The sequence below is a fragment of the Dicentrarchus labrax genome, unplaced genomic scaffold (assembly GCF_905237075.1).
Source record: "Dicentrarchus labrax unplaced genomic scaffold, dlabrax2021, whole genome shotgun sequence".
In the NCBI taxonomy this organism is placed as follows: Eukaryota; Metazoa; Chordata; class Actinopteri; family Moronidae; genus Dicentrarchus; species Dicentrarchus labrax.
The window spans coordinates 4,833,049-4,955,267 of NW_026136703.1; the positions used below are offsets into that span (position 1 = coordinate 4,833,049).

Sequence of the window (122,219 nt, forward strand, 5' to 3'; positions counted from 1 at the left end):
AGGACACAACAACTAAAATATAAACCACAAAAATACCATACTTGGACTGTTTATGTTTGCCGGTAAAACACTGTCAGAAATACATTAACGGCTTGAGTCTCTCCACAAGTGATCCAGCGTTCGTGAGTCTCCCTCTGTTGCCTTGAAATCACATCTATAGCTGTCGTCCCTGGTGACACCAGTGTGATAGCTGTTTTTGGCACCAGATACATAACTTGTTAAGTTTGACTGACACAAATAAAAGCCAGGAGCTTGAATAACAAACACCTTAACATTTATGTAACATTATGTAACATTTACAAACATCTTTTATCTAAGGCTCGGTACCACTGGATTCAGAACAACTTTAGTTTCAAAAATGTGTGCATTGATCCAGTTTAAATCTGATTTTCGACTGGTTATGGAATGTTACATTTTTAGTTTTTGTTCTTGTTTTTAAAAGAATCAACTTTGTCTACCAATTAAGGCATGATAAATTTATGAAATAAATACTTCCACAGCCTCGAAAAAATACATTTGGAAGCTTTTCCTTATAAATATAGTTGTTAGTCATTAATAGGTTACAGCAAAATAAGTTTCAAAACCATCAGTGACGCAACCTGTGATGCAACTGAGGACCCTCTCCCATCTTACATTGTAATGCAATAAGTTATTTTAAAAAAATTGTTGAAACGGATTACATTTTGAGTAACACTAACTCAGTTTTGCGAGTTAAAAAGATTCTTGATTAAGCAGCTTTTACTAGTGATTATAAATTTTAGTCAAAGAAACATTTCTAATTAGGGAATTTTGGGGTATTTTGATTTCACAATACAAATAAAAATGACCAAGTTAAATTTTTAAAGCTACTTGATCAAGAATGTTTTTTTTTTAACTTAGAAAATTAAGCTAGTTTTATTTTCCAAATTTTCCATGTAATCAGTTTTAACAATAGTTTGATGAATTAACTCAACATTAACAAATATCTTGTGAGGAAGTGGTTCTTTTCATTTTGTGTCAATTCAATTAAATGTCCTGAAGCTGTGAGGAACATTAACATAAAAGACACGTCTGAATGACATCAATTTAACAGACCAATAAAGCCAGTAAAACCCATGTCTGTAAAAGCTTTATAAAATATACAACATACATGTTTAGCTTGTTTAACCACAATATTCTAAATGTCACTCATTGCCCTGAATCACTAATTAATATTACTGGTGTTAATTTGAATAGCGTGCAAAAGGTCTTGTACTTGTTGTAATCTATCCCCAGTGCAAAGCTGATGTATGTCCAAGTGGATGCAATCTTATTACATAAGGACTTGATCAGATTTCAACTAATACAACTCCTTCCCTATTTTCATGTCCAACTCAGCAACACCTCAGAATATCCGTAATGATTCATAATCTGATGTGCATAAGATTTGAAAAAATAACTGTGTTGCTTTATTAAATCTATTAGAATGAAGCACAAGTGCATTCAATGTGGGAGTCCAGTCTAAAAGCAAAAGGCTTCGTTGAGGCAGAATAATGAGAGCGAGACTGTTATTTAAAGACTGGAGCCATGACAACAGAGGACCACTGCTGGTAAGGAAAATTAGTTGTGCTTTTTTGAGAGAGAAAGAAAAGCTGAGGGGGATAGCTATAATGCTATGCATGGCATCAAATAAAGCGTATAAGGTTTAGTTCTGTGTTGAGTGCAATATTTGACTGACATTTGTTTGCGAATACACAAAATGCAGAGGGCTCTGCATGTTCAAATCACGTAATAATATAGCTCTGACAGTTTGGAGTTTTATTCGCCCGAAGATGGCAGACACTCTGCTGGCAGAAATATTGCATATTCACATACTGGTGAGAAGGTCTGACATCTGGGATGTAAGAGTCCGTTGCCAAGCAGTGTTCATGTGCTTTCAGAAAATCAAACCCAGAAAAACATGGACACTGCACAGCCTGACATGAAATTTTCATATTTAAGATCTTACAGACATCAGTTCTGATGGGTTCTCTAGCCAATTGCAACAGTGTGATTAAAGTTACATGAGCATTTAAAGGTCCAGTGTTTTACAACTAGGAGGATCGACCGGCAGAAATGGAATACAATATTTATAGGTATGTTTTCATTAGTCTTTAATCACCGGAAAATAAGAATTGCTGTGTTTTTGTTGCCTTAGAATGAGATGTTTTTATCTACCGAGCAGGGGTGTGTCCAGACTTTTTTTTAACTGGGATGGCTCATGTGGGGCACTGGCTTATGCAAGAAGCATGAAGTATGTGTCTCAGCTTTCCAATCGTTGCAATTCCAATGCTGTTTAGGGACCCCAGTATGGTGAAATATTCAAATACACTATAGTCAAAAATAACACATTTATACCACATGCAAAAACCTGCGTGGTTTATGCCCAAAATGTATTGCATAGGCATAAAGTGGGCATGTCTGCAAAGGGGAGACTTGTGGGTAGAGCCCATTTTCATTCAGACATCTTGAGGGCAGTGTTAAAGGGATCCCTCTGAAAATGGCCATGGCAGTTTTTCCATCACCTAACTTTGGAGTGTTATTTACCCACACCATTTACCGAACAGTGGCTCTAGATAGAACCTTTCGTTTCTCGCTTGTGCTTTGTGGAGTCAAGGATTTCAGTTGGTTGCAATCTGCAACTTTACAATGGTCCTTTAATACTAGCACTAAGTTGCCACTAGCATAAGGGGTTTCATAAGTTTGTCGCAGGCCTGGCCTTAGACAACTATTACCAAACAAACTTTAACAAACTTTGCCTGCCTTACAATCAATACACTAGATCAGGCCACCAAAATTATAAGATGTAATAGCATTTATCTTGTTACTATTTTTTTATTGCTTCTAAATTCCACCCACTTGAGTATTAACAAGTCAGTTTTAAAAAGATCCACTTGTCCTCCGTGCCATTTCCCTTGTCCCTTGAATTTTCTAGTAATGAGTCAGTATCTTGCAACAAGACAGAGTCACTGGAAGAAGTGGCTCTTGGTGCCTGAATTGCAATAAATTAAACAGAAACCATGTTTGAAGAGTGACATTTTGACATAATCACCTAACCACTCACATACCGCTGTCCCAGTCAGTAGAAAGTCCCCCCCCTTGCAGTCTGGTGTATTGAGTGGCTTGTTAAGTGGCCGTGCTTTTGAACATGATATGTGTATGTAATCTGTGATGTATGCATGTATACGTGTACATATTGCTGTACTGAATTTGTTTTTGGTGTATTTTATTGGTCTGGTTTAAGATGCATCACTTTGTATTTGGCCTTTTATAAGTGGGTCAGTTAATACTTATGTCCTCTGGGAATGTGTGTTTCTTTGTGCCGTGTTTTGTTCGCTTTGTATTGTGCACGTGTGACCAAACGGTTTAGTTTTAGATCAATAAAGTTATCTATCAACTGTTGTTTTTTTAATCAATTGATACAAGTGCACCTGCAAGCTACTCATCACAGGTGGCCATTTTAAATTAAAGGAGTGAATCTGACCATTCTCTGAAGAGGGTGCGGTCTATGGCGATGTGTTGCCAAGAATCTGGAGATAGAAGATGCATCACGATACGGGGTTATGATTCAATATTGCTATATATTGCAATTTATAAAAATCCCACAATAGTTTATTAAACATAATGTGTTAAACAGCTAAACAGCTTGATTTTGCCTTTAATTATCACGCACCCAAATGTTCGCATAGACTGTCACTACTGGCTTCACTCCCAGGGAGTAACAAAATAAATAACAAATTCTTCCTTTTAAGCCTGTCAGTCAATTCCCACCAAACATTGACTAAGACTGAACAGAGAGACAATATGTGAGCTAAAATATGCCTTTTTAAACCCTTATATAATATTTCATTTAGTTAGTGTAGAGTTTTAATGGACAGTTTTATATTGTATTTATATTAACTTGTATAATAGATTTACTGAATGCCAAGATTGGGGATGTCAGTGAGAATAATGATGACCTGATAAATGATCAGTCCTATACTACAATTGGTGTTGCAATTTGTAACATTTTCTTTATCATTTTCATGTGTCCATCCAACTATGGTTTCCTTTAATAGATTATTGGAGCAGCTTTGTTAGATCCCCTGTAAACCCTGACCACCTGTCCTGAAACCAAAACCACCACAGTATATGTTTCATAATCAGATTTGAAAATTCTAGCCAATTTAAAGGAATTAAACAATTTTTTATTCCTGGTTTTGTCTCTCCACTGAGATAACATGTTGTTGGAACTTGAGAAGGGCCACTTTCTCTTCAGCTACCCAGCACTAACCTACCTATGCAGCCGCCTACACTACTACTTTATTATGACCAATGGGAGCTAATTAAACCTGACTAATTATCAGTATTAAACCATTCTTCAAGAAAAAGCTATTTACCATTCAATCCTCCTCCAGACACACGTGCACCCTGGGACTATAAGGATCGTGGGAGACCTCTCCTGCGAAGCATCAAGGCACACTGGGGGGAGGCCAGGTATTGACTAGGAGGTTCTAACATCTTTGATGTGTTTGTTTACAGGTTGCCGTGGAGCAGACGATGTAGCAGAGAACATGGATGTTCATACGGCAGCTGCACATTTTGAGTGAAGATCAGTTGCTCTGCATTTGAAGGTCCTTACTGGCTGTGGTCAGCAACATATCATTTCAACCTTGTGTGTGTGTGTGTGTGTCCGTGCCGTACAGTAGGAGTGAGTCATCTGTAATGGCTGCTGATGCATAACATATGAAGTGCTATATTTGGTTAAAGTCAGTGTCAGTTAATTCCTCTCAATTTCCCTTCATCCCCACACAGATCCTTCATCCTGTGAACAATCCTTTATTCCTCCCATTTTTATTTTATTCAATGCAGTAATTACACCCCCGTATTCAAATATGCTCAAAATTACCCTCCAAGATATTCATATTTTAAAAATCCATACTTTGACAGGCAAACACACGCTGCTGTCTAAAATAAGCATTATAAAATGTAATCACAATCATAACTGCTAGGTGTAACCTATAGTTCTGCATGTGGTTTGTCCAAGTGGTGTTGCCGTACCCCAGCAGAAACCGTGGCATGACACCTCTGGGTAGGTATATGTTATTTTGTTTTCCCAAAGTTATGACCCGTGACCCTAACCAATCTCACTCCTCATGCATAAACCAATAAAGGCAACCAGTACAAGCCAATCACAATCACTATCCTGTCTCTTAATAATGTGTTGTTCATGAATGAGTCAGCTCTTTTAAAGGTCCAGTGTGTAACATTCAGGAGGATCTATTGACAGAAATGAAATATAATATTGATAGGTATGTTTTCATTAGTATATTCACCTGAAAATAAGAACTGTTTCTGTTACCGTAGAATGAACCTTTTTTTATCTACAGATGCTGTGGGTCACCTTCCATCCACCTTCCATCCACCAGTCCACCATGTTTCTACAGTAGCCCAGAAGGGACAAACCAAACACTGTCTCTAGATAGGGGCATTAGTGCTTTTTGCACATTTTGCTGCCATCAGTTTTTCCTTTCCGCTTGGAAGGGCAGGGTGATACGAGGATCTACATTTACACCGCAAGCTCCAACTAAATCCTACACACTGGACCTTGAAGTGAACAATGGGAGCTGGCCCTCAGGTGAGCCAGAGCTCTATTTTCTTTTTTTTTTTTTTTTTTTTTTTAAATAAATGAATACCAACCAAAATAATTGGATGATATTGTACAGTATCTGTTAAATACAACCCACAAACGCCTCACATCGATATTAAGAGTAAGACCCAAGCATGGTGAACATACACAATATAGTTCAATACAATTAAAACATTCAATACACGTGTGTAATATTTTTTGATGTTTTTATATTATTCAACATAAGCATAGTGTAAAATGATTTCATTCTGGAAATGATATGGTTTAGTATAATGGCTTCCTTTGGATAAAGTATAAAGTTATCTAATGATCCCATCAGTAGCAATAAGTCATTTGGCACTGTTCTGTGATTGTAGAAATATATTTTGCTAAAAAGTGTATGTAAAAGTGTAAGGAGGGTTGTTGCCCCACAATGTTGACTTTATGGCTACAGCTTTGATTTTCACCTTCAGACTGCAACACACTTTCTTTAAAAATGTGATGCTATAAGACTAAAGTTTTGCATCACTACACACCCTCGAAATATGACAGCCCTGACGCTCGACATATCACAGCGCTGCTCTCTGCCACCAAAGCTGACAGATCCTCATCTGAGACGGAGGACGAGGAGGTGGAGGCAAGACGAGGGAGTGAAAAGAGACAGAAACAGCGGGTGGGGTGGTGGTGGAGAAGAGAGGGAGGGGGAGTGTTTTTTGAGTGTTCAGCGTGTGGGTGTGTATAGCCTTACTTTGAAGTGTTTTCCCGTTGGGGACGGCACTTTCTCACAGGCCGCTGCCTTGGATCGTGTCACACAGCAATGCACAAGCACGGATAAACACAGGAACTTACACGCTGACATGCAAGTGAAGACACAGATGAATGTGTATCCATACACACACACACACACACACACACACACACACACACACACACACACACACACACACACACACACACACACACCACAAATCTGCCCAGCAGCTGTATTCACCTCACCTACAGTATACAGCAAACACTGACCCATGCCTGGTCTATAATACAACTCTGTCTCAGTGGCATAGCATTTCCTGTCATCAACCCTGAGTCGTTTCTATACAAGATGGCTGCAGGAAGAAACAATAAAACACTGACTGTGGCATGGTGGAGAGGCAGCGCACTGTGCAGGACTACACACAGGCAGACTCTGTAAACTCACGTAAATCACAGGTGGGGCTTTTTGTCTTGCAAATGTAGTTTAACTGGAGATTTGTTGGTGGAATATAGCTGGCTACATTTATTCAAGTACTCTTAAAGGTCCTGTGCGTAAGATTTAGTGGCACCTAGCAGTGTAATGCAGATTGCAACTTTCTCACTTCAGCCTCCCTTTCAAACTAAGTAGGAGACACTACGGTGGCTATGGTGGAACAAACGCGAAAGGGCCCTATAGCCAGTGTTTTATTACATTCTGGGCTTACTTTGTATTTCTATTCCTACTTTTTACTTTGCTGCATTTATTTGATAGTTTTAGGTAGTCTACTTTGCCAATTATGATTTCATACACAAACCATATGATGAGGTTATGATGCACTGGTATAGAAAACATTACCCAACAATATAATTTAAGCTGGATCAGCTACGACAGTAAAATGCTTCCACATGTTGGCTATGCATCCGTAAATAATCAAGTACATTTTGCAAATTACTTTTACTTGCATTTTAAATGCAGGACGTCTCCTATTTATTATTATTAATATTATTTATTTATTCTTTACAATTATTTACTTGTATCTTTTGGCAAGGGAACACCTTATCAACACAAGTTTTCAAGCTCTTCTGCATTCAGCTTTGAATGACCCCAACAACTGATGGTCTTTGCATTAAAAGATTTAAAAATGCAATTTATGAAAGTTTAACATGTGTGGTCACATGGATGCATGTATATAACAAATATGGACGTGATAATTGTACACATCCCTGGAGGAGTGGGTGTCATTGTCAGCAGTCACCTCTTTGTCTGGTTGGGTTATATGTGTCCCGGACTGCAGATTAATAATCGAGAAAATAATAATTTGAGAAAGCACATTTGTTCTCAAGGCCTTTGATTGTCTGAAAGTTTATTTCAGTCTGTCCAATAAGAATTAATAACGGGAAGGACACACAATTTTGATAGCTGCCTTTAGACAAAATATATTCCTCTGCAATCAGCTGCAATCATTATTAAAGAGATTAATCACACCCAACGGGCCTCCATCTGGGGGCTGTTATTTATGACTCAGTTTTAGTCATAATTTAGCTGATATAAATAATTTTCCAATTTAAGACATTTCTTAAAATGATAGAATCTATAAATCCACCACATTGGTGCTGATCTGATACATTCGCCACAAAAACATTGAACCCTGATTATAGTATATTTAACTTGCTTAAAGTTAATTTGTGCTGTCATCCAAAATAATTTTTTGTTGTTTTTGTTATTATTATTATCATTATTATATAAGGCTGGGAATGTGGGTTTGTAATTATCTAATTGAACAAAGGTGATATGATGCTTATATCACATGCTTTAATGATTCTCTGTGCACACGTTTTTTTCATGCACAACTTTTAATTCTATAATAACAGCAACCTTCACAATAACAAGAGTTGTGGACGAAATAAATGCACCATGGAATAAGCAGCAACAAAAACAACACAGCTGTGTAAAGGCGCTATGTACAGGGGTCACTGCATGGAGCTGTCCCAGTGTGTCTGCAGATCCAGAGAAAGTCCCACTGTCTTAATGTCAAGGTCATGATCTACCACATTTAGTCAAATAACGTTCGCTTTAGATGTTTGTTTTTGGTGCATTAGATTTGGACTTTTTAATTTTCACATTGACTTCAGGAATGAAATTGCCCTTTCAGTCTTCACTCATCTTAATTCCTGCTTTTTCTGCGCGCCTCCCTGCCAGACTTCAGCTCCATCAGTTCCACCTCGTGCTTCGCCGCAGTCTCCAGGACTTTCTGTTTATTGTAGAAGACCACAAAGTTATTAATGATGGGGTGGATGGGCAAGGCGATGGCTATCACCCCGCACAGAAAGCTCACGGCCGCGTTGCACTTGCCGAGCGTGGTTTTGGGGTAGATGTCTCCGTAGCCCACCGTGGTCATGGTGATGATGGCCCACCAGAAAGACTGCGGGATGCTCCTGAAAAGGGTCTCCGGGTGGCTTTGCTCCATGGTGTAGGCCAACGCAGAAAACACAAAGATCCCCACACCCATGTACATGAGGAGCAGTCCGAGCTCTTTGAGGCTCTTCTTGAGCGCGTAGGTCAGAGTCTGCAGGCCGGAGGAGTGGCGCGCCAGCTTGAAAATACGCGCGATGCGCATGATGCGGAGCGCCTGGACAGCCTGCTGGACGTTACCCAGCTCCATCATGGATGTGGTGCCGAGGTAGGTGAGTGACAGGACCACGTAGAAAGGCATGATGGCCATAAAGTCTATGATGTTCATGAAGGAGAGCGCGAAGTGCAGCTTGTTCGGAGAGGAGGCGAGACGCAGAAGGTACTCTGCGGTGAACCACGACATGCAGACGGTCTCGATCGCCTCCAGGGCCGGGTGCTCCACTAGTTTTCCCTCGGTGTCCGCCACCTGGAGCTCCGGGATGGTCCCCATGCACATCACCACCGCCGAAACCAGGACGGAGAGGAAGGATGCGATGGCAATAATGCGCGCCGGCAAGGAGGAACCCGGCTTTTCCATCAGTTTCCACAAGAACCTCTGGCACCGCTGGCTGCGCGTAAAACACTGATCCACCTCCAGATCCTCCAGAATGACTTTGACTTTGTTTGCAATCTCCTTCAGCTCATCCTCCTTCTCACTTAGGTAACTTCTGCAGCACTCATCTAAAACACTTTGGTCTATTTTCCAGAACTCCATCTCCTTGATGAAACAGATGGGGCAGATGCCGCGTTTGATGTGGATTTCATCAAAATAGTAAACGTCGATGATGCACTTGAAGGCATCGGGATCTCGGTCAAAGTAAAACTCTTTCCTGCCCGGATCGAAGTCATCACAAAGCGACGTGATAACTTCGTAATTCTGAGTTGAGCAATTCAACAACTCCGCCAGTCTGCTCTCCGGATAGCGGTTCAAAACATCCCCGAAAAGCACCACTCGGACTCCGCCAATGTTCACAGCAATCTCCCCCTCGGCGCACAAACCAGTTCTGTATTTTGGCTTCGGTAGTGTCCACATTTTACTAAATGTTTGACTGAATATCTGTGTATCCAATAATGTCAAAGTAAAGCGTACTAGCCAGAATTCATGTCCATTACTTCGGCGCGTAAATGTTTCCTCTCAACACTGTTCCATGCACTGAATGGCACCGCTTTAGCGGCCAGCTTTCCCTAACACTTCCCACCTTCTCTCTCTCTCTCTCTCTCTCTCTCCTCTCTCTCTCTCTCTCTCTCTGTCACTCACTCACACACACACACACACACACACACACACACACGACCTCCATTTGCAGGTCTTTCTTCTCTCGTTATTTTAGTGCAATGTGTAGCTTGTCCGGTTGCAAGTGAAAACACAACTGAGTCAATAATTAAAAGAGCACCCTTAATTAATCCGCACTGCGCCCTATAAGACCGCAGTTGTCCATTTCACATGTAGAAGGTAAAAGTCACTTCGTTACTGTTATTTACAGTGTTGCTCTCCAAACGTCAAACATATTGATTGATCAAATACCATTGGTGATGGCAGAGATCAATGCTGGGAAACTGGATGCAGCACAGAACAGAGATAGTGCACTCTCTGGTGATCATGTACTGTATAGCATTTAGTGGTGGATGTACCTTTGCTCAAGTACTTCTTAAGGACTATTTTAAGTATTTATATTTTATTCAACTGAATACTTCACAGGGGAATAACTTACTTTTTACTGTATCCGACAGCTGTAAGTACTGGTTAGTTAGTTTTACAGAAACCTTTGTTAAATCTTGTGACCTCTTACAAGTAGTTGGGTAGTTGGGACCCAGATTTTTATGAGTTGTTAGAAGTTACACCAAAGAGAGATATGTTTTGAGGACCACACGGTAAAACGCTCCAATATTTCCCAAAGACAGTTAAAACATGAAAACAAATGGGACTTTCTTCTATCATACATCATTAATCCTGTCACAACCCCTCAGATTTATTGGAGGGGGCCTGACGCCCATGTCAGGAAGCATTTTACTCCAGTAGTAGGAGAGAAGGTAAAATAGTTCACTGATTCCTACATTATTGTCACACCCCGGTTTTAATAAAATGATGCAGCAGAACCAGAGAAACCATCATTTTTATGTCGAAACCAAAACTTGACTGCTGACGGTCTGGTCGGAGATTCAGGTGTGTTAGTAACCTCTAGCCTTAAACAGAGTTGAGGAGCGGTTCACAGATGTCTGGTGAGCTCCAGATTCTTTCATTTTCAAAGTTTTGTCTTCAGACCCAACAGGTGCTGACCCAGGTGACATCGCTTGAGGCAATTTATCAGATTTCACAGTTTCCACTGGAGCCACAAAAGGCTTCATACAACTTATTTTCACATATAAAGTGTAAGGAGCACTCTGATTTGTAAAATTGGTTTAAAAGTAGCTCCACCTGACCAGCTACAACATTAAATAATGTAATATATAAATAATATATCACAGGGGGGCATTTTTCTATAATAGTACATTTAGCTGATAATACTTCTGTACTTTAACTTACAGTTTTAATCCTTAAGATTCCAGTACTGGTTGATTTGGTGGCACACCTAGTTACTGGTGGTAACAGTGAGTGCAGGGACAGTGCACCACCCATTACATTTAAAAACATTCTGATATGAATAAATATGAGTTAAAGGTCCAGTGTGTATCATTTGGGATGATCTACTGGCCCAGAAAGAGATGTACACTGTAGAGTCTGACATTCTTACAGACATGAGTTCTGATTGGTGTGGTTTGTTTTTATTAGTGTTAAAAATGTATTGTTGTGCTTTCGTTACCTTAGAATGAGCCATTTTCATCTACAGCGGGAGCAGGCCTTCTTCCGAGGAGGCCACAATGTTTCAACAGGCTCTCAAAAGGGCCTTTCACAAATTGTTAGACGTTTCACGACCACCACAGTTTCTCCAGGTTGCAGGTTGGCTGAAACCCTTGCCCTTAAAACAAATCTGTCAGTGTTGATTTTGTATGCAAACATCCATGAGAAAATGAAATGGGGGGGGGTCTTAAAGGTTTTGCTAGATTTTTAGGTGGCCTCAAGCCTCCAGAGATTGGGAAGCTCTGACTTACGAGGCGAGCGGTATTCAGTTATAGCAATTTAACTGCTAGATGCCGCTAAATCCTACACACTGGCCCTTAAAAAGAAAAGTGGTGCATACAGACTCACGATATGCTTTCCCTACAGAATATACCGTATAATGCAATCTGAACATGTACTGGACTGTAGAACAACGACATCGTGCATGAAGAAATATGCTTTTTTTAATTGTGATGGCTTTAAGATTTCTAGGAGGAATAACATTAACGTTTACAGCACATGTTCTTCTGAAAGAAAACACTAAACAACTTTTTTTTTTAGCAATTAAACACATTTAAATGGTTCTGCAGGTCCATGCGCAGCACATCACACAATGTAGTCCATGTGCAGCTGATATTGTGGTGTATTCCATCCACTGTTCACCTGACAAGATTATTTACACTGCTGTCCAATGGAAGCTAGACATTAATTTCTGGCTCAACATGCTGAAAACCAAGATATTCAAGGATATATTCTTCACTAGATGTGTTTTAGTTTAGAGTTGAGGGTCTTTATGTTCCTGTTCTGACTGGTTTGGAGCCATCCACTTCATGAGTGACAGGGCCCTTATTGCTTGGTCATTGTGTGGGTCCTCTGTTTGCAGACTGCTAGCTGACCTCCAGCACATTGGTGTTGATATGGAAGCAGATGTAGGAGAAGTACTCTTGCTGACAGAGCCCTGGGATGTCACTGCTTACCTGTTTGGCAGAGGGAGACAGAAAAACAAACAAAACTGTGTGTCACACACACAGTGAACCAGTTAAGACCAACCAATGTACTGCAGGAGTGTTTGTGCAGCGTTCAAATCAAGTTGTTTTCCCAGGCAGCTCTGTGTTGTAGTTATCTTGGCACTGGCACAGTAGCCCACAGTTTCACTTTTCTCACTGCAGTCTGGCAAGGCCATGGATGGATTTGCATGAGACAGATGTCATTTCAAGTAGGCTGAACAGCAGATGGTTGACAGTTACGTAGACATCAACATGAAATCTGACTGGACAAACACTCCACTTACTGGCTGTAATTGGTCCTTTTTTTGGTCCGAACAAGAAAGCATTGTCAAATTCTCTTTCACACAACACTGAATATAGGCAACAGGCTAAATGAAAATAAAAGCTTTAAAGAACTCGCTGTGGAAGACGTATTCAGATCCTTTAAAGCAACAAGGAACTTTCATTCTGGTGGCCCCTGTGGACAAAAGCGGTAGTGTTTCTACTGCCTCATTTGATTGATTTAAAGGACAATCCGAACGAATCCGACCCAGTGGCAGGAATTAAGAAAACAGAAATGGCCAATCTTCTTATAGATGGTCTTGTTTGTGTGTGTAGGTCATATAAAGGAATCAGTATTCAATTCTAATAAAAAGTAGCAATACCCAAATTTAAATATGCTCCATTATATTAAAAGTCCTGCATTCAGAATGTTACCTAAAGCTGCTCTAATGACTATTTTTATATTAACTATGGTTGCAATTGCTAAATGTGATGTGAAAGGCAGACTTTGATAGCGCATTGCTGTTTTTTTTTTACGCATTATCGCCACCTGTAGATCACTGGAATAGTTCGAAACCATCGATTGGACTGTGTATAGCATCATCCGTGTGTATGTGAAAGTGCATCATAAAAAACTTCTCCATAGTGCTACTAGTGGTCAAAAACTTCATAGGGTACCTTTTGAGTAAAAGTACTTAAGTATTATTAGATTATTAGACGAAAAGGTAAAAGTACTCATTATCCAGCAGAATGGCCCCCATCATCGTTATACTATTATTTATGAACATAAACAACATTTAACAATAAATATCTCTGATAAGCATACTTTAAATTGGGTTACTTGGGAACTGTTACCAAGATACTGTATCTGCAATAGGCTAATATTGGACCAGCCACTTAAGCAGAATAAACTTAGTGCCTCTCGAATGTGCCGAAGTCAAGCAGAAGTATAAAGTAGCACAAAAAGGCAATATGACTAAACTACAAGTAACTCACTTAAGTGCAGTGCTTGTGTTACTGGGGTCAGTTGTTTATCCATACTGGCTATGGGCTGATTCACTGTTGTCAGATTATTTAAATTAACACATACTTATCCCAAGGTCATGAGTGAACATCCAAGCTCGAGAATTTGCATGTTTGTGTCTTCATGCATTTTCTCCCGTGCTTTAGATGAAATATGACATAACATTTGAAGCAGTGAAAGTGGATTTGGCCTCTCACATCTGTCTTGCTGGCAGTGGCAGTGGGGTCCAGATGCATGAACAGTGAGGAGAGTTCTTCTCTCAGTTTCTTTGAACGCTTCCTGTCCGTCTGCAGCAGAAGAGCCTGATAGTTCACCGGTAACCCATACCTAGCAGGAGACATAACTGTGAGTCTACTGACACATAGATATCACAGGGAAATAAATCACATGCCATTTTTCATTCATGTCGACAGAAAATGAGAGTAAATCACCAGTGTTATCAGCACTGACCTGACAACTGATTCCACAAACACCCTCAATGCTTTCAAGTGAATCCAGGCAACAAACACCTCACTGAAATTCACCTTCAGCCAGCGCACAAAGGTTCCCTGTAGAGGAGGCATTTATAATGTACCATAACACACATCCTAAAAACTTTAGAGAGCATACATGATGTTTGACTCACATATTGCTCCTTCTTGTGAACACTAAGCTGCTTCATCTCCTGCTGCCTCTTCTCCTCCAGATCAAAGCTGTACTCGCGCACGGTGAACCTGTGTGGATCATAGGCTACACTATGGTAATTGACACAGACAACACAGCTTTGACTTGATGGGGTATTTTCTGGCAATCCATCCTGCTTACTTGCTCTCCTGGGCTTTGGCTTTAAATTCACACACAGCTCTTTTGAAAAGTGTAACTGAGAAAACGCCTCCCTCTCCATCCTCGTACAGCTTCCTGATGATCACACAAAATGACGACAGAGAATTAGAGTGACACACGAAAGCGTGAAGCATCAGGTTGAAGTCGAAGACAACAAAGAGAAAATAAAGTCAACAATTATCAGAGCAAAAGCTGTCACTTAAGACCCACTAGAGTGTGTGGCGGTATATCTGCAGGGACCCTGCCCTCTGCCCCTTTTTTCTTACTATTTTGCTGTGTTCTGGAAGTTTCTGGATGTCAACTTTTGGGCAGCGAGGACGGTCTTCTTACATCTGTGTCTCCGTCTCAGAAAATAACATTATAGTTCTCTGATTCACTGCTTTGGTCTCACTAACGCCGCTCCCTCGTTTATTCAGTCTCTAAGTCACTCAACCGGACTCTAAACTGAGGTTATGCAGATGAACGGCCAGGACTTGATCTGTTGCTAAAAGCTTATGGTCTACCTTCAGGACTCTTTCAACTCTGGAGTCTTTTCTTACTTTCAAGAGACTTTTTTTTGTCAGTTTGAAGGTAAAATAACCCTTTTACATCATTTTTTCATCCTTGACAATTGTGGGTTTGACAGCACTTTTCTAGTTATTGGTCTGCTTTAGATGTTAGTCTACAAAGCACTTTATTTTTCCTTATAAGGTATACTTAACCCATGTTTCAAGTTCTGGCATGATGTCCTAAAGCATTAAAAACTTCAACCAAATACTTTTTTTCCCTCTGAAAAAAACATTTCCTTCCGTGCTACCGATCCAAACCACATGGACTCTTACTTTCTCCCGGTAATGGAACACCTGTGGTTACTTAGCCTGACCTTTTGGATGCTGAGAACAGGTACTCGGTGCTTTGCCTGTGCACTTGTACTTGGATCAAGTGGAATGGCTTGTCTTACAGGCAGGAGTGGATAAAGACAGCTCACCTGCTGGACCGTGGAACCACAAACTCTGACAAGGATTCATAGGTCCTCTCCCACTGCAAGTAGCTCCCTCTGTGACCAAACATATGTGCAGAAATACATGAATAACACATGAATATAGATACACTCTTATGGGGTATATGTTATACCACATAAAAGGTAGAATAACTTAGTTTGTTTAGTGTGCATGTGTCACTGACCTGTTCACTAATACCAGTAGTGTGGTGAGGTACTCTGAGACCACCAGGTCTTCCTTCTTCACTATGTCATTCAGACTGCGAGTTTGCAAAGGCCCACTGGAACGACAGACAATCCAGTAAACATGTCATAGTTAACATAATGTTTTTTTCTAAATATGTAACTGAGGTCACTCACTTTTGCTTGTGCTCAAGGCTTTGCAAGCTTGTTTTCACACTGTTGTACGCCGCAGCTCGGGATTTTAACTCTGTCTCCATCTGGGAAACGTCCTGAAAGACATGCAGGTGTTAACAGCACACACCAGTATCAGCAGTACATGTGATAATCTCAAAAACTACACTTTAATTGAATACATGCACATACAGAGACAACACTTATTTTATTTGCAAATTAATTTAATCTGGATTTAAGGAAAACCTTGGAATATGTGATGCAAAGTTCAGTTTCTTTTTATTTAAGACTTAAGATTTTAGGTAGTTCTTATCGCACTGATGTATGTTCAAGTGTTCATTTTGCTAGTTTTTCTTTAGTTTGGTTTTAATTTCTTATTTGATGCTATACAAAAGTGGGTTTCACATCATGCTTTACAGCTGAGACTTGCTCGCCATTTAGTCAGCCAGCTGTATGGGCGGGACCTCGACACTGTGGCTCCAACCCTGATCACTACTGGCTCCAATTGACATCACCAGCGCAAAGTGGCATCACCCTTTATCCAGGATATTTTGGCTTCATTTTTGCACAGTGGGAGGAAGTGCATAGCCCATCTTTATGCACAGTCAGTGGTCACAATACTGAAGCTCTAATTTCCAATTTACTGACTTTCTCGGAGTACCTCTTTAAGATAATTATGGCGGTAATAACTATACTTACACGTCACATATAATTATCCTACTTTTCGTCTGTACCTTGTTGAGGATGTCCACGAGGCTGGAGAGAGGCAGAGCGGTGGGATACTTGGCTTTGTCCCACTGAAACTTGGTCACGTAGCTCATCAGGTCCACTGAGAAACACACACCAGAGGTCATAACCTAAACTAAACTAAAAAGCACATATTATATACAACATATATACATATATAACAACACCACACAGTGCAATAGGTGTGTCATTCAGAAAAGGGCAAAAGCAGAGTAAAAATGCACACTTTACACAGGCAGGCACACAGCATCGCACTCCAGCTTAAAGAGCAAATAGCCAGCAGGTAAAATACCCCTCAGAGACTTCAGGTAAGCTTTCAGGGATGACAGGACGGCTTTCTGATTCCTGCCGTGGTCTGATGGTGGAAAGTGATCATAGACAGTGGTTAGCCTGGTTTGTGTTGTGTAGCTGCTATACTGCCTCTATAGCAGGAGGCTAATACAAGGTAAAGGGATCATAGTAGGCTGTATTATCTCTGATTGTGTGTGTGGGAGTGGATGTTTGTATGTATACATGCATACTGAGCTCGGTTTAAGTAGCTATTAGTCTCATTTCCAATGTGCATGCAGCCTGTGGCTTCTATGCACTTACTTAATGAGTTTCTATACAATGTAATTAACACCCTCAGCATTGTGTGTGTGTGTGTGTGTGTGTGTGTGTGTTTGTGACTCACCTCCATTGGCTAAGGCGTTTTCCATCACTTTGTCAGTGGACTGCTCCATCACTTCCCTCATACACTGGTGTGTTTTTTTAATCACACTGACCAGGCAACAGGAAAAATATAATTATCACAGAGGCGCCTCAATTTTCTTTATTCATGCATTTTACATGTTATTTATTTTGTTATAATTTTAATTATTTATTGGCTCCTTTCCTGGAAATCTCCTTTCTCCACATTCTTTCATTATTGACACTGAGGCCCACAATGAACTACTGTATCATTGTGGAGCAAGGAGTTAATTTATCAAAGCAAAGACATCTAGCTGGAGGGAAACAGTGGCTCAAAGGGAATAAAATTACAAGACCACATTTTGATGTCACAAATAGGCTTACAACGAGTCAGCTCCGATATACCAACAATGAATTTAAAATCAGGAGGGTAAACTAACCGTCAACTGCTCCTGACCATCAATTAATCATGGCACTGACCGCACACAAGCTCAGACTTACAAGTCCTAATTAAGGACAAAGCTGCAGATTAAGCTACAAATGTGCAATGACCACTGAGGCAGACAGGTTTTGTTTGCATACGACAGAGCATGGACAAAAATTGAAGTTTGTTTCATCATATTTTTCACCTTTCAGTCAGTGTGTCCAGCTTGGAGAGATCATCTGACACGCTGAGCAGACTGTCCAGTATTCCCACCTGAGGTCACAGCATAGACAGCACAGTTAGTTACTGTAGCTGTTGTATCAAATCATTAAACACAGGCCAACGGTTCGTCACATATTTTGATTTATTAACTTACGGAGGTGTCCACATATCACATTCAGTACCCCATTTAAAGGGTTTTCAGGTTTGAACTCTTGACAGAATTGAAACACTGCTGTTAAAATGTGACTCCTGGCAGCCAAGGTGAACATTGATCACGTTGAGTGAAATGGGTCAGATGGAAATTTTGCCTCAAACTGTAGAGAGCAACCTGAGCCTTTATCCCTTCACCAGAGAAGGACACCAAACACCATCACCCTCCTCAACTACACTCTACTGTACTGGTATAAACACACACCTAACATACAACTCTTCTTGCTATTTGTTTTTGACAATGCTGAGTCTTCAATATCTGGTCCTTATGTGTATTATTACTCTTTATACTTTATTTGCCTCCCTCTGGCTCTTTGCTGGGGCATAAACAACCTCACCTTGAGATCTGGAATAGAGAACTTGCAGCAGGAGGCCTGGTTGGTTTTGGCAATGGTGCGCTTGAGTTTTTCTACACTGGTTAAACTGGTCTTGTCCAGAGGGACAGATATCAACCACAAGTCGGTCATGACTCCCAGTGCTTCACATGGAGACCTCCAGTCAAAATCCTCCCCACAAGAACAAGGCTTTGGCACCAAATAGACTGTGACCCAGAGCAAAGAAACATACAGTAAGATGAACTTGAAAAAATACATGTCATTTTATTTTGTAAAATGACATTTAGGTTAATGATTTTACACCTTTGTGTTATTCTATTTCAGTTTACACAAAGTCCTTGAGCGTCCTATGACTATATTAACATATTTCCTTGGTTAAGGCTACATAAAGTCAAATAAAACAGACACTATGAAATGAAAAGAAATAGCTTTTCAAGGCGGGAATGCTTACCCTCAGGTTATCTTCATGGCCGTCCTGTGTCAGCCCCACTGTGAGTGTTGTGAAGTAGCAGCAGCTCCACCTGAGACTGACTGACTGACTGACAGACGGACAGACAGCCCACTGTGCTCTCAGATCACACACTGCAGCTGTTACATCACTCCAGGTGATTTCATAGGATGATGTGAGCAAGCACATTACTGAAAATGGTTGACTCTCAATTTGCAACTACTCTGTCACTCAGCATGCTCCTCAAAGTTAACTACAACGTCATTGTACGCGTTACTTCAGATTTTTCTGTACTTTTGTGTGCATTGATATGGAAACACCTTAAAAAGTCTTAATAAATCACTGGGCTGACAATTTACAATATGTAGTTTATTAGCAATCAGATTAACATAGATTAGGTTCCCTTTAGCTGTATTTATTTATAGTTTGTAATGCAGTTGTGACCATTAAAAAGTCTTAATATCATTCTCCTCAACAGTCATTTGTTCCATCCAATAAATTGATATTTTGTTCAAAATTATAAACGTCGACATAAACATGCCTAGCTTGCTAACCTAGTTTACAGTACAGTCTACTGTCAATTAGCCTAACTCTCTAACGTTAGCTAGTTAATTAATTAAGCTATAACTTAACCAGCTAACATCCTACGACTGATACTGACATAATGGATAAAACTATTCGGATATTTAACGAAAGTGTGTAACATAAGGATGAACTTTTTCACTGCTTTGTCACTTTTATCGGTTATATTTTCTCTTTGGTTGTCTGAACGCAGGAGCTTTGTGGAGAGGAGGGGAACTTCTGCTCACAGTGCGGTTTCTAGTCGGACCAATTTCGGAACGCTCATCTTCACTTCCTGTTTTGGCCCCGCAGCAACAACGTGGATTGAGTGGAGCTCGCCGGTGTGTAGTAACAGTGTAATGTGTGACCAGAGTCCTGTTCACCTCCTACAATGCAGATATCTAGCGTGAATGATGTGAAGATTTACAACTTAAGCCATGGAAAGTCTCTTCCAGAGGTAAGGAGCGCGGCTCGTTGCTAACGCGCACTTACATTTCATAAGCTATAAAGTTACTGCTTAGCTGGAGCTTGGCTAGCTGGCTAACACAGCTAGCCGTGAGTAGTCCTGACAATAAATAAACAATAAATAACACACTACCTTATTGTAACCTGGCATATAAATAAAGGAACACACATAGCTACAGAGTAGAACATTATTCGAGACTCCTCTATTCAGCCATACCTCATTATGCACCACTTGTAGCAGTAAATGCTGTACCAGTTATATTAATTGACCTAAGCTAAAATAAACCACACAGAGGTTGAATGAAGCACAGTTGTAAGATTTGAAAATAATTCTTTATTGGCCAAATCCTAATCACCCCTACCTCTTTAATGCAGTGGCTGTCAGATCGGAAGAAGAGACAGCTGCAAAAGAAAGATGTTGGTGAGTTGACCGCAACATATTCAGCATCACAGACTGCTTAATCTTTGTCTTATTCTGACATTTCTATTTCTATATCATCATTTTCTTTTTCAGACATCCAGCGCAGGATTGAGCTCATCCAGGACTTTGAGATGCCCACAGTGTGCACCTCTATCAAAGTGTCAAGGGATGGTCAGTTCATCCTGGCAGCAGGTAGGACAAGCTGTTGATAGTGTTTCACCAGACTTTCTTTAAAAGTGAGAGTGACATCAGTTGTCGCTCAGAACAGATTTCCAAGAAGGCAGTCACTTCATTTTTTGTGTATGTTTTTTTTATTTTCCATTCATTTCAGGCACTTACAAACCCAGGATTCGCTGCTATGACACCTACCAGCTGTCCCTGAAGTTTGAGCGCTGTCTGGATTCAGATGGTAACTCAGCAGGCGCACCCACTCATTGTACGGCACCCTGTCATGTACGACTAAATTTGATTTATTTCTTTTCTCTCCCTCAAAGTTGTGGCTTTTGACATCCTGTCTGATGACTACTCTAAGGTAAGAAACTGCTGGCCCTCTTGCCCCAACGCTTCATCCACTGCTGTTGGAAGTGTTTGTTTTTATGTTGTTATGTATATGTATCAACATGGTGTAATATACCGACCGCAAGAACGGCCTTGCTTGCAATTTTTTTTTATGCTGTTCGAGATCCCGAGTTAATTTATCTCATTATCTCAGAAAGAAAACAAAAGGCCAATTTGCAGAGATACCAAGATCATTTATCGTGAGAAAATTACTTTTGTTTTCTCTCGACATCGCAGGGTAATCATGGAGAACTCAAAAAGGATCTGCTTCATTTCATTTGATCACACCTGATATCAGCCCTCAAAGTCACTGCCATGACTGTCAGGGAGGATTCATAACACAAGTGTAAAAAGCTGTTACCAGAATGTACATCTGGGAGTTAATTTAATATATTAATCCTGGCAAGGAATCATATTAAGTTCCACAGTGAAAGCAGTCTTTACTAGGTTAAAACTGCATGAGTAATTACTAATTTACCACATTTTATGACAGTTAGTGCAGTTTTATACAAACTGCCACATCTGGAGGTGGTAAAAGGCTTGGTTTTCACTTTTGAACTCACTGTTTCTTCTTCTGTGTGTTGCTGCAGTTGGTGTTTTTGCACTCTAACCGCTACGTAGAGTTCCACTCCCAGCACGGACACTACTACAAGACACGCATTCCAAAGTTTGGACGGGACTTTTCTTACCATTACTCCTCCTGTGACCTGTATTTTGTAGGCTCAAGGTGAGAGTTAATTGCCTGACAGACTCTGGCACATTTCTGATTTGTCCTATGTGTGATGTAGAAATAAGCTGGCTGGGCAACACTGTTGATGTTTTGGTTTTGGTTTTCAGTTCAGAGGTGTTCAGGCTGAATCTGGAACAAGGACGCTTCCTCAACTCACTCCAAACTGATGCTGTGTAAGTACAGAAAGTGTAATAGTAAGTGGTTAATGTTAGATTCAGCCAGGTGAAAATATTAAAATGATTCTACCACTAACCATTAACTGATGACTTCTTTGCTCTCGTTGCTCTCAGCTGATGTTCATGATGCTTTTTTTTCTTGACTTCTCGACCAGAGAGAACAATGTGTGTGACATCAATCCCGTCCATCATTTGTTTGCCACAGGAACCTCTGAGGTAAGTGCCATAGCAGGCTGTGTGTGAAATGAGGCACCAGTTATGAGCAGACACAAGTGAAATCATCACTCTCTGTGTGTGTGTGTGTGTGTGTGTGTGTGTGTGTGTGTGTGTGTGTGTGTGGTCATTGCTACGTGCATTTTAGTATAAAAATAAAATATTGGAAGACTTACATTATAGTACTTCTTAAATATGTTTATACAAATAAAAACCCCTAATAAGGATAAAAATGTCCATGATGAGTATTAAAAGACTTATTTTTGCTCCTTCCAGTATCTGGTTTCTTTGTGCTGCCTGTGCTTAGAATATAACACACTTACACAGTTAGACTTTATAGTTCACTTATACTGCCATGTAGAGTTTCACTGCCATTGGATGTGTGCAATAAGAAATTGGTTGATTTTCACTGGTGTTTAACCAGGTATTTTTATATTTTTACATATGTAATATATATGTTTCTATTTTTTTTATAAGAAAAAGGTTTTTCTCAGACTGTTCTTATTACCAAAATTGTAGATCTTTGTCTTCTCTCATTTCTTTGATATTGTTCGGTGTAAGAATCACACACCAGCTGGGCTGATAGAAATACGTCTGTTGCATGAATTGTGAGTGTTAAAGTTCAAGTTTTTCAAACCGTTACTGCTCTCACTTACATTAGGAGCTGCCAACATGAGAGGTTGCCCATTGCAGCTTTTTATTAGTCTTTTAAAAAGTCCCACTTAATTTAAAAAATCTTTTAAAAGTCATGAGTTGTAAGCTTCCTCGAATCTTCAGTTCCCCTGAATTTGTCTGACTCTTTGACATCTCCTCCATTGGATTACCAGGGCAGGGTCGAATGCTGGGACCCTCGTGTCCGGAACCGAGTGGGCATGCTGGACTGCGCCCTGAGCAGCCTCACTGAAGGAACAGAGTACGTACCAAGCTGTCGCACCGAGATAACAAATGATTTCAGCTGATGTCAGCCTGACGATGCATATGTAGGCACATGGCACTGACTTTTCTTCACTGCCTGTAACTCTGCTGCATGAAAAACAAGCTGCAAGCTGTGCATCATTATGGTACACTTAGAAATATCCAGCTTTCAACTGATTCACAGTTTATTATTCTGTCACAAAGCAGCAACAGTGTCTTTATTTCAGATCTTTGTCTTTGTGTCTCACTTGGCCTATTATCTGCTTAATATTCGGCTGTTATTAATATTATTCTTATTTGTGTTTTTGTTGACAGAGTTCAAGGTTTGCCCTCAATTAGTGCGCTGAAGTTTAATGGCTCCCTCTCCATGGCAGTAGGCACCAGCACAGGACAGGTAAAAAAAACACTGAGTCGTGTTTTGGACTAATAACTCAATCAAGTGTGACACATTATATTGTCATGATGGCTATCTGCAGCCGCTGGACAATCGGTCCTGATGGCTCTCTATAACACTGGTCTACGTCTCTCGTTATTCACTTCCGCTCTCTTTGTTGTTGTTGTAAACTCTCAGCTGCCCACATGGTGTGACATTCTGCTTCTTCTTCCTGACATTAGTTGACTCACAAAGAAGTGGCTGATGTCATGATGTCTATTCTAAAGGGTTCCACTGTTCTCAAAACAAGCTCTGTTTTGAGTGAAGAAGTCTTGTGTAGCTGGCGCCGCTGTGACATAGCCTCTTCTGGTTTAATGTAGCGTTTTTAGAATTTTAACATTTTTTAGTATCGTTGTAGCATTTGAAAGCCTACTTCTTTCAGAATAGGTTGGTATGAAATTCAGTTGCCACTAGATGTCACACTAGAGCACCAGTATCTCATACGCAAACAGTGACACTAGGCAGACCAGACTCCAGTGACAAAACCAGTAATTTTACCTAGCAGATCATCATAAAACACACTTAAAACTGGACATCTGTGTTAGTCTTTCCACAGTCTTTCCAGCAATCACCAATACTGGTTTGGTTGATAATAAACCCCTAATTCACAGAGTTAAATTGGAAAATAGCCGTGAAATGGGCTGCTATGGCTGCCATGTAATGTTAGCTAATCTTTGGCGACAAATGCGCTGGTTAGAGCACATCCACTAACAGTGCTTGTTTCTGCCACTGGCAGGCTTGGATTGATATTTTAAGTATCTGACTGCATTATGAAAGGGTCCCTTCAGACATAGAGCTTTTGTTAAACCAGAAACAGTAATATCGCTATCACTCGGCACCAGACTTCATAGACAAAAATGGTAATTTTGCCTCATGTAACATTGTAACATTGTAGCAACTCTGGTTTCGTCAAGATAAATCCTTAATTCACAGATATAGATTAGAAAAACATAAATTTCAGTTCACTCATATGCATTAACATACACACACGGTCAGACTGGATTTTAGTGGTGTTATCCACCCTTTGCTTTGTCTTGAAGGTGCTGCTCTATGACCTGCGCTCCAGCCAGCCACTGCTGGTTAAAGACCACTTCTACAACCTGCCAATCAAGTCACTCAACTTCCACGATCAACTGGACCTGGTTGTGTCTGCCGACTCCAAGATTATAAAAATCTGGAACAAAGACACTGTAAGACCTAACTCACCTATTGCCATTCACATACATGTACATGATGATGTATTAAGGGTTGTTCGTATTTATATATTAGCCGCCATATCATGTTAAATTGGTCAGAAATCTGTGCATGTTAAGTACTTAGTAAGTAAGTAAGTGTTTGCTTAAGTACAACAAAGACAGCACTAGACTGTCTAGATCTGCCTAGACTCTTTCTGATGCCATTTATCTTTTCTGTATTCTCTCTGCTCACCCCAGGGGAAGGTGTTCTCCTCTATACAGCCTCAGACCAACATCAATGATATTTGCATCTACCCTAATTCAGGTGAGAACAACGTCTCCATCATGATCTTGAGATAAGCTTTATTGATGCCATGCAGGGAAATGGAAGTGTCACAGCAGCAAAGGTACAAGATTACTTTAGAGAGCAAAACTAGAGCACTAAAAACATAAAAAAGAAAACCTACCATATACAAAGGAGCATAAAAAACTATATACACCAACATAAATAGTAACTTTAAAGTGTATTGGGAGAACCATAGTCATATGAAATAAGGTGCTCAACCTCCATTAGGACTGTAAAAAGTGGGTGCTGAATGCTGAATGTGTAAAATCATTAAGCAAAGGACTAGGACAGCACTCCCATTGAACTTTTTCACAACCGGCACAACAAGTGCATTCCAACAGGGGGAGCTACAGGCACAGAGTGACATGATACAAAATACATGGAAAACACACATCAAATGGCACGGACAACTCAAGAAATGCAAATGAAATCTCCTCATTTGTGCCATTGGGTTGAGGGTATCAAGGAAGTGTATCCAACATGTCTCCCTTTGGAGAAGGATTCTGTCCCCATTCCCACCAGCCCATGTAATGCAGTTCACTCAATCTGTGGTCATGACTGTTATGGTTTTTAACTCTTGTTTACTTTCCCCAATATAATATAAGTAACACATTTTAACAAATTAACCACATATTTAGTGTTACCTGAGTCTGCCCCTGACCTTAATGTCAACAGCGGACATTGAAGTCCAGACATCATAGAATAACAATGTATACGGTTATGAGAAGGAAAAGTAAATCTGACTTTACTGGGTAATCATGTACGTTGGAAGACCTCTTATTATGGTAGATGGATAGCAATCTGAGGGTGCCAGTGTCTACTCACTACTTGTTGGACTGATCTAGATACAGGACTGTAGGTGGACACAAATGTAAGCCCCTGAGAAAATGTTTCTCTATAACTAGGTTTAAGTAAGTCAGAAAGCTGAACCTGGCTTTACCCTGTTAATGTGGTTGTCTATTAATTAATCACCTTCAAATTTAATCAGAATCACAAATGCGTCTAACCCTTAGCAGCTGACTGTACAGTAGACTTCTTTTTAATGCTGGAGAATGATTAATAGCTGAATTGAAGACAAGTATCTCTTTCAGTTTCCTTATGATCAGTAGCATCAAAAGAAAAATGGAAAATACTTTTCTTCAATTCAGCAGTTCGGAGGACTGAAAGTGGCAGTTGGGTAAAGTGCTGTGTCTGCTGATAGCAGTGTTAGCAGCTAAATACGAACCTTCTTCACAACCTATACCATTCATGCAGCTGTCTTTTGCGGGTGGCGCCATCTTACAGCAGAGTTCAAACACTGTTTGACTTTGTAGGTTTGTTCTGACTGTCATTGCCTGTCTCTCTGTTTACACAAGGCACAAAACTGAAGGTGAATTTTGACATCAAAGGCATAATTAAAATCCATATTTGGTGCTGAATTAATAAGATTTTTTGAGATTTTGCTTTTAAGCTTTTTTAAAATGTGTTAAGGTTCCATCCTTAAAGTTATTAGATGTTTTCACATTATTATTCAGCTCATAGATTCTAATGTTTTTTTACTTTGGTACCTTTAAGAAAAGCTTTTATTCCCCTCTCATTATTTGAATAGGAATGTATTCTTCCCTCAGGATATGCAAATTCAGATCTTAACCACGTTCCCTATTTCACATACCAGTTTAGTTTTTGAAGTGTAATAGGACCTTCATATATATGTGACTGGAACTAAAGTCAGCGTTTACATAACAGATGAGCTCTATTACTATCTGCTCTGCTTCCATCCTGACATTGTTTTGCCCGCAACCCTGTGTCTCATTAACAGGTATGCTCTTCACTGCCAATGAAGATCCCAAGATGAACACATTCTACATCCCGGTGAGTGCAGAGCCATTTGGATTCCTCACTGATGATTTGGTATGCTGGTACGAGCAGGTTGCAGCAGACGGGTCACATTCACACCTTGTTCATCACATGCTGATCCGATAGCACATATCTGATGTTGCAATAAAGGTGTTTTTATTTGATGTTACAGGACAGTTGAGTGTACAGGGCTCAGTGCTCCAGTTGCCTGTTTAACAGAGAGCTGCAAAGATTAGTTGTTTACTCTAAGATCAATCGCTGACTATTTTATATAGAAAAAAGGTCTAAATTCTCTGATTTCACCTTCTCAAATGTAAATATATTCTGGCTTATTCAGTCCTCTAAAACAGTAAACTCAATATCTCTGGATTTTTGAGACAGTTGAGGGCCTTGAGGGAAATGTTTTCTGACATGTTATGGACCAAACAACTAATCAATTTATTGACAAAATGATCAGAATATTAATTGATAATGAAAATAATCATTAGTTGCAGCCCTATTTTAAGGGTATATGAGCCATTTATGTCCTCTTTCATTAATCTGGTTCACACAAGGCCGCTGTATAATGAGTAAAGCTGGTGAAAGCTTGTCATCAACAGTCTGTTATGAACAGTCTGTCCTCTGACTCTGATATTATCTGACAGCGTGTGTTATTCTAGAGAAGGTGTTTGTGTGTTTTAGTGTTTGTGTGTTTTAGTGTTTGTGTTTTGTGTGTGTGTGTGTGTGTGTGTGTGTGTGTGTGTGTGTGTGTGTGTGTGTGTGTGTGTGTGTGTGTGTACAGTAAACTTCATCTTGCTTTGTGTAAATCTGTAAAATCCCCACATGGTGGACATGCTGAAGGCCATTCTGCCCTGCTTTAGGTTAATACATCACTTTGCAGTTGAAATACATGTTGGGTCTACAGCTGAAACAAACATTTGGCTAACTGTTTACACCATTTAAAATATCAACATTGTCCAGTTTCAGCCTGTCAGTTGTAAGGCTGTGTTGATTCTTTGTCTGTCTAAAATCAATAATGATGAAAGTCCTTAATCGTAGCCCAAGTTGGACAAGAGCATCAGCACCATTGTTGCAAGTGTGCATGAACATGTTATTTCGATCTAAAGAAAAGCTTTACTGCTTTGGGTGTTAAATTCAGTATGACTCTTTTCCATAAAATACCGTGGTAATAGTTGTGTGTTGGACTGATAATCAGTTTGGACCTACTGTAATAATGCAGCCTAAGCAGTATAAAACAAAATGTTTTTGGCAACATGAGGAATGGACAGGTTTCATTTTCTGAGGTGAGTTCAGACGGAACGTTTAGATTTTTCCAAGTACCTCCTGTCCTGGGTGAGGCTTTTCACGCGAGTGTTTATGGTTTTAGGAAGCAGACTTCCTAGAAAAGCAGGATGTGCGTTCAGACTTGTTTGAGCAACCTGCCATTTACACCTCTGCGATGTTTCTGCCACACAAAACAAAACGTCACAGGCAGCTCTGATTATCTCTAGGACGGTTTGAAGCTTTATCAGCACAGCAGTGATGAAACTAAAGAATGACCGGGTGCTGAACGCTGGATTCTGTCGACTTTGACCTCACTGTGCAACTCTGTCATCATGGACCGAACAAATTCCACAGAACAGGCAGAAACGCTGTGTTTAGCCTATTGCGTGAGACTTTCACCCATCCATTGATTCCAACTCAGAGATGTCACAGCATGAGTGGCTCTTTGATCTTTAAACTAGTTACTTACTCTGTCTTTGGTTCAGTATCTTCTGTACTAGAGCGGCAACCATTAGTTGTTAGCTATTAAATGAATCACTAACTATTTTCAATTAATCGTTTAGAGTCATCGTGTCACAAATTCTCTGATTTCGGCTTCTCAAATGTGAATATTTTCTGGTTTCTTTAGTCCTCTATGAGGGTAAACTGAATATATTTGGGCTGTGGACAAAACCACACACTTGAGGAGCTGCTTTGGGAAGCAGTGAAACATTTTATGGACTAAACAACCTATTGATCACCAAGAGAATGATTGACAGATTAATCGATGGTAGAAATCATTGTAAGTTGCCGCTCTGTTCTGTACTCACTAGTGCTGAACTTTGAGAAACAGCACTAGATAGTGATGTAACAGAAAAAACTAATTGACTAATATTACATAATTATCATACTAATATTACTTCAGCAAATGAACCTTTTGGCAGACGTTGTGTTTCGGTCCTCCATGCTGCAGTGTTAAGTTATACTGATTTGAACATAATTACGGTACACAACACCAGTAAACAAGGCATGAAGAAATTCCAATTTAACCTTAATTTCCAGATAACACACTTTGTCCATGAAACAACAACCTCTAAGTCAGTGGTTGGTAACCTTAAAGGATAGAATCAGATTCACAGTCACATGCCATGTGTACATTAAAAGAGTTGTGGGGTGCTGTGATCATTCCTCCTGTCCATACTGGCTATGTAACTGATGGGAGACAAAATGCCCAGTCCTTGTCTGAGTAAAAAACATTTTAAAGTTCAGCTGTTTCTCCCCAGGAAGTTTTTCCTTCAAGAAGAAGAGCCACTTCCTGGCAATCACGTGTATGTTTGCTGCCGGGATGAAGATAAACTCTCAAAGTATTCTTGTCTGCTCGCTTGTTTCACCTGATACATATAAAATTCAAAAACCTAAAGATATTCAATTTACCATCACAAAACGAAGAAGAGGAGCAAACTGTCACATTAGAGAAGCTGGGACTAGGGACTGTTTGGCATTTTTACCTGAAAGACAGATTTAGTGCCATGTAGCAGTGGAAATATAGATCACAGCCACCTGAGTACCGCTAGCCTTCCAAGTGTACAGGAGAAACTACAGTGGCCACAAAAAACACGAAACATCCTATCTAGAGCCAGCGTATGATTTAGTATTATATGTTTTTTTAAATATGAGCATGTACACCAGTGTTGGGTTTGCATGTCAGCAGATTCCACGGTTTCTTGGCAAAAGGAAGAACTCAATACTCTCTTACTGGAATGGAAACATGACCTTGGACAGTTGGTCTATTTTTGTTTCAACAAATACACGACAGGTTTCATACTTACTCAACAGTCTAAATCTGAACTAGCTTTTTGTGTGTGTATGTTTAGGCTCTGGGCCCTGCACCCCGGTGGTGCTCCTTCCTGGACAACCTAACAGAGGAGCTGGAGGAGAGCCCGGAGAGCACGGTGTATGATGACTACAAGTTTGTCACCCGGAAGGACCTGGAAAATCTGGGTGAGACTTGTGGAAACACATCTCAAAGTTAAACAACCAGTTATACAGAAAAGATTTCCCCAAATTAAACATGAAATTGGTGCATTTATTATTTTAGTAAAAAGCACAGAGAGTTATTTAATCTCAGCCCTGAAAGTTACACCCAAAACTATGAGTCAATCTGAGCCACTTTGCCGCCTTGGGGGTTAGAACGGGTGGCTAGACTACCTAACTAGAGGCCTAGGGAACGATTGAGGGGCTTTGGGTAAGAAAAGTAGTGTGTGGGGGTGGGAGGAAGGAGGGTCGGGGGAGTGGACACTGGAAGGGTTGAATGAACATTGGAATGCAGGCTCAGCAGTAAAGAGATCAAATGACAAGAAGCAGAAAGGTGGTTGGCTGCTGTGGAATAAAAGCAGAGGAGGGGGCAGGCAGGGGAACAGCGGTGTTGATTTACAGGAGCCGTGTAATGTGGCCCTGTTATGTAACCACGAGGCAGCCTGGGCACACACTGACGGAAGATCCTGGGAAGAGCACTTACTCCACATTCTTTAGGCCCTCCTGTCTACACGCTCTCACTTGCTGGCATGCTTTGACGCAACAAATATTTTTTAAATAATTTATCGAAAGATCAGCAGAACCCATGCATGCTGCTGCTCCCTTTCACACCCTAGAGTGAATAATCTCAGGGTGGATATTCTCTCAAATAGAGCTACTATAAAATAATGCGTTCTCAGGTAGAGCCTGAGAACAACGTGCTAGTGGCTCTGTGAGGTTGTAAATACAATTTACCAATTTAGTTTAGTGTGTTAGCATGCCAATATTTTCTAATTCCTGATGGGAATTATTATTGTGCAGGTATTTGGTCATAAATCAAAGTAACAAAAGAACAACATTTTTGACCTGACAGTGGTGCTACAAAAAGTTACAGGGTCACCAAAGTCATTACAATTCATCATGAAGGGATCATAAATGTCTGTACCAAATGTAATTACATCCATTCAATAGTTGTTGATCTATTTCAGTCTGGTCCAAAGTGGTGAACCAACAGACTGACACATAGACACAATGCTAATATGGCCAACAATCTCTATATTTCTGCCCATCATTTCAGATAAATTCACTTTATTGCTCGTGAATGTCTGGATTTTATTATTTGTTTTTTTCAGTTCATTTCTTGAGCACATTCCTGACTTTTCCTTATTTGTGTCAGGTTTGTCTCACCTGGTGGGGTCCTCTCTCCTGAGAGCCTACATGCACGGCTACTTCATGGACATCAGGCTTTATCACAAGGTGAGGTGTCTAACTGCTATATCATGTTCCTGTAAGCATAATTAATTTGCTGTGTTGTTAAATCAGACGGATCATGATATAACAGACAAAACCTGCTGTGTTGTTGTTGTTGTTGTTGTTCTCAAAGAGGTGAGTTTAGATTTGACAGTTTTGCTCTTTGGTTCGGCCGCAGGTCAAAACCATGGCCAATCCTTTTGCTTACGAGGAGTATCGCAAGGATAAGATCCGGCAGAAGATTGAGGAGTCCAGGACCCAAAGGGTGCAGGTTAAGGTGAGAGATCCTGAGAAAATGTTTCATCTTTGGTGGTTACGGATTCACAGAGTTTGCAAAGCAGAACTATTAAAATCTCTGGCCCTGAGATGTCTTTTATGTTTGTACAAGGGAGAACATCATGCAAATCAGTGATCACAAGATTCTTACCCAGTGTTCAAAACACACATCATTATCTTCCTTATACAATTTTCACATTCTCTCACATTGACATAGGCCAGTTCCCCTCAAGAATTTCATTTAAATGTGCATTTCAAACTGGTTTGCCCTGGTTACTGCCTGTGAAGACCAGAAAGTCAATGCCTGAATGCAATGTTTCTTCACATCCTGTCTCACTCTCAAATGTTTAAAACAAATCATCTTTAAGCTTGCCAGGGAAAATTTGCTTGTTGCTTCTCAAATGAAGCTGATTAAGTAATATGTCCTGTTTGTGTGTGTAACCAAACGTTCAATGTGCTCTGAGACAGAAACTGCCTAAGGTGAACAAGGAGCTTGCTCTCAAGCTGATGGAGGAGGGTGATGACGAAGCAGAGCTGGCTTCTAGGAAAAAGAAGGGCAAGGTAAGACAACAGAGATTACAAAATCTATGTGGTTACTGTGTGTCATTTGTTATTGGGTCTCTGAATTCATTTATTTTGAAGATACTCAGAACTCATCATCTGCCATGAGTTATGCATTCTGTTCTGTTTGGGACCTTCATAAGATTGGGCACATTATGAAATGGTACTCAGTTGAAAATTATTGAAATAAAGGTTTAAAGTTTCTCTCTGTACCTCTTTAGCTGGATGTATTCACCATCCCAGCATCAGTTAGCAAGAGAAAAAGTCTAAAACCAAACTGAGAATCAGTATGCTCTACAAAACCATCACCCTGATCATTTCCCCTTTCTCAACTTTTCGAAATGGCAGGCTCTCCCCAGCATCCTGGGAGACGACCGCTTCAAGGTCATGTTCGAAAACCCAGAATACCAGGTGGACGAGCAGAGCGAAGAGTTCCGCCTCCTCAACCCCATCGTCTCCAAGGTCGGACAAAAGAGGAAGAAGAAGTTGCGTCTACTGGCTCAGCAGGCCGCTGCTTCCCAACAGGTAATGCTCAAAAGATCTGTTAGTCCCATTTCCTCCTCAGGTACGGAAGCATTTACAGTCTCCAGGCGTTTAGAAATGTAAGTATGTGAGTGAAGGACATTGGTCTTGAGCTGCTCCCATTTGAAAAGGAAAACAAATGGGAGGCATTGGTTTGAATCAAAGGGAGTAGCATAACTAAATAGTGGCTTTCCACATTCTGTTCTTGTATTGGAAAAACTGTATTACGTGTGATTTCAGCTTGCAGCGTTTCAAAATTCCTCCAGACAGTCATCTGTTTCTTTTGTTCATCTTGTTCACAGGATTCTGCGAACGAGCTGTGTTCGCACGTACTGTATTTTCTAGACATCATTTAGGATGACTCATTAGGCCTGTCCTAAGTGCCAAGAAAGAATATCACAACAATAACTCTCAATAAGCTTTGTGAAATCTCTGTCCAGGCGGCTGAAGACGAGGAAGAACCCGAGGGGCGAGCCAGCTCCGAGGAGGATAGCTCGGACGACGACAAGAGTTGGGTGGAGGAGGTGAGGGAGCAGCGGAGGTTGCTGTGGCAGGAGGGCCGAGACCGCCGGAAGCATGACAGGAAGGAAGCAGACCGCAACACCGTCCTGCTGGAGAGGGAACAGAACGGAGAAGAGAGAACCTCAAACAGCAAGAAGACAAGTCAGCCTCAGTTTTATCAGATCAAGGCCGGGGAGGAGTTCAGAAGTTTTAACGACATGGCCCGCAAGCAGAGACTGCAGAAGTATGTCTTTGGAAATACATTTAACAGAAGTGTTGGAGGAGTGCTGGCTTATAGTGTGCAACTGTCTTTGAAACCCAGATTATTATTAAGATTGCTTTAGGGTTTGCAGCTGTTCATGAGGAGGCATAACCTGACCTCTCCAGTTATGGAAGAAACTTTGTTTCAAACAGATTGAAAAACTTAAATAGATAAGAATATTTATTAAAATTATAATAATAATAGAAAACTACACCACAGTGCAAGTTAAGAGCCAACTACTTTCTGAATGTGTCTGAGGAATGTGAATGTTCTTCCAGGGCTTCTTTGGAGGACCGTCTGAAGCTAGAGGAGCACTGTGGAACCAGCAACATGGCCGACACTGCAGTGGGCAGCAAACAGCTGACCTTCACTCTCAAAAAGGTAAACTGTTCACATGAGGCACCATCCTCTGCCTCAGCAATGAAGTACAAATATAAAACCCAAAACACTGTAAACTAACAGCCAAGTGCAGCCAATTGTCCATGCTGGTGAGGATGCACCAAGGTGGTCTGAAGATGGTTTAACTTCATACAGTCTCACACTTGAGAAAAAAAATGGCCACTAGCAAACGTACGGCACTTCAGGGACACTCCTCTGTAGTGAAACAAACTGGAAATATAGCAAGTCACTGTGTAACATGGAGAAAGCTTTATAACACGTTAAATATGAATGTCCCGGGCAACAACACGACTTCTGCATGTCATCACCCTACGGGCTGCCCTGTAGTGTCTGGAGTGCAGGTTTCCTTCTCGAATTAATTGCACCCAGTTTTAGCAACGAAAGCTTGGAGAAAGTCTTCGGTCTCTATTGAGTGATGTGTTTACAGATTTACAGACAGGTAATACCCTGAAACACTCAACATGAAAATATAAGAAAAAACCTTTAGAAGCTGAAGTGAGTAAGGGTTGATACTGCTTGCTTTTTCCCCAAATGTAAACTCACTTTACTCCCTGAATGTACAGGTGGAAACACACAGCTGAACACTGTTTAACACGTTATTCTGTAATCATTTGCAGTCGGAGCAGCAGAAGAAGCAGCAGCAGGCCGAGTGGGAACACCACGAGGAGAGGAAGAAGCTGAGGCGCTCGGCCGGACACCTGAGCAGCGGCCGCGGGAGAGGCTGGGGCCGCGGCAGGGGCAGGGGCGGAGGAGGAGGAGGAGGAGGAGGGAGAGGGAGAGGAGGAGGAGGAGGGAGGAGGAGGAGGAGGAGGGAGAGGAGGAGGAGGGAGAGGAGGGAGAGGAGGGAGAGGCCGGTACTGAGCGAGGGGGGGCATCCTCACCCAGGGTCTTTGTCCTGGATGGACAACAGAGGCATTTCCGGCACAGTCCTCAGGCTCGCATCAAAATTTTGCAACGTCTTCCATGAACTCATCTCTGGCAGATATCTGCGAGGGCTGAAGAATGCGCGTGTGAAGCTCTGGAGACATTCTGCACAAGCAGCAGAGACTGACTTGATGAACAGACAAGCCTGCCCCCCTATTCCTGGGTGGTCTGGGCCATGTTTAGCTGCTCTCTGCAAATTCAGAGCACATTAAAAAAGATTACCTATGTCGCTGTCTGTGTGCATATAATGTTTATGCCATTATCCAAAAATACCTTGACTGCATACTTTTTCTCACTCCTCGGTGGAGCCTGCTATTTCAGATAATGAAGGGGTGTGTGTAAAAAAAAAAAAAAAAAAGTATTTTTTAATGCTACTTGTTATTACTATATATTGTTAATCAAACACTGGATTAACAACACTTGTACTATATATTATATTTGGTACAACACCTGTTTGTCTATATTGTTTTTATTGCGGAAAATCTTAATATACCATTTCCTCCTAATGGCTCAAAGTGTGCAAGTCGAGCGTGCTTCCTCTTTCATGACTTACGTCAGAAGTAAGAGGAGGGGAGGAGAAAAATGGTGAATGAGGAAAGTTTTTTTTTTTTTTCATTCCCCCGCCAACAGCAGTTCTTGGAAATGGAAGGACTGCCTGGGTGTCCTTCCCATCCCCCAACGTGCCGATGGTGTGAACCCCCTCTGCTCCAGCATTGGCCCATTTCAAATGCGAGGGAGGTGCATTTAAGCTCTCAGCATGCCAACACTGGCCCCCAGGCTCATTTGAACTCATCTGATGTCACCATGTGTTTTCACCATGACCCATCTGCCCTCAAAAACTTGAACGTAAAAATGACAAAACGCCATTTTATGTGCCAGGCTGCTGTATTTCTTAACCAGGACCTGTATCTTCCTGGAGATACAGTGTTTTATTAATGAGCTTTAGAGGTGTTGTTGGGCAAATTTACATTTGGACCGAGCCAGGCAAGCTGTTTCTGTCTTCATGCTAAGTCAAAAATTGTCATAATAATATAATATTCTGGCAGTTGGGGCGAAAAGAAAATGTGTGTTTTCAGGTTAAAAAGGTATAAAATCTTATTAATTAATGGGCTTTTTAATATTCAAGATATTTACATGCGTAAAAACAACGAAATGACCTATAAATACAGACAAACACTGCGATAACTCAAATAATCAGACTTAAATTTACAGAAGGGTCCTTTTATTAGATTTTTGTTATTAAATAAACTGTAGTTTTATGATCATTAACAGTTACAGACTTTCCACATAATTTGACATTAGATATGAAGATTCCCAGGCTATTTTTGGAATTGTATTAATATTTCATTATTTCATCACTATTTTAAAAAATACAAAAACATCAAAACCCTGTGTGTGTGTAGTGTGTAGGTAAAAGGCTATTATATTTTCTGTACAGCCATTAGAGTGGTATCAGTCTTCTCAACTCCCAGCCACAGCGCCAAAAATGTGGAACTAATACCTTTTAAGTTTAAAGTCACATGGCCTTTATTGTCCTTTCACTTAGTATACAGTTAAATAGATCAGGGTCAGGGTTTATCATACTTTATAACAGAAATCTGTCAATACAAAGCCTTTCGAGGATGAGCAGGAAGCTTTTTATCCCGGTTTCTGTTGAGAGATTACCATCAGTTGAGAGTAGGTTACTGAGGCCAGAAGACAAAGCTCCAGCCTGCTTCTCTTCTTTGTGTTGGGACACCGGCGGCGCTCTCTCACCGCAGAACAAATAAACATCATTTAGCAAAATGTCATCTGGTATGGTTCTGTATTCTGGGTTCCAGGCAAATCGCCCCCTTTTCCTTTCACAATGCTTTCACTTCACCATGACAACTGGCAATCAGGCCACAGGAAGTGGGTCAACCAAAGCTGGCACGAAGCACAAGGAAACTGCATTTCCACAGCGAGGCAGTGCTATTTGATACTGTACCTCGTAAGCCAAACCATTACGTAGATCTGCAGTGTTAACCATGGTTTGAGATTTCTGTCTCGTGGATATTTTCAAGGCATGTTTTCTCTTGTAGGGATCAAATACATTTACTATTTATAGACGGATTTAGTTTGGAAATGAGAAAACTAAAGTCGGGAAGCGAGCTGTTTGCTGGCCACAAAGTACACTGACCAGGGAGGCTTCGCAGCATCAAATACAAAGCTGCTCATCTCTAAAAACAGCACCCACTCAGAGGTCATTAAGCCCTTGATTAGGTTATCTGGTTACACTTACACTTTTAATTTTATTACAGATGCATGCCAGCTTGCTTCAGGTGCCTCTGTAGGTGGTCTAAGATGTGCAACGGTTAGCTCTTTTGCTTCTACTCCTTTCATCCTAAATTCCACAGAGCCAATATAATGTGATAATGGTAGAAGCACAACACCTCAAATGTGAATCTCTCTTCAGTCTGTGCCTTTCTTCCCCAAAAGGATCAAAGGAGTGAAATGTGCTGATGCAGCCTGTTCACAGAGATCCAGGCCAACCCAGGAAAGCATAAAAGATGTTCCAGTGAAAATACGATCACTTTTTTTTTTTTTTTTGCCTTGGTCTCCACACTGCCGAGCGAACCGACTCTGGGCAACTCAACCTTGAAAGAAGAAGAAATGATGAGTCAGCAGAGAGCCAGATTAAACAACTCTGCTCTCATCACTCCAGGGACAGAGCTGAAGTGGGAACGGGGCAGCTGCACGGTCAAAGGCTAAAAACAACCTTTTGATATCATTTAGACTGTAATTAGGCTTACTTTAAATCATTTTTTAAAAATTAAATGTAGTATTCAGATAATTAGATATGCTAATGACATTACATTTGAACTTTTTTTTTATATCCAGGGATATAATTTTTGAGGTTTAACCACTGAAATATTCCTCTTGAAGTTACCTTGATGTGTGCAGTGATTTGTATTCACACTGACTCTTTCTCACAGTCTCTTCCTGTCTGTCTGACACACAGGCGTACCTATAAAGAGAAATAATGAATGATGCATTTAGGGCACTGTCACAGGGAGCTCACACAGGTTGCTGAAGATGTGACCCAGATTTGTCAGCAGGCGCTCCACCAGAAAATAAAAAAACTGAAGGATACCAAAACCGAATAGATGTTAGATCTTCCTGATACACAGCGAGTGGGCAGACAGGTTGACAGACACTGTATCTGTATAACAGCCATGCATGTACAGTGAAAATCGGTTTTGGGGTTAATATTCTATTAGTCTGCTCTTTGACTTTGTTAAAGCAGCCTGATAAGAACAAGGGCCTGTACCCTCAACATTGCAAGGATGTTGGAAGTTTGGTGTTATTCTGACCTTCACATTCAATACACACAATGATACAAGGCACACTGGAGCTGCACAGTATCTCAACATTATCAACATGACATTTTAAAAATAAGCATGTCACATATTTGTCTTCATGGGGTGATATTAAAACCACCCAATGGAGTTAAAGTCATTTCAGAAACGCTGTTTACACAGCTAAATCAATTGAGATCATACACAGTTTGATCTTCCAGACAATAACGGACATTATGTCCCTAACATCAGGTAACATGCCACTGGGATGCTTTACATGGATCTGTGGTTTACACTCTGTGAGGAGCTAAATGCAAACATACTAATATAATAGCATTTGTCCCCATTATCCTTTACCTCTTCCACTCAGAGGCTGTAGCAGGCTTCGTATTAAAGCCAGAATGAAGATACTGGTATCATATGTAACTAGAGGACCTAACCTAACGCATACATTCTTATCAACCATGTCACGCTAGCATGTTGGGAATGGGGCTAAACAATGCTTCAGCGTTAAGATGAATTTTGGCGATAGAAAACTGGGAAGGCCATTTTAAAAAAGGGACCCCTCTGACCTCAAGATAGAATGGGTTCTATGGTACCCACGGGTCTCCTCACTGCAGACATGTGGTATATATGTGTTGTTTTCACCTGGTGTATTTGAATATTTCTGTGTGCCTGTTACAGTATGGAATTGCATAAACTGGGAATGATGGAAAGTGAAGACACAGACTTTATGCCATCCCTGCATAAGCCAGTGCCAGCCCAGTCAAAAAAGTCTGGACACTCCCCTGCCAGTAAACTACGTATTGCTGTGTAAATGAAGGTACTGAGCCATTTAGCCATTTCTTTTCAACTCGAGCTACTGTAGAATATGTTTTAGCATTTAGCATCATTATCCCATAATTACCAATTGTGGCCACTGTTCAGTAAAAGATACCTCGGCTCGACTGAAGGAAGGCTGTGAACTGTTTAAAGATTACAGAACTGTGCAATAAAAATGGTATAATTACAAATACCTGGACAAGATGTCAAGGAGGCAGCGGCTGTGTCCGCCTAGAGAATGAAATGACTATGGATGAGCTCATTCAGCGGAGACTCATGAGACCAAACCTTCAATTTACTTTTTTTAAGGTATTGCGGTGACATGCCAGACACTACGCATGACCTAAATTACAAGCCTCCCATTGTCTGTGTATTTTATGAAAATACAGTTCTTGACATTTACCTCCACTCTTTCCATGGTGTGCCAAAACCCACATCAGGTTTGTATCTTAATTCAGGGATTGCGATACAATTGAAAACAATGCACTTTCTTTCTGTGGCTGGCTAGTCACGGTTCAGTGGCTGTGTGTTGCAATGCTTTGAACTCTACCCAGCTGTCTTGGGTGGAGTGTGTCACCAGAGCTTTAAGTTGATTAAGCTATCTGTGTGTCACATGCTGTTGGGGGCTCGCCCCATCAAAGCCACTCTGTCTAATCTCAAAGGACAAATGGATCAGAGTCAGGAGAGTAAAGAACCACCACACGTACCATCCGCTCAGACCAGAGCCATGCAGACAAACATTAAGACTTCCGGTCTCATAAGTCGCTGTCTGGGACTTGATACTCAAGTATATTGAGGTTAAGCCTACATAGGTTCTGCCTGTTAACACAGCCAATCCTTGACCTCTGACTCATAGCAACGTAGCAATTTGAATGAATGAGTCAGTTTAAATGAATGAATCAGCTGCTTCTGTTAGTAACAGGTTTATGAATAGGAATATATGTGAAGCCACAGTTATTATGATAGAAGGCACCTTTCACTGGCAGTATTTACTGTCATATGATAATTAATAGAAGCCTATGGAACGATGGTCATAGCTCAATAAATGGAAACATTTAAAATATGTTTGAACAAAAGAAATCTTCAGAATGTCACATTTAGTGATCTAAACCGGCGGTTCCCAACCTGGGGGACCAGCAGTAATGGAATAGGAAAATAAGAAAATCTAATTCATCTACATAGAATTATTTTAATTCTTCAAATTTGTTCTAAAAAGTATTCAAATGAAGTGAAAAGTCAACAGCTCTGAACTCAAAGTCATGCACCCTGTGAGGAAGGACTGCAGGTAGATTTTATGTATTAAATATGTATAATTAAAAAATGATTGCTAAGGCGCCGTGTGGTATTGTGATATACACGTACACACAATACACAGTTGTGACATGCCTATTTATCATAGGTATCATTGGAGGGTTCCATGTCGTTTTTGTGAACACCCAGAATCTCCCAAACAGTTTTTCCTTCTCAACGCGAATGTTTTATGCTGTTCAAGTAGACCGGATGAATTCTCCTTGATCATATATACCAATTCATTCAGTATGGAACAGAATTGAGTGTATTCACACATTTTCTAGTGCAGGTGCAACACGCAGACAAACTATTTGAATGGCATACAGATAACATATTATACATACATGCTCACAGAATTTCATACAAAGTAAATTATCTTCAGTATATACAAATACTTAATACACATACCTACACTGGTGGCATGACCCGGTAAGTCTTTTCAGCTTAGGTACACTAAACATCAGATCCCCTCCAGACAAATATACAAATAGTCTGCAAATAGTCAGAACAATAATGTGTGCCTGATGTGTTTCTTTCTGCAAAACAAAGTATAATTTCCACATGAAAGTTCTTAAAAACACATCTACCCCCTCCAGCTCATTAACACTTCCAGAATCTCTGCATATACAAATGTTGTTCATAAAGTTTTCCTACATCACACTGTACAAGTTGCATACTGGACCAGGACTGAGTTCCACTTTCAGCAGATAAATGTGAAAACCTCCTTCTAGTGTCAAACTCTGCAGACAGCATTCAAACAGCACACTGTAGGGAGATTTTGAGTGGAGGGGGACTTTAACTAATTCTCTAACTCAATGCAACAGAGATACAGAGCAGACACTGAGGCAGCTAACTACTGTTGTGCAAAAAAAAGAGATTATAAATTTGCACCTCATGACATCACCATTGATCTTTGGTGTTGGGACACATTGTATGCAGGATCTCACTTGAGTAGTGTGCACCAGCTTTCTTCATTTTGGTACAAATGAGGAAGAGTACAGTTTATTCTCTTGAGAAATGTCTGGGAAGCTTGTGTGTCATCTGCTTATTGTCACAAGACGTATTATGCAGCACACCGAACCGGACAGTACAGGAACATAAGTTGATGAAAAACTGACTGTGGCATTTCATTGTGCAAAAGTAGGGAAGTGAAGAGAAATACAAAGCCAGATGCAGTGTGACACACAAGTCACCAAGGCCCGTACACTGCACTGTATCTTGTGGGTGGCCAATAACAATCCTCATCCTTGTCTTTCGTGAGGCCTTGTAAATGTGGGGGTTAGGCCACAATGGTCCACAGTAATGATAACACAAAGTCCACACAGAGCGAGAGATAGACATTACAAGAGGAGGAGAAGGAGAGGGGTGAAGGAGAGGGTAGAAGCACAGACACTTGGTGGAGGAGAGACAAAAACAGAAACAAAAGGAAATGACCGGAGCAAAGAGAAACAATCTAACCCGGGTTCGCTACGTAATACGCTGTGTGTTGTGATCTTGTGATTTTGAGGAAGCTGATAAACATCTGTTGAAAATGAATTAGCCCCCGAGTGTGGGCCCACTTCCTGCCTGACAGGCATGGTTCTAAGAGGAGGTGAAGCCTGCAAGAACAAGTTCAGATACAGGGCAGGACTATAAGGGAAGCTGCAATGTACTGTATGAAAATAATTGCAGATTATGTCATCATACAAATTTGCCACTTAATCTCATTTTACCTTTTTGACCATTTCAAGAGGGCTGTGCTTTTTACTTTCTGATAATTAAACTGCTCGGAAAATATGACTTCATTCACCAACCCTGCAGAAAATGTTAATGGAAACCCTGTTGTGCAGAGAGTAGAATGCCATCTTGATTGTGGCCTCAAGACCTGGAAAAGATATTAAGTTAAGGCCACAGATATGTGGTCTTCATGAAGCCCTAAAGTTTCCTGCAACATTTCCACATGTACAGTTGGGTCACACTAACCAAATTCTTCATTTTCTTCCATTTGGTAATGTCTGCTTGCAAACCAAATGTCTATGAAAGCAACCTTTGGGCTAATTAGACTGTGCAGTAAAGGGGGAAATGTCTGGGGGACAGGAATTTTAGGGGACTGAGTGAAAAGGCATTTGGTGCTTGGCATTTTCCAAGCACCATAAGAGACTTTCTAAAAAATCCTGCAGACCATTTCCAATGACTTACAGTGGCATATGTATGTTCTTATAAAATGCACAATGCACCACTTTCTCAACAAAACTTACGACTGTATTCATAGTATGTTTACAGAGCTGTTGTGACATACGTGCTTGTGTTGACACCTTGCCTTCTCTAAGTGATCTCCTTTAATCTCCTCAGACAGGTCAAGAACTCCGAGTAGCAGACTGCGGTTAACACCGGTCACATGAGTGAGACCGTGTGGTCAGGCAGAGCGAGCAGACTGTTGTAGTCTGCCAGCGTGACTGGGCATCGCTGGGATTAACACAAATCCAGTGCAGGTTTCTTCCATCACAGCTGGCCAAGGGGAACCCGTTCTGATGTTCCCCTGTACCTGTCCTGCATCATCGTGTCGTCAGGTAGATTTATCATTTTGTCTATAAAACGAAAATGCCCAATACCATTACTTGGTGCTTATTTTATCTGGAAGTCAGTCCAAACCCCCAATATATTCAATTTATTATCATATATGACAGTGGGTCCCAACCTGGGGGTCCGGACCCTCACTAGGGGTCACCAAAGCTTTATGGGGGGGTTGCAAAGCCTTCTTGTTTTTAAGGGGTGTAAGAAAACTTAAAATACAATCTTTAATAGGCTTCAATTCGGACAAATTCAATGTTTTCTTCTCCATGACACTTGGCCATTGTACTATTTGCACATTGCAATTTGTGGAAAAAAAAGTTCCCAAAAATATCCGGACTAAATTAACTAATCTCTGCTCAAAATCCATCCAAATCGCTTGTTTTACATAAACTCCATAAATGATGTCACTTCGTTAGGGGTTAGTCGTATAAGGCGATGATGAAAAGGGGGTCTCTGATGGAAAAAGGATGGGAATCACTGATATAACGTTATGACAAAGAAAAACATCAACACATTGGAGAACTTTAGGACCAGAGATCGTTTGGCATCTTGGCTTGAAACTTGACTGAAACATGTAATAAATTATAAGATTAGTTTAATAGTTCCTACCAATCAAATCTACATCTATTTTCTTCAGTGAGGTAAGGAAACCTGATAAAAGAGACAACTTTAATGTGAGAAGTAACGCTAATGTTACAGCATGAGGCTAACTAGTTAACGTTAACTGGCAGAGGCCGGTTTGAACTGGCCGTGTTACCTTTTGTAATCTTCCCTGTGGTCGTTGTCTTGCGGTCCCTGTCTGTCTTTCCCACCATGTGGATGAGGTGACAAGGATAAACCGGTTCATACGTGGATGGGAGGCCGGTTTCAGCTGGCTGCGTTGCCATAGTAACGCGCTCTCTATAAATACTCTCGGGCTCCTTTACCGGCTTCCACAGCAGTCGTAGCCCAGTAAGAGAGGCGGCACTCCAGCACTCCTGCAGCGGACTTCATTGTGAAGGGAACTGCTGTTTTTTTTAATCCTAGCATCGGGTCTAATGGACAAACTCTTTGTAAATGCTTTTTAAGGTAAGACTTTTCGATTTCGTATTACTAAGAAGAACGCTTTAACTTAAATGCTTGTCAATTGACGGTAGCAAATGTTAGCTAGCAGGCTTATTCGGTTATGGCGGCTTAAAACGGACAATGAACCAGGAACTTAGTAGGGCAGGGTATTCTTCCTATTTTACCGTAACCATAGCGTCAATTTGATTCAAAATGGAATCGTTCTGCGTTATTACCTAACGGTAACTAACAGTAATGTTACTAACGCTACGTGGCCGGTGTGTTAACGTTATCTAACGTTCGCTAGCGACCATTCTGTTGAAACTACTAACGTTAAATCGGCATAACGTTTGCTGGTATTGGCCACTTTTTTCGGGCTATAGACTTCGGTGATGTGGTATTGCACTAATCAAATTTTCGAATTGCCGGTGTAAAGTAGAATAAACCACGTTAACGTACATGTTAAATTGCCTCATGGCATGAAGAGCTCTAACGGAACCGGCATTTTCGTGCTTGCGTCACTTGTTAGTCACTGATTGGTTCATTTTGATGCTGTTATTTGCGTCAAAGGCGGGTCTTCTTTGTAATTGGATTAAATGTGGTGTGGGCGGGCCTTAAACACTTGGTAGTTTCAGTGACTTTTTTTGTGCAAATGGTGTCAAGTTGTCATGCCATAGTAATAAAATGGAGCGCTATTAAGACGAGACTAGATGCGTATGTCTTGCGCAGTCTTGTCAGTTTCAAGTCGATCATAATGGGTTTAATAGAATAATGTTTTTGTTCAATTTAGAAAAATACTATTAATTTATAGAAATTCAGACACACATTTGTATTGAATTTATTCTTGAGCTTTAAACCCACTAAAGTTGAGTCCTAGATAGTTCTGTGACTTTCCTGACTCATCCTTTCCCCTTGAGAATCCAGTTTTTGTTAAATACTGTTAACTACTCTTTACAGAATACTCACTCTAGGAGAAGACACACTGGCTACTCAGCAGGCCCTGGCATTGAGTCTTATTTGAAGGGATTCAATTTCACTGGTGAACCACCTTGGCTTCTCTGCACCTGAGTAACAGCAACACTAAATTCCATCTCTTTCATATTCAAGTAAGTGTCCCACTTTCTGTTTGCAGCTTGATTCAATTCTGCATTGTCATCTTATAGAGATAATACTGTAACAAAATTGTAATTCAGTCAAGTATCCTGCTCTGAGAATTGCTCACACTTGCACTGTTCAAGTCTTTCCCATGATTGGGGAATAAAATAGACTTTAGTAATCAAGGATACAAAAGACACTGTGTTCTCAAAGCTGAATGCAATCTCAATATGTCTTCCCCTCCCTCTTCCAGTTTACTAGCAACCAATCAAAAGGACGTTTTGTGACCATGAACACTGCCACTCCCACTGAGTTTGAATTCTCTTTCCTGGAGGAGGGTTTCTCTGCCAGAGACATTGTTGAGCAGAAGATAAATGAGTCATCCATGACGGTAAGTATCCTGTGCTGACATTGTTTAGGGAATACACAGAAGGCCCCATTTGTTATGTGATGAATGTCAATAGGATGCAACTGAGATGCAAGCTATTTAATTGAAATCCTACACTACAGCGTTGTCAGTCATATTAGTGTTATTTGCAAAAGTCTTTGTTACAGAGCTGCTTTTGTTAAACACATATAACCTTTTTCCATCATATTATTACAGGATGACAGGGATGCCTTCTATGTCTGTGACTTGGGGGATGTGCTGAAGAAACAGCTGCGCTGGGCAAGAGCCCTGCCTCGCGTCACTCCTTTCTATGCTGTCAAATGCAATGACAGCCGGGCTGTAGTTATGACACTGGCATCCCTGGGAACTGGCTTTGACTGTGCAAGCAAGGTGGGTGTTGGGGAATTTCCATGGCACTAGATGGTCTCAGAATGACACAATACAAAGCTCTCTTGATGATTAGATGAAATTGCATTGGCAGCTCGTGTTTTTAAATGTTGGCTTTGTCCCCCTCTAGATGGAGATTCAGCTGGTTCAGTCTCTGGGAGTGGATCCAAGCAGAATCATCTATGCCAACCCCTGCAAGCAAGTTTCTCAGATCAAGTATGCATCTGCCCATGGGGTCCAGATGATGACCTTTGATAGTGAGGTGGAACTCATGAAAGTGGCCCGCTGTCATGACAATGCCAAGTGAGACATTAAATTCCTTAATATGAAAGCTGTGGTGGAATTTTCTTTATCTGCCTTCTCTCCATGTATGTCCCTTCACTAACTCTTTTTCTGCTCTGTGCTCAGGCTGGTGCTGCGTATCGCCACAGATGACTCAAAGGCAGTGTGCCGCCTCAGTGTGAAGTTTGGGGCTCCACTCAAAGCTTGTCGAGGACTTCTGGAGCGGGCTAAAGAACTGGGGCTGGATGTAATCGGTGTCAGCTTCCATGTTGGCAGTGGCTGCACTGACCCCGAGACCTACGCCCAGGCTATCGCTGATGCCCGCTGTGTCTTTGATATGGGGGTGAGTTGTTATAGAATTGCATATGCAACTGATATGTAGATTTTTACCTAGAAAACTTACTTAACACAATTTTGTGACCTCTAGGATGAGCTGGGCTTCAACATGGACCTGTTGGATATTGGAGGTGGTTTCCCTGGTTCAGATGATTCTGTACTCCAGTTTGAAGAGGTATGTTTTATTTTTTTGTGGCATTTTATAGGCTAAATATTATTTTATTTTAGAAAAACAGTTTTATTACAGTCTGATATTTACCTGTGGATACTTCCTTCCTTTGCTTCTTTGCTAGATCACAGCAGTAATCACCCCAGCCCTGGACAAGTATTTCCCTGCAGACACTGGTATTAGGGTCATTGCTGAGCCAGGGCGCTTTTATGTGGCGTCTGCTTACACACTGGTTGTCAACGTCATTGCCAAGAAGGTCATCATGGATGACGAGTCAGCCTCTGACGGTAACTGCCTTGATTTTAAAGAGACTGATTCAGAAAAAGAATTTATTCTGCAATTAGATTTGTAACATTTCTCAGTAGTAAAATGATTTATGCTTCCTTCACAGAGGAAGACGAAGGGACCAATGATAGGACTCTGATGTACTATGTCAACGATGGAGTGTACGGATCCTTCAACTGTATTCTCTATGACCATGCTCACTGTTTGCCAACACTGCACAAGGTAAGTCAAGTTCAAGGGTTGAAATGGCAACCAGTATCTCATCATATAAACAGTTCAGTGAATGGTGAAACAAATGGTTAACTCTTCTGCGTGTTTGTTTCTCCACCTCTTATTACTCATAGAAGCCAAAGCCAGATGAGGTCATGTACCCCTGCAGTATTTGGGGCCCAACATGTGACGGCCTCGATCGCATTGTTGAGCAGTGTTTCCTGCCTGACCTGCAGGTGGGCGACTGGCTTGTCTTTGAGAACATGGGTGCCTACACCGTGGCCGCCTCCTCCACCTTTAATGGATTCCAGAGACCTGACATCTACTATGTCATGTCCCGCCCTGCCTGGTGAGTAGATGCCACAGAATCTGAAGGTGGTCGTCTGTAATGGATGGACTTTCTGGTGTATGATCATGAAAGTTTGTGTTCCTAGACAATCTTAACTTTTATCGCCATTGTTTTCTACAGGCAACAAGTGCAGCAGATCTGTTCCCAGGGCATGCCAGCTCCTGTGGAGGAGTCTTGCCTGTTTGAAGTGCCAGCCTGCTGTGGCCGAGAGAGCAGCTTGGAGATGCCCACGAAGGCCTGCCAGGCCAATGTGGTTTAAACTTGTACTGTACATCACAGCAGTGTTCTCGCATCCTTTGTATTTGTTTTTTTTCTTCTCCCCAGATCCGGTGAAATTTCAAGGCCAGTTACTTGACAGGAGAATGAGAGGGATATTTTGTGCAAATTTCTGCGTTCTGTATGGAAGCTGGGGATCAACCCTCAATGAAATGAGGCTGAATCACACTCTGAGTGTCTCTGTGTGTTCCAGGCAGTGTGACAGGGCAACTCTGTACTTGAACTTGTTTCTGCAGTCTTCCTGTCCTAATTTGGGGGAACTGACTGTAGTTGATGATGAACCTATTTACTGAACTGGAGTAGTGTAGGGAGAGGAACTTGTTGCTTGAAAAAGAAATCACAAAACTGCTTTTATTGAAGGTTTCCCATCACCTCTGGATTCACAGAATCTGAAACTGTAGCAGCAGTCCCAGGAGGTGAAGGGTTTCCAGTGCTATTCATTTTATAATATAAAAGTATAGTAGAAGATTGCTTCCATCTTAAGCAATCACCAGTGCTAACTGACCTGCAAAATCTAGACGGTTGGTTTATTAAATTGCTGATCATTAAAGCCCTGTTAACAGCTGAAGTCACATCCCTAGCTAGTAACTCGCAAAGAGGTGGTTGGAAGGGTGATTTAATTCCTCAAAAATGGCTGCTATGTATTTATATTTTCCATGATCTCCACTTCTATACAGAACCTGCCAAGTGTTAGTCCTAAAGATTATGTTTTTTTTTTCATTCATAATCTAGCTATATTCAGTGTCTTTGTGTTCCATAAATGCATCTCTGCTGGTCTTCACATCCTAAATGGAATATGCATGGCTACAAACACGGCACACAATTACCACCAGGCAAGTGCAAGTGGCTGGTAGGTTGGTTTCACTCACCAGCCAAAAAACGATGGTAATCTATTGAGTGGCTGGTAACATCTCAACAATCACCATCCATTTGCACCCTGGGTTCAAAAAACCTCAAAGGAAATACATACATCAAATCCTGCATATCAAAACACCACACAGTGCTAATATGGCTGCAGCATATGAACCCACTTGTCAGACACCAATATAGATACATACACTAGACAGACATTTCAGCTACCCACGTCAAGCATGTCGTCCTTGTATTTGTCTGGGTCACCAGACACTACAGAAACGCATCTTCAAGATTAACACTTAAAACACAGGGACTCAAGAAGCACACTGCACCTCTCCTCTTCTCCTCCTTATTTTATTTTATCTTTTTTTGTAACTTGTAGAAGGCAAGAAGTCTGTTCGTGACAAGAAGCCGTGTTTAACCATACTTTGAAATGGATACGAAAGAGACGGGACTGCAAAATCATAATGCTTTCCTATGGAAACTTTTTGAAGTTTTGTATTTTTTTAATAAATAAAACATTAGGTGCAGAGCCGAATTATGGATGTTGTGTGTTTTTTAATACCCCATATGTACAAAAAGCTTTGAAGGACTTGTATAGGCAGTATTGGTACGCAGAAAGCTATTCACAGGTTGTTGCAAGAGTCCCATCTAGTGGTTGCAGAGGGAACTGTTTTAAACCAGTGTGACATTCTCAGCTTTGCATTTGCAGAGTTTTCAATAACAGCTGCAATGATTAGTTGATCCAAAGAAATTAGTTGCCAACTATTTTGATAATCAAGTAATTCTATTAGTCATTTTTTAACCAAAAATGTCAAACATTAGCTTGCTCCTGCTTCTTTAATGAAAGGGTTTGCTGCTTTTAGTAATTGTAAATCAAGGGTCTTTGTGTTTTGGGAAATTGTGATGTTTTTTTCCACATTTTTTGACATTTTATAGACTAAACTAATTGATTAATGGTGAAAATTAATCTCTGGATTAATCAAATAGCTGAAATAAATAAATGTTCTTTCTTTTCACAGTTATCTGCCTTCTACTCAAAACTGCTTCACACGCAATGTAATTGATTTTGCATGTCAGCTTAGAATCAACCCTGAAATACACCCTTTTACTCAAATAGCACTCATGCACCAAATGTGGTTTAAAATAACGTCGCTACACACAATGTAAATCATCCCTCTAGTGTTACCTGACCTTTAAAGATTCTACACGACGCAACTACTGGATTATATAACATGCTCAATCTTCAAGATAACTGATAAACTTTGTTCCAGAGACTAAGTTTCTATTAAAACTGTTACCATCAGTTAACCTTCAGAGTAAATGTAGTGTAATCATATGTTTACTGATGTATTCACTACACCTACTTCTGCTGTTGTATTTGTCTGGTAATGTTTAGTGAAATGTTCACGCTGTATACATTTATCTTCAAACCCCAGGTTAAATTGATGTGTTTGTCTCTGTTTGTTTTCCACTGTGGAGCAGATTAATTGTTTATACAGAGAACATGCCATGGACCAAATGTTCAAGGTACACAGGAAGAGCAGGACTGCAGTATTCACACAGAAAAGCAACATTTATTCATTGACAGTATATAGCCCTTCATGGTGAAACATCTGTCAAATTATATTTACGCAAAATGAAGTGAAAAGCAAAACAGTAATTGCAGGTGTCAGTTAAGCAGTGTGTCTGACTCATATCTGAAAGACGCACATAAAACTGATACACAATAAAGGTCAGGGACATGACATAAAACAAAAAGTAAAAGGTGTCTTTCGCAGTTTCCCCATCTTTTATCCTGTATATACAATGGCAGTTCGAAAATTCAAGATGATCTTATATTAACATCTTTTGAAAACAACTCATGATTTATCAGCAGTGGTAATAACAGCAGTAAAGATAACAAATGCAATGACACAAGCTTTAGAACTTCTAAGGATTGTATACGAGAAAAAAGGTTCAGTAAATGTCGTGCGTATGGCGAGACACAAGTAGCCTAGTGTACATACAGTGTGTGATGATATTCATTCTGGGAAATACACTCATACACACAGAAGGCTGATATCACAACTGCCAACAGCAGCCAGCCATCCATTCCTCCCATGAACCACTTCTTGTAATAATAAAAATATAAAATAATGTATAAATGTAATAATAAACTTAATCTATACAGCGCTTTTCAAAAACAAAGTTAAGTGCTTTACATGGTTGAACCAGCATTGGAACATTTCAGCACTGAGGTAACTAAATCAAGATCATACAGAAATAAAATAAAGTAAAACCCCAACCAGTAAAGATACATTCTAACAATAAAGCAGGACAGATATGTTGGCAATAAAGCGGTGTGCTAGAATGAATAAATCTCTTTTTGAGATTATGTTTCGAAATATGTCCTTTAAACAGCCTCTCACACTTAAGCACTTATCTAAGTCTGTGCCGTTGAGCCAGAGAGAAACTGGCCAAACACCAGTGGCTGTGAATTCAGCAAAGGAAGAGAGATTTTTGTGCGGCTAATTGTAACCCATCACCCGCACAGCATTTATAAATGTACATGCGAGGTCAGGATTTGATCACAGCCATGTTGTTCTGCTCATAATGCTTCCTGATGTACTCGGTGATGGCGTGCTGATTATTAATCTCTTTCCTGAACACCATGATGTAACACTTTGGGGCCAAGTGACAGCAGAGGATGCTGTAGCTAGAAATTAGAATGGCTGCACCTTCAATGGCACGTTTGTACTTCCCAATCAAACTGATATAAATTGGGATTAAAAGGATCCAAATGATTAAAAACAGCATCATACTGGTGGTGATTAAACGTGCATTTTTATACAGATCTGGCAACTGCTTACCTTTGAATGCAAACAGCAAACAGCTAACGGCCAAGAAACCATTGTAGCCTAACATGGCTATAAAGAACTTGTCGGAGCCTTTGTCACACTTCAACACGATGGCATTGTTTAGTGTCTCTTTATCAGGAAACGGGGGATTAAAGTACAGCCATGATACACAAACGGCCAACTGGACCCCAAAGACAATGGTCACCACAGCCAGCGGCCGATTGAGCTTCTTCTTCCAGGACCCTATCTTCAGATCAAAGTTGAAGCCCACTAAGATTTGGAAGAGGTTGGCCAGAATGCAGGCCATGCAGAGGGACAGGGCTAGGCCAAAAACAGGCAGGCCTACCATGCAGCTAACCCTAGTGGGCTCTCCTGTGAAGGTAAACATAACGCAGAAGCAGGCCAGCAAGGAAAAAAGCTCCAAGAAACACAAGTAGCCTCCAACAGCCTTCACAATGGGAGTGCTATGATACATTGTAAACAACATAGCAAACACAAATATAACAAATATCCCAAAGACTCCCAAGCAACTCAAAATAATAACAAAGGGATCTTCCCAATGTAGGAATTCAACAGTTTTGTTCAAACACTTATCCCTCTGTGGAGATGAAAACTCATCTTGACTGCAGCGTTGACACTCCTCACCTGTGGAAGTACACAAAGAAATGTGAATTTAATATTTTTGCATATTCATCAGAAGGATCGTGTGAGAGATACACAGACAAAGACAAAAAACATTTTGTTTTGCATAAAAAAGGAAGTACCAAGCCACAGCAGCAACTCAACCTCACAGTACAGCAGTAGTGTGACAGTAACGTTCTGCAGTATTTGCATATAAATGCAAAACTTCCTCAGACATTTGGGAAAACAAGACTGTCCTCAGTTAGAATTATACTGAATAGTATAGTAGTTTGGTATGCTACTCATGCACAAGCAGCAACTCTGTGGTTGGCAAACAAAGCCAACACCAAGTAACAAAACCTGCAGTTCCTCTAACGGCCACTTGAGGCTGGCTACAGAAGTGAGTCCATTTTCACAAGGCCCGATACTGAAAACGGAAAGAAGCTGGAATGCTTGGTAAACAGGACATGCCATTTGTTATGTTTACCATAGCTTTGGCAACTGCTAATTCAACTCCTAATGTGTTATTTGGGCAATGTAAAAATAATTGTTCTATTAACATATTAGCTTATATCAGCATGGAGTCAAGACATGTTTTCTGTGTCAAGGTGTGATCCAGAGCCCAATCATTTGCGTACTGTTTGTTTGGATAAATAGATAAAGATAAAGAGATAGATTTGATGCTGTATATTCACACAGCCCTCACAGCAGACACCGAGGATAAATAAATAATATAAACCATACATCTAGAGTCCCTAGTCATCTAACCATCACAATCTGGCCCTTATCAAAGTCGCTCAAATCCTCACACTGCCCATTTTCCCAGGTGGTGAATATTTCATATGGGAAAGGAAGGAAACTGTTGAGTTGAGATGAGATGACTGTTGATCATCTTGCTAGAGATTAATAATAAAACACTTACCATTTCCAGCAGAAAACTCCCCATCTGCACATGGAACACAATCTTTGCAGCACTCTTTGCTTTGCATTTTCAACTCCTGCCCTGGCGCACATGTTTTGGAGCAGTTGTAAGCAGTCACCTGTGAAAGACAAAACAGAATCAGTGCGACATGATACACATGAATTATTTTTGGAAATAAATATGTGATGAACTGACCTTACCGTCACATTGCGCTTTCCAACAACATCAAATGGGATTATGATTTCTTCTCTATGTGGCCAGTATTCTCCAACATTTTCTATGCGTGTGGAATTAGTTGTGTTCCAATACACAATATCATACCCTAAACTGGGGTCTCCATTGTCATTAAAAAATATATGTGTGGTGTTCACGGTGAAGTTGACTTTCTTGATTTCCTTAAAAAGCTGTGGAGACAATCAGTACATTTTGTTATTGTTGCTTTTACCGACATAAAACAGGATACTAAAAAAGGCATTTTCAGTTTGATTTTTTTGGAAATACCCTAATTTGCATGGACTCAGCAGGAGTGCAAATAAGCGTATTTCCTGTTGGTTTAAAGACACATGCAATATCAATATGAAAAATATGTCAGAAAGATAACTCCTCTGTACCTCCAGGGCTGTAAATTTTCCGCTATGTTTACACTGCTGGTTGTCACACTTCAGCAAGTGTCTGAGACCCTCAACAATGACTTGAACAGCTAAGTAGACATTGTATAATTTATCCATGTCAATGTTATCGGCCACACATCTTATGTCCTGACATTTCCCGGACCCGGGTTGGCTGTTTGTGGTAAAACAGTCACATTGCCTGTTGTCATCAGTCCGATAAGAACAAAGTGGATAATGGGTCAGGTAATGTTCGAGAATGGCGTTAGTGGTTCCATTGAACATTGACATGACGTAGTCTTTGAAGCTAGGCACCTCGTTCATCTTAGAGATGAATCCAAAAACCTCCCCGGCCTTCTCAATGCCTTTCAGTTGGTAGACTTTTGAAGAGGTGGACCATGAGTCACTTGCAATCCAAGTCCTGTTGAGTTTCTGATTAATGGCTTCTCGCATGATGGGACCCACATTGGTGTCTTTGGTGAACATGATGATGGCCTCGGCAGAGGATTTATTAATTTTGCTCACCAGCGCGTTCACCTTCGTAAGGTCTTCGTAAAAGTCACCAGGTAGGATGTCAATGAATTCAATGCAGATTTTCTTTATTTCACGGAAGATGTACACAAGGTTATCACTGCCATACTTCCCGTACTCATCATCACTTCCTACAATGGCCACGGATTTCCAATTAAACTTGTACACCAGCTTAGCAATGGCCCGTGTCTGATGCTCATCACTAGATATTGTTCGCAGAAAAGTGGGAAACTTCCTCTTCCTGCTGAGGTGTTCACTTGTTGATGCATAGCTAATCTGGAACAAACAGGAACAAATCATGAAACAATGTTTGTATCTAGAGACACAAGAATGATATTTGTTACCATTATTGCATTAAATGCTACAGAATCTTAAATTAAAATAGGAATTCTGTCACAATCTTGTCATTAGCCTCAAACTACACAAAGGCATTCAAAATCTTTTTCATTTTTAACTGTAGTATTTGGGAAAGTATTAATAGGGAGAACAAACCTGGGTCACTGATGACAGAGCAATAACTCGTGCAATAGCTATTGATACTTCAGAATACCCTTCACCAATCACTGCCTTTGTTTGGGGTTCAGGTAAAGCAGATTGAAAGCTTGCAGGTACTAAACACCTCTCAGGGTCTGATTGGTTCTTCAGCAGCTGGAGCGTTGCTCTGATGGCAAAGTTGACATCTCCACAAGTGTCATAGATGTCATATCCTAGGGTGAAGTCAGGTAGAACCCTTGGTGTGCGCTGGTTTATTTCTCTGATGGTGTATATCATCACTTGAGTGCGTAAGAACGACTTGAAATCATACCTAAAATTGCCAGAGGACAGATCAAATTATTGAATATATTATAGTCACCTTAACAAATTAATGTTGAAAGTGTCTTATTCAGGGTTCCCACCTTTTGGGTTTCACTCTAAGAAATAATTTTCTTTCCACTTGCTCACAAACAGCCATATAAATTAACAGTAGTCCTAGTATTTACACATTTTCCCCAGTTTGTCCATGATGAAGTGCCTCAGGTTCATTACAGGTAGGTGGTCAGCGTTTTTCTGCAGTGATTTGACAAAATGTTTCCTCTAACCCAGGTTTATGAAGGCAGTCTGACTGAATGAGTGTCAATAATACAGTACATTTTTTCCAGAGAACATAGATTATTTCCAGTATATCTGGTCATTTTAATCAATTTCCAAGCGTTTCCACAAACAAGTCCCTAAATATACAGGTCTTCCACAAAACGTGGGACATCTGCTTATATTTGTGGGGTTTCTTTTGCATTTTTAAAAGAAAATCAGCTTCTACCAATTAGGCATGATAAATATGTGGAATCAAAAATGCCGATTTTGTCATGTGTAGCCACATCTTGAAAGCTTCCACAGCCGATTTTGTGTTGCCACCTCTGACAGGAAAGATTCTGCTAGGCTTTTCCTTAACATACTAAATGTAGTCATTACTTATTAATGGGTTAACTGATTCATTTCAATGAGGTCATACTTACGTGCTACATTTAAGTGGTCCGGGCATTGTGCTCCTATTAGTTTCTCGGTGAACAGGGAAAAGTCCTCCAATGATGATGTCCCCAGGGGAGTATGCATGCAGAAGACCATTCTCTCCTGAACAAGGGCAGAATGCCTTCAGGATACTGACAAAAAGCAATAACAACATTGTGGATACACGGGGGTGAACACATGTATGCATTTGTTCCTCTCGCTAGAGTGTGAACTGATACCTGAAGAATACTTCTTATAAAAAAAAAATAATGTGGGAAGTCAAAGGATCGTTTGCATTGGCAGACAGAACCTGTTATTTGATGCAAAACACTTCCTATTCCATCTTTAAAATACTTGTTAGGCACGAGAACTGCGAGGTGATTTGAATTGCTCATACAGGAGGGTTCATTCACAGTTATGTAATTCATTATCAGTCTTCATGATCTCTAATCTTTAGACAGGGCAGGAATCTGTTTTGGAAACGTGCAACTGTTAGGTCAGTGACCTAAAGCTGTGTCTGTGGCACAGTTTGCACTACAGCCCATGAGAGGGCAGCATGCTCACTGAATATCTTGTGCCTTGAAATAGAGAGGATTATGTTAAAACTCACGTATGCCATCATGGTAATTTGTTCAGTTAATGTAGTTAGAGTAATATGCGCATATATTATATTATATAATTATATTTTTGCAAATCGATTCAGGCTTTCATAGCCTATATTTCCACTAATCTATACATTTGTATTTATTTTTGTCAGTGTGCGATTATATATTTTTACATCACGCCACTACCTACTGCTGTGACCTGTGTTGTGTTCTATATCAATCCCATCTGTATATAAAAAAGCTGTAAATAGTAAACATACAACTTTTATTTAGTTTTCTCTATTTTTCTTATCTTGTATTTTCCAGTTTTATAAAAAAAAAAGTGAGTGAATTTCCCTAGTGTGGGACCAATCTTACCTATCTTATCTCTTAAAAATCTAAACAAAATTGTTATTTCCAAAGATTAGATTATTATTTAAGATTTAAACTGAACACAAGTTATAGTCACAGAGCCTTTACTCTCTGATAAACAGCCTCGTCCTGCATTGGTAGCTGGAAGTTCAAACAACAATAGAACAATGAGAAAAACAACACTGAATTTTCTTAAAAAAAGAGAAGCTTATTAAGTACGAATGACTGTAAAAAAACAGAAAAACATGAAACAGACAGAGAATTGGAAATAATCTGTTTAAATTCCATTCAAATCCCACCTTGTACACAAACTTCTTGTAGTTCACTGTATTGGTTCATTGTACAGTTTTGAATATAATCTGGAATAGCCATAAAATACACATCATTTAGTCAGGGGTCATCACTTACTCAATAAATGATGATGAAAAGGGGTCCCTTGGGGAAAAAGGTAGTGGACCACTGCATTAAGGTGTAAGTAGAACTTTAATGTTTTATCTGGTTGATGTGGAGCTGCTGTTATCTTATTTTTTATAAGCTGATTATATTTTATGAGGTCAAAATCTTTATCTTTAAACAGTACAGTACTTGAGAAAATAGTTTTATTTCACCAATGATTATTGCCTTCAATGTTTGATTTAGGAGTAGTCTAGATAGTCTATGTAGTCTTATATGGAAATGCACATTGTATTCTTTATTAAATAAATAATACAACATATAATATAATAACAAAAATGACTGTGAATGTAACTATAAATCCAGGACAAATGGAGTCAATTCTAGTTCAGACTACACTTCATAGAGAAGTGAGACCACCCTCACTTGTGCCCCCCTTCCCTCACTTCCTCCACATGTCTCTGGATTGGGCCTCCTGCTCCCCCACGCTTTGTGGGCCGTGGATCAGACTGTATAAATAGTCAGCAGTGGTAGTGGGCCGAAGGACGGACGGAAAACAACTGTGCGCAGGCAACATGACTCCATCAGTGTGGGGACTGCTCTGTCTCACTGGCCTCCTGGCATCGGGAACTCTGGGAAGTCTTCCACAGTCTGGGTCATGCAACCGGAAGATTCACTCAATTAGTCCTTTAATCCCACGAGTGTCCCCGCAAATCCCTCCGAGGGTCCATCAGCGCTTTGAAGACATCAAATCTATCGAACAAACCTCTGATGAACCACCAAGTGCTGAAACATTCCAAGAGATGCAGCTGGGTGGCTCCACATCCCGAGGCTTCCAGCAGCAGGGTGCCCGGGCAGGTGCCAACAACTACTTGACGCAGGAGACACGGACAACGGACAGTGGAGGTTGGTCTGCAGATTCTGTGTGTCCTAATATCCATCCACCTGCTGCGCATGCTGTGGATGTGCGCAATAACCCTCTAGGTACACAGGAAGAGCAGGACTGCAGTATTCGCACAGAAAAGCAACATTTATTCATTGACAGTATATAGCCCTTTATGGTGAAACATCTATCAAATTATATTTACACAAAATGAAGTGAAAAGCAAAACAGTAATTGCAGGTGTCAGTTAAGTGTGTCTGACTCATATCTGAAAGACACACATAAAACTGATACACAATGAAGGTCAGGGACATGACATAAAACAAAAAGTAAAAGGTGTCTTTCGCAGTTTCCCCATCTTTTTTTTCCTGTATATACAATGGCAGTTCGTTATCTTTTGAAAACAACTCATGATTTATCAGCAGTGGTAATAACAGCAGTAAAGATAACAAATGCAATGACACAAGCTTTAGAACTTCTAAGGATTGTATACGAGAAAAAGGTTCAGTAAATGTCGTGCGTATGGCGAGACACAAGTAGCCTAGTGTACATACAGTGTGTGATGATATTCATTCTGGGAAATACACTCATACACACAGAAGGCTGATATCACAACTGCCAACAGCAGCCAGCCATCCATTCCTCCCATGAACCACGTCCTTCCTCCTAATCAGTTCACAGCAGGCTTCTTGCTGTAGCTTCATATGTAATGGACAGCTTTGACAGTGGAAAGCGAATACACGTAATCCCCAAAATGTTGAACTTTTGCTTTAAAATGTAAAACCATACAAAGACGGACTCAGTTTAGGTCTAACCCGGCCCTTTCCAAGTCCACATTTCTGCAGGGAATTACCCAAGGTGCACAGCGTTGTGGCGTTAAACAACGTTGCTATCAGGGGAAATCCTGAAGTGTTAAAATAATGGCAAACAAACATGGGAGGAGTAACAAGAAAAAGACGTGTGTGATGTTGTTTGGAAAAAAATGAGTAAATTGATTGTTTGAAACAACTCGTCCACTCTGTAAGATGTTCAAATCAGGCAGACGGTCCCTTAAGTGCCCTTCCCATCATAAAGGTAAAACTATATAATAATATAATATAATTGTAATAATAAACTTAATCTAATGTGCTAGAATGAATAAATCTCTTTTTGAAATTATGTTTCGAAATATGTCCTTTAAACAGCCTCTCACACTTAAGCACTTAAGCACTTATCTAAGTCTGTGCCGTTGAGCCAGAGAGAAACTGGCCAAACACCAGTGGCTGTGAATTCAGCAAAGGAAGAGAGATTTTTGTGCGGCTAATTGTAACCCATCACCCGCACAGCATTTATAAATGTACATGCGAGGTCAGGATTTGATCACAGCCATGTTGTTCTGCTCATAATGCTTCCTGATGTACTCGGTGATGGCGTGCTGATTATTAATCTCTTTCCTGAACACCATGATGTAACACTTTGGGGCCAAGTGACAGCAGAGGATGCTGTAGCTAGAAATTAGAATGGCTGCACCTTCAATGGCACGTTTGTACTTCCCAATCAAACTGATATAAATTGGGATTAAAAGGATCCAAATGATTAAAAACAGCATCATACTGGTGGTGATTAAACGTGCATTTTTATACAGATCTGGCAACTGGTTACCTTTGAATGCAAACAGGAAACAGCTAACGGCCAAGAAACCATTGTAGCCTAACATGGCTATAAAGAACTTGTCGGAGCCTTTGTCACACTTCAACACGATGGCATTGTTTAGTGTCTCTTTATCAGGAAATGGGGGATTAAAGTACAGCCATGATACACAAACGGCCAACTGGACCCCAAAGACAATGGTCACCACAGCCAGCGGCCGATTGAGCTTCTTCATCCAGGACCCTATCTTCAGATCAAAGTTGAAGCCCACTAAGATTTGGAAGAGGTTGGCCAGAATGCAGGCCATGCAGAGGGACAGGGCTAGGCCAAAAACAGGCAGGCCTACCATGCAGCTAACCCTAGTGGGCTCTCCTGTGAAGGTAAACATAACGCAGAAGCAGGCCAGCAAGGAAAAAAGCTCCAAGAAACACAAGTAGCCTCCAACAGCCTTCACAATGGGAGTGCTATGATACAATGTAAACAACATAGCAAACACAAATATAGCAAATATCCCAAAGACTCCCAAGCAACTCAAAATAATAACAAAGGGATCTTCCCAATGTAGGAATTCAACAGTTTTGTTCAAACACTTATCCCTCTGTGGAGATGAAAACTCATCTTGACTGCAGCGTTGACACTCCTCACCTGTGGAAGTACACAAAGAAATGTGAATTTAATATTTTTGCATATTCATCAGAAGGATCGTGTGAGAGATACACAAAGACAAAAAACATTTTGTTTTGCATAAAGAAGGAAGTACCAAGCCACAGCAGCAACTCGACCTCACAGTACAGAAATGTGACAGTAACGTTCTGCAGTATTTGCATATAAATGCAAAACTTCCTCAGACATTTGGGAAAACAAGACTGTCCTCAATTAGAATTATACTGAATAGTATAGTAGTTTGGTATGCTACTCATGCACAAGCAGCAACTCTGTGGTTGGCAAACAAAGCCAACACCAAGTAACAAATCCTGCAGTTCCTCTAACGGCCACTTGAGGCTGGCTACAGAAGTGAGTCCATTTTCACAAGGCCCGATACTGAAAACGGAAAGAAGCTGGAATGCTTGGTAAACAGGACATGCCATTTGTTATGTTTACCATAGCTTTGGCAACTGCTAATTCAACTCCTAATGTGTTATTTGGGCAATGTAAAAATAATTGTTCTATTAACATATTAGCTTATATCAGCATGGAGTCAAGACATGTTTTCTGTGTCAAGGTGTGATCCAGAGCCCAATCATTTGCGTACAGTTTGTTTGGATAAATAGATAAAGATAAAGAGATAGATTTGATGCTGTATATTCACACAGCCCTCACAGCAGACACAGAGGATAAATAAATAATATAAACCATACATCTAGAGTCCCTAGTCGTCTAACCATCACAATCTGGCCCTTATCAAAGTCGCTCAAATCCTCACACTGCCCATTTTCCCAGGTGGTGAATATTTCATATGGGAAAGGAAGGAAATTGTTGAGTTGAGATGAGATGACTGTTGATCATCTTGCTAGAGATTAATAATAAAACACTTACCATTTCCAGCAGAAAACTCCCCATCTGCACATGGAACACAATCTTTGCAGCACTCTTTGCTTTGCATTTTCAACTCCTGCCCTGGCGCACATGTTTTGGAGCAGTTGTAAGCAGTCACCTGTGAAAGACAAAACAGAATCAGTGCGACATGATACACATGAATTATTTTTGGAAATAAATATGTGATGAACTGACCTTACCGTCACTTTGCGCTTTCCAACAACATCAAATGGGATTATGATTTCTTCTCTATGTGGCCAGTATTCTCCAACATTTTCTATGCGTGTGGAATTAGTCGTGTTCCAATACACAATATCATACCCTAAACTGGGGTCTCCATTGTCATTAAAAAATATATGTGTGGTGTTCACGGTGAAGTTGACTTTCTTGATTTCCTTAAAAAGCTGTGGAGACAATCAGTACATTTTGTTATTGTTGCTTTTACCGACATAAAACAGGATAATAAAAAAGGCATTTTCAGTTTGATTTTTTTGGAAATACCCTAATTAAAGACACATGCAATATAATATGAAAAATATGTCAGAAAGATAACTCCTCTGTACCTCCAGGGCTGTAAATTTGCCGCTATGTTTACATTGCTGGTTGTCACACTTCAGCAAGTGTCTGAGACCCTCAACAATGACTTGAACAGCTAAGTAGACATTGTATAATTCATCCTGGTCAATGTTATCGGCCACACATCTTATGTCCTGACATTGCCCGGACCCGGGTTGGCTGTTTGTGGTAAAACAGTCACATTGCCTGTTCTCATCAGTCCGATTAGAACAAAGTGGATAATGGGTCAGGTAATGTTCGAGAATGGCGTTAGTGGTTCCATTGAACATTGACATGACGTAGTCTTTGAAGCTAGGCACCTCGTTCATCTTAGAGATGAATCCAAAAACCTCCCCGGCCTTCTCAATGCCTTTCAGTTGGTAGACTTTTGAAGAGGTGGACCATGAGTCACTTGCAATCCAAGTCCTGTTGAGTTTCTGATTAATGGCTTCTCGCATGATGGGACCCACATTGGTGTCTTTGGTGAACATGATGATGGCCTCGGCCGAGGATTTATTAATTTTGCTCACCAGCGCGTTCACCTTCGTAAGGTCTTCGTAAAAGTCACCAGGTAGGATGTCAATGAATTCAATGCAGATTTTCTTTATTTCACGGAAGATGTACACAAGGTTATCACTGCCATACTTCCCGTACTCATCATCACTTCCTACAATGGCCACGGATTTCCAATTAAACTTGTACACCAGCTTAGCAATGGCCCGTGTCTGATGCTCATCACTAGATATTGTTCGCAGAAAAGTGGGAAACTTCCTCTTCCTGCTGAGGTGTTCACTTGTTGATGCATAGCTAATCTGGAACAAACAGGAACAAATCATGAAACAATGTTTGTATCTAGAGACACAAGAATGATATTTGTTACCATTATTGCATTAAATGCTACAGAATCTTAAATTAAAATAGGAATTCTGTCACAATCTTGTCATTAGCCTCAAACTACACAAAGGCATTCAAAATCTTTTTCATTTTTAACTGTAGTATTTGGGAAAGTATTAATAGGGAGAACAAACCTGGGTCACTGATGACAGAGCAATAACTCGTGCAATAGCTATTGATACTTCAGAATACCTTTCACCAATCACTGCCTTTGTTTGGGGTTCAAGTAAAGCAGATTGAAAGCTTGCAGGTACTAAACACCTCTCAGGGTCTGATTGGTTCTTCAGCAGCTGGAGCGTTGCTCTGATGGCAAAGTTGACATCTCCACAAGTGTCATAGATGTCATATCCTAGGGTGAAGTCAGGTAGAACCCTTGGTGTGCGCTGGTTTATTTCTCTGATGGTGTATATCATCACTTGAGTGTGTAGGAATGACTTGAAATCATACCTTCAAAAATTGCCAGAGGACAGATCAAATTATTGAATATATTATAGTCACCTTAACAAATTAATGTTGAAAGTGTCTTATTCAGATCCAACCCAATCCATATAAATTAACAGTAGTCCTAGTATTTACACATTTTCTTACACAGTGTCTCAGGTTCATTACAGGTAGGTGGTCAGTTTTTGTGCAGTGATTTCACAGAATGTTTCCTCTAACCCAGGTTTATGAAGGCAATCTGAGGTTTTTCCAGGAAAACAGATTATTTCCAGTATATTTGGTCATTTTAATCAATTTCCAGGCGCTTCCACAAACAAGTCCCTAAATATCCAGGTTTTCCAGGAAGCGCTTATATTTGTAGGGTTCCTTTTGCACTTTTAAAAGAAAATCAACTTCTCCCATTATGCATGATGAATATGTGGAATCAAAAATGCAGATTTTGTCATGTGTAGCCACATCTTGAAAGCTTCCACAGCCGATTTTGTGTTGCCACCTCTGACAGGAAAGATTCTGCTAGGCTTTTCCTTAACATACTAATTGTAGTCATTACTTATTAATGGGTTAATTGATTCATTTCAATGAGGTCATACTTACGCGCTACATTTAAGTGGTCCGGGCATTGTGCTCCTATTGGTTTCTCGGTGAACAGGGAAAAGTCCTCCAATGATGATGTCCCCAGGGGAGTATGCATGCAGAAGACCATTCTCTCCTGAACAAGGGCAGAATGCCCTCAGGATACTAACAAAAAGCAATAACAACATTGTGGATACACGGGGGTGAACACATGTATGCATTTGTTCCTCTCGCTAGAGTGTGAACTGATACCTGAACAACACTTTTTATAAAAAAAAAACCATTTGGGAAGTCAAAGGATCGTTTGCATTGGCAGACAGAACCTGTTATTTGATGCAAAACACTTCCTATTCCATCTTTAAAATACTTGTTTGGCACGAGAACTGCGAGGTGATTTGAATTGCTCATACAGGAGGGTTCATTCACAGTTATGTAATTCATTATCAGTCTTCATGATCTCTAATCTTCAGACTGGGCAGGAATCTGTTTTGGAAACGTGCAACTGTTAGGTCAGTGACCTAAAGCTGTGTCTGTGGCACAGTTTGCACTACAGCCCATGAGAGGGCAGCATGCTCACTGAGTATCTTGTGCCTTGAAATAGAGAGGTTTATGTTAAAACTCACGTATGCCATCATGGTAATTTGTTCAGTTAATGTAGTTAGAGTAATATGCGCATATACTATATTATATAATTATATTTTTGCAAATCGATTCAGGCTTTCATAGCCTATATTTCCACATTTGTATTTATTTTTGTCAGTGTGCGATTATATATTTTTACATCACGCCACTACCTACTGCTGTGACCTGTGTTGTGTTCTATATCAATCCCATCTGTATATAAAAAAGCTGTAAATAGTAAACATACAACTTTTATTTAGTTTTCTCTATTTTCCTTATCTTGTATTTTCCAGTTTTATAAAAAAAAAAAGTGAGTGAATTTCCCTAGTGTGGGACCAATCTTACCTATCTTATCTCTTAAAAATCTAAACAAAATTGTTATTTCTAAAGATTAGATTATTATTTAAGATTTAAACTGAACACAAGTTATAGTCACAGAGCCTTTACTCTCTGATAAACAGCCTCGTCCTGCATTGGTAGCTGGAAGTTCAAACAACAATAGAACAATGAGAAAAACAACACTGAATTTTCTTAAAAAAAGAGAAGCTTATTAAGTACGAATGACTGTAAAAAAACAAAAAAACATGAAACAGACAGAGAATTGGAAATAATCTGTTTAAATTCCATTCAAATCCCACCTTGTACACAAACTTCTTGTAGTTCACTGTATTGGTTCATTGTACAGTTTTGAATATAATCTGGAATAGCCATAAAATACACATCATTTAGTCAGGGGTCATCACTTACTCAATAAATGATGATGAAAAGGGGTCCCTTGGGGAAAAAGGTAGTGGACCACTGCATTAAGGTGTAAGTAGAACATTAATGTTTTATCTGGTTGATGTGGAGCTGCTGTTATCTTATTTTTTATAAGCTGATTATATTTTATGAGGTCAAAATCTTTATCTTTAAACAGTACAGTACTTGAGAAAATAGTTTTATTTCACCAATGATTATTGCCTTCAATGTTTGATTTAGGAGTAGTCTAGATAGCCTATGTAGTCTTATATGGAAATGCACATTGTATTCTTTATTAAATAAATAATACAACATATAATATAATAACAAAAATGACTGTGAATGTAACTATAAATCCAGGACAAATGGAGTCAATTCTAGTTCAGACTACACTTCATAGAGAAGTGAGACCACCCTCACTTGTGCCCCCCTTCCCTCACTTCCTCCACATGTCTCTGGATTGGGCCTCCTGCTCCCCCACGCTTTGTGGGCCGTGGATCAGACCGTATAAATAGTCAGCAGTGGTAGTGGGCCGAAGGACGGACGGAAAACAACTGTGCGCAGGGAACATGACTCCATCAGTGTGGGGACTGCTCTGTCTCACTGGCATCCTGGCATCGGGAACTCTGGGAAGTCTTCCACAGTCTGGGTCACGCAACCGGAAGATTCACTCAATTAGTCCTTTAATCCCACGAGTGTCCCCGCAAATCCCTCCGAGGGTCCATCAGCGCTTTGAAGACATCAAATCTATCGAACAAACCTCTGATGAACCACCAAGTGCTGAAACATTCCAAGAGATGCAGCTGGGTGGCTCCACATCCCGAGGCTTCCAGCAGCAGGCTGCCCGGGCAGGTGCCAACAACTACCTGACGCAGGAGACACGGACAACCGACAGTGGAGGTTGGTCTGCAGATGCTGTGTGTCCTTATATCCATCCACCTGCTGCGCATGCTGTGGATGTGCGCAATAACCCTCTAATGCAGTTTTACGAAGTATGGTGCAAACTTATAAACTTAAAAACTGCACAAATTGTTAGTGTATGCCCCTCATGTATCACACAGTCGCAGAGCTAAGCATAAATAACCTGAAGACCCAGTGGCTGCTGCTGCTGTTCTGAAGCTGCTTGCAGAATCCTTAAAGTTCATTCTAACCATATGGATAAAAGAAATAAATGAAAATAACTTACTTACTTTTCCATTACATAATGTTGTTGTCCTTTTGTAATACATAAGAAAAATATAAATGCTTTGTTGCCATTTTGTATGAAAATACATACATAATATTAGAAAGAAATATGAGTGATAATGAAATGTTATATTTGGTTCATGTTGTACAAACTCAGCAGGGAAATATGAAATGTATAACTATAATGGTTGTTTTAATGAAGAGAAAGACGTGCAATATTTAATATTTTTTCTTACATATGCGTAGTGGAGACTTTTTGCATTCTGCAAATACCTCCAGAACAGCAGTAAGTGTTGTTAAGGAGCCTTCCAAGTTTTTCAAAGATTGCTGGATATTTATTTTTCAGTAAATAGGGTGCTTAGCTCTGTGACTTGAATGCAATGTTAATACATGACAGGGCTCAATTAAAATTATTATTAAACTATTATTCTCCCATCATTCTTTAAATAATAAAAACATATGTTCTAATAAAATTTAGAGATGCACAATGAATCAAAATATTATATATATATTGACATGGCCAAGTGCAATATCCAAATCACAGAAGCCGCAGTGTGTTTGATAAAGGTCAAATGTGGAACAAAACAGCATTGTAATGAAGTACTGTAGTTATGCAGAGATGGCCTACAAACTTTGAGATGTAAGAAAACATGTTTGTTTGGTACAGACCTCAACAAATGTCACATTGTCCTGATTTTAATAGTTTTTTCAGTGAAAATGAAACTTGTAATGCAAAAATGATCATTCCCACTAATGGTAAATCATATTGCAATCGTAATATCTGTCAAAATAATTGCAACATGATTTTAAAACCATGTCATGCAGCAATATAACGGCATCAGTAAATATGCACATCAGTAAAGTAAGTTACTGTATGATATATTCTGTATGTCTTCAGCAACAGCCCAAAAAGTATGTAGTGCACACTCTTTTTCCATCTCTCATTTTCACACTGAAAGTCTGAAATTTAAGCCTTATTAAGCTAATAATCATATGCATGCCCGTCATCACATTTTGCTTGAGTTCCACCAAAGTAACCGCTCTAATGGTTTCCCCTCTGCCTCTTCCGTCTCCTGTGGCAAAGCTGGTGGCACTAATTCCAGGTTTTATCGCTATCAGCCCTCCCATCAGCAGCCGCCAAAGACAAGCCAGCCGCTCTCACAGCTGCAACACAAAGCCACACCATTTGCATCTCGTCAGCCTGCTCGACTCTCGAGTGGCTCTTCCGCATCTATGAGAACCGCCGCAGGTACTTAACCTTTGCCATTATTATCAATTGACACCCAAAAGACTGATGTGGAGCTGTGGACAGTCTTCTCTGGCAAATTTAAAAGTGTCATACACAATTAAAAATAAAGGTCACCACGTCCCCCTAACATATATGTGTCAGAAGGTTTGTTTCTCATTCATTGGGATGAAAACATAAATATGTTTTTGATACAGCTCCAGAAGAGGATGAAAGTCACTGATATTGGGGTTGTAGATGAAATATTTTACAACTCATGGAGATGCCAATCTTACTGTAGTTTCATATATTATTATTATTCATTAATATTATTTCCTTAAAGTAATGGTCATAGTGGTATTATTTGATGACTGGAGAAAAGGTTGATTAGTTGGGATTTCCCATTTAGAGCTTGTATTGAGTCCATAGTACGTTGGTGCTTAAAGGTACATCCCCTTTTACTTTTTAAGTTATCCACTCTTAAAACACATCATTTGGAGACTTGGGGTCACTAAGGAGGGCTATAATGACTTGAAGGTATGTATCTTTTAACACTGCATTGTGATGGGCCATTTAGATAATAAAAGCTAAATATTATTTACTTTGCTTATTACATGATGGTATATTTATGCATTTAGTATTTGAAAGTGATATATTAGCTGTTATGATATTAGTATTTATCTCTAGTCTCCTACAATTGTTGCACTTTATTAGCATCTGGTACAGCTTTTTTGCTTCTAAATTGGTTTAAATATATATTTAAGTGGATCTGCCAACCAGTCAGACCATGGTTTGAAGTGTATGTGCCTTAGTGACCGTATGTGTGTGCAGGGATGTGAATGCATGTTATATGAGAAGTCCACGAGATTTCCATTTTCACAAGTTGTGTGAGAAATACTGTATCTTCAATCTCAAAACAATGGAAAATACAATTTTGATTAATTCAGAACATTCTTTTTATTTTACAGCAACAAGGTCCAACTGCAGAAATCGTCCTATAGACTTGGTCTTCATCATAGACAGCTCCCGCAGTGTACGCCCTGCTGAGTTTGAGAAGGCCAAGGAGTTCCTGCAAGACATGGTGGATAGCTTGGAGATCGGTTCAGACACGACACGAGTTGGCCTCGTCAATTACGCCAGCACAGTGCAGATCGAGTTTATGCTGAAGACGTATGTTGAGAAGTCTGCCCTGAAGCAGGCGCTGGCTCGCATCGAGCCCCTCGCTTCAGGCACCATGACAGGCATGGCCATCAAGACTGCCATGGAGAAAGCTTTCACGGCGGATGCAGGGGCCCGATCTACCTCCATGAACATTGCCAAAGTAGCCATCATAGTGACAGACGGCAGGCCCCAGGATAAGGTAGAGGAGGTATCAGCAGCCGCTCGGGCATCTGGCATCGAGATCTACGCAGTGGGAGTAGACCGAGCTGATATGATGTCACTCCGCCTCATGGCCAGCCCCCCATATGATGACCATGTCTTCTATGTGGAGACCTATGGTGTCATAGAGAAGCTCACTTCCAAATTTAGAGAAACCTTGTGTGGTAAGGATGATGATAATGGGAGTGCGGATATTCCATTAGATGGCGGACTAAGCCTAGATGGCAGAAAAGACGGTAAAAATAATGATAGAGAAAACAACGGTATGTCAGATCCGTCCTTTAAATTTCACCTGTGATCAAATGGGCAGCACCAGACAGGGAATCTCCATTCTAAAGTCATTGGTCCTCTTCTTTGGTCTTAAGAACAAGCTCAAGGTAACCAATGATTTACCACACTTGTTGTGTTTGGATTTCCCACCAAAAGGTGTTCTCTAACTGTTGCCATGCAGATGGTGATAATAAGTGAATGCAGTCAACATTAAACATGTACAATAAGTCACATACTAACCAACCTAAAGAAGAAGACATACCTCACTGGTTGATCTGCCAGTTCACAACAAATTCTATAACCTTGAAGACTTTAAAATGGTTGAAACCTAATATGATGCTGCCTTTACTTTTCACAGGGAGCGCGCTGCTCTTTGCCCTCTACGCTGCATCTTGTGCCCTAATGCCATGTGCCCTGCTCAGTTACCTGAAAACGTGCTACGCTGCCCAGGTCCACAATTTGGGCTTTTGCAATCTCTGGCAGAACATTAACGGCAACTCATTCTGCACCACAAAAACTAAATTAGCTTGTGCTAAATTTGACTGAAATATATTTGAGTAAAAACCTTTAGATTTAAAGATGAAGAGAACATATTTTTTTTATAATTGCTCAATGTTACAGCATGTACAAAATTTCACATAATAATAATCATAATAATAATAATAAGTATATGAAGACCCATTTAAATTGTTCAATATTTTGGGAGATACAATTGTTCGCCTAAGATATACCTCTATCTGTCTGTTAATATGTCAGTTCAATATGAAGCTGGACCCAGTAGCCAGTTAGCTTAGCATAAATAATAGAAACAAGGTGGAAACAGCTAGCCTAGCTCTGTCAGAAAGTGATAGAGCTAGAGCCCCTTTAAAGCTTAAACGTGTTCTATTTAATTTGTTTTATCAATGCGATAACAAACAGGTTCAGTCAGACAACTCATGTTTGAAATGTTTATTACAGCAGTATAGCATATTTAGATTTTGGCATCTAGGCTCCGACCTCATCACTCCCTGCAGATATGTTTACATAGAGATATTGGGGAGTGATGAGCAAATACCTTAAACCCCTAGCCGGAGCCTACAGGTGGATGCTGGGATGGTGGTGGGGCTTACAGAGCAGCAGCAGCAGCAGCAGCAGCAATAAGGATGCAGGGCAACAGCGGCATTGACAGAGCAGAGGGAGAGCTGGGAAATTGGGCAATTTAAATAGACCGCCAGATTGGAAAGGTGCGCTTGGTTAGTGATTATGGAGTGAGGCATGTCATGTGTATATAGAAGCACAGCTCAAGTTGACTGCCTGAACTAGCTCGCAGGCTTCGCTCCATATGTGGTTTCACAGGGGACTGTGTGCGTGACTATTTCTTAGCTGGTCGCAGTGACTTCCTGGTGCCACTGCCAATTTCTTGGCAACCTCACAGTAATGACAGAATCCTAGGGAAAAAAAGATCAAATCGTTACGATTAAAAGAGTTTAACATTTATGAGTTTACAAATTTGGAAAATGCCACTAATGGTATGAGGCATTTACATATTTTCTGCTAAATTTATTATTTATTTAATCTGGTAGTTAATTCTTGTAGGCTACAGGAATGCTTGATCCAGCCCAACTGCTCATTGCCATGATACATTTGGGTGATATCAGAATTTTGAAAGACTATAAACTAGGAGGATTTCAAAATAAAGGTGTTATTCTCAATTTTTTGTTGACCACGGATCCCAGAAAGGTCACAGTGGAATTTTTTTCTGAACTACTTTTGCATTCCCTCCCAGTGAGTTCTGTGTTGTCTCACAATACATTTTGCATTTGAAAGAGTAGCTACAGTGCAACACAGGAAGCGTAGCATGAGCAGCACATTAGCAGAGCAGCAGCATATGGAAGGCCGTTTGTCTGTGTCTCCACTGGATGCATTCATGCACAGTATTGAGTGTAGTTCACCCGCAGTGCTCACTACACTTACGCACTGAAAACAGAAGACAATAGACTTGAATCGTAAAAGTACCCCTCAGGAATGTAAAACGTTAATGAAAGGTAACACAAAAGTTACTTTGAGAGAACACAAAACGGTCTTGATAAGGCAAACATTTTTGCGTGGGAATGCACCCTTTTTGTGAGGTAACATTAAAGGTTTTGCAAGGTGATGTCACTTAAAAAAAGATCCCACTCTGACCTTTCGAGGGAAAGTACTTTTGAGTAAAAAAGCGATTTAAAAATGTCACTTCCATTTCTCTTTTAAACCTTTGGTACCACCCAAACTAGCAAGGTAACTGCTAATGTTAACCATGCTATTTATAGAAGTTCCTCACACTGTGCTTAAAATGATGACTCACTTCCAGTCACGCAAATTCAAAAATGTGTTTTTGAATAACAGCTTAAACATGAGGAGTGAGAACAACCAGCCTCTGTGTTTCACTGAGACCAACTTCTCTCCATCCACAACAGTTACCACAGACATGCAATGATTATGAATGTAGGTTTTGTGTTTGCATGTTCTGAACTGCATGAATTCTTTTGCAAAGTTAAGAGGATAGTTATTCAGGTGACTTCAACTGAGTCAGTGTAACAGTAAGAAATGGTACGTCTTTTTGAAACCACAAAATGAATTCACTGTATCATCACTAGAGTTGAAGCACAGAGATCAAGCAAACTAATCAGCATGTGCCTCTGTATAATTACAAAATTGCAAAATTACAAAAATTAACTTACTAACAGAGAAGTATAACACAAATTATGAATTATTTCATTAGGCTTAAGCCAATCAGACAGTGTTTCTTCCCAGGTTTGGATGCATGTTCTCAGGGACACAATTGCCAGCACATTTGTGTCAACAATGGCATCTCATACAGCTGCAAGTGTCGAGCGGGCTATGTCTTGAACCTGGACAAGAAAACATGCTCACGTGAGTATCTTTATCTTTGTCTTAATGTTTTTGTCCAATGTCTGTGTCACAATATCTCATCTGTTTTTGCATGATTCACTATCTGCAAACTACTGCTGAAAAGTGTTGAACATAGCAATTATACTTGAATTGAATCTTGCTTTAACACTGATTTGGGATTGGAGGGGAAAAACCTTATTAGAGGTAGAAAAGTCTAACTTTTATAAGATTTAATGTAAGAACTTTGACAGAAATCTTGCAATTCCACAGTCATATGATTTTGTTGTGAAGCTCCCTTTGGACATCAATTAATTTGGTATTTTGTGGTGTTGGGACACTGCATACCATCTCTTGTTACTAATGTTTTGGGTTGCCCTAAATAGATGAAGGCAGAGACTATTCAGCACAAATTAAATGAGCAGGACATGATAAAGGCCCGGACTGATGAGGGACACAAATTCTAAAAGTAATAATGGCCACACTGCGGGAGAGCTAAAGAGGGGTAGTAGTAGTAATTAAGATACTGTGTTAGTTCAAAGGGACAGGTGGCAGACAACAGGACAGTAGTTGTAGTTTGACCCACCCACATGATAAACACATTATCACATATTAGATTCAGTGTAACATTTGTGACTCACAGAACTTGCCTGGGAATTTTTGAAAGCTCCTTTTCTAGACTGAACCCAAAACTATGTCAGTCAGACACGGGAGTGTCTTTTTTCAGGTTCAGATGCATGTGCCCAGGGACATGACTGCCAGCATATTTGTATCAACAATGGTGATTCATATACCTGCAAGTGTCGAGTGGGATTTGTGTTGAATGCAGACCAGAAAACATGCTCACGTAAGATAATTTTCTTAAAAAAATTTAAACTTGCATGTCACATTCGAGGGGGTGCCCGTGCCTGTGCCCCCCCTACCAGAGTAAGAGGATGATAGGTAGTTGACTTGTTAGTATCAGAACCTCAGTATGAATGGTGTTACCTGGAACCTGGAATTAGGTTTATTGCTCGCTCAACAGCTACACTTCTGTTCCACAGCCACATAATCTGACATACAGAGTGGTCAGTAGAGACTTAATAAGGGTCTTGTAGAGTATTCTGGCTTTATAGGGACAACCCCTGTAAGCTGATCACAGATCTGCAAAATGGAATAGTCAAACCCTAGTTAAATCCCATTTGATGCATGATGTGAACAGTAAGACTTAGTTGGTTAGATGTTTCTTTTCAGGTTCAGATACATGTGCCCAAGGACATGACTGCCAACATATTTGTGTCAGCAATGATGATTCGTTCATCTGCAAATGTCAAGAGGGATATGTGTTGAATGCAGACCAGAAAACATGCTCACGTAAGAACCTGAATATTTTTCATAGATTTGTTGTCAGTCTTTTGGTCGGTTCCTGTGTTTTGCCTGACTGAAAGTTATGTATCCTCCCTATACTGTACAGAGCAAGAGCTGGTGAGTGAAGTGAAATTCCACAATAAGGGCTTCATATCAGATGTGGAAGTTTTTTCTTTTCAGGTTTGGATTCATGTTCCCAGGGACATGACTGCCAGCATATTTGTGTCAGCTCTGATGATTTGTACATCTGCAAGTGTCAAATGTTTTGAATGCAGACCAGAAAACATGCTCACGTGAGAACCTGGAATTTTCAGGTAGACTTTATGCTTGTATCTTGGTACAGATGCCATAGCAGGCATTAAAGAACATGCATTACGCTTCTGCTTCAATGATGGTGGTTGCTTCTTGGATTTCGGTTATTCTGAAAAATGGGAAGTAAATGCTTGGTTGAATTTGTACAGGATCAGGCACAGATCAGCTCTTGTGACTGTTGTTATGGGGAACTGGTTGTTGAGTTCAGCTACAGTCCGTTACATGTAGAAATGTATCCTTTCAGATTTGGATACGTGTCCAGGGACATGACATTTTCCCTGCATAGTACGGCTCGGCTCAGCTCGACTCAATGGGAACTGTTCTTTTTTTGTTTTTCTACTGGCAAAAATTGTGGATAGTACAATAGTACCTGTGCTTTTTTTGGCATCACCACTAAGCAAGATGAGCTCATACTAAAAGGTGGAGTTAAAAGACGGCAGAATTCTGATTGGTCTGAGAGCATTGTCACTTGTTTCTGGGACAAACAGCCACATACTGAGTATCAATAACACCGTCCATTTGATATTCTTCATTGTTCCTGTGTTTGAAGATGTGTTTGAAGATAACGTCACAGAATTTTCATGCAGGATTCTTCGATCAGCTAAGAATTCCACCTACCTTGAGGGAGGAAAAGAAATCGAGAGAAGCACCTGGTACCAAGAGTACCTGGTACCTAAAGCAAGTTGAGCTATGCCAAGTTGAGCTGCACCATGCAGTGGAAATTAGGCTTTTGTCTCAAAAGCAGCTATCCATACCTCTGTATGTGTCATGAGGGATATGTGTTGAATGCAAACAAAAAAGATGCGCACGTAAGAACCCTTACCAATTGATTTCATGTCCATCTCTTGGTGTAATGTCTCAGGTTTCCAAGTGATAATTTGTACTATATGTGTTGAGTGCTGACCAGAAAACAAGCTCACGTAGTGATACTTTATCCTTTTAGTAGATTTGGAGTGTATAGTTTGTCAAGTGAATACATCTGCAAGCATCGAATAGAAACCATGCCGTATACGATCACAAAGTCAGTTGTTGAGCTCAGCCTAAATAACTAAGGGACTGATTGAGACAGTAAAGCGATGGAGCATGTGACCACAGTTAACGTCAATAGTAAGGGCAGCAGTGGCCAGACAGTGGCTCTTACAGTCCAGGCTCTCCTTGACAGATGTCATAAGATGTAAGTTACATGTGGACATGTCTCTTTTCAGGTTCTGATCCATGTGCCCTTGGACATGAGTGCCAGCACATTTGTGAAGGCAATGATGACTCGTATTTCTGCAAGTGTCGAGTGGGATATAAGTTAAATGCAGACCTCAAAACGTGCTCACGTAAGAACCTGGACCTTGATGATATGTATTAGTGCAGTGTCACTAGTAAACAAGAAATTAAAAATGCATGTGCATGGTTGGCAGATAAAGCTTTCAATTAATGCTGGTCTATTCTGATGGTGTAAGTGTTAGCTGTGGAAGTCTCTTTTCAGGTTTGGATACATGTGACCAGGGACATGACTGCCAACATATTTGTGTTACAAATGGTGATTCATACCTTTGCAAGTGCCGTGAGGGATATATGTTGAATGCAGACCTGAAAACCTGCTCAAGTAAGAACCTGAATTTTACCTACAGTATATAATTGAGGATGCAGTGTCTTGGGTTTCCCTTGAAGATTCATTTGAATAAATGTCAGAGAATAATCTATGAAGCATTAAAAACGAAGTATTGACAATTAGACAGTTGGTGAAGCACTGTGCTGTGGATGCATATATATCCGCTCTTGTAAGCTGTTTTAAATCATTAGTAGGTGAAGTTTGGAGACTGGGACTGATGCATGACTAACTGTAACAGGATTGATACCATCAGTTACAAGTCAGTTACCAGTGTGAATATCTCTTTTCAGGTTCAGATACATGTGCTCAGGGACATGATTGCCAACATATTTGTGTCAGCTATGATGACTCATACATCTGCAAATGTCAAGTGGGATATGTGTTGAATTCAGACCAGAAAACATGCTCACGTAAGACCTTATCATTGGATTCAGAAAGAGGCACAGAGCAGTTTTTCTTTAATCAATTTTGGCCAATCATAAGCTTCTCCAAGGAAGTTAGCTGTGGATTTTAGCTGTGGAAGTTTCTGTTTTCAGGTTCAGATGCATGTACCGAGGGACATGACTGCCAACATATTTGTGTCAAAAATGGAAATTCTTACCTTTGCATGTGTGATGAGGGATATGTGTTGAATGCAGACCAGAAAACATGCTCACGTAAGAACTTGAATTTTACCTATACATTTGTGCATGTTGTGGTGCTGTGTCTCAGGGATCCTTCAAATCCATTATTTTAGGTACATGACTAAATGCTGCAGAAGCCATTCTCTGCAGGATTAAAAAATGTATTGGAAGGTCATATGGGATTGGTGTTTTCCAGAAACATCCCCAAATTATTTATCTGGACAGCAAGAGCTGGTGAACCACAGTGCTGACGACACATGCATATCAGCTCATATAAGTTGTCCTGTAGATTAGAAGATTAGTCACTTGTGAATTTAGTGTGAACAGAGACTGAAAAGAAAAAAAAAAATTTCTGGATGATTAAAACTATCTTGTGGTATTCCGAGTGCCATTTGGACTACAATAGCTGAGGAAACACTTATCAGCTTTTGTAGGCTGGTTTTAAAAGTTTAGGATTATCAATAGTGACTTTATTTTAAAAAAGGTAGCAGGTTGGCACACTGGGGCTGGTACACCTCGAGGTATAGTTGCCATAATTTAAATATATTATAGTGGCATTGGTGGCCCATTAAACAACAAGTGCTTCTTGAGAGAAATAATCAAAATTCAGCTATCTGTGGAGTCTCTCTTTTCAAAATTGGATACCTGTGCAAAGGGACATGACTGCCAGGATAAGTGTGTCAGCCGGAATATGTGAAACATATTAGCATCAGAGATAGCATCAACTGTAAAAGGACCACAGTCCAAACCCTGCTTGAAATATGTCATGACATCACATGACAAATCACAAATCACATATGGACATGTCTCTTTTCAGGTTCTGATCCATGTGCCCTTGGACATGATTGCCAGCACATTTGTATAAACAGTGATGACTCGTACATCTGCAGGTGTCGAGTTGGATATATTTTGAATCCAGACAAGAAAACATGCTCACGTAAGATCCTCAAAGTTTTTGGTGGCTCAGGTTGCATTATTTTGGTGCTTGTACATAATGACCCTTCATAGGTTCTATTACTTACTAAGGGCTCTTTGATTGCTTTTTGGTTGATGTAAATGGAGTCCGTAAGTTGTGGAAGTGCTTCTTTCTCAGGTTCAGACACGTGTGCCCAGGGACATGACTGCCAACATATTTGTGTCAGCACTAATGACTCATTTGTCTGCAAGTGTCAAATGGGATATGTGTTGAATGCAGACAAGAAAACTTGCTCACGTAAGAACCTGGATCTCTCTAAAATATATGATGTCTCTTCTGCTCAGACTGATGCTCTGAGAAGAATGGAACAGATGACCATAGAATTCATGAACTGTAAAAGGAAATTTGGCCAGTCGGGGGTTCTCAATGGGTTAAGAGCTTCTTGACCGATGGTGTTAGGCTAAGTCAGATGTGGAAGTCTTTCTTTTCAGGATCGGATGCATGTGCCATGGGGCATGATTGCCAACACATTTGTGTCAACAGTGATGACTCGTATATCTGCAAGTGTCCTGTGGGATATGTATTGAATGCAGACCAGAAAACATGCTCACGTAAGCACCTGATTTGTTTCAGTATGCATATTGGTGTCTGTGGTGTGATCCAGCATCTCAGATATTCCACAAAGCACATTTGGAGCTTCAAAGCATGTTCATCAAAGCACCATAGGAGCTGACACACAATGATAAGGCTGGGCACAGGGCTGAGGCATCTACTGGGACCAAAGGCTCGGCGAAATGTAAAGTGATTGAAGTTTCTGATGTTGTAAGACTAAGTCACTGAGGTGTGAGCTCTTCTTTTCAGGTTCAGGTTCTGATGCATGTGCCCAGGGACATGACTGCCAGCACATTTGTGTCAATAATGGGAACTCTTACATCTGCAACTGTCGAGTGGGATACGTGTTGAACATGGATCACAAAACATGCTCACGTAAGAAAGTTTTTCCTTTCAAGTAAACATTTGTGCAGTATCTCAAGATGTGTTGTGTCATTCCATAGTAGTTCCAAAGACCAGGCTCCAGTCACACATACGCAAATGCAGGCGAGCGACCATCACCTGCGAAATGTGGGCAATGCAAGATGTGCCGCACATGAAAATCAGTTTGCTTTTTGGTCCATTTTAAGGGTAAACCACAGGTATTTGCTATTGGTTGAGGCTGCAACTTCTCTGGTTAAATTTCACCAATGTTGAACTCTATGCAAATCTGCTTTGCCATGGGAAGCAAGGGTTTTATTTGCCCCTTTGCTCAAGTGAACGAGAGGCAAACATTTGCCAGTGTTGTGATTTTGCGTATGTGTGACTGTGCCCCTCGGCAACAAAAGCTACTTAAGCATTCGTGTTGTGCTGGACACATTATGTCATGTTTTGGCAAGGGATTCCATAAATATGAAGATAATGATAAGCAAGAGTTCCTTGACTTTGGAATACTTAGATCAAGTCAGTTAGACGCGGGAGTGTCTCTTTCCAGGTTCAGATGCATGTGCTTAGGGACATGACTGCCAGCACATTTGTATCAACCATGGTGACTCATCTACATAGACACACCACATCTCTTGTGCATATTTCTTTTGCCATTTTTGATGTCAGCTTGAATAAGCAGGAGATATAGAGATTAGGAATGTTTAAATGTATTGGTCACAGGGTTGAGGCATCCACTTCTTCTAAAGAGAACTGTGACCAAAGGCTTGGCAAAGATTATGTCATAAAACTAAGTCACTCAGGTGTGAGTTTTTCTTTTCAGGTTCGGATGCATGTGCCCAGGGACATGACTGCCAGCATATCTGTGTCAACAATGGGAACTCTTACATCTGCAAGTGTCGAGTAGGATACGTGTTGAACATGGATCATAAAACATGCTCACGTAAGAAAGTTTTTCCTTTCAAGTAAACATTGTTTCAGTATCGCAAGATGTTTTGTGTCATTCCATACTAGCTCAAAAGACTTACTGTAAGCAACAAGTAAGCAAGCAAATAAGCAGCAAGTAAGAGTTACTTAGGGACTTGTATTGTGCTGGACACATACATATTGTCAAGGAAGAGCTCCTTGACCTTGAATTACTTAGACCAAGTTAGATGTGGAAGTGTCTCTTTTCAGGTTCAGATGCTTGTGCTCAGGGACATGACTGCCAGCACATTTGTATTAACAATGGTGACTCATATACCTGCAAGTGTCGAGAGGGATATGTGTTGAATGCAGACCAGAAAACATGCTCACGTAAGGATCTGGATTTTTATCAGCATAGATAATGGTGTCTGTGTATTGTGAATATCAAGACATTGTCCATATTTTGAGTTCTAGCCTCAGGAATTTGAGTTGAGCTCGGCCAGGCTGGGACCAATTTACCGAAAGGTGTGGCATACATGGACATGATTTACATGAGTCTTCAAATGAACTGTGATCCACCAAATTTCAACAACTGGCCAGGGGCTCCTTGAATACTCTTTCCCTATGATATTTGAAGAGGCTTTATCAAAGACAGGTTGGACCTAGAGCCATTTTCAAACCACCCTAAACTAAGCAAGACCATTCGAGGTGAGATGCCAGTTTTCAAAGTGCTATCTGTTCTAATTTAGATTAGATAGATTTCCTCTATATCAAGTTATATATGACCCAGGCTTTGGCCTCTGAAGACAGAGATATATTTGCTTTTTAACCACACGTTTGCATTGTGCATGTGTTGCATTCATGCCTGAGGACATCCACTACCAACGGTCCAAACGGACTCAGGATATGGATGGCCATATACAGGCATTGCATGGTGGCCATCATGCGTATGCAAACACGTAGTTAAAAGCAATCAAATCTCCAGCCCTTAAGAGTCTATAGGCTTGGCCATTTTCCTATGAGGGTCGTACCGAGCTGATCTGACTGTAAACACAGCCACCATCACGTCTCCCTTCCCTTTCTAACACAACTGCTTTGGCATCCACCTTGCTATTACTGACAACATAGGCAGTCCAGACAGCCTAAAGTGCATGGTGTTACAGCAATGAGGGATCTTCTTTCATGTTGAGGAGATAATTCCAGACAATGGACTATGCTCTGTTGATATTCTGGCTTGAAAAGGCAACACCAAGCACAGAGAATTTATCTCATACATTACCAGGTCAAATGGCTAAACTACCATGCCTGAAATTTTGCCATAGGTGGAGGCATGGCTTCACCACAAGCTGTACCAGGCTTGGTACAACATGACAGCCCACCAGTAGAGAAATTGTCAAAAAGAAACGTCCATCTTCCTTTGAAGGCTGCCAAAATTTTGGTAGCAAATAATCACAGCCTTTTTATACCTAGACCACCTTATTGTGATAGCCAGGTCCCTCAAGTGTGCCATGATTTACACAGTTCAATTGACTCTATACCTGACCAGTTTAGTGTTACGGTTTGCCATTAACTAAAAGAAGAGCCCCCTTTGACCCAAAATGATGCATGTTGGCTGTGCTCCTTAAAGTTTCTATTGTATGTTTATTTTCTTTCACATTTTTGAGCAGGTGCACATTGGCTACAGCCTGACCCTATATGTAGCAATCATGTGTCCATGTTAAGGTATTGCAACATCTCAATGGAGACCCACAAACTCACCTTAAGGGTGCAGCTTGTATGAAACAGAACAGAGTTTAAGGATTGTCATCCCAATTATGACCACATGTCTATTACCCTGTAAGCCTGCAGAAATTGCTGACAATTTGTGAATGTAGACTATACCTATAAATAGAGTCACCCTCAATCGAGAAGAAAAAGCTCCTACTGTCTATTCTCACAGATGTAAATTTCAGTATACTGCCCCAGGTTGGAGTTTGGTCAAGCCTATATGGCACTGATATCGGGCTTTGCCTATCTCTATAGATTTTAGATTGGAATTTGTGTGCTTCTTTTATTTTAATAGTTATCATACTTTTCACGTCTGTCTTTTTGCATTCTTTAGTTGTGGAGAAGTCTGCAGTGGACTGCAACCAAAGCTACTGTGTCCAAGGACAAGCACTACTTCTACTGATCCATACATTTACAGCGCAGTTTATAAGACATAAATCTGTGCTGCAGTGCTGGTTAAAGGAATGAGAGACTGCTAAGGCAATGGGAGTTGTGGTGTGAGCCCATGAGAACTGTGGTCCATGTTAAGGACCCATACCATTGTATCTTTTTCAGTGAATTGTATGTATATATGAGTATATTGCTCAAACAGTTATTAACATGTGTCCCCTTAAAATCTGTCCACACCTGACTTTTGTAACTAGGCACTCCTAGGTTGTGATTAACTAGTTGAAGGGATGAACTATTTTTAACATCTAATCTCACTCACAAAAGAAAAGTCAAGATTGTACCTAATCTCTGCTATATTGTTCAATCAATATCAATTATGCTTATGTTTTCATTTAAAACAACACCTAACTTTTATCTGATTCTGTCAGCATCGACATTGATTCTTTTAAAGGATTTTGGCAATTACTCCACAAAGAGGAACATAAGATGGGCTGTGTTCTGTGTTGTTTCTTTCTACTAAGTAGCCAAATGTTGTACAAGTATTACAAATGAGTACTACAAAGGGGCTACACTAAACACGGTGAAACATCACTCACTCATGCTTTCCATATTTTTTCATCCTTTCAGAGGAAATGAGAAGTGAAATCACTCAAGATGCCTGCATGTGTGAAGCTCAGATTGTGTTCCAGAAGAAAGTGCAGTCAACCATTCAGGAGCTGAGCAGAAAACATATCCTTTTTGATATAAGATTTAAAAATTGTGGTTATTACCTGTAGTATGCGCTTAAGATTTAAGAACAAATCTTCTTTTTTAACTAGCTTGGCCTGCTGCTATAATCTTTTTGTCTTATTTATATGTTTAATGACAGTAAGTCTAAATCTGATGAGCTGGTAAACATAACAGCTACACTAACACTTTTAAAGTTGTATTTCCTTGACAGTATATTCACTTGATGAACTTTCAGACAAAGTTAACCTGATTGAGGGCCAACAGCAGTAGCGATGGAGATGTCGGAAAAACCTCAGGGCTCTGAGTGTATCAAATTTTTGTGACCAGACAAAGTCATCTGTAACCATCAAAATCTCCCTAAAAATGTCTGATTTGGTAGAAATCTGCATGGTACTGATTTCTCAAGCAGTAAACTGTTGTAATTACTGTTGTGTATTATAAACCTGCATTCTGCATTCACAACACTGTCTGTTATTACTTCTTACATTAAAATCAGGTATAACTGGTGTAAATGTTTACATATACCTGTATTTTTTAGTATTACTAGATTGCCTCCACTGAGTTAAGATTCAAACTATGTAAGATAATTTACAGAAAAGATATGGTACAAACTTCTAAAAAAATATATGTATGAGAAATCGTTAAACAATGAATGTTTTTCTTGTGGAGTGTACCACATCCTTGTGTATTTAGTGAGCCGAGAGCATTTCTTGGTCAGTGTTCTTGTGTTCTAGGTAGAACACAAAGCCTCCATCCATAACCATAACACAACAACTAATCTCTTATACAACAAGAGCATTGTTGTTACCCTTCTGATTGCATCACTATTACACAGAGAAAAGACCAAAAAAAGCCTGGTCCAATTGGCCCATGGCAGTGTTATATCACAGTGAATTACTATAATCCTTTTATTTGATACCTGAAATATTTCAACTACTTTATAGCACAACATTGATTGGTAATAATTGTTTTGTTTGTAACAGACAGGTGCAGTTGCGTTGGGCTTAGAGGGAAAACTGTTTAGGGAGTTCATGGTTGTTTGGGCCAGTTCAGTTCTTTGCACACTTGGCTAGTCTTGGACCAAAGTCCGGGCCATTAAAGACAATTTTCAATGCACTAAATTTTGAAATCATTGCATTTTGAGTTAAAATCCACTTTACTTTGTAAACAGTTAAAACAGTATTTCACTGTACAGTATATGCTTTTTTAGTAACTTTTATTTTTATAGCATTTTCAATTCAACTGACAGTAGTGTAAAACAGAAACATAAGAATATTGTCAGCTAATATCAAAGACAGATACACAAGTATACAGGGGTTTGAACATCACTGCTTTATTTTAAATGTACAGTATTTTCTTCATACAATACACACATGTTCTGTGTTTACTACTTTGTCATTGCCATGAAACACCTGAAGCTGGTGAAATGAATATTTGTGGTGTAAACTGACTATGCATGACATATTTTGGTGCTTTTGTGATAGAAAACGACTTTTCCTGTATATTTTCTGTTGGGAATATAGTTGGACATGGATAATAAATATTCTGAAATAATCGATCATAGATCTTGTATTGTGTGTTTTACTCTTAGTTACCAGCCCACTTAATCTCAGAATAGTGATATAATCTCAGAATAGGCCAAAATCAAACCTTGTTGAGAGTGACTATGATAACCTACCTTCACTGCACCCATTTTTCTTGTTTTGCATCCAACATAACTGAAAGCAAAATCTGTAATGCGTTTTATGTAGCCTAATTGTAGTGCTGGTTTATTAGGTGTTTTCATAGTGGTCATTTATGTCTGTTACATTTTCACAGTAATATATAAGACAACCATGCAAAGCTCAATAAAGCTTATTGCCTTAGTCTTTTCTCCCCAATAAAAAACAAATTACAGTAACCAACTGCCCATTATAGTGAGGGGGTCAAAAGGACAGGGCGATTCAGCAAAGCCTGACACCAGAGCGCGAACAAGAAAAACTACAATTACCACAAAGACCCTAACCCGACTCTTCCGGTTTACGGTTACCACGGGAGACCGAGGGAAGCTCAGCCTCTGAGTACTGGAGGAGTTTTCCAAAACAAGCAACGAAACGTCGAATTTGAGCAGTTTTTCCAATACACTTGCTAACGTTATTCACTTTAATTGTAGTCGACCGTTTAATGTATGAGGCAAATTACATTTAACGTTAACAGTGTGTGCTAACTGTGTCGCGTTAGGCAGCAAAGCTAACGGCACAGGCTAACGTTAACGTTACATTCACCAGATGCGGGCCGCATGATGTAACGTTAACGTTAGCTAGTCTGAAAAAGGTGGCTCACTTTAGCTGTGTAGTTTGCTATTTGGCGTTAGGTCAGTGGCTTGTTAGTATAGCTGAGCTGTATGCAGTTCATTTCAGATTAACAGAGGTCTGTAAGTTGTCTCCAGCACCATGTTCATCTACCTCAGCAAGAAGGTGAGTGTCTGACACCCTCTTGTGCTCTGCCACCCAGCTGACCACCTGTCAATAAGTCAGTTAAGATATAAACAGTGTGGCTTCAATTTCCCGTGTTTTATAGATCGCTATCCCCAACAATATCCACCTAAAATGTGTCTCCTGGAACAAAGACCAAGGCTTCATTGCCTGTGGAGGCGACGATGGTCTTCTCAGAGTACTCAAGCTTGAAACTCAGACGGGTAAGTTCATTGGATGGAGCTAACGGCCTGCATCGTGATTTTCAGGTTATTTATAGCAACCAGCCTGAGAGGCCTTGGACAGCTTTTTGCATTAAAATGACAAAATATTAAACATATACAAGAGTTGTTTGACCTTCCTGGCAGTATCCACCTGAAATGACTGGACTACTAGCATGTCACTGGTCAGAGTACCTGTCTTGTTTCTAAAATTGGTGGGCCTTGATAATAATAACACTTACATAATATTACTACATAATAGTAATGATTATCATGATAATGATACATCAATGCAGTGTAACATTTGTTATGAAAAAAAGTTGTGTACCTGTACACTGATATTGTCTGCACCTGGTGTTCTGCGTCAGAGACATTGTGTGTTCTTGTTCACATTTAAATATTTTTTATATGTTTATTTTGTTATTCCTGTTTTTTTTTTTTTTTTACAGGGTATAAAACATTTTTTTTAGGGGGGGGATGAATAATAATAATATAATAATGTTGCATACATTCAGCTTTGTATGTTTATCTGTTACAGTCAAAGCCATTATGTAATACCCATGTGATTGAGATTTGAGGATTTTTGAAACGATGCCTCTTACATCGTGTAAGAAATCTTCTCAAACTTTTATAAGCTTTTTGGCTCTGTTCTGGTGCCGCAGTGTTCAGTCACTGTAAGTAGAAATGGTACCACCTTGTCCGCTCTGTCTGTCGGACAGAACCAGTGTTATGTGTTGAGTGTTGTCCATTTAAAATATTTTTAACATCTCACTGAGAATTGCTTGAACATTGTTGAGGTTCTGAACCTGATCTCTTTTACTGGTTTGTCAACAGATGATGCCAAACTTAAAGGTCTTGCTGCACCCAGTAATCTGTCAATGAACCAGACTCTAGAGGGGCACAGTGGTAAGTTGTATTTAGTAGTTGCCAAACCTGCTATATGTATACTGTCCACAAAATGATGACATAGTCTGGTGGTGCAAGGATGTGGAGCGAGCCATAAGAAAATGATCTAACACTTCCTGATACTACACTTGCAGGCGCAGTGCAAGTGGTCACGTGGAATGAACAGTATGAAAAGCTGACAACCAGTGACCAGAATGGACTCATCATTGTATGGATGCTCTACAAAGGTGATTACTGCCATAAGACTAACAATACAAGTTGCCTTGTAATAGATTTGGCTGTTATAGTTGTTTGTTTTTGCCCCTTTCGAAGGTGCCTGGTACGAGGAGATGATCAACAACCGGAACAAGTCGGTGGTGAGGAGCATGAGTTGGAATGCTGATGGTCAGAAGATCTGCATAGTGTATGAAGATGGAGCAGTCATTGTTGGATCTGTTGATGGTAAAAAAAAAAAAAGATTTATAGTGTAGTTACTAAAAATTAAATGGTTATCAGTCATAACATGTTTTGCAACGAGATTTAGCATAAAATCACCAAGGCTCTCTTGACAAGGATTTCTTTGTTCACATACTGAGGGAATGAGTATGAATGTACAGTGGGATAAATTCCTTTTTTTTTTTTTTTGTAGGAAACCGGATTTGGGGAAAGGAGCTAAAGGGAAATCAGCTTGCTCACGTGGCATGGTCGCCAGACAGCAAGATCCTCCTCTTTGGCATGGCCAACGGCGAAGTGCAAATCTATGACAACCAAGGAAACTTTATAGTGAGTGCATACGTTTATACAGAAATGTCAGTCCATATTCACACTACATGGCTTCCTGACTCCTAGGATGCTCTTTTTAAGAATGCATCTTTCATGCACATTAGATCCTATCACATGCTCGCATTTACTGATTACAAATTAGCATATGTTTTATCATCTGTGTTACGTTTCAGATGAAAATGACCATCAGCTGTCTCACCAATGCGACTGGAGCTGTCAGTATAGCAGGTATCCACTGGTACGCAGGAACTGGTGGTTACGTCGAACCAGACTGTCCATGCCTTGCTATCTGTTTTGACAATGGAAGGTGCCAGATCATGCGCTACGAGAACGATGAAAGTAAGGGGAAAAGATCTTAAAAAACTATAAGTATATTCTCCGAGTTACACTTCAGTGAAATGCTGATGAGCTATGCTGCTGTCCTGTTCTGTAGACCCAGTGTGTATTGACACCCTGATGAATGTGGTCAGTATCCAGTGGAATCATTGCGGCAGTGTTCTGGCGGTGGCGGGTTCTCTCAGAGCCTCGAATATGGAAAAAGAATTCAATGTTGTGCAGTTCTACACACCCTTTGGAGAGGTGAGGGTGAAGATTGGCTTTCCTTACTTACACAGAGTTTTATACATGAAGATTGTATCTGTTGTCGTGCTGTCCTACATTGTGAGGCGGTTAAAAATGCCACTAGGTTGGGAGAATTCTCTGCACCTGGCAAAATAGTTCTTGAGTTACTGAAATTGATTTAAAAATCCTTCCTTGCACACTCATACCCGCTACTATCCCCAGTGGGGAAATAAAAATGCTATGCGGCAGGAACAAGTTTAAACTTTGCACTTCAAATGCTTTTTGTTGTTTCAACAGCATCTGAGAACTCTAAAAGTTCCTGGGAAGCAGATGACGGGTGTTGCCTGGGAGGGAGGAGGCCTGCGTATTGGCCTGGCTGTGGACTCCTACATCTACTTTGCCAACATAAGACCAGACTACAAGGTAAATACCAACACGTGGCTTGCTTTTAATTAAAGTTTTTGGGAAAGAAACGATTCTTGAAGACACTCGTAGACCTATATTTGAATCTGGCATGAATATGCTTAAAACGCTAGCCAAACTCAAAGTATTCATCAGGTCAGAGTTCATGAAAACAGATTAAGTAAATGTTTTTTTTTAAATGATTTTAAAGGATTTTCTTGGTGTTTCATTTATAAGCATCTAAGGGTTCGTACCACATGGTGTATTCCCTTTTTAAATAAAGCCTAAACTGAACTGAACTAAACTAAACTGAAACGAGCAAGCCCTCTCTGGAAAGTAACTTAAACAAAAAAATTAACAAAATAAAAATACAAACTAATGAAAAATGCAAAACTATAATAACTGAAAACCCTACTCAACAGATGAATCTCACCAGCTCCTTTATGTCTCTCAACAGTGGGGCTACTGTTGCAGCACAGTGGTGTACGCCTACACGAAGCCAGAGCGACAGGACTACTGTGTGGTGTTCTGGGACACCAAAAACAACGAGAAGTTTGTCAAATATGTGAAGAGCTTGATGTCTATCACTACCTCAGGGGACTTCTGCATCCTAGCCAGCAAGGCAGATGACACCCACCCTCAGGTACAAACACCTCCAGATTATTTGTCCTAACATGGAAACAGTGAGAGGAAAGCAAAATAAAACAGGTCTTGATGTATAAAGCATTGCAGGTTGATTTGATACACTAGTCACATTCTGTATGACTCACAGGCAAGCATGTCCATGGCTTTTGACAGATCTATGCTAACTCTTAGATTGGGAAAGATACAGTATATGCAGCAGAAGATATAGAGTCAGCTGTAACAGTAAGGATCACACATGTTTCTCTGCTGTTTTGCCTCCCGTTCTCTAATTCATTGCCACACAGGAGGATGCTGAGTTAGAGTCTGGGAGTCATGCAAGGGTAATGTACAAATGAAACCACACACTCAAAATGAGGACTATTCTGTCTTGATAAAGAATCATAAATCTGAACTGTAGAATAATGTTGCACTTTGTATGTTTTTCAGTATGTCCTGATTCTATGCAACTCCATTGGGACTCCACTGGACTCAAAATACATTGACATCGGTGAGTAAAGAGAGGAATATTAATCTTCTGATGCCACTTCATTTGCATTTTCTAGTCAACACACCCTTAAAAGGAATCATCTACCTAAGAAGTCATGTATCCCACATGCTTGCACACATACAGAAGTGATCTTGGTAATACTCTTCTTTAGCAGCGGGTTGATCAGAGTCCTAATTTACCATAAGGTTGGTGTATTTCTTCAAGCCAATGTGCGAGATCACACCCTGTGTATAGAGAAGCGGTGGCTGGTGTTCTGCCGTCTGTCGCCCACAGCCTACATCTTTCATGGGCCCCACAGCATCCTATAGCAAATAGACAGTGAGTGCTGGGCGTCTTCATATCTCACAAATCTTCAGCATTCTGTCTCTGCTTGACACGGCCCAATGTTTGCTGGGAAGCTCAGGCAGAGACACTTTAAAGTCGGCAGATTTCAAAGCCTCAGAGGGCTGAATGGGTGTCAGATATCCCACCTTGGTAAATAATAAGAGAGAGTTCAAGTGGGTCTTATTTAGAAGTGTCTCCTCTTTTGCCAGACTGGTCAAAGTGTATCTGTTTGAGAACACACAGGAATTGTTCCCAGTTCAAAAAGAGTTACAAACATTAATTTACCAGGTTTTGCAATGTAGTTCTGTATAGTTAGTACAGTAGAAGAGAATGAATTGTGCACTTTATGTACTGGAACTGCATGGTCTGAGATCAACAAGACCAAACTTTTCCTCTCAGTTGGTGACATTGGTAATACAGTCACAGAATCTTGGCATGTGCATAATCCACCAAAGAACACAAGCAGGAAGTGGATATCGTTTCTTAAGTTGCTCTCAAATCACACAAAATTATATACAGATTACATCAGGTATACTCAGCTTAAAGGTCCAGTGTCCAACATTTTGGAGGATCTATTGACATGGTTGGCATTGGTATATTTTCATTAGAGTATAATCACCTGAACATAAGAATCATTATGTTTTCTTTACCTCAGAATGAGCTGTTTTTATCTAAAGACACCATGGGTAGCCTTCCATGAAGGCAGCCATATTAAACCGCCATGTTTCTAGAGTAGCCAGGAGGGGACAAACACTGGCTCTAGATATGGCCATCATTTTTCCTTTGCGTTTGGAAAGGGAAGGGTGAAGCAAATGAGTTTTAATCTGCAACTTCACCACTAGGTGCCACTCAAACCTACACACTGGACCTTGTGGACCAGATAGGGTGCCCGCCAACCATTTTCTAGTTCACGATAAAGTCAATTCACACAAGGATTTTTTCGTTTGTTTAGCAATTAGTAAATGATCAATAACATCCCTTGGCTGTCTTGGGAAGTTGCATATGAGCCTATCAGCGAAGCTGTGGCACTTGATTTCTGAATGCGGGGTTCCTGCAATTGGATTGAGGAAAGCAAACATTGAAAGGTTGACAATGAAAACAGATAATTCAGTGAAAAAAGACAGATGAATTTGGCTTTGTTTGTACACATTAACAATTCTAATGTTTATTGGTTTTATCTGATCAATATTATTAGTGTTAGGCCTCCTGTCATTATTCCGAAGTGGCCCCCGGGCAAAGCAAGTGAGTGTCCCTGCTCTACACTGATTAAGTCTATTTACTTGGTCAGATCCACTGTTTGTCACCATGACCAAGACACATGTGATTGCTGCGTCCAAAGAGGCTTTCTACTTGTGGCAGTACAGAGTGGCGAAGAAATTAACTGCTCTGGAGATCAACCAAGTGACGAGAACTAAGAAGGAGGGAAGAGAGAGGTGAGTTTTTTCAGACATTGGCGTAACACTTACAGTACAATGGAACCACATGTGAACTGGATGTCTGTATTTAACAAAGCCAGGTAGTGGAGGGGGACAAAATACAACACCTGCGTCAGAACTTACAGCACACATCGAGCAGATCATGGAAAGTTACAGGGAGGCAAGATTACTGCAGATTGTGTGAGTCAGTGGATGAAACCTTGGGTTTACTGGCTCACTGTTTGAGTGTAGGGTGTTGGTACTGCCACTGCTATGAAAAGGATTCATTCATCTGAATCAAATGCCATTGAGGTTCCAGACAGGCTGGGCATGACCTAATGTTCTGCCAGGGTTATCCTAGCACCTGGACCACAGTTCACCTCAGTGGAAGGGACAACTGTTTGCCTGTCTGGCTGTCTCCCTGGTTCTTTCTCATTTGTTCTCACTTCCTGCCTTTCTAGGGTCTACCACATTGACAGCAATCCATCCGGAGCCAATGACAGTGGTCCAGATTTTGCAAAAGCCTTCACAGTAAGAGACATTTTCACCTCTCAAGTTGCACAGGTTTCTTAACATCAAGGTTGCAGCACACAACTTCAGAGCCATTTTTAGTACAGTAAAGCTAAGGCGCTATGTTTTTATCCACTCCATCCACTGTATGTGAAGCCCTTTTTTGACTTATTTCATAACTTTTTCACAGGGTTTAATTAACTGAAACTGTGTAAAACCTTACTAAAGTTTTTGTATAAAATTAACTAAACAAATTAAACAACTACTAATAGCAATTTAATTTCAAATAAAGTGTTAATTCACAAAGGAATACATTGAATGAAAAAAAAAAAATATATATATATATATATATATATATATATATGTTATTTTACTACAGTTAAATTGTGTAAACTGTAGTGATTTAATTCATATTTCTGTTCTGCTTTAGGCAACTCGAGATGCCATTTGTTGTATTACTGCAACAGATAAGACCCTGATTGTGGTATGTACATTTCGGTCTTAATTTTACAATTTTGAGCCATACAATAAAATGAAAAGAATAATTAAAGTGAGTGTTTGTGTGTATGTGCGCTTACAGGGCCGTGAGTCTGGCACCATCCATAGATACAGCCTGCCAAACGTTGTTCTCATCCAGAAATACACTTTAAACAACAGAGCCTACTATCTGTCCTTGAACTGCAACTCCAGGCAAGCATTGATTGGTGTTATGCAGATTAAACTCATTGCTGTACGGATGTGTACACTTTTACAGTGCTATCACATAAAATGTAATTCTTATTCTCCTTAGTCGTCTGGCCATAATCGACATCGCAGGCGTGCTGACTTTGTTGGACCTGGATGTTCGTGTCCCCACAGACGACGGCACAGGAAACCAGGCGGGGGATCCGTCCAAGTTTGAGCGCAAGGATGTCTGGGACATGAAGTGGGCGAATGACAATCCTGATCTGTTTGCCATGATGGAGAAGACCAGGATGTACGTCTTCAGGGACCTAGACCCAGAGGTGAGTGCTCAGGTGTTTGCATGATGGTCCGCGGTATTGTCTTATTGCTACTAAACATTTACCAACTGTAGAAATAATGTATTGTATCTTAAAAAACAGGAACCAATCCAAACATCTGGATACATTTGCAACTTTGAAGACCTGGAAATCAAATCTGTCCTGCTTGATGAAATCATGAAGGTAAACCTTTTTGTAATAAAGTGGCATTTGGGATGCTGAGTCCCATCCTTAGCATGTTGGTATCTATAACTACTATGCTAATATCATTATATTTATTTTCTCATATTTCTCATAACTTTTAATTGAAGAGAGGTTCATCTACCTAACAACTCATCTAACTTGCATGTTGTTGTACCTTGAAAGTGCTCAAAGTGTGTATTTGTTGATTTATTTAACCACTCACTTGTGGGATCTTTCTTGACAGGATCCAGAGAGGCCCAACAAAGACAACCTCATCAACTTTGAAATCCGCTCCCTCAGAGACAGTCGAGCATTGATTGAAAAAGTGGGGATTGAAGATGCCTCACAGTTCATTGAAGACAATCCGCACCCAAGACTCTGGTAAACAACAATCTTTATCTTTACTTATGATCCAGCATAAAACATGACTTTGGATTTAAAGGCCCTATTTTAATCAAACACAATGACTAAGTGGTAGGTCTGTGTGGACATCTCCATGGGTACCAAAATACCTCACAGGTGCTTAAAGTGTTTTTCAAGGTTAGAAAACTTCAGGAAAGCTGAAGTGCTGCTTAATTAAGAAACACTTAATAACTGTTTTTATTTGTTTGTAGTGATACAAAGCAATTCTCAAAAGCAATTCTGAAGTTGCCTGTTGGACAGAAAAAAAATAATTTTTCATCTGAGCATATAATGTATGCTAGTGTGGGAGGATGGTAGCAGAGTATAAAATAGTATAAGAGATTTATGTCTTTTGAGGTAGCAGTGTGATCGCCGTAGCTTATGTGTGTTCTCTGGTTGGTGTGTCAATTCTTGCAGCATCCCTCAAAATCTGGCAACATCAAAAATTCTAGGAGTTCCAGTCAGTGACATCAGGATAATAGTTGCAATCATAGTATTATAAAGTAGTAGAATCGTGGAGTTTGACACAGATGGGTTGATTACAGGCATTATTTGATAAAGAAATATTGATTTATCAGTACAAGTAAAAGTCTTAGTCATGGATTGGCAAGTGACTTCATACAACTTAATAGCTCCATTCCAATTTCAGTCTAAATGAATCATATTAGAGTGGGTGTAAGGATTTATACATACACATCATGCCATGCAGCCCTGCTGGCGATAGCAGCTAACAGACCCCTCTCTCCGCTACGAACCTGTCAGGCGTCTGCTGGCCGAGGCAGCCCTCCAGAAGCTGGATCTGAAGACGGCTGAACAGGCCTTCGTCCGTTGCAAAGACTACCAGGGCATTGAGTTTGTCAAGCGGCTGGGAAACCTGCAGAGTGAGCCCATGAAACAGGCAGAGGTGGCAGCTTACTTCAGCAGCTTTGAGGAAGCTGAGCGCATGTACCTGGATATGGACCGCAGGTACATTTAGCCATATTTGACATCACAACGTCCCCTAACTGATTCAGTTCTTGCTAGCTTTTGTTCAATCTGTCATTTTTAATGTCAGTATCTCCCAGTTTGTTTGGCATGATAACCAGTAGATGTTTTATTTATGCAGGGACCTTGCCATCAGCCTTAGGATCAAGCTGGGAGACTGGTTCAGGGTGCTTCAGCTGCTCAAGACTGGCTCTGGTGACTGTGATGATGCTCTGCTGGAACAGGCGTACAATGCAGTCGGAGATTACTTTGCTGACAGACAGAAGTGGTATTGAATTTTTTCAATTTTTACCCTTTTTTCTTTTTTTAGAGTATTTAGCTTTGAAACAATGTATAACTACAGTATGTCAGAGGTTAATTTGTAATATTCTCTACATAGTATAGCTGTTCTGGTATGAAAAAAGTTTTATAATATTTACTTTTCGTTATTTCAGCAAGAAATCTTTTTGTATTTAGTATATCCCAAGCATCTAAAAATGCAGATAAACCATTAGGCTCTAAGTTGTATGGTTTTTATAAAGGACACAATCCACAGTCCTCATCTTGTACAGAGATGCATTCTGCCGCTCAGTTGAAGCTAACATGAGGCTTCAGAGTTAGCCAAATCAAGTGGGTGTCTTACAAAGTTACCGTCATTTGAGTGCAGATTCCTTTTATCCACGTGTTTCCTGAAGAACAGTATCAAACAGAGTGAATTTTATATTGTAAGATACTCATCTGATTTCACTGACTGTCTCTTTGGAATGTGTTTTTGCTAGGGCTGCACGATATCGTAAAGAAATTATGCAGGGATTATTTGAACAGATTTTATTCAGATATAATTCATGTTTAGTGGGAATGATCCCAGTTCCCACTTGTCCTGATAAACATGGAAAATCTGGAAATTTAGTTTAGTTTTCTAGTCAAATTTTATTAACAATTAAATTGACCAAATATCTTGGAAATAATCCCTGTTGTCCTGGAAACTTTTAATTGTATTTTAGCCCTTAACACAGATCTACATCTCAGACTGCCTATGTATGTTGGTCGAAACTTGACTGTTGGTAGGAGAGCCTGCGCGGTATGACACATCAGTGCAGCTTTACCAGACATGGAACAAACTTGCATAAATCTTTGTAGCGTTGATTTTATGTAAAATATTTTTTTTTCTTTAAAATGTTTTGGTGTCTGTACCAAACAGACTGCTTTCTTAGATCTGGGGGACAAGATTTTTAGGCCAAGGAATCTCTGCAGCACTGCAGTACTTCATTTTAATGCTGTTCTGTCGCACATTTGAACCTTTATCAAAACATTCTGTGATTTGGATATTGGCCATATGGCCCTATTGCTAGGGTATTGCTAGTATTGGATGTGAGAAAACTATTCTAAGACAGTCTTGAAAAGTTGTCCTTTTTAAGGTCAAAGGAGACCCTACCTCACTGTAGGTTTTATATATGAATCCTCTCTGTTCCAAGGGCCAGTGCAGTGCAGTACTACCTTCAGGGTCGTAACCAGGAGAGGCTGGCAGAATGCTACTATATGTTAGAAGACTATGATGGCCTTGAAAGGCTGACTGCTCTGCTGCCAGACAATCACAAGCTTTTACCGGTGAGCCACATGTTCATGTTTGACCAAAAGTAACTCTTTGATATTCTCTCTGGGCTTTATGTAGAACTTTCAGACATCAATCACTCTGAATCTGTAGCTTTGACTAAAACCAACTCTGTGTTGCAGGAGATTGGACAAATGTTTGCCACTGTGGGCATGTGTGAACAGGCTGTGAACGCCTACCTTAAGTGCAACCAGCCCAAAGCTGCCGTTGACACCTGTGTCCATCTGAACCAGGTGAGAGACAGACAGAAAACCTGTGGCGCCAAGAGTTTCTGAGGGACACCGTCTTCAGATTAAACACACACTAAGACTACTTTGGACCACAGCAGTCACTGTGGTACCCGCTGTCCTCCCACCCCCATCCTCTTCCTGAGTGATATTTAGCCCTGGAGTGTGAATGCTGCTCCCAAACTATGCTTGTCCAATGTAAATTCCAACATTTGGTTCAACCATTTTTTGGTTGTTTAACTGTTCTTTGTTCAGGTTTGGACCCTGAGAGAGAAAGAACTTTCTTTACACAAGCAATGTAAGCTGCAGCTGTTACTTAGCCACAGCTGAATGTAGTTGAAAGGACGTTAAATCTGTGCTCTAATTGGCCGTGTGTTAATCCAAAAGGACAAGTTGTTAGCAGTCCCAACTTCCTCCCTCCTCTGCAGTTTCTCCTGCTGCGTTAATGCTATGTTTTTGACAATGAAATGAACAGGCTGTCACTTTAACAGTTTCCTCTTAACCTTCCCCAGAATGTTTGAAAAAAGACTGTTATCTAACTGTTGGGCTCTGACTGTAAGTGAGATATGCAGCTATGGGTTATTTTCAGGAAGGTTTGCTTGTTATTTTTTAAATGCGGTATATGTCGAATTAATCGTCATTTTCTCAACAGTGGAACAAAGCAGTGGAACTCACCAGGACCCACAACATGAAGGAGATTAAATCTCTTCTTTCCAAATATGCTTCACATCTGCTTGAGAAGAATAAAACTTTAGAGGCGGTGGAACTTTATCGGAAAGCTCACCATTTTCTTGACGCAGCCAAACTCATGTTTAAAGTAAGCAAGTGTTTTTATGCTCATCTTAATGAAAATAAAACTGGTGAGGGATTTTCAGCTTCCATCAGCACCCTTAAAGCAGTATTTTTAACAGGGTTAATAATTTGAATAAAGGTGAATCACACCTGGGACCTTTTTGTTGAAGGCCATTTTTTGATGTTATGGATGAGCTAAGACACAAGGGAATTTAATTGAATAACTCAGAGAAAGATTATTCTTAAATATATATATTTTAATCTCATATGTAGCTACTTAATTGCTGGAGTGATGTGTTTGTGGGCACATACAGCACCATGGGATTTGTGTCTACTGTTACAGATTGCAGATGAGGAGGCGGAGAAAAGGACCCGACCACTGCGGGTGAAGAAGCTCTATGTGCTGGCAGCACTTCTTGTTGAAAATTACCATGAGCAGGTGAAGACGTCACAGCAGAGCAAAGCCAAAGGGAAGAAGTCTGAGGTAATGTATTACAGTATACTTTACACATATACACTATATATTATGTTGTATTTTAGATATAGGCATCACTGAGCAGTGCACTTTAAACTGTGTTTGTCCTTCGTTTGCTGTAATTAGGCAACATTTGCACTCGCTGGGCTGCTTGAGGAAGATGCCTCCTCTTCAGACAATCGTATTGTGGACAATGCCTGGCGTGGAGCGGAGGCGTATCACTTCTTTTTACTCGCTCAGAGGCAGCTATATGAAGGCTACATGGAGAAAGCCATGCGCACAGGTACCAAATCACACTCCACCACAGAAAGGAGTTTAGTTTATATAGTACAGCAGATAGTTAGACTACTTAGAATATGGTTTTGTCTTATTAAGAAAACAAAGTAAAGAAGTCTAGTATTTCCCAGGTTATCTCTCCACACATTTTTGTAGTAGGCATTATGCTGATATGTGTAGCATTATGAAATTAGATACCTTAGTATAATTTTAGTAACTGTAGGACAGTATTCAGTCATGCGATCAATATCTTTACTAGCTATACAAACTAGTAGAAGTAGAGAAAGCACCTGGACAAACTTCAGAATGTGTAAGTATTAATTGTATCACTCATCTCAGTCTAAGCCTTATTAGACGGCCTCCTGTTTCATCTTAGAATCAAAGGCAGCTCTGTATATGGCACAGTACAATGCTTTACTTTCAAACCATGCTTCCTTTTTAATATCTGTAGTCTTCTGATCTCACCAAATTCTCCTGTCTCACAAATTGAATCTAAATGGCCTGTGAGCTTTTGCAGCTTACCATATCTTATAAAGATGCCTGATTCTGTTGACAGTTTTAAATCCTACTTGCATAGCTTAGCTTCCTTGTAGGGTTGGGCGATATGTAAAAATGTTCCAACAGGCCAACGTCAGCCCAACGAACAATGATTACAATTATATTTGTGCATGAGCTCTGCCGCACAACTCCTCCCTCCCTCTCGCTCCTCTCCTGCTTGACACCTCTCCTGTCCTGGCTTGTCCCTTCCGTGTCTTCGTCAGAGTCCTGGTTGGAGCTGCTGGAAATCACCTTGTTACTGACTGAGGATGCATACATAATGAGTGTATTTCCACTAGTCCACACAAAACCTGAGTTATGCAAAACTGGGTCCATCTTACGTGTAAACCCGAGGGCCAATTTTTGTCACTGTCTTCTTGAGGGGAATTACCCCAGAGGAACTTTCACATTCACTAAGCCAAGTTAATTTTCTGTAATAGATACAACCGAACAAATTGGAAGTCTATCCCTTCACTATTTCTCTTCTTTTTTAAAGCCCTTCACCTGCGTGAGTATGAGGACATCATCCCAGCGGTGGAGATCTACTCTCTGCTCGCCGTTTGCGCAGCAGCCAACCGGGCCTTTGGCACGTGCTCACAGGCCTTCATCAAGCTGGAGTCCTTAGAGAGTCTGGACCCAGAACAGCGGCAGCATTACGAGGATCTGGCCCTGGTGATCTTCACCAAGCACAGCCCGACAGACAGCCGCACGGTGGAGCTAGACGGATCATCGGAGGGGTGAGTTCAGATAAAACTCTGCCTCCAAACATTATCAGGGGTGTGTTTTTAAATGATTAGTATTGAAGTAGGAATCAGAAGTAGTAGCCAGGGTAAGGCTGTGTTTCAGGAAACAACACCTTACAAACACTGGTCATAACTCAAAATTTTAAAGGAGCAAAGAACTTTCATGTTGTGTTGATTCTGGCGGCCCCTGTGGACAAAGGTGGTAGTGTTTCCACTGTCTTGTTTCAGTGATACGAAGAGGAATCTCTGTGGCAGGCATTAAGTATAACTATATAGAAATAGCCAGGCTTCACACTGATGATCTCGTGTGTTTCTGTAGGTCATATAGAGGCATCAGTATTAAATGACCAATAAACCAGTTAAAAACTCATTGTAGTATGTTTAAATTAGCTATACTCATTACCCTATTGTCAAAACAGAAGTGCAGTAACCTTAAAATGGACATCAACTAATTCTATTTTTCCCCTTTTAGGGTGGAAGGAAAATTACCCACGTGCATTGTGACAGGCCTACCGATCCAGGAGTATCAGTTCTGGATGTGCAGTGTGTGTAAACACTGCGCTATAGAGCGAGAGATCCACAAATTTAACAACTGCCTGCTGTGTCACAGTTCTCTAGCAGGATAGGATAACTTCATTTTTGGAGGGGAAACCATTAAACCATTTAAAGCATTGTAATGTACTTCAGCCTATATACAGGTTCCTTTTTAAAAGTATTTGGAAATAGTTGCACTTCATTTCAACTTAATGTTTTAAGTTCTTGAAACAACTTTTAAAACAGCAAAATATATGTTCACTGAGCTTTAGTTTATATGTCTGTAATAATTTAGTTAAATGTATTTGTTTGACCTTCAATGTTGTAAAGTACATGAATGAATATAACTGCTTTGTTAACTATTTTTATATGGAGGTAAGCAGTAAATAAACTGTCACATATATACAACAGTGTAACATGTATTTTGATTGGATTTCATTCTGCTGACCTTTTAATGTCATGCTGCATTTTTGACCACTGTACATGATGTGGAAAATACTGTTCTGCAAAGGAGATTATCACCAGCTGGTGAAGTTGGAAACCGCAGCAATCAATACCCACACCATTAATAGTGTTTACTGAGAACATCGCTGCACTTGGGAATAGTGCGGAACAAATAAGTATCTGTGCTGGAACTCTTACAGTTGGGTATGTGATCTCTATGGGTCAGACAATGAGGGCTGCTTGTGTTGTGGTTTTAATTGGTTTTATATGATAATGGGTTAATGGTTGCAGAAAATAACATGAAGGAATTGATTGTAAAACCAAATCCTCATGGCTGTAGTCTTGCTCTCATTGTTTTGGTGCATGTCAGCTAACCACGCTGACCTGATCTTCTCCTGCCACCTACTGTCAGTAAATGGCATCAGTGGGTCAGATACAGCATCGTTAACAGTCATTGTTCAAACTTTGACTAAAGGTTACTAAGGTTTGGCTAGGCCATGACACTGACTCACTCACCAAGGGTTTTTTTTAAATCTATTTGAGTAATTTAAAATGAATTATCTAAATGATACTCCATGTCCGCTTATAAAAAAGTGCCAATACATGCAGGTTTTAAAGTGGAGGTCTGTTGCCCCCAACAACTACTGAGTTTTTTAACTTTATAAGTCTTTTATATCAGCTTTAACTGTCACTGGGCCCATAAAGGCTAATACTACATAGTAAGATAGTAATGTTGCATGTTTAAAACCACACACAACTCCAGCGGCATATTGTGACACTAAATCTACACCAGCTTTCTTGCACACTTTTACACTTCCCTCTGCTGCCAGCTCATCAAACTGCATCAGAATCACATGTGCATAATTTCAAACAGTGTGTGTGAATGATAGTAATAATAATAATAACTTTATATCTATAGCACCTTTTAAAACACACAGTTACAAAGTGCTTCACATATCGGATTAAAACATGTAAAATACAAATATACAAACACATACACTTCCATACACACAGAGTTTTAACAATCCCTTAAAATAAATCATGGAATCAGTACATCTGAAGCTAAAGTAAGAGGAGCTACACCCCTGGATTTAAGATTTGTACGTGGGACAAAAGTTATTGGTTGCGAGATCGGAGTGGCTGGGAGCAGTAATGGGGGGGTCAACAATATATATGAGGGGCCCATGCCATGCAAGGCCTTGTGTGTGATTATTAAGATTTTGAAAATGATTTAGTGTTTTACTGGAAGCCAACTAAGGAAGGCAAGAATGATGCACTCTCAAAGGTTGATATACTCTATTTTTGCTATTTTATTTCTTTTCAACCAGTTCTTTTTTTTATTACTTTTTATTAATTCTACCCCCTCTGCTGTATTCTGTTAGCTTTAAATTAGTCTTACTGTTATTTTTATAACTAAATTATAGTTATTTTAAAAATCAGCAGAGCAAACAAAAATTCCACAGAATATATCCACAGTTAGATGAAAACAAACACAGCAGCAGCCTGTACAGAATAATGTGAGCACTCAGCCTGAAGAAGCATCAAATATTTACAGTGATAAAGTTGGCACACCTTAATGAACAGGCGCGCCCCGGGTAGTACATGGTAGCACATTACACATTCAGGTTTTAATGTATGAAGCAGCCTGTTAGTGGGGAATGATGTGCCAGGAGCCGTGTGATCAATCGTCCTGTTAGGAGCTGCGTTCCGCCCTGCGCTGGACTCAAACCAGCCCCCCCTCCACCGCACTGTACACTGAGCGAAGTGAACCAGCAGGACATCTGCGCCGCCGGTACAGCACATGGACAGGACAGGTACGCTGCTGTGATCATTCCTTCCAGTTTCTACCTTTATGCACAGATGCTTGTACAGGAAACATCATTGTCTTGCTGCGACCATTGACATTATTTGGAATATAAAGTAGTATTTCGATTTTGTGCACGATTTTTGGATAATTTGGTGCAAGAGTCCCAGTGTCCTTGCAATTGTCGCACAAAGTCAGTTTTGTTTCACTTTAGTCTTTGACTTTTCATGCGTCGCCATCGGTTTTAAAACAGTCTAAAACATTGAGAACTTTTGTTGCTGCAGAAACGTGTCTAATCTGACCTTGGTTTGCCATTTCGCTGCAATTTGAAACGCGATATATCCGTGCGTAACACAATACAAGTGAGACAGGGCTGCTCGTTTTAGAGCTATAAGCAGAGTGACAGCAGTATTGATGACTGTTTACGAGTAAATAGTCAATGTTTGCATCTAAAAGGTTGGCCACACTAGGTATCATAGAGGTCTATTGTAAAGACATTAATGGTGCATATAATTCTATCAGCAATAGTTGCTTAATAGAAGCTTAGGTTGACAATGCATGCAATGTAATGAGCCAGTTGTTCTTGTGTTCAGGCTTAGGGTCATTTTTGTTTAAATTTTGCACATCTAACTCTATCTAGCAAATTTTACAAGTTTTATAATGTTGCATGCAAATGCATACTGTGGAGCAGTGCTTCTCCTGGGGCCCCCAGGGGTTCTTGAGGGCATTCCCAGAAAAATGGAAATATTTTACTAATTTTAATTTTTACTATTATTTAATTAACTAAAACTTGTATATGTATATGAATGACTTAATGAGCCAATCGACAGTATAGACAGTTATGGAGACTGCATCTTATTACGGCCTGATGTGTATCAATTTGGAGATCCTTCATACCAAAAAGGTGTAGGACCACTACTGTACAGTACTGCCATGATGTGTAACCTATATGTAACTTGTGACAAATAGAAATGTAACTATACATTTTCAATGCCTGATGGAAACATTTTATCTGTCCCCACAAGTGATGCTGTCATTTAACCATTCCATAACAGGGTGTCACAGAAACCCAGATGCAACATGATACTTGACGGCTCTGGTGTAATGCACTTCAGTGTGATCAAATGAGTGTGAGGTGTACTAATATCAGTGTCTTCGTGTGCAGGCGACCAAGCCTCTGAGATTTTCGCCAAAGATAGCTGAACAGCATCTAGCAGCTGCTCCATCATGGTGTATGGACAGATCCTTCATCGGCACATCCCTGACGGTTGCTTTATCAATGTCAACGTTGGTGGTTTCAAACAACAAATGGAGCACAACATTCTGAAACGATTCCCACAGACACGCCTGGGTCGCCTTCTGTGTTGCAGCTCCAAAGAAGCAATCCTGGAGCTCTGCGACGACTTCAGTCCCTCTGAAATGGAGTACTATTTTGACCGCAATCCGCGTTTCTTCTGCTACGTTCTCAACTTTTACCTCACAGGTAAAATCCACCTGGTGGACGGATTGTGCGTAGTCTCGTTTATTCAAGAGATCGAGTATTGGGGCATCAAGGAGCGCCACCTGGACTTCTGCTGCAGCACCAAATTCCATGAACTGATGGAGCTTGCTGATGATAAGTCCTGGGATCAGAGTAGTGACGAACTGCAGCTCCACAGCTTGGACTCGTCTATTGAGGAGTTGTCGGCTTCGGAGGACAACATAGAAATGTTTGAAGGTTCCTGGTGTTCAGACGTCCGCAGGAATATCTGGCTTCGACTCGAGAATCCAGGTTACTCTACTTCAGCCAAAGTGATGGCTATAGTATCCCTAAGTGTGGTCATTGGCTCTATTGTTACCATGTGCATCCACAGCATGCCGGATATCCATCAAATGGATCTCAATGAGCAAAAGATTGAAAACCCGGTGCTGACTTTCTTCGAGAGCTTCTTTGTTTTGTTCTTCTCTGCAGAGTTTGTTCTTCGTTTGGCTGTTGCGCCATCAGCTAAGAAGTTCTTGTGCAGCCCTCTCAATATTATTGACTTAATGTCGATTATGCCCTTCTATGTCACTATAGCCTGTGATAGTATGGATGAAGGTGAGAACACAGACCTGGAGAATGTTGGCAAAGTGGTGCAGATCTTAAGGCTGATGCGAGTGTTTCGAATCCTAAAACTGGCTCGTCACTCAGCTGGTCTTCGCTCTCTTGGTGCCACACTGCAACACAGTTCACATGAAGTTGGGCAGCTGGTGCTTTTCTTGTCTGTGGGCATTTCCATGTTTTCTGCTCTCATTTACTGTGTAGAGAAAGACTGTCAAGAGTCAGAGCTACAGACTATGCCCATAGGCTGGTGGTGGGCCACCATTAGCATGACTACAGTGGGCTACGGGGACACCTTTCCTGTGACACTTGCTGGGAAGCTGATAGGAACCCTATGTATCGTCTGTGGGCTGCTGATCGTGGCTCTGCCCATTACTAACATCTTCAATAAATTCTCCAAGTTCTATGAGAGGCAAAGACAAATGGACCTCAGAAAAAGCAATAACTGAACCCTCTCTAGCATATACAGAGAGTACCAGGATGTCAAAATCTTTAAAAACACAAACTCCTTCAGCACTCACAACTCAGGAGAAGTTGTAAAAGAAGCTGCAGCCATGATACATGATACTCTTGACTAAAATAAATGGGGGCTTAGTATTCAAAGGTCAGGTCTTTTTTCTTGTGTCTTGACAAATGTGTTCATGTCTTAAGGGATTAGTTTGACATTTCGCAAAATTTGCATATTTGCTTTTGTACCAAGAGTTACATGAAAGGGTTGATACCAATCTCCTGTATGTGTGGCTTGCGCCAGTGACTGGTTACCTTAGCAAGGGTCCAGTTTGTAGTATTTAGTGGCATCTAGTGCTGAAGTTGCAGATTGCAACCAACTGAATACCACTCGCCTTCCAAGCGTATAGTAGAAACTATGGTGGTCGCAAGAGAGCCAGGGTTCGGTTCAAAATGGCGGCCACCGTGGAAGAGGACCAACTACCTCTGTAGATTGAAACAACTCATTCTAAGGTAACAAAAACACAATTCTTATTTTCAGGTGATTATAAACTAATGAAAATATACCTATAAATATTATATTACATTTCTGCTAATAGATCCTCCTCCATGTTACACACTGGACCTTTAAGCTTAATAAAGCATAATAAATACTGGAAACAGGAAAAACTGTTAATTTGGCTCTGTCCAAACAGCCAGGACCAGTTGCCAGGCAACCAAGACATACTATGGCACATAACTCCATGTAAAACAACCAATTGTTGTACAGATTAGTATTTGTTTGTAGTAGAATTTGTTTGTCCTACTGACAGAGCCTGGCTAGCTGTTTTCCCTCCCCTCTCCGGGCTTTTTGTTGCTGGCTCCAGCTACACAGTGTACAGATACGAGATTGGTATCAATGTTGTCATCTAACTTTGGCAAAAAGCTAATAATTCAACAAGATGTAGATCTGTTCCTTTAACACTGACAGTATGCACAAGTCAACACAAGTGTAATAGCCTGTTTTCAAGCCATTAAATGCATCATCAAAGTGTGACAGCAAAAGACTAAGTCACATCCAACTCCAAATTCATGCCCACTGAAAAAAAATGACACAGCATTCTGTAGTTGTTCATTCATTCCTGTCCTTTGTCCAAGCTTGTCTCCAGTCCTGCCATGCTGTTGAAGTCCTCATCTGCTATTTATCGATGTAATTTGTGTCAAAGGGCTTTTAATTGCTTAATACAAGGAGAGGCGTCTCGCTGTTTGTTTGCTCATCAGTGTAATGAGTTCTTAATCAATGTGCTTTGGTCAACAACAATTAAAGTCAATAAGAATCCTCACACAGTGCTGAATTCACAATTCATCCCTCGATAAGTATCGATAGTCTTTTAACTGTGATTTCTTATATTTCTTTCATGCAGCTGTTTACAGGTTATGTTTCACAGTTGTGTTGAATCTGTAAGCAAACATTTAATCATGCTGTGCTCTAATGCTCTCCGTCCTGCTGCTTCATCAACAGTATCTCTGTGTGTTGTCTCTGTTATCTCTTCCACAGATAAGAATGTGCCGATCAATGAAAACAGACCAAATATCCGAGCTGCCCTCCAAACAATGCCAATACTGTACACAACAGAAACTTTTATCCGAGTCCAATTGATTTAATATAAATCATGGTGGTGGGGATCTTTAGTCAGAGTGTTTTCTCTGGCAGCGGATGACTACAGCATTTTTTGCTATTTTGCAGCTGTCAGGTGTCAAGGAATTGCTAAGCAGCTTGTGTCTTTGGGCCTTAAATAAACGTCTATGTCAGCACTCAGGGGTATGGTCACTTTCTATGCTTGGGTTCATCCTCCTGCGTCCTGCCTTAACGCTCAAAGTCACACAGCGCTGCACTCAGATTTAGTTCATTGCTATAAGTGAACGTCAGCAATATCTGTGATGTCATCTCAGTACTGAAGGACAGCCTGCACAGGAATATAGAGATAGTGTCTGTGCTGTGGGGACTGAAAGCATGAACCTGTTAGTGACCCCCATGAGATCCAACAAGAGCACTGGAAGTTCCTTGCTTGCGAAAGTGAAAACATGCCATCGGGTTTGCTGAATTGAGCTTCTGCTCTTTATTTATTTATACTCTGATATCATTTAGGTCACATTATAAAAATTCAGTCTATTTTTCTGATCTGTCTTTTCATGCACTCTTCCTTTCTCTACAATTATTTTCTCCTATCAGTTCATACTGTTTCATATTTGTTAAAGGCCCACTCAGCTTTTCCTGACCACATTACAGGAAAACATGTTTCCCAATTGATCGTAATTGAAAATATAGGCCTGTTTTTCTTCAGCATTCACTCAAATCTAATGTGAACAAACCTTCCAGTTCCATGTTTTGAATTTAGTGGTGGGAACATGCTTTTGTTTGTTTGGAGTGTGGCTGGTCCCTTCCACATCTACATGGCATCACACTTCATGCAAACACAGACGGCCAAAGCAACCAGTCCTCCCGCTTACCCACACATGAACAAATCACTAATATCAGCCTGCTTCCTTCTCTAACTTGAACCCAGTCCATCTAAAATCATTGCAGCTGGCGCCATGTTAATTAGCATTTAATGAGCTTAGACCGGGTTCAATTAAATAATTAAATAATTAAATTAATTCATTAATTATTTAAAACTTATTTTCACCAACTTTTACACATGCAGGAGTTTAACTGAAAGGCTGCTAAAATGGATATACCAGAAAGTTCATTTAAAGCTAATCTAATAATTATTTTTTATATTAAAGGGACAGTTCACCCCACAATCAAAAATGCATATTTTATTCATATTACATATTTTATATTCCTCTTACATATAATGCTAGTTATCCATCTAGATCAGTGTTTATAAAACTTTTTACACTGTGTAGGAGGCAGGTTTATTCCTAATAAGAAGATTATTTATTGTTAAATGTTATTGAAACCTGAAGGGAACTAGTTTAAGAACCAGAGTTAATTTGGTCTAAAAGCGGCACTCCTGGTCCACACTTTTTGTGTTTTGGAATAATCTGCTTACTAACTTGCCATCACATTTAAGCTTGTAACTATGTCACTTTCAGTTTCATGTATGATGTGACAGGGGTCATATGCAGTGGCAAACCCCAAACCACCTGACTTTGCAGTATGCACCCCCTCCTCAAACATTTTTATTAACAGTGCAGTTTTTTCCCTTAGCAAATGATCCAATAGAACCCTGGTTTCAGGTTTGCAATATTTTTCCTATTCAACTTCTTCACTAACAGGCTTTGTTCACCACAGACATTTTGACATGTTATAGCAGGAAAAGCACAGGTATAATGAATGACTTAATAATGAATTCATAATGGTTAAGATTAATATATATCATTGTAAATGAAGATGTTTCTTTTTATCATTATTATGATTCTTCACTGTGAACTCTACTTTCCATCTTTAATAATGTATTTGACAACACTTACTCAAAAACTACCATTTATACATGGCACGTTATTTGAGCCTGCTTGTACAATGCAGCATATTAAATGACGCCGTATGCCTGGAAATACGTTGTGAGTTGTATCAAATTGAAATGCTTCCTTTTACTGAATAATATTATACAGTATATGTGCTTGTAGAAATTTATTTTTGTCTAATACAATCCAATATTGACTTATATCACAAGATCACATTCCTGTTACGGAAAGACCATGATAATGTCTCAGTGTCTCCATTTGTTCATCATGCCTTGTTACCTTTTACTGCTCTGCTACAGTCACGGTGGCTTCACAAGTTTCACAATCAATTTTCCTTTAAATCCCCTTGTGGGGTAATCAGCTGTTCTGCTTACTCAGCACATGCACATTCCCTCACAATGAACGTGTTGTGTTCAAATGAAGGGAGTGTTCATGAAATGCTACTTTTACAGTGGAAGGGGAAAAGCTTGCATTCTGGCGGAAGCATCACCTGGAAAAGAAAAGGAAAGGAAAGACGAATAAAAGGTCACCTATCTTTTACTCAGTCTGAGCTGTAATCAGATCTCAGGGTCGAATCGATTTCCTCCAACCACACATGGTAGTGACAGGAACTGAGAAATCTGTACGTCCACGTTACAATAGTCACTGTTTGTGATCATGTACACAAAATATACAATAAACAGAAAATATAGATCAGAGGGGTGTGTAGCATATTATTTGGCTTGATTATTTTAGCTGCAAGTGTGTGTGTATCATAGAATATGTCCTTATTGTAATGAATAATGACTGGATAAACTCAACAAATGTACACTTCATTCTAAGTTGTCACAGCTGTCTTTGCAAACCAAGCAAATTCATTTGAAACGATTAAATTAAATTAAACCACTTGACCAGGTTGAAACATTCCCGAAACTCAGTGTCTGATTTCAAAGAAAGTGCCCGTGCTAGGATTTCAACTATTGACGTCTAAAGGGCGCTGGTCCACAAACACAATCATATTACACTCTTCTGACATCTTCTTAAAATGATACGCTGAGCACAACTACACTGTGGGGTTTCAGAGGCATGGATCCGATTTTATGTACAGCAGGAAGGGTTTTTTTTGTGCTGTCTGGAAAGCCAAGATAAAAAAAATAAAAACGTTAATCAATGTAATTAGAACTGAAGCTCAGATAAAAGTTTGTTTTAAGCAGCGATTTAGAAGATGTTATTGATTTGGTGAGACTGAGGTCATTTCTTTAAAGATGAAGCACAGAAAGCTGTTCACAGTGGCTGGTTACATGTCAAAAGACCTTTCTCACAGCAGTCATTTTGTCATGAAATAGTAGGGTAAACACAGGTTTTTGCCAATGATACTAATTATAATTTACATTTACATTTAATTACAAACATGCACAATAGCAGCACCCTGACTCTGTTTGGCCTTAATTTATCACACAGCAGGTTAGTCGTACGTAGTCAGCAGCATGTGTTCTGCACTGGATGTCCAACCTCAGCGAGAGGCTACTTTCATTTCATTTCTTTTCATTTGAGAAAAAGCATCAGACTCTTTAACGCAAAAGAAATGTTGTTTCAAGGCTGAACCACAGCTTTATATTGCCCTCAGACAGCCCTTTGCGACGGGGAACTGAAGCTGCGATATCCATCTATGCTCTCTTCATAGCCACCAGACTCCTTTGATAAAAACAGTAATTTTCCTTCACAGAACAAAGGAGACTCCGGAGTTGTACTGTGTTAAAACGCCAAAGTCACACAATAACACAAACAACCTAACCAATCACGGCAGTGGTAAATCAGCAATTCGCGGGTTCTGCAAGGAAAAATTACTGTTTTTGTCAAAGAGTTTGGTGGCTTATAGTGGCTTCAATTTCCCATCAGAAAGGGCTGTCTGACCGGAAAGTCAAGTTGTGAAAATATTCTAAATATAGCGTACACCTAAACTGATACTGCTTGTTTTTAGGTGGGCCTTTTTCATTTTGCTAAAATATTTTTTTCTGTTGCCCCTGTCCACAGCAGTGCATTACTGTGCTTTTGTGCTGGGACTCCTGTCTGCATCTCCAAACCTGAGGAGTACTGACCTCCTTCTGTTGCAGGTAACACACTGAATATGGACCTCATACAACCCCATTAAAAAAAAAATCTGAACTATCCCTTTAATCCTAGTGTTGTAATTTCCCATTGTGACCACTTGAGTGCAGTAAACACCCATAATTCACAAGCTAAAACAGACACAATAATATGCTTAAACACTTCCAGCTTCCACTTTCAATGTAAAACAAAATTGAAATATATTATTGAATTTTTTTTTAAATTATTATTAAACTATACAGCAGTGATTCTAATATTATGTCTACTCCAGCTTAATGGGGATTGACAAAACATTCACAGTGATAGCACAGGGATGTTGCATTAGAATGAATTTACTGGAATTAGATGAAAGATGAATTTTCCAGTTGTGTGGCTTTATTGCAGCTGATACAACTTAGTCTGTAGAAGGACAGTACTGTCCTCTACTCATTAATGTCTAGTGCATCCAAAAGTTTTGACAGACCTGGTAGTTCAGTTTTTCAATGAAGGAACATGAGCCTGGAGAATTACATATAATACTACACACTGTATTTGTGAGTGAAGTCTGGAAATGTTATTTAATGTTCAGGTTTTATTCTAATTAACTGTTGCTGCATAAGAAAGGTAAAATACTGCATTTAACTGGACAAAGTACCATCATAATATGACTATAATTTGAAACACTGAATATACACCCAGCTGCCAGTTTATTTGGTGTGCCTACCTAAAACAAATACAGTTTAGTACAAGAGTCCTGCAATAAAACCTAGCTTCATTTACATTGTGATGGGTGTAATAACAGATCACTCTGTATAATGTAAAGCAGTTCAACAGCACCCTAATTACATCCTCCAAAATGATCATGCAAGTGAATCAGCACCTTTTTGAATTATTATAACCTTTATAAAGGTAGGTTTTTATTGCTGTGCTGTTGTATTACACTGCATTAGTTTTAGCTAGAGGTACCAATAAAGTGGCAGCTGGGTGTAGATTAAACTGTCCTCTAGTGGTTTAAAATCAGCCTTACAGTAAAAGTAATTCAGGCTGCCTTCTCATAGTGTATTCTGAAGAACTGATGTGTATTTGTCACTATATATCATATAGAGGATAATTCTTCTTACAACAATTTAATTTCAAGTTATTTACATTGATGGCAGTATTAGTGTTCTGTGTTATTGCTCTGAGAAGAATTAAAGAAGCAATTATAGGCTCCTGAAGGACTTATGATATAATAGTTTGTTTGTTTTGTGGTAGCTCTTTCCTTAATTGTCTTTGTTTTCTGCCAGGTATGTTTTGGCCTTCAGCTTGTCACCTTTCAATTACACCATCCAAGTCAAAACCAGTCTCACATATTTTGCAATGATCAGATGGATAAATAAATAGGGTGGTGATAGACTGGTCTAAATTGAGTCCCATCCCTTTGGAAAAAAGTGCCTTCCCATGAACGAAATAGGACAATTTCAGGTTGAAAATGATTGTTTTTATTATTATTCATTTAAATTAACAAACACTGCTATACATATTGCTGTTTTTTTTATTAATTTTGAATCATTTTAAACAGTTAAAGCATTTGGAAAAGAAGGAATAGTAGTTGAAAACAGGCGACAGACAGTAGATGACATGTACAGAAGATCTACAGTCAATGGCTTTCCTATGTGTGTCGAGGGGCTCCAGAATATTTCAACATACAGACACATCAGACTCGCCCACAATAATGTTTTTGGTTATCATTTCACCCCTTTAAGTTGTCATACAGGATTCAAATATTTCCCGTCGCATCCACATGATGTTAAACCCAACATCATCACGATAAACAGCCAACATGTTCTTTCCAAAGTAGCAGCAGCTTGTATTAAATTGCAAAGTCCATTTTTCTGCATCCAGCGCAACAAAAGTCTTCCAACCACAACTCTTATTCCTCCGATAACAAAAGGGTTTGAGCAAAGTTGACACCCCCCGCCCCCCTTAGACCCCTGACATTATTCTCATTAGGAATGTTTGAAGTATTCAAAAAATATCGCCGTTGTGTCCTTCTCAGTGCACAGTATTGAAAACCCCTCATCCCTTTAAGATACACACATAAAAATAATGAAAAAGAAGTGCTTCATAGAACTTCAGAAATATTACATCTTCTCAAGGTGTCCCCTCTTTCATCTCAGGCCAGCTGTAGAGAGAGTCTTCTTGTCCCTTCCTTATTATCAAAGAGTGAACAGTGTCTGGCCCTTGTTTAAAGCCAACAAGGCTTCCACTATGTTCCCACTGAGTACCTCGGCATTGGCATATGTTCATACACCCATAAATCAGCACATCTGAGTTCAATTTAAACATCATTTCTTTACTAAAAGTGACAGATTTACAAACACAGTATAAACAGGGTTGACATCATTGGCAGCTGGCGACAGTCTAGACCACAGTGGCTTTTTCAAATTTGAGCAAAAATCCCTCCTTTTAGACAAAGATGGGCGAATTACAGGATTACATGTGTCATACAAACCTTTTTGGCTTTTTGAAACCTGACCTGCCCTGAGAGGCAGTGTTGAAAAAGGTTAGACCTTTATTTAGAGAATGTAGGAAACAAAGAGAGACGCACGGAATCCAGTGGAGGAGGGGTTTTGTCAAACTTTGATGTCATCTTTGAGATTGTCTGAGCGAAAAGACAAAGCGCTCTGACGTTGACACAATGAAGCGAAGACGTTCATCGTCCCTCTACATTATAGTACCACCTCTGTAACACTCTGGCTAGACCATACGACAGCCTGCGGTCCTGCAACGTTCTTCACGATGGGGTTCTACTACACATGAGAGATATCCCTGACATCAATGTAAATCACATACACTTTGTCATAAACATGTTGTAAAGTTCAGGTACAGAATCACTGAGGAAAAGCACACCAATACTACTGTAAAGTCAAGCCACTATGGCAAAATAGAAGGTATAGAGTATTGAGGAAATTGATTGAAAGTTGGCTCGTATCCTTTGCAACACTGAGGAGTGCTTTGGTCGCCCAGTGGGTGACCATTTTGCTTTTCTACAGGCAGATTAAGGAGAGGACAATGTCTCAACAAAACACTTTGTAAAATTTAATCAGCACAGGCCATAAATACAATTAAAGAGATGGAGATAGCGTTAGAAATGTGTACACACTCTAAGTAGCGATTCCTGAATCAAGGTCCAAGATACGAAAGGACAAATCTAAATGGAAAAAACGACGAGAGGAAGTCTTTGCTCATTGTCTCTTTCTCTCCTCAGATATTCCAGTAGAATGCTGACCTCGTTTAGTGATTTATTGATTCGTCTTGGCGGAGTGCAAGTGTCGGCCACATGGCTTTTTAAACATTTTCAAAAAAATATATTAAGAACGCGCTCTCTAGTTTAGTCACATCAACTCACAATTGCCAGATTTAGGCATGTTTTTCTTCACAATTGTCTGCTCAGTAAACAAGTTGACACTCTGGAGTTGAAATGGCGAAGGGATGACACTTTGTAGGATTGGTGCACACACTTTTACAAGTAAAAAATGTTTTACACTGAAGCAGAACAAGAGGAAACACATGGCGTAGCCCTTGTGGGTCTCCCCGTGAACAGGGAAACGGCTCACATGGTCAGCTTGGACTGGACTGTTGAATGTGCTCTTGGGTCTTTAAAAGACACGGGGGGGGGGGCAGTTGATCCTCATGCTTGCCTTCAGCCACAGTGTTTGTTTCTCAGCTGCACCGAGCCCAGCCCTCGCTCAGAGGGCCAGGAGGGTGGGCGAGTTGAGGGAGTCTGAGGATTGGTCGCCACTGCTGCTGCTGCGCCGGTGGGCCTTGGAGCAGGACTCGGAGGAGGGTGAGGGGCTGTCGGGCTCCAGCATGTTCGGGTAGGTGAATATGAGGCTTGGGGCGTTGGGTGTGGCGGCTGGGGTGGACGCTGCCACCACTGGTGTGTTCAGGCTGTCTCCATCTGTGCAGTACATCCCGCCACCGAGGCAGATGGGCTTGATGACGGAGCGCTGGGGCTTGCCCATCACGTCGTCGTCATCCGGCTCTTGCTTCACTACCACCTGGTTCATTTGAGCCCGGGTTCCCATGTTGGAGCGCATGGTCAGGGGAAGGGGGGCGCACTGCTGCTGGTGCTGCTGGTGCCCTGATGACTGGTGGCGCTCATCGATGGGGAGCTTGCACACGGGATTGTGGGCGACCAGCATGAACTCCAGCTTGTCTTTCTCCTTCTGAAGAGTCTCGATCTCCTTCTGCAGGTCAGCTTTCTCCTCCTCCAGCTTCTCAGTCTCCTGGGAGGACAAACAGAAGATAAGGTTTGCACTTGAGTTGAGTAGTAGTAGTTTTTAGTTTTTAGGGCATCTTTCCTTTTATTTGACAGCTAGACATGGATGCTGCAGTTCATGGTCAGCACCTTAGCCCGCAGGCCACCTATGCAGGATAGTTTAACTTGATGAAAACAAACACTGTAACAGCATTTTTATGAATACGCAGTGATAAAACACCCAAAAAATTGAGAACATGGCTACAAAAATGATCTTCAGCCTAATCAAAGTTTTGTACAAGTCTCTTCAAAAGTAAGGAAGTGAAATTGTGTTCCCCCAAAGCACCAACAGAGGGCACTGTGTGTTCGCTACAGTTTCCTGAACAGAGAAACTAGCAAAATAAACACATTAAATCAAGAATTTGTCAGGGGCCATTTAGACTCACAACGAGTAATCTTGTAGCCTTCTGCTTGAATCTGAGTCTCACATGAGGACTGTGGATTAGTTTTGTATCTTAGACATGAGATCGGCCTCAACAGTGTGTCAATAATGTGTCATATAAAAGACAAAGCCAGATAAAGCCATAAAGGCCGTCCGTCAGTTCTAGACAACACGCTGATATAGATAAGCTGACATGCTGTCTGAGAACTTTGACTCATGGTCAAAGGTATGAGGAAGTCGTACAAACAGTGCCAGGAGGGGGAGGCCCCCAGTGAGGCGTTTAAATGAAAGCTATCAGTCAATCAGAGCGAAGACATTGTAGGGATACTGCTCCTTTTCACTGGAAAGTGACACTTCCTTATTTGGACTTTTGAAAAATAGGCGTGTGAAGACGAGAAGGCATTTTTGTTTTTTTTTCCTCCCCTGGAAGCAGTGGCTGTGGTGTGTGCATGTGCGCAGCATGGCTCTATGTGGCATTGTGAGACAAGCAATTGGCCCCTTTTACAAAATGTCCTGCATTCATGAAGACAGCTGCCTACAGCAAATTCCATTCCTGGGGGTTTTTTAAGGCCTGACAAGCTCAACCTCACTGTAATTCGGCTAATTAGTCCATTTAGTTGCCGTTACTGTCTGCCAGGCAGGGCCGTGAGACAGCCCTACCTCTGTCTGCAGCCGCCTGAGACAAAAAGCTTTTCATCGCCTGTCATCTCTTCACTCAGACCTTGCACTCAGAGAGTCAAACCAGTAATGTGAGGTTGTAAATTTAGGTGTGGAGTTCAATCACCCATCAAAAAATATGGACCCCTGCCAGACTTCTGAACAAGTCTGACTTTCCTTCTCTTGTACCACATGTATTCTCTTTGTGCAAATGATTTCTTTTGTTGCTTTTTTTTGGTGCCTTTTTCAGACAGATTTTGCCCCAAAACAGGAAGCATGGGTGTTTATTAGCTAGAGGTGTCTGCCACATAAGAGGAACATGATGCTCCAGCACTTACACTGACTTGCAGTTATTTTATATGATTAAAGCAGAACCCAGTAGCAGTCTGAGCTGATATGATGGCTCCAATTGTCAGGTTTCTACTCACCCCTTGTAGCATCTCGGTGAGCTCTCGCCTGCGGTTGCGGCATTTGGCGGCGGCTAACTTATTCCTCTCACGCCTCACCCTCCTTTTCTCCTCTTCCTCCGGAGTGAGCTGAGGGCAAGTAAAAGAAGGAACACGGCAGGTAAAATAAGCTGTTTGACAGGCGCACACAATCAATATGAAGCGAGGAGCAAGAGTATAAGAGCTGTTTACTACTGGCTGACTGTGAGGAGAATAACAATGATACAAAGACGTGGAATTTATTGCCATGATAAAATAAACTCAACAGTTTGCTTCTCTGACATTAAACAAACATGTTTATTTAATGATATCCGATGACGATAATGTGTTTTGCCTTGTTTTCAGAACAAACCCACTTCAAATTGCTTTGTAACATATGCTCTGAAGAAAGGTGCAGCCTTATATAAAATCCCCTAGTGGTCTTTTTGCAGCCCTGTTCCCCCCTCATAGTCACCCCAGGTCTCTCACCTGTTCATCCCTCTTGCGTCGGCCCCTGGCGTCCCCGATGGAGCGGATGACCCCAGGCCGAGCCAGCGAGTTGTGCCCCAAGAGCCCCGGCCCATTGGTCAGGTGATGGCCGTACGGGTGGGAGCGGGAGTAAGGGTTGGACATGGAGGTGATGACGGTGGGCTGTACCATCCACTGCAGGTCTTGGCTGGTCGTGATTGCATTGATGGTAGGTATGAAGGCACTGTTGGAGCCGGGCATATCGACCCTGTACTTCTGGAAAGAGAAGGAATGAGAGAGATGTCATAAGTGGGGATGCATGATGGCATCTAAAGGAAAATTTCCGGAAAAGTGGGGTGGCATCAACCCTGCATGCTGGCATTGGTCCAATGCATGCAACTAATTGATATAATCTTATGCGTCCTGCATCATTTCGCTGAGAGCAGAATCACAGAGACACACCGCCACCCACCATTATCAAATTCACACATTTTCGTCATTTCATTTCTTATAGTAATGATTCAATCCACATAGGCAACACACTGTGTATGTAACCCCTGGAGTGGAGCAGTGACACATGCTGTGAATCATGTGGGAAAGCCCAAGGTGTCCAGTGCATCTCAATTTACTACAATAACCATAATAACCAGACAAAACACAGCACTGGGAAAGTGTTACACGTGTCTGGACGGTCAGGAGGGTAAATATACATTTAAGTTGCACTTTTGCCTGCGTTGATAGATAATGTAAGGCTCATATGGTGGCATAGACCTTCTTATAACATCCAGAGGAATAACTGTTCCAAAGTGATTTTTACTAAATTTTGCACAGTTTAAAATGTTGATTGTTGGAATCAAATTCAAATGAACCGACAAAATGATTATTTTAGAGTTAATGATCCTGTGGTTCCGGGTGTGTCTAAAGCCAAAATGTGATGCAAGACACTATGTTCCTGATCTAAAGACTTTAAGCCACTCAATCTTTGACACTAACTTCAATTAATTATACATTTGGAGCCCCCCTTTCAAATGTAACTATCCTATCCTATCCTATCCTTAAATGTATGCAATGTATACAATCAACATGTATGCATGCATATTAAAGGAAGGTTAGACTAGTGTGACTTTGTCTCTCTGATACTCAGTATGAGAACTGATGTCAGATCAGTATTACTTCATATCCACAGACGGACTGCCTGCCTGCCTGTGTGCGTAATTTACGCACGTCCCCATATCCCCGTTATTCCCGACTTTCCGTCGGATATCCCGGCAGTCTATTGGAACTTTGTTTATCTGGTGAGTCATTGTGTATGGGATTTGTTAAGCACATGTGAAAACGCGGTCAGTTCCAGTAAAGGGGGAGGCAGCCAGCTGTAACAAGCCAGTTAGCCAGAATTATATTTCTGCCGAGCTTGGCGTCAATATAAGAGCGTTAAACCCCCCATTAAAATAAAAAAGAACATGAATGTATACGCAGTGGAGTGTGAAGGACACTGAGTGGAGGCATTGCAGTAAACATAGAAAAGTCTCGGTGTATCTGCTAAAACTTCTGGTCTGATAAAAATTATATTAGCATGCCTTGTTTTGATATGTCTCAATAAACCCAACAAAGAGGTCATGTTCCAGTCCGCTGTAATAGGAAACAGACAGGCAGTGTGTGATTACAGGGAACCAAAGCAATGGTAGATACCGGCCAAAAGTCGTTTACCGTAATGTTGCGTGAGCCTGACGAGGCTTTTCCACAGAAGAGCTCTATACGCAAGACTTGGATGCGGGTAAACAACATGCCTCTTCCCGGATTTATATCCTATTATTTGCGACTAGAGGGGCACGGCGTCCTCCCAGCGCTTCACTGGCACGCCTACAGTGTATGTGGGCTATAGCTCACTGAGAATATACGAAACATTAACCTCTGATGCAATTTCTACTTTTAAACAGCCTCTCAGAACGCGGCAATTTCTTTTTTTTTTTTTTTTTTGTTTTGGACATACATGCTTTTGATTGCCCTGCGCTCCCGGTGTGTGCGCGCTTCCCGCTGCAGGAAATGTGCCATGTGCAGCACCAGATGAGAAAATCAGATTACAATCTGGTTCATGACATTTGTGATAGTTCAATTAGAGACATATCTGCCACAAATACCACCTGTAACTGGACTAATATCAACAACAACACACGGCTCTGGTGCTCTCCAAAGCTTTTAACTGATGGCCAAAAGAAATGAGACATCTCCTTACCCTTGTGTTAATGCCTGTTGCATTCTCCGCTATACGTTTTATTTCGCTACCCCGGTTAATAGCCACATACAGGGTATCTCATCTATGTGCTGTAAAGGATTTATGGTCCTTATAATGCACGCGCGTAAAATGCGTCTCCGGTCGGGAGCTACACTGCAAACACCCCCAAAATATTAGATTTTAGGCAAATAATATGAGCGCTAGAAAGAGATCTGATGTTGCAATCTGGAATTTAAAATGGTCCCGATTCTACAGCAGCAAACAGCTCACACACCGCCTCACACCCCGGTGCGTTCAGAAGTTGTGTTATACAAAAAGGACCAACTGCAGAATACATGTTTATTTTTACTGATATGACCAAAATCATCACGCATTCGCCATTCACTGCGTGCGCACCAGCCGGTGCGTAAAACTGGACATTTGATCAAAAGTGCATTATCCGTGTGTGTTTAGATGGGCCATGACACAATTCAGATGCTATGAGTCCAAAATACTTGTGCATAGATCGAGTGTTGCATCTGTTGAGTCACCGATGCAATCTGTGTCATCGAGTTCATCTGTTATTTTTTCCCCCACAGCGACCTGGAGAATTCCTAAATTCCTATTAACAGCCACAACCCTTAACATCATAAAAAAAAATTAACTGACAGTTAAATTAAAACAGCTAATTAATTGCAATTGTAACAGCGCGTGCACTGGGCATCGAGTCCAGACACAGCTAGATATATAAGGCTATTATTAATATATAGTGTGGCGACAGCCCGGTGCTTCCTCGTTACCTGGTAGCTTGAGGTAGAGATCGGACTTCCGATCGTGCTGCTGCCGCTAGTGAAGGACTCTGGCTGGGCCGGAGAGGTGCTGCTGCCGCGGGACGAGGTGTCGTAGTTCCCGGAGTAGTCCTGGTACATGATCCAGGAAAGAGGAGGATATCAGTAGACTGTTTGAGCTCTGAACCCCCCTTTTTTTTTTTTTAAATCCTCGCAGTGAAAAGGCACCAACAGGAAAATCCTCTGTTTCGAGACGTTGTTAATTTGGGATATCCAGAGAAGAGTTGGCAAAGACAAAGTGCAATTATGCTCCTCTAAACTAACCTAAAGCATCTCCCAGATATTAGCCTAATGTTCTCTTGTGTGCCAGCCCTGCTTGTAAAGGCTATTTCTTATTGTGCCTTTATTATTCTTGCGCCGCAGGAACTATCGCTGCACTATTAGAGATCCTCTCAGGTGCGCAAACTTCAATCTAAAGTCAGCAGCACACCTTCAGCAGTCAAATCCAGACAGTGAACCTGTAGTTAGAGAGTGACTCACGCAGGTTAACATTCGCTTTAAAGCCTAATGCCTGCCTGGTCTTCTGAAGATTTTCCGTCGCCGTGCCTACTACACACTCTATCTGAGCTCTCTGCTGTTCACGGAACAGTTCTAACTTTTTTTCTTTTCCTTTTTACCACACTTCCTAGAGATGACTCACTTCAATGGCACTATGAAGAACTGCAACGGCTTTTCAACACCAACGAACAGCCTACGTCACGCCTGGGCGTTGCGACTTCGTCCAGGGAGGGGTCGTTTCTGGATAAGGCAGTGAAAAAGAAAGATCCGCCGTGACCATCGTTCGCCCAGCGGACACTGGAGAGATCGTGGAGAATCTGGGAGACACTAAAAGCAGCTAAAATATGTCTGGAGAGATTTATTTTTGATGCGGACGTCAGTGCCTGCTGTGGAGTTCACTATTTGTCTCACTTGCTTTGGTCCATTGACGCATGTTTCCTAAAATGGGCAGTTGCGTCAGAGCGCGTGTGGGTTTCCTTGGTAAAGGAAGCGTCAGACACTGGAGGGATTCCCTCCCCTCGCACACTGCACTCCGGACCCTGGTACCGGTCCGGTTACCCGTCAGTGCAGGGAAACGAAGATATTAAATCTTTAAACGTACAGATAAAGAGCGTATGGACGCACGCTGGGTTTAAAGTCGCGGGACAGACGTGCGCGCACACAGCAGGAGTGAGTTTAGATCATTAAAAGCATCTCTCGGAAGTTCCCTGTGTCAGAATGAATTCGATACATCCCCATCCGTGTTCAGCCCAGAAGGTCTAAAATGTGTTGACATCAGAGAGAGGCCACTCGCGTGCACCATGCCCGTTATTTCCACTGCTTGAAGACACGCGAGCTCAGCATCCGCCGGCTTCCATTTGCCGCTGTTCCCACTAATAAAGACCACTCAATATGATTGGACATGCGGCGTTTCGGCACAATACAGTCTGTGTTATTTAATTTGGCGGCGACGCATTGTGCGTAATTTGGAGAGGTGGCACGGAGCGCAAAAGGATGGTACAAAACACAGCATGATCCCGTGCATTTGGTCAATTAATATGGCCCACTGGTTAGGTCTACACAACAGTGCAGCGTGGCTGCTTCAAAGGAATCTCAGTGAAATGTGGGCTAATTGTAATTCGGACGCACCTCATAAACAAGGGCACAGCGCCCAGAATGTGACACCTTACACGATATGAAATGGCGCATTAAGTATAATCCAATCTGCCACGGTTCCTATTTTAATCTGTATCACCACAACTGGTTCTGCTGAGCTCTCTTAAAGCTGTTTGCCGCGCGTATCGGTGCCAGAACGAGTCGCTCCCGTCAAAAAGTTTCGGCTGCAGTGTTCAGTCGGGGAAGTTGAGCGGAGGGAAAATAATCTGCAGGGGGTTTTCTGAGGTGACCACTTGAGTTTATGTGCTTGCTCATAACGTGAACACGTCAATTACACTGTAGGTACTCCAGCCCTCCAATATGTCACCCTTTCCAAAGTTACCGGGTGTCATTTTCGCTGCGTTGCCTTTTGACCTGCGCACTGATCTGTAACTGCCTGTGTGGGGTCTAAAGTCACCCAGCGTGCGCCCCGGGCTTCAACTGAGACAGAAAGCACGCAGATGTTCAATAAATCTGTATTTGAATGATATTAATTAATGATTAATGTTTATCATCTTCCAACGACGCAGCTTTTGAGCGGTAACGGTGTTGCTAAGCGACACCGTTTCTGCTAAATTGCTCGGGGGAAATCTAATCTTCCATATTCCTATAATTAATGCTGTAATATAATTTGAGATGCACCCATCGGCGTCAATTTGGGGGAAGCAAGGTATGGCACTGTGACAGGTTCTGTTCCTATATGAGTCCAAGTGCATAATGAGATATCACGCAAAAATTTGGAATGCACAACAAACAGCGTTATGTGACGCCTGTCAGTCAGATGTTATTGCTCCAATTTGTCATTAGTTGGGTTAATGACAGATTCAGGGACTTATTAAAGATTTGAGTGCCTCAGCACTGCAGCAGAGGAGACAGGTCAGGTCAGGTCAGGTGAGAGATGTATGCTGGGGGGTCAGTGTGCGCACTGAGGCCGGCTCATCCATCACACATCATAAGGAATCAGCTGCATATAGAACATCTCCTCCAGCTTGCCGTCCACACAGGAATTATGCTCACCGACAGACTATAAGCAAGAGGCTTACCTGGCCGTGGTCGACGCGTTACAGGTGCTCGTGACGCAAGAGCGTTGATATGGCCCTAATGCTGCCTTCAAGTACCCGTCTGCTAAATCCGAATGTGAGACTGTAAATAAATGGCAGTTTGGCCAAATGCGTTGGGTAAAGTGTAATGAAAAAAATGAAGCCTATAATAAAATGAGGTTTTAGCGACATTAGAACAAATGTCGCAGAGCCGCTGTGGCACTGAGAAGAGACTTTTTTTTTAAAAATTAATTTAAACAAAATGTAAAAATTTGAAAAACTCTAAACTCAATAGATTATTCAGGTTTGACACCAATTTATGCACAGACCGTGTTTGGTATCTGAATCTTAGTCATTAATTAAAATTAAAATAAGAAACAAAATGCCAAACATATATTATCAAGAAAATGAACTTTTTTTAGTTGTTGGCCCTGCTAAACATCTGAAGCTCCATCTCACTCAGTGTATTTCCTATGCTGGGTCAGCGTGCACTCTGAGGAAGCATGAACTCAAAGAGACACACTATGAACATGCCATCTTTTAATAGTTCACATGCTCCGTGGTGTGCAATTTAATTCACACATTTGTATTCACATAGAGGCCTACATATCACACTCTCCTTAGGCTACAGTGATGGAAAGTGCATTTACTCAAGTATTGGCCTTAAGTGCTATTCCGAAGTTTGTGGTAAAAATCATGTTTTACTCCACTACATTTGTTACACAGCTATTGTACTAGCTACTTTACAGATTTTCAACATGATCAGTTTATAAAATATAAAGTATTGTTATAGATTATATTGCATATAATAGTCACACCAGAATCATTTCAATTCAAAAATACTGCTCACACATTCAGGCATCAGTATTACTTAATAATATAATGTAAGTAAAACAACCCTTACAGGAGCCATGGTGCTGCATAATGAGTACTTTTATTTCATGTTTGATACTCTCCGTACATTTTGCTGCATGCAGGCTTTTACTTGGAATTGAGCATTAAGTGTAGGATCAGAATACTTCCACTGGCTGTTCCTTTATCATCACTGACATTATTGTTAGAATAAGATTTTGTGTGCAAATCAGCAACATGCACCAGAGCCTCAAACACCTCTCACATCATGCCGTGTCATTTGTTGGCATTAGTCATGACTGATTCAGGCATGATTCAGGTGCATTTTCTGATAGCGAGAAAAGCCATTCTCCACTTTAGTTTTTGTGAAGGGTGAAACAGATTCAAAGCACCTACTCAACAGTGTACTCATAGCATTTACAGTATGACTGAGTTATTTTATTGCTAAATAATTAGCAGGAAAGCTGCTCAACGGAACAGAGAGGAGACTGTATTATGTGAACTGAAACTTTTCTTCATGTCACCAACTTCAGAATTTACAATGATCAGTGTGTTTGGTAATTTTACTGGCACTTTTTCGCCCTTGCCTTCCCTTGTTTTTCGTCTGCTCACCTGTCTCGTTGTAAGACCTTAACCTGGATAATAGCTCAACATGATCAGCATGGCTAATCTCACAGCTCAGGTTCTGCACACACGCAGGCACCAAAGTGCTGACTAGGAGCATAGAGAGTGGGTTAAAGAACTATCAGTGTGACTGACAGTGGGATTTATTGTTGTGCTAGCAGTTAATATACCGTTTTATGATGCAGCAAAGAAGCAGCAATGCATGCCTGCTAAATTCACTGCATGACGCAGGAAGCTAAGCAGACCTACTGGTGAGCAACACTCACCCTTTTCTTTCCCCCACACTGTTTACAATGACATAAAATCTATTGAAACTAGCCCGTATGACTTGGTCTGCTCTGACAATGCAGTAGCAAACATGTGCTCTCTTGTCACAGTGTCTTGTGCAAGTTGGACGTTTTAAATATAAATCTAATCAGCAGTTTCATCAGGATGCCCACTGTGCAAGGGCTTTAAAAAGAGACTGGATGCCAGACTGGCAGACAGCTCCTGTGAATTAAAGTAACCATCCTTCAGTGATTTCATTTACTGGTTGCCTTGGTGACTCATGTAAAGCAGTCAAACACAACAGCACAGAGGGATAATTTGATCATTCTTGACCTCTGGAGTGTGGGATTGTGGAGAGAAGAATATGAATTCATTGGCTGCATAGCCTCCAATAAGGCCGATCACATTCAGGTATGCCAAAAGCACCGCAGCTGCTCGGCAGCATCTTGTTCTTGTTCATATGCAGTCTGTCTGGATTAATAAGATACATTCATGTCATGTCAACCTCCTGTGATTTGCT

The 122,219-nt window shown here is 40.5% G+C and overlaps 10 protein-coding genes and 1 long non-coding RNA gene across 52 annotated transcripts; 5 read left to right on the plus strand and 6 right to left on the minus strand.

Moving 5' to 3' along the window:
* Positions 1–8,129: 8,129 nt before the first annotated feature.
* kcnf1b (potassium voltage-gated channel, subfamily F, member 1b) lies at positions 8,130–9,977 on the minus strand. Its single transcript, XM_051393475.1, has one exon. It carries the CDS (start codon positions 9,817–9,819, stop codon positions 8,500–8,502), a length of 1,320 nt encoding a protein of 439 aa, XP_051249435.1. The 5' UTR covers positions 9,820–9,977; the 3' UTR covers positions 8,130–8,499.
* Positions 9,978–12,091: 2,114 nt separating this feature from the next.
* atp6v1c2 (ATPase H+ transporting V1 subunit C2) lies at positions 12,092–19,743 on the minus strand. Its single transcript, XM_051393507.1, has 14 exons — positions 19,110–19,743; positions 18,662–18,864; positions 18,097–18,164; positions 17,472–17,557; positions 17,091–17,153; positions 16,786–16,880; positions 16,058–16,149; positions 15,883–15,978; positions 15,686–15,754; positions 14,701–14,793; positions 14,522–14,609; positions 14,347–14,444; positions 14,094–14,223; positions 12,092–12,581 (listed from the first exon to the last, which is right to left on the minus strand). Exons 2-14 carry the CDS (start codon positions 18,788–18,790, stop codon positions 12,492–12,494), a joined length of 1,197 nt encoding a protein of 398 aa, XP_051249467.1. The 5' UTR covers positions 18,791–18,864; positions 19,110–19,743; the 3' UTR covers positions 12,092–12,491.
* A 206-nt stretch (positions 19,744–19,949) lies between these two features.
* nol10 (nucleolar protein 10) lies at positions 19,950–35,335 on the plus strand. Its single transcript, XM_051393419.1, has 21 exons — positions 19,950–20,124; positions 20,508–20,553; positions 20,647–20,745; positions 20,885–20,962; positions 21,048–21,085; positions 21,702–21,838; positions 21,949–22,014; positions 22,173–22,233; positions 23,058–23,143; positions 23,461–23,539; positions 24,619–24,768; positions 25,012–25,078; positions 26,898–26,950; positions 30,052–30,178; positions 31,368–31,447; positions 31,620–31,718; positions 32,186–32,278; positions 32,627–32,803; positions 33,241–33,545; positions 33,842–33,944; positions 34,580–35,335. The coding sequence occupies exons 1-21, from the start codon at positions 20,059–20,061 to the stop codon at positions 35,096–35,098; spliced, it is 2,529 nt and encodes an 842-aa protein (XP_051249379.1). The 5' UTR covers positions 19,950–20,058; the 3' UTR covers positions 35,099–35,335.
* Positions 35,336–36,091: 756 nt separating this feature from the next.
* Positions 36,092–43,753, minus strand: LOC127359656 (uncharacterized). The gene is made up of 3 exons (XR_007882701.1): positions 43,626–43,753; positions 37,795–37,872; positions 36,092–37,501 (listed from the first exon to the last, which is right to left on the minus strand). It is a non-coding gene; the product is annotated as an uncharacterized LOC127359656 (long non-coding RNA).
* Positions 43,754–43,783: 30 nt separating this feature from the next.
* Positions 43,784–49,082, plus strand: odc1 (ornithine decarboxylase 1). Its single transcript, XM_051393471.1, has 11 exons — positions 43,784–43,936; positions 44,870–45,018; positions 45,261–45,398; positions 45,612–45,785; positions 45,913–46,085; positions 46,191–46,407; positions 46,492–46,575; positions 46,694–46,856; positions 46,961–47,076; positions 47,199–47,413; positions 47,534–49,082. Exons 3-11 carry the CDS (start codon positions 45,297–45,299, stop codon positions 47,670–47,672), a joined length of 1,383 nt encoding a protein of 460 aa, XP_051249431.1. The 5' UTR covers positions 43,784–43,936; positions 44,870–45,018; positions 45,261–45,296; the 3' UTR covers positions 47,673–49,082.
* A 1,019-nt stretch (positions 49,083–50,101) lies between these two features.
* LOC127359492 (G-protein coupled receptor family C group 6 member A) lies at positions 50,102–55,794 on the minus strand. Of its 2 annotated transcripts, XM_051393383.1 has the most exons (6): positions 55,560–55,794; positions 54,559–54,871; positions 53,539–54,342; positions 53,128–53,331; positions 52,928–53,045; positions 50,102–52,029 (listed from the first exon to the last, which is right to left on the minus strand). In XM_051393383.1, the coding sequence occupies exons 1-6, from the start codon at positions 55,757–55,759 to the stop codon at positions 51,104–51,106; spliced, it is 2,565 nt and encodes an 854-aa protein (XP_051249343.1). In that variant the 5' UTR covers positions 55,760–55,794; the 3' UTR covers positions 50,102–51,103. The 2 variants fall into 2 exon arrangements, with proteins under 2 accessions (XP_051249343.1, XP_051249352.1); XM_051393392.1 differs by lacking the exon at positions 50,102–52,029 and having other exon boundaries at positions 52,946–53,045; positions 53,123–53,331.
* A 970-nt stretch (positions 55,795–56,764) lies between these two features.
* On the minus strand, positions 56,765–63,671 carry LOC127359502 (G-protein coupled receptor family C group 6 member A). The gene is made up of 6 exons (XM_051393406.1): positions 63,433–63,671; positions 62,532–62,844; positions 61,512–62,315; positions 61,149–61,352; positions 60,949–61,066; positions 56,765–60,057 (listed from the first exon to the last, which is right to left on the minus strand). The coding sequence occupies exons 1-6, from the start codon at positions 63,630–63,632 to the stop codon at positions 59,132–59,134; spliced, it is 2,565 nt and encodes an 854-aa protein (XP_051249366.1). The 5' UTR covers positions 63,633–63,671; the 3' UTR covers positions 56,765–59,131.
* On the plus strand, positions 57,434–82,829 carry LOC127359264 (matrilin-3). 39 transcript variants are annotated; one of them, XM_051393170.1, is made up of 18 exons: positions 57,434–57,758; positions 65,623–65,670; positions 67,040–67,204; positions 68,149–68,823; positions 71,603–71,722; positions 72,932–73,051; positions 74,563–74,682; positions 74,835–74,954; positions 75,251–75,370; positions 75,497–75,616; positions 76,401–76,520; positions 76,677–76,796; positions 76,991–77,110; positions 77,361–77,486; positions 78,298–78,417; positions 78,651–78,770; positions 81,165–81,264; positions 81,485–82,829. In XM_051393170.1, the coding sequence occupies exons 1-18, from the start codon at positions 57,476–57,478 to the stop codon at positions 81,534–81,536; spliced, it is 2,769 nt and encodes a 922-aa protein (XP_051249130.1). In that variant the 5' UTR covers positions 57,434–57,475; the 3' UTR covers positions 81,537–82,829. The 39 variants fall into 39 exon arrangements, with proteins under 39 accessions (XP_051249130.1, XP_051249187.1, XP_051249121.1 ...); XM_051393227.1 differs by lacking the exon at positions 67,040–67,204; XM_051393161.1 differs by lacking the exon at positions 57,434–57,758 and having other exon boundaries at positions 65,298–65,670.
* A 449-nt stretch (positions 82,830–83,278) lies between these two features.
* wdr35 (WD repeat domain 35) lies at positions 83,279–98,113 on the plus strand. Of its 2 annotated transcripts, XM_051393117.1 has the most exons (28): positions 83,279–83,722; positions 83,826–83,943; positions 84,775–84,846; positions 84,981–85,073; positions 85,159–85,287; positions 85,475–85,608; positions 85,782–85,947; positions 86,042–86,187; positions 86,467–86,592; positions 87,029–87,214; positions 87,501–87,536; positions 87,643–87,703; positions 89,316–89,460; positions 89,904–89,973; positions 90,383–90,436; positions 90,533–90,642; positions 90,743–90,956; positions 91,056–91,136; positions 91,381–91,517; positions 92,301–92,504; positions 92,644–92,790; positions 93,977–94,109; positions 94,236–94,346; positions 94,993–95,157; positions 95,476–95,616; positions 95,734–95,890; positions 96,917–97,157; positions 97,636–98,113. In XM_051393117.1, exons 1-28 carry the CDS (start codon positions 83,699–83,701, stop codon positions 97,787–97,789), a joined length of 3,555 nt encoding a protein of 1,184 aa, XP_051249077.1. In that variant the 5' UTR covers positions 83,279–83,698; the 3' UTR covers positions 97,790–98,113. The 2 variants fall into 2 exon arrangements, with proteins under 2 accessions (XP_051249077.1, XP_051249086.1); XM_051393126.1 differs by lacking the exon at positions 87,501–87,536.
* A 1,159-nt stretch (positions 98,114–99,272) lies between these two features.
* Positions 99,273–106,618, plus strand: kcns3a (potassium voltage-gated channel, delayed-rectifier, subfamily S, member 3a). Of its 2 annotated transcripts, none has more exons than XM_051393502.1 (2): positions 99,273–99,955; positions 101,001–106,618. In XM_051393502.1, exon 2 carries the CDS (start codon positions 101,173–101,175, stop codon positions 102,472–102,474), a length of 1,302 nt encoding a protein of 433 aa, XP_051249462.1. In that variant the 5' UTR covers positions 99,273–99,955; positions 101,001–101,172; the 3' UTR covers positions 102,475–106,618. The 2 variants fall into 2 exon arrangements, with proteins under 2 accessions (XP_051249462.1, XP_051249451.1); XM_051393491.1 differs by having other exon boundaries at positions 101,111–106,618.
* A 2,829-nt stretch (positions 106,619–109,447) lies between these two features.
* On the minus strand, positions 109,448–117,939 carry fosl2 (FOS like 2, AP-1 transcription factor subunit). The gene is made up of 4 exons (XM_051391610.1): positions 117,237–117,939; positions 114,246–114,500; positions 113,760–113,867; positions 109,448–112,260 (listed from the first exon to the last, which is right to left on the minus strand). Exons 1-4 carry the CDS (start codon positions 117,363–117,365, stop codon positions 111,721–111,723), a joined length of 1,032 nt encoding a protein of 343 aa, XP_051247570.1. The 5' UTR covers positions 117,366–117,939; the 3' UTR covers positions 109,448–111,720.
* Positions 117,940–122,219: the final 4,280 nt, after the last annotated feature.

Excerpts from the sequence above, each read along its gene's own strand:
- kcnf1b (XM_051393475.1), bottom strand. The coding sequence starts at position 9,819 with ATGTGGACACTACCGAAGCCAAAATACAGAACTGGTTTGTGCGCCGAG.
- atp6v1c2 (XM_051393507.1), bottom strand. The coding sequence starts at position 18,790 with ATGACCGACTTGTGGTTGATATCTGTCCCTCTGGACAAGACCAGTTTA. Across the intron at positions 18,165-18,661 it reads TCTCTATTCCAGATCTCAAG|GTGGGAATACTGGACAGTCT; the intron begins GTGAGGTTGTTT and ends CTGTGACCTCAG. Across the intron at positions 16,150-16,785 it reads TCGTGGACATCCTCAACAAG|GACGTTTCCCAGATGGAGAC; the intron begins GTACAGACGAAA and ends CATGTCTTTCAG.
- nol10 (XM_051393419.1), top strand. The coding sequence starts at position 20,059 with ATGCAGATATCTAGCGTGAATGATGTGAAGATTTACAACTTAAGCCAT. Across the intron at positions 25,079-26,897 it reads TTGCATCTACCCTAATTCAG|GTATGCTCTTCACTGCCAAT; the intron begins GTGAGAACAACG and ends TCTCATTAACAG. Across the intron at positions 32,804-33,240 it reads AGGCCGCTGCTTCCCAACAG|GCGGCTGAAGACGAGGAAGA; the intron begins GTAATGCTCAAA and ends ATCTCTGTCCAG.
- odc1 (XM_051393471.1), top strand. The coding sequence starts at position 45,297 with ATGAACACTGCCACTCCCACTGAGTTTGAATTCTCTTTCCTGGAGGAG. Across the intron at positions 45,786-45,912 it reads GCTTTGACTGTGCAAGCAAG|ATGGAGATTCAGCTGGTTCA; the intron begins GTGGGTGTTGGG and ends GTCCCCCTCTAG. Across the intron at positions 46,408-46,491 it reads GCTGTGTCTTTGATATGGGG|GATGAGCTGGGCTTCAACAT; the intron begins GTGAGTTGTTAT and ends TGTGACCTCTAG.
- LOC127359492 (XM_051393383.1), bottom strand. The coding sequence starts at position 55,759 with ATGCATACATGTGTTCACCCCCGTGTATCCACAATGTTGTTATTGCTT. Across the intron at positions 54,343-54,558 it reads CTCTGTCATCAGTGACCCAG|ATTAGCTATGCATCAACAAG; the intron begins GTTTGTTCTCCC and ends TGTTTGTTCCAG. Across the intron at positions 53,332-53,538 it reads GAAAATTTACAGCCCTGGAG|CTTTTTAAGGAAATCAAGAA; the intron begins GTACAGAGGAGT and ends TTGTCTCCACAG.
- LOC127359264 (XM_051393170.1), top strand. The coding sequence starts at position 57,476 with ATGACTCCATCAGTGTGGGGACTGCTCTGTCTCACTGGCCTCCTGGCA. Across the intron at positions 73,052-74,562 it reads AGACCAGAAAACATGCTCAC|GTTCTGATCCATGTGCCCTT; the intron begins GTAAGAACCTGA and ends GTCTCTTTTCAG. Across the intron at positions 77,111-77,360 it reads AGACCAGAAAACATGCTCAC|GTTCAGGTTCTGATGCATGT; the intron begins GTAAGCACCTGA and ends TCTTCTTTTCAG.
- LOC127359502 (XM_051393406.1), bottom strand. The coding sequence starts at position 63,632 with ATGCATACATGTGTTCACCCCCGTGTATCCACAATGTTGTTATTGCTT. Across the intron at positions 61,353-61,511 it reads GCAAATTTACAGCCCTGGAG|CTTTTTAAGGAAATCAAGAA; the intron begins GTACAGAGGAGT and ends TTGTCTCCACAG. Across the intron at positions 61,067-61,148 it reads TTGGAAAGCGCAAAGTGACG|GTGACTGCTTACAACTGCTC; the intron begins GTAAGGTCAGTT and ends TGTCTTTCACAG.
- wdr35 (XM_051393117.1), top strand. The coding sequence starts at position 83,699 with ATGTTCATCTACCTCAGCAAGAAG. Across the intron at positions 85,288-85,474 it reads CATTGTTGGATCTGTTGATG|GAAACCGGATTTGGGGAAAG; the intron begins GTAAAAAAAAAA and ends TTTTTTTTGTAG. Across the intron at positions 85,609-85,781 it reads ACAACCAAGGAAACTTTATA|ATGAAAATGACCATCAGCTG; the intron begins GTGAGTGCATAC and ends GTTACGTTTCAG.
- kcns3a (XM_051393502.1), top strand. The coding sequence starts at position 101,173 with ATGGTGTATGGACAGATCCTTCATCGGCACATCCCTGACGGTTGCTTT.
- fosl2 (XM_051391610.1), bottom strand. The coding sequence starts at position 117,365 with ATGTACCAGGACTACTCCGGGAACTACGACACCTCGTCCCGCGGCAGC. Across the intron at positions 113,868-114,245 it reads GACGCAAGAGGGATGAACAG|CTCACTCCGGAGGAAGAGGA; the intron begins GTGAGAGACCTG and ends ACTTGCCCTCAG. Across the intron at positions 112,261-113,759 it reads TCACCGAGATGCTACAAGGG|GAGACTGAGAAGCTGGAGGA; the intron begins GTGAGTAGAAAC and ends TTGTCCTCCCAG.